We start from the raw sequence: 144,179 nt of genomic DNA, 5'->3' as shown, positions 1-144,179 counted from the left end.
AGTGTTCATCTACAACCTGACGCTTGGTAACAGAATTATTTTGTATCTGTCTTTTGTCAAAAGCCGTAGGACGGTGATACATTTATTAGTTTAATCCTGGTTATAACATGTTTATGTTTCTTGTAGGAGTTCTGTATGTTGAAGTACAAATTTGGAGGCTTTTACAGCATTGGTCTATATGAAATGTTGCTTGTACAGAACAGTCTGGTATAGTTGTGTCTGTAGCAGTAGGTTCTCTGTGAAAAATTTTGTTGTATATATTAAGTGTCTTCGGCGTCACTGTTCTCTTAAATTTCTGTTAAGTCGAGCTTTCGGCAATGTCCATTATCACCTTCGTCAGGGGAGCTAGTAACTGTTGAAGAAGTAAGAGAATCACACAGATGTAAATAATTCACAGTAGTAAATACACGCAGTGAGCAGAGACTACATGGGCGCTAACGATGAAGCAGCATTGCCAGCGTCATTGCTTCCTTCGCGATGATATAAGACATATTCCCACTCTCTGCCCGCAATGGGTAGGACTACTACTACATCATTTACATCAGTGCGATTTCGTTAGCTCCTCGTTAGGTGAAGACAGTTGGCAACTAGTCGAAAGCATTCTTTCTCACAGAATTGTAGTGAGGCTACAAATTCACTGAGGTTATTTAATACAACTAACCCATCGTGAGAGACTTCTAGGGTACAATTTTGTTCGTCGTTGTCCACTGCTTAAGTATTACCAATAGCCTTGTTTTAACTATTTTACTGAGAATGTTATTTTTCTCAACTAACTCTGTCAAAATGAAAGAGGACTCGCAATTATAAATAAATTAACCTGTGGTTGCAAGAGTGGTCTTTAATAATCTTTTTCTTGCATAATCGATTTCGGGACTGGCAGCCCCATCTTCAGATGCCCGTTATACAATCTAATCGACGTTAGTTATTCCTTTTTCAGGTTCACAACTAGCTGTCATCACTGAACTGCAATCGTGAAACACCAGCGTCCATAACAGTGCACAAAATGACACCTCAGCGGTCAGCAGTAAACTACGTACACTGTCTCAAAAATAATGATACCTAACATCGATTAGGTGTACAGCTCAATGTGCCTCTGAAGATGAGGCTTATAGTCCAGAAACTGATTGTTCAAATGGTTCAAATGGCTTTGAGCACTATGGGACTTAACATCTGAGGTCATCAGTCCCCTAGAACGTAGTACTACTTAAACCTAACTAACCTAAGGACATCACACACATTCATGCCCGAGGCAGGATTCGAACCTGTGACCGTAGCGGTCACGCGGTTCCAGACTGAAGCACCTAGAACCGCTCGGCCACTCCAGCCGGCAAGCTGATTGTACATTACTGAAATTAAAATGCATCCTTGCAGCCAGAGGCCAATTTACGGTGCTGCTGCTGACACAGCGTCAGCATATATGCGCCAAAAGTGAATGACCAGCAGCCGTGAACCTTGAAGCCTAATCAATCAAGTGCGGTATCTCTGGTGTCTGTAGACAAATCTGCAGCCATGGGCTTCGTTTTGCCGGAAAAATTGTAAGTCTAATAACAGTGTGTCCGCCTCGGTAATTGCACCGTCAGAGCAAGGCCCCACGTTCGATTCCCTTCCAGGTCGGAGATTTTCTCCAGGCTGGGACTGGGTGTAGTGTTATCCTTACGTTGGTATCGCCATAATTGATATTGCACTAGTGACATGGCTGAATAGGCACGCCCCGAAAGCCAAAAAGCTGGAAACGATGGAGCAACGAAATGTCGTGAAGTTTCACATAAAACTTGAAAAAAAAGGCTACCGAAACCCATCTGTTACTAAAAGAATTATATGGCCAAGACTGTTTATAATGTAAGCCAGTTGTTGAGCGGTCTAAGTGTTTCCAAGGTGACCGAGAAGATGTTGAAGATGATTCTCGCCCGGGTCTCCGTGTAACATCAAAAACGGATGAAAATATCGACAAACTTAGTGATCTGTTTGCATCTGATCGTCGGTTGAGTATTCGGTTGATTGCTGAAACTGTTAGAATTGACAAAGAATGCGTAAGACCAAGTTTACATAGACAATTTGATATAAGAACTGCGTGTATGCGAAACTAGTGTCGAAAATTCTTACGATCTATCAAACACAAGCTGGTGAGAACATATATACTGACACTTTAAATATCACTGAATGTCATCGTAATTACTTGGAAATAGTGATAACATGATACGAATCTTGGTTTTTCACTTATGATTCAGCAATTGACTGCCAATCCGCGCACTGGGGGAGCCCCACATCATAGTGAGCGAAAAACAGCGAATGAGCAAATAAAGATCAAATCGATGGTGATTGTTTTTTCGACATTTTGTTCCGGAAACGTCGTACTGTTAATCAACATTACTGTTAGCCAACTCTGCGAAAGAATAATAGAAAAACCACACGAACTGTGAAAGAACAAGCCACTGGTTGTGCATCAAGAAGACGAACCGGCTCATACTACATTGTCTAGCGCAGTAAAACATCCCAGTGTTAGACCATCCTTCCTATTCGTCTGACGTATCAGTGCCACTTAGCTATCCCCCAAGATCAAATCTGCATTAAAAGGAACAAAATTTCAGACCTTGGTAAAAACTTGGTAAAAAGCAAAGGCCGCATAAATGTTCCTTTATTTACAATCGGTTTCAACAGCTTTCGCTGTCACCTTCAGGTCTATAACATAGTGCATATGAGCGGAATATACCTCATATCATTAGTTATGACGAAATACTTGAAATAAATGCTTTAGTTAGACATTACAGTAAACGGAAAAGGAACTGTACATTTACATACCTCCGTAAATTTATATTACAAAATGTGGTCAATGTGGGTTGGACCGCCCTTCAAGTTGTCATGTACATAAACTATAGCACATAATATAAAGGTTGCTCAGAAATAAAAGAATCAAGAATCAGGTTATGCACAAGGCCATATCCATCTATGTACATAGCACTCAAACATGCCTGTAGCGTCGTGAAAAACACAGTATACAATAAAATGCGCAGTATCACGTCTGTTAATCTTAATTGTAAATGTTCTTATCATTATTTGTGCGTTTGAAAATTGTGTTTTTTTTTTATGACTGACAACCGTCGGTGGGCGCTGCGTTTGTGGATATAATGATGTGCACAAGCTGCTTCTCGCTTTTAAATGCTTCATTTATGTCGAACATATATATTATCTGCTACATTTTATCTACATGAGTTCCAATTTAAAAAGAATACATTTTACTGCATAAATTTTTAAAGGTATGTTAATGTACGCCGGCCGCTGGTGGCCGAGCGGTTCTAGGCGCTTCAGTCTGGAACCGCGCGACCGCTACGCTCACAGGTTCGAATCCTGCCTCGGGCATGGATGTGTGTGATGTCCTTAAGTTAGTTAGGTTTAAGTAGTTCTAATGTACAGATCCATTTCCGTTTTTACTAATGCCTAAGGAAAACTTATATTTACAGACCGAAGTGGCAGCAAAGGCTGTCAAAACTCGATGTTTGTAAGGAAACGAATATTTATTTGATCTTGAGTTTATAAAGTTTTCACTAAGTAGAACAGATTGCTCGTTTCAATTTCTCAGATTGAGAAAAATCGATCAAAATTTCAGTCAGTTGAAGCAGTGGAAGAAAAATTCGAATGGAGCGTTTCAGTGATAGAGAAATGGCGTGCATTTGGGGTGAGAATAACTAATTATGTCTGTTTTTGAAATAAAATGTTTTACAGCAGCAGTCCCCTTGTCTTATACGAACGCCGCAGTCCCTCCGTACACGACGGTGGAAGGTTTAAGTGGAGGTGTAGTCCTTTTACGTAATAAGAACACTTTGTACGTAGTAGTACTCACTCATCGACACAAAGATATACGTTGGTCATTAGGCAAAAGAAACAGAGAGGGGAGCGAGAGTTGATAAATGGAAGGCGCCACGTGCGACCGTGAAGCATGGCTGACCTGGGATGAGATGAGGAGTGTGTGCGCTGGCAGACAGGACTTTAGGAGCAAGGGCAGCCGCTTCCGTGAAGAGTTCACGGGATCACTCTGGCGCCATCACTCTATACCCGGCGCCATTCTTTTCGTAAGCCAGGACTTCGAACACTGTCATTCGATATTAGTGAAAACGACACACAGCTAAAATGTGTGCGAGCAACTTTTTTTAATGTTATTTCGCTCTCCGGGACGTAAACATGGGCATTAGTGTTCACAACTTTTCATCCAAAAGCTTGCAACGTTATTCAAAAATACATGTGCTATAACAGCAGAAACTTAGAAAATTACTGGTGCAACATCCTATACTATGGTGGAATGGGCATGCTGTCAGGATTATCCAATTTCTTCAGCCGATCTACATCAACTTTAGCAAGAGACGTTCCGTTTACACCATCTGCCCTTTATTTCGTTAAACAGAGAGAATATTTCAGGCCAGTTCTGTCTTAGTTTCACCGAAGACGCTCTTTTGCAGCGGTCTGCACGAAATGTTTTAACCAATTCCATACAAGAGAGCGCCAGGTTGCCCCTCCATTCTCCAGCCAGTGATGAAGAGGGCGCCGACGCACCTCCCCAAACCCTTTACGAGACTGGAGAGCGTGCCTCCCGCTCGAGGCCCTTCAGTTTTACGTTTACCTCGTTCCAAACCAGTCCCCTGCTAAAATCCACGTGATTTGCCAATGACTGTAGTAGTCTTGGAGAACCACGTTTTCAGTATCCCTTGCAGTTCCCTGGCAGTAATTCTGCAATCTGAAGGTAAGTATAGCTCTTTTTTTACGCCTTTCGATTGTATTATAATGTTGAATCCTTAAAAAAATATTCTTTTGGTCTCTGATCGGTGACCTGTTACATATTATAGTAGGTTATTAGGACAAATAACTGTTTTAGTAACAGTACGTGTTATTCTGATTGATTTAACATTTGGCCATAATATTTTCCATAAATATTTTTCCAACCTTCTGAATGAGCTTATTTTCCACTCAGAATGCTTCGTACTACAGGAAGTAAATGGTGGTCTAGCGATCTAGCGATTCTGAACCCAATGCATCAGCTTACCCAGATTTCACGCCTTCAGCGTCAGCACCCACGCCATAGACTTCCGCTGATCTCTCCAAGTCTTGGACGCTTGCCGCAGCAACAAGATTTCTGAACGTGCCATTTCCTAAGATCATCTTTACGTTTTTTCAATTATGACTGACGGTTTCCCCCCCCCCCCCCATGAACCATGGACCTTGCCGTTGGTGGGGAGGCTTGCGTGCCTCAGCGATACAGATGGCCGTACCGTAGGTACAACTACAACGGAGGGGTATCTGTTGAGAGGCCAGACAAACGTGTAGTTCCTGAAGAGGCGATGCAGCCTTTTCAGTAGTTTCAAAGGCAACAGTCTGGATGATTGACTGATCTGGCCTTGTAACAATAACCAAAACGGCATTGCTGTGCTGGTACTGCGAACGGCTGAAAGCAAGGGGAAACTACGGCCGTAATTTTTCCCGAGGGCATGCAGCTTTACTGTATGATTAAATGATGATGGCGTCCTCTTGGGTAAAATATTCCGGAGGTAAAATAGTCCCCCATTCGGATCTCCGGGCGGGGACTACTCAAGAGGACGTCGTCATCAGGAGAAAGAAAACTGGCGTTCTACGGATCGGAGCGTGGAATGTCAGATCCCTTAATCGGGCAGGTAGGTTAGAAAATTTAAAAAGGGAAATGGATAGGCTAACGTTAGATATAGTGGGAATTAGTGAAGTTCGGTGGCAGGAGGAACAAGACTTCTGGTCAGGTGACTACAGGGTTATAAACACAAAGTCAAATAGGGGCAATGCAGGAGTAGGTTTAATAAAGAATAGAAAAATAGGAAAGCGGGTAAGCTACTACAAACAGCATAGTGAACGCATTATTGTGGCCAAGATAGACACGAAGCCCACGCCTACTACAGTAGTACAAGTTTATATGCCAACTAGCTCTGCAGATGAAGAAGAATTTGAAGAAATGTATGATGATATAAAAGAAATTATTCAGATAGTGAAGGGAGACGAAAATTTAATAGTCATGGGTGACTGGAATTCGAGTGTAGGAAAAGGGAGAGAAGGAAACGTAGTAGGTGAATATGGATTGGGGCTAAGAAATGAAAGAGGAAGACGCCTGGTAGAATTTTGCACAGAGCACAACTTAATTATAGCTAACACTTGGTTTAAGAATCATGATAGAAGGTTGTATACATGGAAGAACCCTGGAGATACTAAAAGGTATCAGATAGATTATATAATGGTAAGACAGAGATTTAGGAACCAGGTTTTAAATTGTAAGACATTTCCAGGGGCAGATGTGGACTCTGACCACAATCTATTGGTTATGACCTGTAGATTAAAACTGAAGAAACTGAAAAAAGGTGGGAATTTAAGGAGATGGGACCTGGATAAAGTGAAAGAACCAGAGGTTGTACAGAGTTTTAGGGAGAGCATAAGGGAACAATTGACAGGAATGGGGGAAAGAAATACAGTAGAAGAAGAATGGGTAGCTTTGAGGCATGAAGTAGTGAAGGCAGCAGAGGATCAAGTAGGTAAAAAGACGAGGGCTAGTAGAAATCCTTGGGTAACATAAGAAATATTGAATTTAATTGATGAAAGGAGAAAATATAAAAATGCAGTTAATGAAGCAGGCAAAAAGGAATACAAACGTCTCAAAAATGAGATCGACAGGAAGTGCAAAATGGCTAAGCAGGGATGGCTAGAGGACAAATGTAAGAATGTAGAGGCTTATTTCACTAGGGGTAAGATAGATACTGCCTACAGGAAAATTAAAGAGACCTTTGGAGATAAGAGAACCACTTGTATGAACATCAAGAGCTCAGATGGAAACCCAGTTCAAACAAAGAAGGGAAAGCAGAAAGGTGGAAGGAGTATATAGAGGGTCTATACAAGGGCGATGTACTTGAGGACAATATTATGGAATTGGAAGAGGATGTAGATGAAGAGGAAATGGGAGATACGATACTGCGTGAAGAGTTTGACAGAGCACTGAAAGACCTGAGTCGAAACAAGGCCCCCGGAGTAGACAACATTCCATTGGAACTACTGACGGCCTTGGGAGAGCCAGTCCTGACAATACTCTACCATCTGGTGAGCAAGATGTATGAAACAGGCGAAATACCCTCAGACGTCAAGTAGAATATAATAATTCCAATCCCAAAGAAAGCAGGTGTTGACAGATGTGAAAATTACCGAACAATCAGTTTAATAAGTCACAGCTGCAAAATACTAACACGAATTCTTTACAGACGAATGGAAAAACTAGTAGAAGCCGACCTCGGGGACGATCAGTTTGGATTCCGTAGAAATACTGGAACACGTGAGGCAACACTGACCTTACGACTTATCTTAGAAGAAAGATTAAGGAAAGGCAAACCTACGTGTCTAGCATTTGTAGACTTAGAGAAAGCTTTTGACAATGTTGACTGGAATACTCTCTTTCAAATTCTAAAGGTGGCAGGGGTTAAATACAGGGAGCGAAAGGCTATTTACAATTTGTACAGAAACCAGATGGCAGTTATAAGAGTCGAGGGACATGAAAGGGAAGCAGTGGTTGGGAAGGGAGTAAGACAGGGTTGTAGCCTCTCCCCGATGTTATTCAATCTGTATATCGAGCAAGCAGTAAAGGAAATAAAAGAAAAATTCGGAGTAGGTATTAAAATCCATGGAGAAGAAATAAAAACCTTGAGGTTCGCCGATGACATTGTAATTCTGTCAGAGAGAGCAAAGGACCTGGAAGTGCAGTTGAACGGAATGGACAGTGTCTTGAAAGGAGGATATAAGATGAACATCAACAAAAGCAAAACGAGGATAATGGAATGTAGTCGAATTAAGTCGGGTGATGCTCAGGGAATTAGATTAGGAAATGAGACACTTAAAGTAGTAAAGGAGTTTTGCTATTTGGGGAGCAAAATAACTGATGATGGTCGAAGTAGAGAGGACATAAAATGTAGACTGGCAATGGCAAGGAAAGCGTTTCTGAAGAAGAGAAATTTGTTAGCATCGAGTATAGATTTAAGTGTCAGGAAGTCATTTCTGAAAGTATTTGTATGGAGTGTAGCCATGTATGGAAATGAAACATGGACGGTAAATAGATTGGAGAAGAAGAGAATAGAAGCTTTTGAAATGTGGTGCTACAGGAGAATGCTGAAGATTAGATGGGTAGATCACTTAACTAATGAGGAAGTATTGAATAGGATTGGGGAGAAGAGAAGTTTGTGGCACAACTTGACCAGAAGAAGGGATCGGTTAGTAGGACATGTTTTGAGGCATCAAGGGATCACCAATTTAGTATTGGAGGGCAGCGTGGAGAGTAAAACTCGTAGGGGGAGACCAAGAGATGAATACACTAAGCAGATTCAGAAGGATGTAGGTTGCAGTAGGTACTGGGAGATGAAGAAGCTTGCACAGGATAGAGTAGCATGGAGAGCTGCATCAAACCATTCTCAGGACTGAAGACCTCAACAACAACAACTGACGGTTTACGATGGAAGTGAAACAAATACTCTGATGGAGAAACAGATTGTAATGCAATTGTCACAAAATCACTTCCTGAGTGTTCTTTTCCTATTTATTCTGTATTCTTATCAATGTCCTTTACTGTAGGGATTAAAAAAATTAGTTTGTTTTGTAAATATCGCTGGGAAACACTTCTTTAGGCTTCCTTACTTTTGATCTGCCTTTGTAGGTTCTATTAAAAAGATTTGTTTCAATGAAACATGTATTTTTCTTTAGTTCTAAGCAAAACAGAGCGGAAAGCGAGGACCACACTGTGACGAAAATCCTCAGTGTCGACGAACTACTGACGATCCTGGCGGAAGGTGATGAAGAGGATATTCAGACAGACATCTGTGACGATGATTACGAGGGCTTGCTGCAAGAGGAAAATTTTGTTTAATTTCCTGAAGGGAGCGACGATCATGATGAAGATGAAGGCTCCCAAGTACCTGACCCGGCACCTCAGGTAAGTATCCCTTCAACCACCCCAAACCTACTACACAGACAACGGATGAGTTAAGCAAGCCTCTAACACCATTGACGTACCTTTTGCAATAAATCCTTCACTAAATGATGACATGACTCTTCTACACCCACCATTAAACTTCCTAAACATCTTACTAACCGACGAACTCATTGACCATGTTGTGACACAAACATATCTTTATACCCAACATTTAGGTAGAATTACCATGTATTTTAAAGTATTAGTAAAAAATGGAAACTTCCGGAGACAGAAGAATTTCCTGGTTTACTTTACCAAATGGGAACCATTCCTTTGTACGGATTATTGCAGCATTCACCCTGTACTCTCTAGTCATAGTGATTTCGTCAGATGAATGCTTTGGGGGCGTGCAACCTTTGCATCTTGGAAAAATTTCAGAACCCGGTGAACCCATAACTGCTGACAGTCTGTACAAACTTCGACCCCTTTTAGACATTTCATACCCCCCCCCCCTACCCCACCCAATGGACCATGGACCTTGTCGTTGGTGGGGAGGCTGGCGTGCCTCAGCGATGCAGATAGCCGTATCGTAGGTGCAACCACAACGGAGGGTTATCTGTTGAGAGGCCAGACAAACGTGTGGTTCCTGAGAGGGGCAGCAGCCTTTTCAGAAGTTCCAGGGGCAACAGTCTGGATGATTGACTCATCTGGCCTTGTAACACTAATCAAAACGACTGTGCTGGTACTACGAACGGCTGAGAGCAAGTTGAAACTGCAGCCGTGCCTTATCCCGAGGGCATGCAGCTTTACTGTATGGTTAAATGATGATGGCGTCCTCTTGGGTAAAATATTCCAGAGGTAAAATAGTCCCCAATTCGGATCTCCGGGCGGGGAATACTCAAGAGGACGTCGTTATCAGGAGAAAGAAAACTGTTGTTCTACGGATCGGAGCGTGTAATGTCAGATCCCTTAATCGTACAGGTAGGTTAGCAAATTTAAAAAGGGAAATGGATAGGTTAAAGTTAGATATAGTGGGAATTAATGAAGTTCGGTGGCAGGAGGAACAAGAAGTTTGGTCAGGTGAATACAGGGTTATAAATACAAATTTAATAGTCAAGGGTGACTGGAATTCAGTAGTAGGAAAAGGGAGAGAAGGAAACGTAATAGGTCAATATAGACTCGGGGGAAGAAAGGAAAGAGGAAGCCACCTGGTAGAATTTTGCACAGAGCACAACTTAATCATAGCTAACACTTGGTTCAAGAATCATAAAAGAAGGTTGTATACATGGAAGAAGCCTGGAGATACTAAAAGGTATCAGATAGATTATATAATGGTAAGACAGAGATTTAGAAACCAGGTTTTAAATTGTAAGACATTTCCAGGGGCAGATGTGGACACTGACGACAATCTATTGGTTATGAACTGTAGATTAAAACTGAAGAAACTGCAAAAAGGTGGGAATTTAAGAAGATAGGACCTGGATCAACTGAAAGAACCAGAGGTTGTACAGAGTTTCAGGGAGAGCATAAGTTAACAATTGACTGGAATGTGGGAAAGAAATATAGTAGAAGAAGAATGGGTAGCTTTGAGGGATGAAGTAGTGAAGGCAGCAGAGGATCAAGTTGGTATAAAGACGTGGGCTAGTAGAAATCATTGGGTAACAGAAGAAATATTGAATTTAATTGCCGAACGGAGAAAATATAAAAATGCAGTAAATGAAGCAGGCAAAAAGGAATACAAACGTCTCAAAAATGAGATCGACAGGAAGTGCAAAATGGCAAAACAGGGATGGCTATAGCACAAATGTAAGGATGTGGAGGCTTATATCACGAGGGGTAAGATAGATACTGCCTACAGGAAAATTAAAGAGACCTTTGCATGAATATCAAGAGCTCAGAAGGAAATCCAGTTCTAAGCAAAGAAGGGAAAGTAGAAAGGTGGAAGGAGTATATATAGAGGGTCTATAGAAGGGCGATGTACTTGAGGACAATATTATGGAAATGGAAGAGGATGTAGATGAAGATGAAATGGGAGATATGCTACTGCGGGAAGGGTTTGACAGAGCACTGAAAGACCTGAGTCGAAACAAGGCCCCTGGAGTAGACAACATTCCATTAGAACTACTGACAGTCTTGGGAGAGCTATCCCTGACAAAATTCTACCATCTGGTGAGCAAGATATATGAGACAGGCGAAATACCCTCAGACTTCAAGAAGAATATACTAATTCCAATCCCAAAGAAAGCAGGCGTTGGCAGATGCGAAAATTACCTGACTATCAGATTAATAAGTCACGGCTGCAAAATACTAACGCGAATTCTTTACAGACGATTGGAAAAACTAGTAGAAACTGACCTCGAGGATGATCAGTTTGGATTCCGTAGAAATATTGGAACACGTGAGGCAATACTGACCTTACGACTTATCTTAGAAGCTAGATTAAGGAAAGGCAGACCTACGTTTCTAGCATTTGTAGACTTAGAGAAATCTTTTGGAAATGTTGACTGGAATACTCTCTTTCAAATTCTGAAGGTGGCAGGGGTAAAATACAGGGAGAGAAAGGCTATTTACAATTTGTACAGAAACCAGATGGCAGTTATAAGAGTCGAGGGACATGAATGGCAAGCAGTGGTAATGAAGGGAGTGAGACAGGGTTGTAGCCTATCCCCTATGTTATTCAATCTGTATATTGAGCAAGCAGTGGAGGAAACAAAAAAAATTTGGAGTACGTATTAAATTCCATGGAGAAGAAATAAAAACTCTGAGGTTCGCCGATGACATTGTAATTCTGTCAGGAACAGCAAAAGACTTGGAAGAGCAGTTAAACGCAATGGATAGTGTCCTGAAAGGAGGATATAAGATGAACATCAACAAAAGCAAAACGAGAATGATGGAATGTAGTCGAATTAAGTCGGGTGATGCTCAGGGAATTAGATTAGGAAATGAGACACTTAAAGTAGTAAAGGAGTTTTGCTATTTGTGGAGAAAAATAACTGATGATGGTCGAAGTGAAGAGGATATAAAATGTAGACTGGCAATGGAAAGGAAAGCGTTTCTGAAGAAGAGAAATTTGTTAACATCGAGTATAGATTTAAGTGTGAGGAAGTCGTTTTTGAAAGTATTTGTATGGAGTGTAGCCATGTATGGAAGTGAAAGATGGACGATAAATAGTTTGGACAAGAAGAGAATAGAAGCTTTTGAAATGTGGTGCTACAGAAGAATGCTGAAGATTAGATTGGTAGATCACATAACTAATGAGAAGGTATTGATTAGAATTGGGGAGAATAGACATTTGTGGGTCAACTTGACTAGAAGAAGTGATCGCTTGGTAGGACATATTCTGAGACAACAAGGGATCACCAATTTAGTATTGGAGGGCAGCGTGGAGGATAAAAATCGTAGAGGGAGACCAAGAGATGAATACACTAAGCAGATTCACAAGAATGTAGGTTGCAGTAGGTACTGGGAGATGAAGAAGCTTGCACAGGATAGAGTAGCATGGAGAGCTGCATCAAACCATTCTCAGGACTGAAGACCACAACAACAACATAGACATTTCCCATACGTCAACTGACAAACTAATATTAACGGCCTAAAACTCCCAATAGAGGATTCCATGGTTCTGTGGAGAGACAGACTCATGTTTTGACAGAATATAAACAATAAGACACGTTTCTATAGAATTAAACGTTAAATTTTGATTGGGTCGTCTGATTTAAGCCTGAGAGTTATTATATATATATATATATATATATATATATATATATATATATATATATATATATATATATGGGTTCCTTAGATCAAGAGGTAGGTGGAAGAGGATACTATAGTTCAGTAGTCCGTAAATTGATGGGCGTAAAATTGTGGTGTTTTATGTTCGTCATTTATGGATAATTTTTATAATGGTGTCAACTTCGCCCAATAACTTCTTCAGAGAAACAAGAATGTTACAGAAATCCTCAGGAAAACCTTGCGGGTTACCCATTATAAGTGGTTGCTCCAAAACGCATCTGTCCTTTCGTATCGAAGTATTTACAGTGGTATACGGCAAAACATGGCGAAAGAATCTGTTTACGGTATGTCAGTAGATCAGTTCGTGTTCAGTAAATAGTGGAGCATGCGCAGTCAGTTGGCGGATATTTTATCTTCCAGATTTCCCAGCCTGTCTTCACGCTGTCTCTCAAATTCTGTGTTCCATCTTCCCATTTCTGTACATTCCTACGGGGTGCGAGATGGCGTGTCACTGTACGTATACACAGGTTGTACAAAAAGTCACGAAGCGGTCATAACTGTGCTCTGATACAGCTATGGTACTGTTTTCCTAGAGAGGCTTGCAAACCAAAACATACAAACTTCAGTAGTAACTAATAAATGGTTCAAATGGCTCTGAGCACTATGGGACTTAACATCTGAGACTAGACTTAGAACTACTTAAACCTAACTAACCTAAGGACATCACACACACCCATGCCCGATGCAGGATTCGAACCTGCGACCGTAGCGGTCGCGCGGTTCCACACTGAAGCGCCTAGAACCGCTCGGCCACACAGGCCGGCAGCAATGGTTGTGCCTGAGAAGCATGAATCATGGAAGTACTGGCCAAGATGGTTGAATTGAACATCATTTACCATGACATTTTATTAACACTATTATTAAAAACTAATGTAACTATACTGAACATTCAAGTGTAGTACAATATCAAATATTAAATAGAGAGGAAAAACAGTCAGACAAAAGTTATTTTCAAACTGTAAGAAAAACAGTAAATATGCATAAGCAACTTCTAGACAACAGAGGCAACAACTGTACGGCTCAGTGATTAAAACAAATTCTTGATCACAGTTGAACTAAAAATAGTCTAGCTTGTAATATACTACTGGCCATTAAAGATGCTACACGACGAAGATGACGTGCTACAGACGCGAAATTTACCCGACAGGAAGAAGATGCTGTGATATACAAATGATTAGCTTTTCAGAGCATTCACACAAGGTTGGCGCCGGTGGCGCCACCTACAACGTGCTGACATGAGGAAAGTTTCCAACCGATTTCTCATACACAAACAGCAGCTGAACGGCGTTACCTGGTGAAGCGTTGTTGTGGTGCCTCGTCTAAGGAGGAGACTTGCGTACCATCACGTTTCCGACTTTGATAAAGGTCGGATTGTAGCCTATTGCGATTGCGGTTTATCGTATCGCGACATTGCTGCTCGCTTTGGTCGAGATCCAATGACTGTTAGCAGAATATGGAATCGGTGGGTTCAGGAGGGTTATACGGAACGCCGTGCTGGATCCGAACGGCCTCGTATCACTCACTAGCAGCCGAGATGACAGGCATGTTATCCGAATGGCTGTAACGGATCGTGCATCCACGTCTCGATCCCTGAGTCGACAGATGCGGAAGTTTGCAAGACAACAACCATCTGCACGAACAGTTCGACGACGTTTGCAGCAGCATTGACTATCAGCTCGGAGACCATGGCTGCGGTTACCCTTGACGCTGCATCATAGACAGGAGCGCCTGCGATGAAGTACTCAACGATGAACTTGGGTGCACGAATGGCTAAACGTCATTTTTTAGGATGAATCCAGCTTCTGTTTACAGCATCATGATGGTCACATCCGTGTTTGGCGACATCGCGGTGAACGCACATTGGAAGCGAATATTCGTCATCGACATACTGGCGTATCACCCGGCGTGATGGTATGGGGTGCCAATGGTTACACGTCTCCGTCACCTCTTTTTCGCATGGCGGCACTTTGAACAGTAGACGTTACATTTCAACCGTGTTACGACCCGTGGCTCTAGCCTTCATTCGATCCCTCCGAAACCCTACTTTTCTGCACGATAGTGCACGACTGCATGTTGTAGGTCCTGTACGGGCCTTTCTGGATACAGAAAATGTTCGACTGCTGCCCTGGCCAGCACATTGTCCAGATCTCTCACCAATTGAAACCGTCTGGTCAATGGTGGCCGAGCAACTGGCTCGTCACAATACGCCAGTCACTACTTTTGATGAACTGTGGTAACTTGTTGAAGCTGCATGGGCAGCTGTACCTGTACACGCCATCCAAGCTCTGTTTGACTCAATGTCCAGGAGTATCAAGGCCGTTATTACGGCCAGCGGTGGTTGTTCTGGGTACTGATTTCTCAGGATCTATGCACCCAAATTGCGTGAAAATGTAATCACATGTCAGTTCTAGTGTAATAGATTTATCCACTGAATACCCGTTTATGATCTGCATTTCTTCTTGGTATAGCAATTTTAATGGGCAGTAGTGTATAAAAAACTCCCCTTAAGTAAGGCCAGGTACAGACCACGGTTTTATAACCGACAACAATGCACACTTTACAAAAATTGCTTGGCGTTAACACTGAGAGGTTGAGCCTGTACCTGGTCACCAAAGCGACAAGTCTGACGCACAACAGATAACTAGCGAACTTAGTTAGTCATTAAACAACTAGCGAGCGTAACTGCTAACTGATTTCAAACAGCTAGAACGGCCTAAGACGGCCTCTATACAATACCAGCGATCTGTTGTGCCCTGAAACAGTGTCCTGAGTTACAGCTTTACGTCCGCGGTTGGTAACAGTGGAATACTATTTCGGGGATGAATGAGCGATCCCCAACGAGCAGTGCAGAACTGCCCGTCTTCGAGCGTAAGGCGGTCAACTGCCGCCACACAGCCGCGACTCAGTCCGGAAGGCCAGAATGCTTCCACGTGCAGTACCCAACAGCTGCGGCACTCTACGGTCGCCAACTCCGTACACTCTTTACACCTCCCTGACAGAAATCTGCTCACTGCCCACTGTCCAAGAACTCGTTCATCACTGTTTCCCTCGACGATTTCAAACCCAAAATCGGCAAAGGAGGCCAGACCGTGAAGAAAGGATCAGGCCAAAGAGATCAAAATAAGAATCGACCGCAACATACGAACAGCACTGACTCATGTACTACATTTCTTTGTCATTAATTCGCATTCTTTTTCACATACAAGGATGGTCTGTTTCTCAACCTTCCACTGTCAGAATATGAAAAAAAGGAAAGGTGAAAAGAATAAATAATGAGGGTACTCAAAGTTAAACCCCCATCGTGACTTTGGCGCACCCAACATAATCGATCGCCTGGTGTAACCCCAGCTGATACAGGGTGATCCAAAAGTCCGTTAATATTTGAAAATTCAATACCTCACGTTATGATGTAGGTAGGGAGGTATCAATTGACGTACATGCGGGAAATGACTTAGAGTTTCACTGAAACCACATATCTACACAAGATGACCAACAGATGACACTTTATACGAAACAAAAGCAACTATTAACGTTACAAAAGATGATGGAAAGCCGGACTTTGTGGACGAGCGGTTCTAGGGGCTTCAGTCCGGAACCGAGCTGCTGCTACGGTCGCAAGTTCGAATCCTGCATAGACGTGTGTGATGTCCTTAGGTTAGTTAGGTTTAAGTAGTTCTAAGTCTAGGGGACTAATGACCTGAGATGTTAAGTCCCGCCGGCCGAAGTGGCCGTGCGGTTAAAGGCGCTGCAGTCTGGAACCGCAAGACCGCTACGGTCGCAGGTTCGAATCCTGTCTCGGGCATGGATGTTTGTGATGTCCTTAGGTTAGTTAGGTTTAACTAATTTTAAGTTCTAGGGGACTAATGACCTCAGCAGTTGAGTCCCATAGTGCTCAGAGCCATTTTTTTTTGTTAAGTCCCATAGTTCTTAGACCCATTTTAAACATTTTTGTTGATGGAAACTGAAGAAAGGTATTAAAATTTGTGTGATGGCCAAAACTTGAACTTGTGGCTGCTGGTTTACTGTGCTGGTGTACTAGCCATTACGCCAGCCACCACAGTATTATTGGAAATATAACTGCACGGACCACCCTATTCTACAACCCTCCCTAACACAAACTTCAGTTCACATCTAAAGCTAATTTTCTCCTTCATAATCACTACTACCGAAGCTCTCCGGTATTGTCAAGGCACAAATTTTTTATTTTAGGTGAAGGTGAGACTCAAATGTCGCAAGGAAAATTTAATTATATTACAAGAAATGTTTAGCGAAAAATACGTTCCTTGTAACAAATACTCATCATATTGACCATAAATCGTGAACAACACCTGTCTTTGGTTGCAATAAAACCACATGTCATTTCAGACATGTTTGTCAAGTTTTACCTCTCTACCTACGTTACTCCGTGAAGCTGCGCATTTTCAAATTTTCACGAACTTTTGAGTCACCCTGCTAAGCCTCACGTATGTATAAGTTTTGCAGTAATCGTGTGCGATATCTAATTGTCTATTAAGGAAGACGTGTATTGTATACAGATCGTATTTTGCTCAATTTTATCAGTTTGCTGACATAGAACTCCTCTGTCAGGGTGAATTTTGTAAATGAATCGTGGGTGACTATTCAGTGATGACAGAATACCGTAAACAGTCAAACTGTCGAAAGAAAACAGCGAGGCGCATAAACAGGTATATCGTTTTTTAAAAATTACGTTGATATGTTGAAGTATTTGGTCACTCATATGTAATGGCGGATAACTATGGGTTGCTAGAACTGAACGGACACTGGATCTTGGGATTAGAAAATTTGCTTGTAGATCCAAGGAGGCCGGGGTGGCCGAGCGGTTCTAGGCGCTACAGTCTGGAACCTCGTGACCGCTACGGTCGCAGGTTCGAATCCTGCCTCGGGCATGGATGTGTGTGATGTCCTTAGGTTGGTTAGGTTTAAGTAGTTCTAAGTTCTAGGGGACTGATGACCTCAGAAGTTAAGTATCATAGTGCTCAGAGCCATTTGAACCATTTTTTGTAGATCCAAATCGATTCATGTAATTAATGACGCTGCCGTGAGTAGATAGCTGCAGAAGAAAACAGAGTTAATCCTGTGGACTTCTGAAGAGCATTACATTGTATCAGATGACATTCTTCACGACAGCGTGATTTTCACGTAAGGCTTTCACACGTTGTTGAAGAAGATTGGAGTGTCTCTCAGGGAAGGTATATCTCATATTTGTGAATATTAATGTCGCATTTGTGTCTGATACAAGATACTACGTACATTTATACAAGATACAAGATACGTACATCTATACAAGATACTATGTACATGTATAATAATTTCAGCTCCCTTATGTATTGTTAAGTTGTCTTAAGGCTAGAAGCTATAATTACAAACTAATTCATTTTGCAATGTATGTTTTATTAAGCACAAACACAGACTGAGAGCTTGATTTCCGCAACCAATGTCATCTTTAATAAGACCTCTTCAGGTCCAAGGCTGCTTCGTCATTTATTACAAAAAGGGCTCGCAAACTATTACTTCAAATTCATACAGGAGGAAACAACAGCGAAACCAATATTTTTTAGTATGATACGTATGTTACCTGACGGCAGTTTCCGACGATTCATACAGAAGGTAGTTTACCATGCTGATAGTATCAGTGGCATTTACAGGAACTGCTCGAATGTGCAATCAATGGCCTGTATGCGCACGGTACATAGTCGTACAATTGACTGTCGTGTCCGTTAGAACGTTCCAGGCATGTCCGGAATGGTATCAGCAACGACGGCAATTCTAGTGATGTCGGCTTCCGTTGCATCGGAACTGAAGAACGTGATTCTCAGTCAATCTGTCACAGAGAATCGCTGTTGATTAGCGCGAGGTCGTGAACCTCGTGGATTCACATGCGACTAAACATGCGTATTGTGCATATTTGAATGTCAGCAGACATTTCCAGTCAGCGACACCGACACAGCAGATTACGTCAGCAGGACTAACAAAATATTCCATAACGTAACAAGGTGATTTCCGAAACTTATTTTTCTTGTAGAAATATATTTGGTATGATGTTCTCTACCCCCTGTATTAATTTGAACGAATAGTTTTGGTACACCCTGTAAAGAACAACTTTTGTATCCCGCCTGGATAGGCGGCGCGTGGGTCTGCTCTTGTGAACTGCTTCTGTAAAATAGGCCGAGAGTGAAGGAAGCGAGTAGGAGCAGGATAGGTGAAGCACTTCGGTACTGCATGTAACTTTAACACTTTGAATAGAGTCAAAACCACAAGTAAACACCAAATGCATACATGACTTTGGCTAGGATGAGTACGTAGGTATGAATCCGTAGTCAATGTCTAATCATGTGAAGTTACGATGACTGTTCTGTGTAATCTCAAAACTAACAAATACTCGTTGCTGTCCAAACTTCAACTGAACGTAACTAATACAAAGTCTCTATAGCAAGCTCGCCCTCTCGGTAGTAGAAGCGATATTTCCAGGCCGTCTGCTCTTGATTAAATGGTTGAAAATGAAGACGGCAGTCGCTGAGCTCCTCAGCGGCGTCCAGAGGGCGCTGTGGTCGGCGCAGCTAGTCTTCTCTCGTAGTGCCAACTTACGAGAGCGTGCACCTACGTTGTGGTATCGTAACTATCAACGCCACACCAACGATTTGGGAATTCTCAACAGCGGCTGAAACATTCTTAGCTATAACTTTACAGGGTAGTCCACTGATCGTGACCGGGCCAAATATCTCGCGAAATAAGCGTCAAACGAAAAAACTACAAAGAACGAAACTTGTCTTGCTTGTAGGGGGAAACCAGATGGCGCTATGGTTGGCCCGCTAGTGGGACAACTTTTTTCACTTTGTGATGGAGGGCGTTGTAATAGTCACAAACATATGGCCACAGTTTTAGACGAACAGTTGGTAACAGGTAGGTTTTTAAATTAAAATACAGAACGTTGGTACGTTTGAACATTTTATTTCGGTTGATCCAATGTGATACACGTACACGTTTGTCAACTTATCATTTCTGAGAACGCATGCTATTACAGCGTGATTACCTGAAAAATACCACATTAATGCAATAAATGGTCCGCAGCTCGTGGTCTTGCGGTAGCGTTCTCGCTTCCCGCACACGGTGTCCCGGGTTTGATTCCCGGCGGGACCAGGGATTTTCTCTGCCTCGTGATGACTGGGTGTCGTGTGTCTTTCATCATCATTTCATCCCCATCGACACGCAAGTCCCCGGAGTGGCGTCAACTCGAAAGACTTGCACCAGGCGAACGGTCTACCCGACGGGAGGCCCTAGCCACACGGCATTTCCATTTCCAATGCAATAAATGCTCAAAATGATGTCCGTCAACCTCAATGGATTTGGCAATACGTGTAACGACATTTCTCTCAACAGGGAGTAGTTCGCCTTCCGTAATGTTCGCACATGCATTGACAATGCGCTGACACATGTTGTCAGGCGTTGTCGGTGGATCACGATAGCAAATATCCTTCGACTTTCCCCACAGAAAAAAATCGAGGGACGTCAGATCCGGTGAACGTGCGGGACATGGTATGGTGCATCGTCGACCAATACAACTGACATGAAATATGTTATTCAGTACTGCTTCAACCACACGTGAGCGATGTGCCGGACATCCATCACGTTGGAAGTACAACCCCATTCTGTCATGCAGTGAAACATCTTGTAGTAACATTGGTAGAACAATACGTAGGAAATCGCCGTACATTGCACCATTTAGATTACCATCGATAAAATGGGGGCCATTTATCCTTCCTCCCATAATGCCGCACCATACATCAACCCGCCAAGGTCGCTGATGTTCCACTTGTTGCAGTCGTCGTGGATTTTCCGTTGCCCAATAGTGCATATTATACCGGTTTACGTTACCGATGTTGGAGAATGACGCTTCGGCGCTAAATAGAACGCATCCAAAAATCTGTCATCGTTCCGTAATTTCTCTTGTGCCCAGTGGCAGAACTGTACATGACGTTCCAAGTCGTCGCCATGCAATTCCTGGTGCATAGAAATATGGTACGGTTGCAATCGATGTTGATGTATCATTCTCAGCACAGACGTTTTTGAGGTTCCTGATTCTCGCGCAATTTGTCTGCTAATGATGTGCGGATTAGCCGCGAAAGCAGCTAAAACACCTATTTGGGCATCATCATTTGTTGCAGGTCGTGGTTGACGTTCCACATTGTAAGTAGGCTGTTTAGGTTTTTATATTGGTAACGCCACGTAGCGCTCTGTATGAAAATCACTGGTTGTGCTGTGTGCCTATGTAAGTAGGCTGTTTAGATTTTTATATTGGTAACGCCACGTAGTGCTCTGTATGAAAATCACTGGCTGTGCTGTGTGCAGTCTGTGGCTGGTTTGCATTGTTGTTGGCTATTGTAGTGTTGGGCAGCTGGATGTTAACAGCGCGTAGCGTTGCGCACTTGGAGGTGAGCCGCCAGCAGTGGTGGATGTGGGGAGAGAAATGGCGAAGGTTTGAAATTTGTAAGACTGGATGTCATGAACTGCTATATATATTATGACTTTTGAACACTATTAAGGTAAATACATTGTTTGTTCTCTATCAAAATCTTTCATTTGCTAACTACGCCTATCAGTAATTAGTGCCTTCAGTAGTTTGAATCTTTCATTCAGGTGGCAGTAGTGGCGCTCGCTGTATTGCAGTAGTTCGAGTAACGAAGATTTTTGGTGAGGTAAGTGATTTGTGAAAGGTTTAGGTTAATGTTAGTCAGGGCCATTCTTTTGTAGGGATTTTTGAAAGTCAGATTGCGTTGTACTAAAAATACGGTGTGTCAGTTTAAGCACAGTCATGTATAATTTTTCTAAGGGGACGTTTCATATGTCGACCCTTGGCCGAGGATGCCTCACTGGAATCATCTGATTTTTTTCTTGTAGTTTGTGTAATTAGTGCAGCCTTTGTTTATTGCTAGCGCGTAATTATAGAGAGAATCTCCTTTGTAGTTGTAGTTTTTCATTCTTGTACAGTAAAACAGTTGTGGCATGCATGTAGATTTGCACCAAGTATTTCGCAGCTGCGCTTGCAATTAATGAGATATTATTTTCAATGCTATGTTAATGTGTTTTCTTAGTTTGCTCTTCAAATTGTGCTTTTCTGTGTGGTCGTGTGAAATATTGTGACAATAATTGCGTGTGAAAAACTTAATACTAGGCTCCAAAGTAAACTGAGAAATGACAGTGAAGACGAAAGCAGTGTGTTAGCGCCGCCAAGTAATGAATTAACTAATGTTCAAAGTAGTAATTTGGTAATTGTGCATAGGGAAATGGAGCGGGCTGCAAATAATGGTGTAGGCAGTGAAACAATTAGTGAACAGGGAAGCATTTTCGATCGATCGGTCGGCATCATCTTGCCTCAGGAATCCGAAATGACAGGAGACAATCTTGCAAATACTGTAGATTCAGGTTCTGCGTCCTCGCCGTTTTCTAAAATAAGTCAAGACACATTTTCTGCTTTTCAAAATGCGAATATTGCCGGTTCAAATGCATTGCCGAATAGCACTGAGGAACATGTTTCAGACACCAGTGCACTGTTATCACAATTAATGCAACAAATGGGACAAAAGCTTCAAAAGTTAGACACAATGGAACAAAATCTTAAAAAGTTAGACACAATGGAACAACACCAGAGAGCAACACAGCACAGCAACACAGCAACAGTTAGACACAATGGAACAAAATCTTCAGAAGTTAGACACCACACTTGAACAAACACGTGAAGATTTAACTACTGAGTTACATAACATTGAATCGAAATGTCAAAAAGTCTGTAATGACGTAAATACAAAAATTTGTGAGCATTTTCAACCAATTTTTTCGCGGCATGAAAATGCATTACAGAATCCCGAAGCAGCCATAAAGAACTGCAAACCATTGTTCAAGAAAATCATGAGACCTTGCGGGCTAAAATTGACTCAGTTGCATCTACCGATTCGGTTGCGCTACTTGCAAAAACTCAGGAAAACTTGAAGAGCACAGTATATACGATTTCAACACAAATGGACACTCTGAAACTTGGTTCGGAAAAACACACTGAGGAAATAAGTACACTATCGGAGAAAGTAGCCGAACTTTCGGATCAGTTCACTAACTTATCTGCAAAGGTAGATGATGATCTGAATGACACAAGACCTGTAACCATCACTGAAACAGAAGAGTATGAACAAATTAAGAAATTCGAACAAAATCAGAATCAAATTAATACGCAACACAAAAGAGAAATCTGGGAAGTACAAGATCAGTTGGCACAAGTAAGACAAAAATTACACATTTCAGAGGACACTCGCACTCCAACACGGGAAGAGGAACTTAGAAATACGGAAAAGCCACAAATTAATAACACTGGGCATTTCGGAATTTATGCAAGAAATTGGCAAGATGCACCGAATTTTGAGATGAAACCGCCGACACGACGTAACAATGACCGATATGCTACTCGCCGACACGATGATTTTGACTATAAGCTGTTCATTACTACACGTAAATTCAAAACATTTAAGAATTCTGGCAACGACATTCATCCACAAGCATGGCTCCATCAATTCTCTCATTGTTTTCCTCCCAACTAGTCATTAGAGCACAGATTAGAATTTATGTGTGGCTATTTAGAGAACGAACCAGCTGTAAGGATGCGATCGGCCATTCACGATTGTTACAGTGAAGGAGAATTTTACCATACCTTCCTCTCAGCATATTAATCTCAAGCTACACAAGACCGAGTAAAACATAGCATCATAATGATGAAACATTTCGAACAATCTGAATTTTCCAGTGTAGTGAAATATTTTGAAGACATGTTGCACAAGAATCAGTACCTGTCAAACCCATACAGCCCCTCAGAACTCATCCGCATTTGCTTAATCAAATTACCTGAATATTTACGACATATTATTTTGGCAGGACGTTGCAAAGACGACATTGAAGGTTTTCAGGGGCTCTTACAAGAATTAGAAATTGACACTGACAATCGCGGAACGCGAAAAGAGGAACACAACAATTACAGGTCACATCCGTCGCAATTCCGCGATGAAAGAAATAATAAATGGACACGACAAGGCTATTCTTACAACGCAAATCGTGAACAAAACAGACACCACCCATATGACAACCACCGGCAGAGTAATAGTTACAGAGAAAGATCGCACTTCTGTAATTATGAATATGACAGAGATAACCATAGAAACAGACAATATGGAAACCAAAACAATTATTATCAAGGGAGACAGAATAACTTCAGATGCAACAGTTCAGCGCGCAGTTACGATTCTGGGAGAAATTCTCCACCACATGACCGACAAACAAGAAACTATGTAAACTACCAACAAAACGACTGACCTGAATTCCATCAGAACTGGCGGGATTCAGAGCAGGGCACTCTCGACAGGGTGAATTTGTAGAAGTTAGGTCTCCTAATCCCAATAACGACGCACGCCAACAAAGAGACAGACAATGACTCGCACCGCAGGCAGCCACGTGCGCCGTCTGGCTCAGGGAAAAATTACATAGACGCTAACCTTGAGAAAAGTTCCAGTATTCTTTACCGACGTATACCACATGATAATTGCGTCGAAGTTGAAACACTGCATAGTACGAAGAGTAAAGGTTTACACCACATTTCACATGTAAAACCGTTTATTGAGAGATAATCTGCTTTTTAACTTTATCTTTGCCATATAACTTTTCACTTTACATTACTAGTATGCAACAATTTTTGAAGTTAAATATCCAGTCAAGAACCAAGAGAACTTATTTCAACAGAAATTACGAATGCATTCTTATAGTGAACAGATGACACAGTGTTGTTATTTGTACATTCTTGCTTGTTAGTTGCACAATTACGTAACGACTATAAGGCTCACATACTTAGAACATTTACCAGTACTGATAATGAGATTTTATTGCAACATTTTGGTTTACTTGAAAATACATTCTGGATTTAAAGTACTTTCTGTGAGATGCCAGATGACACAGTGGTTAGTTTATGTGACAGCTACACGATTTTATCACGACACTACTAATGAGTGACAATTTACAATGTTGCTTTTGCGGTGTTTCTGTTTTATATCTGCACAGTTTTTCTGAATTATTCTGGAAAGGAAAACATGTTTTAGTAGTAACTTTTGTGGTATAGCTACAATGAGACAGCCTTTTCTGTAGCACAACAATACATTACAGCACAGTACTGTCTTCATCACGGCAATAAGCGTAATAACTAAGATATCTATACACAAAGCATTTCACTTTTGTTTATCATGAGGTAAGTACATTGACTTCTGCAGAACTTAGCTTTAGGAGGACGATAACTACGACACTTCCACAGAGATTATTGTACAACAAGACGCACAGTTTACCGCTACAGTACACGTATTTGAGTGATTAATTTTGTACTTAAAACATTTATTTTTAAAGATATTTGAAGTACAATGATACAAAGGCTTTCTGTGATACATTTCATTCCAAGCTATCTGATCATTTAACTGAGAGAGACAAACATTTGTTTTTACTACATCAGTGACAGATGCTTACGCAATTACACAGCTGGATAACTTCACACTTATGAAATTGTATTTTGTCTGTACTTTGTGAACTGTTCATATTTTTTCGGAACCATTGTGATACTATGAGAGCTTTGAATGATGTATTTGGTATGGGATCATGATTTTTAAAGTACATTTGAGGTAGATGACACTATTGAAATGAGAAGAGATTTTTTTTTAGGTTTTGAAATTATTGGAGGAAGCTACGACGATTTTGAGAATTGACTGAGATGTTATGATATTCTAACGATGACGATGTGTATTATGCTGTTGAGATATGTTTATGATCAATAAGATGATGCTACCATATATGGGGAATTTGATTATGCTACATATTTCTTATGATGAAATATTGAAGAAGTGTCGACGAATATGTATATGTATAATAAGGTAAGGAATAATGAGTAGTGGTTAGGGACTCTGACATGTGAAAAAGGATGATGGAAACCAAGAATCGTACTTTAAAGAGTTATGAAATGGGTGTAAATGCGTGAATGTATCACAATGCCGCCGAAAATTTTTTGGACGCTATTATATTCACAGGATTTTGTTTCTTCACATTTGCAACGCAAATTCTCCACCTGTGAAATTTTTAATATGAGACTGTCACTGTAGTGCAAACTGGTGTTGTAAATATTTCGGTAAGAAAGTTAAATGACCTTCATGTAATGTGTCGTGGGCACCCAGCTGCACGACAGTCGCCTGGATAAAAGCCAATAGTGTGTGCCTTTCAGAGGCACAGGTGGAGAAAAAAGGAGGCCATTATCCTCGCTATTGACATTTCTTTGTAGAAAGCATCCTAAATACGACACGCTCAAACTTGAAAATATATGATTACACTGTGGAGCTCTTAATTTATGATATTTACTAAAAGGCCTAATGAAATGATGAGAAACATTTTACATCTTTTGTCTTTCTTGCCTTTGGAGACGCCATTTGCCTAGTGAATGACGTTTCATATGTTGCTTTATATATATATATATATATATATATATATATATATATATATATATATATATTTGCTCATTTCGTTTAATATCTACTTTCTAGCTGCACTGCAGCATTGGTTAAAATAAAATTTAATAGATGTACTAATATCACTATTTTCTGTCTACAGACCCAGTAAAGAATACGTTTATGATGTACTTTCTTAGAAAAGAGAGCACAAATAGATATTTCCCTTCACAGGAATTGAATAAATAACTTTTTTAACAACTTGGTAACTTTCTTGCAGAGTAAGATTTTGTGATGCATCACTCTAGTGTTAAGATCTGACATGGGTATTAGACATGGCCTTCTTTACTGTAATATTTTTTTTGCTTGTGGGTTTGTCATGTTTAGATTTTTTTTGGTCATCAGTCTACTGACTGGTTTGATGTGGCCCGCCACGAATTCCTTTCCTGTGCTAACCTCCTCATCTCAGAGTAGCACTTGCAACCTATGTCCTCAATTATTTGCTTGACATATTCCAATCTCAGTCTTCCTCTACAGTTTTTGCCCTCTACAGCTCCCTCTAGTACCATGGAAGTCATTCCCTCATGTCTTAGCAGATGTCCTATCATCCTGTCCCTTCTCCTTATCAGTGTTTTCTACATATTTCTTTCCTCTCCGATTCTGTGTAGAACCTCCTCATTCCTTACCTTATCAGTCCACCTAATTTTCAACATTCGTCTATAGCACCACATCTCAAATGCTTCAATTCTCTTCTGTTCCAGTTTTCCCACAGTCCATGTTTCACTACCATACAATGCTGTACTCCAGACGTACATCCTCAGAAATTTCTTCCTGAAATTAAGGCCGGTGTTTGATATTAGTAGACTTCTCTTGGCCAGAAGTGCCTTAGCGAGTCTGCTTTTGATGTCCTCCTTGCTCCGTCCGTCATTGGTTATTTTACTGCCTAGGTAGCAGAATTCCTTAACTTCATTGACTTCGTGACCATCAATCCTGATGTTAAGTTTCTCGCTGTTCTCATTTCTACTACTTCTCATTACCTTCGTCTTTCTCCGATTTACTCTCAAGCCATACTGTGTACTGATTAGACTGTTCATTCCGTTCAGCAGATCATTTAATTCTTCTTCATTTTCACTCAGGACAGCAATGTCATCAGCGAATCGTATCATTGATATCCTTTCACCTTGTATTTTAATTCCACTCCTGAACCTTTCTTTTATTTCTGTCATTGCTTCCTCGATGTACAGATTGAAGAGTAGGGGTGAAAGGCTACAGCCTTGTCTTACACCCTTCTTAATATGAGCACTTCGTTCTTGATCATCCACTCTTAATATTCCCTCTTGGTTATTGTACATATTGTATATGACCCGTCTCTCCCTATAGCTTACCCCTACTTTTTTCAGCATCTTGAACAACTTGCACCATTTTATATTGTCGAACGGTTTGTCCAGGTCGACAAATCCTATGAAAGTGTCTTGATTTTTCTTTAGCCTTGCTTCCATTATTATATGTAATGTCAGAATTGCCTCTCTCTTCCCTTTACTTTTCCTAAAGCCAAACTGATCGTCACCTAGCGCATTCTCAATTTTTTTTCCATTCTTCTGTATATTATTCTTGTAAGCAGCTTCGATGCATGAGCTGTTGAGCTGATTGTGCGATAATTCTCGCACTTGTCAGCTCTTGCCATCTTCGGAATTGTGTGGATGATGCTTTTCCGAAAGTCAGATGGTATATCGGAAGACTCACATATTCTACACACCAACGTGAATATTCGTTTTGTTGCCACTTCCCCCAATGATTTTAAAAATTCTGATGGAATGTTATCTATCCCTTCTGCCTTATTTGACCGTAAGTCCTCCAAAGCTCTTTTAAATTCCGATTCTAATAATGGATCCCCTATCTCTTCTAAATCGACTCCTGTTTCTTCTTCTATCACATCAGACAAATCTTCACCCTCATAGAGGCTTTCAATGTATTCTTTCCACCTATCTGCTCTCTCCTCTGCATTTAACAGTGGAATTCCCATTGCACTCTTAATGTTACCACCGTAGCTTTTAATGTCACCAAAGGTTATTTTGACTTTCCTGTATGCTGAGTCTGTCCTTCCGACAATCATACCTTTTTCGATGTCTTCACATTTTTCCTGCAGCCATTTCGTCTTAACTTCCCTGCACTTCCTATTTATATCATTCCTCAGCGACTTGTATTTCTGTATTCCTGATTTTCCCGGAACATGTTTGTACTTCCTCCTTTCATCAACCAACTGAAGTATTTCTTCTGTTACCCATGGTTTCTTCGCAGCTACCTTCTTTGTACCTATGTTTTCCTTCCCAACTTCTGTGATGGCTCTTTTTAGAGATGTCCATTCCTCTTCAACTGTACTGCCTACTGCGCTATTCCTTATTGCTGTATCTATAGCGTTAGAGAACTTCAAACGTATCTCGTCATTCCTTAGTACTTCTGTATCCCACTTCTTTGCATATTGATTCTTCCTGACTAATGTCTTGAACTTCAGCCTACTCTTCATCACTACTATATTGTGATCTGAGTCTATATCTGCTCCTGGGTACGCCTTACAATCCAGTATCTGATTTCGGAATCTCTGTCTGACCATGATGTAATCTAATTGAAATCTTCCCGTATCTCCGGGCCTTTTCCAAGGATACCTCCTCCTCTGGTGATTCTTGAACAGGGTATTCTCTATTACTAGCTGAAACTTGTTACAGAACTCAATTAGTTTTTCTCCTCTTTCATTCATGTTTAGATATAAGTTATTATATTTACTGCTGCTTGCTTTTCCTATTTCCATTTTTTTTTTGTCACTGCTGTTTGTGTTAATTTGTTATGTGCTGCTGCATTGCCTCGTCCCTTAGTATATATATCTGAGCTCAGTAGATTTAAGTTAGCTTAAGAGGGGGTAGACTATATAAGAAACTAACTATGATGAATTGGAAGAAATGCATTGAGAATCTATAAGAAAATGGTTTGGCCAAAAAAGTAGTGCACAGTGGAGAAAAACAATTTTTGAAAGAGAATGTGAACAGAATACAGAAAGCAGGCTTAGATAGGACTTTTTGAGAATAATGATGAACGAAGGGAGATCTCCATGCAAAATACTGCAGTAAAATAAACCCTGTCCTTTCCTTATGTCTTATCCCTCTATGTGTTTGTGTACCCTTGTGTATTTGTGTTTTTCCTGTCTTTATGTGTTTAGCTGATGTTGTTATGTTGTAGAATTTTTCTAATACTTTGTTATTTACTTTGTAAAGATGTTTAGACATTATTTGTTCTGTTTTGTTTTAATGCTCGTGTGTGAAGTTGATGTTTCGAAAGTTATTCTGATCTTTTATGTATGTACTTATGTCATAATTCCTGCAACACTGATGTATCTGTTTATTTCTATTCTTTTGTAAAGCCTGTACTACTACAAATGTTATCTGTACTGTTATGTTCTTTAATGATGTATTTTGTACCTTTACTATTGTATTCTTATGTTATAAAATTGTAATTGAAACCAGTTCATAAAATTAAGTAACTTGTAAGTTACATTTCGTGGCACACGTTTCTGTTGGTCATAGTATATGGACAATATGTAAGAAGTAGGGACTGTTAGTGTTTGCACGTGTGTTAATAATTCAGCAAGGGACTGGATAACAGCATTGCTGGTTCTAAGGACAATTCCAAAAACTTTGTGAGTGCACAAGTGGTGGTTATGGACTTGCTATATTATCTGCAAGACTCTTCAATGGTGATTGTGCACCTGCACAGTCACAACAGATGGCTGCTGGCCTTCTCTACAAGGACTACAGTGGGTCTGCATCTTTGATGACGCACCAATACCATTGATTCTACAAGGACTACAGTGGGTCTACACCTTTGCTGACTCACCAGTACCATTATATCTACAAGGACTGCAGTGGGTCTGCACCTCTGGTGGCCCACCAATACCGTAATCTCTACCAGGACTACAGTTGGTCTACTCTATGATGACCTACCTACCAATATTCTTCAAAACTTCGAATGACTCTGCTGTGGGTTTGCTCTGTTGTGGCCCATTACCTGTCTGCATGTCGAGAGTCAGCACTGTCTTTCCGTTAAAAGGACAACACTACTACTTCAGGACTGCATGGAAATCCACTACTTCCGTGTGCATTTTCTTTTACTGCTCAGACTTTGAGAAAAATACTGCAATTTTACTGTAATGAATGATCAGGACCGTCTTTGTGGACTGTGCGAAAATTTTAGCTTTTGGCCAACATTGTATCAATAAGTGTGTGCATTTGACTTCTTTGTTATTGTAATTATGAAAAATTTTATCAAATCATTATTGGCCACTGCCCAAAACAATTTGTAAAATTTTGTTGTGGGGAGCATGGGGGCTATGTAAGTAGGCTGTTCAGGTTTTTATATTGTTAACGCCACGTAGCGCTCTGTATGAAAATCACTGGCTGTGCTGTGTGCAGTCTGTGGCTGGTTTGCATTGTTGTTGGCTATTGTAGTGTTGGGCAGCTGGATGTTAACAGCGCGTAGCGTTGCGCACTTGGAGGTGAGCCGCCAGCAGTGGTGGATGTGGGGAGAGAAATGGCGAAGTTTTGAAATTTGTAAGACTGGATGTCATAAACTGCTATATATATTATGACTTTTGAACACTATTAAGGTAAATACATTGTTTGTTCTCTACCAAAATCTTTCATTTGCTAACTATGCCTATCAGTAGTTAGTGCCTTCAGTAGTTTGAATCTTTCATTCAGGTGGCAGTAGTGGCGCTCGCTGTATTGCAGTAGTTCGAGTAACGAAGATTTTTGGTGAGGTAAGTGATTTGTGAAAGGTTTAGGTTAATGTTAGTCAGGGCCATTCTTTTGTAGGGATTTTTGAAAGTCAGATTGCGTTGTACTAAAAATACTGTGTGTGAGTTTAAGCACAGTCATGTATAATTTTTCTAAGGGGACGTTTCACATGTGTCTGAACACTTCCCGTTTCCTTAAATAACGTAACTATCCGGCCAACGGTCAGGACACTTGGATGATGTCCAGGATACCGAGCACCATAGATAGTACACACCCGTTGGGCATTTTGATCACAATATCCATAAATTAACACGATATCGACTTTTTCCAGAATTGGCAAACGGTCCATTTTAACACGGGTAATGTATCACGAAGGAAATACCGTCCGCACTGGCGGAATGTTACGTGATACCACGTAGTTATACGTCTGTGACTATTACAGCGCCATCTATCATAAAGCGAAAAAAGCGGTCCAAGTAAAACATTCATATTTTTTTACATACTACACGTATGTAATAAAAATGGGGGTTCCTATTTTAAAAAACGCAGTTGATATCCGTTTGACCTATGGCAGCACCTTCTACGGGCGAACCATAGCGCCATCTGGTTTCTCTCTTCAAGCTAGACGAGTTTCGATCTGTGTAGTTTTTTCGTTTGATGCGTATTTCGTGAGATATTTGGCCCGGTCACTATGAAAGGACCACCATGTATATATGTCCTGCCCGTTTAGAGTGAGGCTTTATTTGTGCAGATTGCTGTTTCCTCTCCGTGTGTGTTGGCAGGGTAGCTTTGGCGGCAGACGACGCGTTCCAGTTCTCTAGGTCTGGAGAGGGACGTGTTTGTTGTCGTGGTACACTTCCCTCGTCGCACGGCGTCGGGTTGACCGGCAGTCTGCCTTCCATACCAGACGCATCATGTTGGCTCAAGTTAAGCTGATCGTTTAATGCGTGCCATGGCGGAGTGTCGCCGCTTATGCGGTAACCATTTGTTAGATATGTTTGGTGATCTGAGTTACCTCACGTGGTTAAGTCCTGTTTGCCAAGCTCGAGGTTATTCCTCATCACACCTCTCTAACTGTCTTTCTAAAGCTTCCATTCTTATTACTACTTCTCAGTTTACTTATTACTGCTTCTCAGTTTAATATATGTTGAGACGTCGTGCGCTTTCCCTCGTAATGTCTTGAAAATCTCTTCGGGTTTGCTGCCGGATCGTGAAATCGACTGAATTCAATATTACGCCGATTCAACTATTCGCCATCTTCAGGAGGACGCTGCTTCTTCTGATGATTCCCCCTGAGAACTGATCCAGGATGGAGATGGATGTCCTCTATAGGCCTCCGTATTGTAGACAGCGCATGTGCCGCCCATCACAGCTGATGCCCTCCGAAACGGCAGGTGTCGCCGCCCCTAGTAGAACACCGGCGGCAACGATATATCGCACTCACGGAGATTTTACAACGCAGCAAGGAACCCTCTGCTTTGATGCGGGATAGTAAAGGATTTCACGCCCTGCCATGAAGAAACCCATTTGCATTTATTAACTAAATTATCCACCAACCTAATTTCAATTGCTTCTTCATAGACACTGTTGCAAAAACCGGAAGAGTTGGTAACTGTGACAGTTTCGACAAATATCATACCGTGTCCCTCGTATAAGCGATGTTCTGCTACCGCCGTTTTCTTCCGGCTATTTTAGACTCTTATGACCGCAGTGTTACAGGCACCGGTCATGAACTGAGCGGATCGAACGGCTGATGAAAGCCTTCCCATATTGACACGGGATTTTGTATACAGCAGGCTTCCTAAGCCCCAAGTCATCTTTCACAGAGCTGAGTAGTGCCCTATGATTGTAAGGTGGACGGAACACGGTCTTAATGTTTAAACTGCTTAAAAATGTTCCACTCTTAAACTACATGCCCCCAGCATAAGTAAGAAAGGTCACGTACCTATGGTCCTCTTCATGCATCTCCACTTATGGTCCACACTCTATAGTCCGACGAATCTGCTTCTCAGAGTATCCAGCTTTCTTAAAAAACAACCATCAAATGCGCAAGTCCTTGGCTTAAACTGTCCGTGCCGGAAATGACATATGCACTGTTTACCAGAGTCCTAAGAACCCCACTCCATTCGTATGATGGATGACAACTCTTCGAATGCTGTTACCGATCTGTGTGCGTCGGCTTTCGGTGAACACTATGTCCCACAGTTTTGGAAGCCATAACGTCCAAGAATGGAAACTTCGCATCACGTTCAACCTCCATGGTAAATTTAATGCTGAGATGAAGACATCTGAAGTGGTCCAAAAATCTGTTGAAAGCATCGCGTTCATGTGACCAAATGAAAAAGATATCATCCACATACATCCAGAAACACTTTGGTTGCAAAGCCGAAGTCATCAGTGCCATATCGTCAAAGTCCTCCATAAACAAATTGGCGACTATGGGTGATAAAGGACTAGCCATAGCCACTATATCATTCTGTTCATATCAATATCAATATAATTTGGTGATCCTTATCTTGATCTACAGTCATTTGCTACAAAACTTGGTGTGAAAGTTGGCTCCTCGTTCCTTGTGCGCTGTGATACCCGTGTGCAGTAGCTCTCATCTTACTTCGGATTTTGAGCAATTGCATAGCTATTAATGGTTGTGTTAAAGATTCTGCTGGTATGTACTAGTTTAGGTATATTTCAATTGCATGTACTTCAATTTATCGTGAATTTTGGTCAATTGAATATTTATTAAGGGTTCTTGTTAACGTTTGGTTGGAATATACGGGTGGGCATTTATGTTTAAATTTTATACCTTCCCAAATGGCCTGTTTGAGGGACTGTATAATTTATTGTTTAAGGGATTTTCTTATTAATGGTTATGCATTACTAAGAAGTCAGTCAACAGCTACAATCAGTGGCGTGTCCCGTGATCGTTCCCCCATTTTTATGAATGTTGTCCGATTTGTTAGTACATTCAGCGACTGTTATTATAATTCATTCGGTTGATAAAACTATCTGTGAAACTGCTTGCACCCACATCTAGTTGACGTGGCTTTGCTTGTTTGGGAACACTGGGCTTCCAGTTTTCATGATTGCTCACAATGGCACAGTTATTAAAGTTGTTCTTTAAGGAATTGACGAATTGTTAGTGCATTTAACGGCTGTTGCTATAATTTAGTAGGTTGATAACATTGTTGGTTGCACCTGCCTGCATCCACGCCTAGTTGATCTGACTTGACTTTGCTCGTTTTGAGAGCGTTGTACTTCCAATTTTGACATCCTGCTCTTAATAGTTCAATTGTTAAAGTTGTGCTTTAAGGAACTGAAGAGCTGTTAGTACGTTTAATGGCAGCTATTGTAATTCAGCTGGTTCATAATATTGTTTATTGAACTTCCTAGCACCTACGCCTAGCTGAATTAAGTTTCTTATTTCTTGGGATCTCTGTACTTCCGATTTTCATGCCCTGCGCTTAATGGTACAATTGTTAAATTTGTTTCTTAAATGATTTGAGCCTGTTCAAGTTCTGATTCCTATGATAAGTTTTAGATAGTGATGTAAATGTTGTCATTAAATGGTTAAAATGGCACTGAGCACTATGGAACTTAACATCGGAGGTCATCAGTCCCCTAGAACTTAGAACTACTTAAACCCAACTATCCTAAGGACATTACACACATCCATGTCCGAGGCAGGATTCGAACGTGCGACCGTAGCGGTCGCACGATTCCAGACTGAAGCGCCTAAAACCGCTCGGCCACGTCGGTCTGCAGTCATTAAATAATAGTCTATTACACGAAGCAACAAATGACAAAATATATGGGTCCAGCCTCCATGTTTTTCACTTAATGCTATCCTAAACCTAGTCATGAGGCAATAGATTGCTTTCAGCTTTCTGATTGTACGGGCAGCTTTTGAACGTTGACGTGATACCCTCCGGTTGTGTTTATCATTGTGATGAAGCCGTCACATTTAATTATCTGCAGTAGCCGGTAAAATTGTATCGTTTTCACTGGATGCTCAATATAGCCTATCTACAAGACCATTCCTATGGAGTTGTAGTTCAAGAAGGATGGGCTCGCAGTTTTCGTGCTATTGAACGGTACTAGTCTATTATGGAATGGTGGACACTGCATGCCAAGCCACAATTCCTAAATCTCTCATACGTTTTGGTGCCGTAAAGGTGGCAGATGTTTGGCAGACCCAACAATTCTATTATTCCGTATTACGTCAACGTTACAATAGCGCTAGGGAAGCTCCTCTACTGATTCTATGTACAGCGAATTAAAGCCAAATTGCTACACTTAAAATTATTTCTCATGGAACGACTCCGGATTAGATCTCAACCACATTCCATATTACAAGATGAACCGATTTCACTGTACCATATTATCCGTCTGCGGGCGCGAAGAAAGCGTGTTTGTCTTGCATTCCTCGCTAAAGCTGATGGCCGATTGTCATTTTCATTTTCCCCCTGGCTGGATTGTGCCTTCACCTCTGAATTAAATCCCCCTATTTTTCTCTCTCTCACTTTTTTTTTTTGAGTGATTTTTATGAGGTCGATGTAAATGGCATTGTTACCGGGTCTCACTCATGCAAGTCATCTGGACTGGATGGTATTCACAAAGAATCATTTGTTTATTTTTGGCCTCTGGTAGTTAACACAATAACGTCGGTGGTCAATGAACTGACATAGGGTGTGTTGCTTCCTGCTCCTTTCAAGGAAGGTAAAATAGTCGTCATCCCAAAACCCACGGGTCGACGTGATCTTGACTCACTTCTTACAGTTTTATCATCCACTTATGCTATCATATTGTCGGTCGAACTACTAACACACGTCTCTTTGATTTGCTCTATAAAATTATTGCCGTCTACCAGAGTTTCGTGTCTGACCCATGATACTGATTTTGATCATCGAATGTCGTGATGTCGTTTCAATGGCTGTGGTCACTAACCTTTTGTGGGCCTTGCTTTTTCTCGACTTCCGCAGGCTATTTGACCGTGTAAGTTTTTTAATGGGAATGTTAACGACTTTGGGTTTTACTCGTGACGCATGGCAGCTCGTAGCTAAACTTTTCACTGCCTCAGTGGTTATGAACGGTAACCTTACCCCGACCCTGATTTCGATCCCACTTAGTCTACCCCTGAGAAGCCCCTTGTCAGCGTCACTCCTGTTTTGTTCTGAAAATACTTGCTTCAGCAACTATGTGGCTGGACTATACTGGGAGAACGATTCTCGTTCCGCGCTTGAGCTGATGACGCCATGGTTTTAGTGCGAAATGCTGTAACACTTCCTGACTCAAGGATATCTCGGATTCCTTTAGTCGCCTTGCTGGTGCCCAATCTAATCATCAATTTCTTGAGCATCTGTGGTCGATCGCCATAAGACTTTCGCCATCATAATAGATCGCCACCCGACAAAAATGGCGGCATTTAAATGGCGAGAAGTTACAACTCGTATTCAGGGAGCGATTGTTGAACACAAATGCCGTCCACTTATCCTCCTTCACCAAGTACTTGTCTTAGACACCTGTACTTTCAGTAAGGCTTATTACACTGCACAGATATTCCCGCTTTCCGTGATGATGGCCCAAAAATATCTTTCGATTTCAGTATGAAGTGGTAGCCACGCCTACTCAAGCTCAGAGGATTAGGTCTTCCCTGTGTTAAAATGAAAGAGTCCATCTTGTTTGAACGACACAATGTCTTAACATGTGCACAGGCACCGTATTTCATTGCATATCGTTTATTTTTCTGTCTCCAACCGGTCAGACAGATTCCTCCCAACAATTTTGGACGGATTAGCACCACATTGTGACATAGCCAAGGATATTTCATAACTGTCAGTTGCTGACACCCTTTCAAAGACATACCTCACTACCGGAGACCTATTATCCCGTTGAGGTTAACCATTTTGCCTCTCCCCTGTTGAAATAGCTTCCCCGTCAATATCTTTGTAAACTGTTTGGTTTTATCTTAGTCTCCGTATATTACCGACGGAGATTGCTTCGTCGTGGTATAGGGTCATTAATCTTTCATATCGACTGGCGACCGTCTTTTTCGCGTAGGCCTTCGCCGCCTGGTTAATATGACGACTTTCATCAAACTGATACGTTACTTCACAGGCTGCAAGTATATTTGTAGACAGATCATTGGCTCTGTATTCCTCCAAAGATCGCTTTCTTTAACGACGGCCTGAATCTGCTTTTTCAGATGAATTTCTTCGTCCTTCGGAGGTATCGTTTTTCCTTCAGATGGTTACGAATACGATCCACGTTCAGTAGTTTGTTGAAGGAGGGGGGACGACATTGATCCCCGCGTCTTTCATCAGTATATGGAGACTGTCCTTTGTAAGTGTGTGCAGTTCCCACGCTATCAAGCGATTTTTGCAAATATGTTTTTTATTGTTTTTAATCGACAGGATATTAGTTAAGGTCCCCAGTCTTCTTTGATTCCTCCCAATTTCTGGTAGCCAGTTACGTGAAGCCGCGTTTTGTTCAATTTTCTTTCTCATACACAAAAAATAAAAAAAATTGTTACTCAGAATCTTTTTCTCCTGCTTTGTTGTTAATAATTTTTTCTCAATTTTCAGCTCATATTACGTGATGATTGTGACTATAATCGTCTGAATAACATGACTTCAAGTCAGTCTGAAAGCACAGAAAAGGAAATAAGAAGTAAAAAATTGAGATGCTCTGTAGAGCACATACCCGCGAACGACAAAAGTCGCGACTTCGAGTCTCGGTCTGTCTCTCAGCATGTATAAAACTTTAGCGTCATCCTGTTCAATAAATTTTTGATAAGCAGAAATGTAAAATAGCAACAAATGCTACTAAAATGTAAAATACTGGCTACGACAATACTAAACTAGAAATCTACTCAGCACTTTCAATGACGTTCTTATAAAACTTCTCCACTTCTTCTGGTACATTACAGTACTTCATAAGTTTTAGGACACTTTTTCTTTTCCTTGTTGCTCATATTCCTTTTTTCCAAGGTGACTGTTTTCCTCACTTTCTGGCTCTGTTTCTTGGATTTCCACACCTCAGCCTCTACAGGACTCGATTCTGACAACAATTCACTCTTAATCTTTTCATTAGTCATCACTCACTGAGCAGTTATTTTGAAAGTTATCTTAGATCGTAGCGTTTTAGAGGATTGGGGTTGAGATCCGTTGCATCCAAATCTTTAACTACTATATTCACAGTGTTTTGTTGTTCCGGCGCTTTTCAGTATTCAGTCGGTGAAAAAACATCTTACTTCTCCCTCTAGTTTCTGTCCACTCACCAAACACTTTGTCACGATGATACCTATGGCACGAATCGTAAAATAATTTATTTTTAGTCATCAGTCTTCTGACTGGTTGGATGTGGCCAGCCACGAATTCCTCTCCTGCGCCAACCTCTTCATCTCAGAGTACCACTTGCAACCTACGTCCTCGATTATTTGCTGGATGTATTTCAATCTCTGTCTTCCTCTACAGATCCATCGAGTAACATGAATTTCACTCTCTGCTGTCTTAATAGACGTTTTATCATCTTGTCCCTTCTCTTTCTCAGTGTTTTCCACATTTTCATTTCCTCTTCGATTCTGCGCAGAACTTCCTCATTCCTCACCTAATCAGTCCACCAGTCAACATTCGCTTGTAGCACCAGATATCAAATGCTTCTATTCTCTTCTGTCACATTTTTACAAAGTCCATACAATGCTGTACTCCGACGTACTATCTCAGAAATTTCTTCTTGAAATTCATACGTATGTTTGATACCAGTAGACTTCTCATGGACAGAAATGCCGTTCTTACCAGTGCTAACCTATTTTTGATATCCTCCTTGCTCCGTCCGTCATTGGTTATTTTGCTGCTTAGCCAGCATAATTCCTTAACTTTATGTACTTCGTGACCCTCAATGCTGATAAGTTTTTGCTGTTCTCATTTATGGTAGTTCTCATTACTTGCGTTTTTCTTCGATTTTATCTCAATATGTATTCTCTAATCATTAGAATATTCATTCCATCCAGCATATCGTGTAATTCTTCTTCACTTACGCTCAGGATAGCAATGTCATCAGCGAATAATATCATTGATATCCTTTCACCTTGAATTTTAATCACCCTCCTGAACCTTTCTTTTATTTCTATCATTGCTTCTTCGATGTACAGATTGAGCAGTAGGGGAGAAAGACTACAAACCTGTCTTACACCTTTTTTAATCCGAACACATCGTTCTTGATCGTTCAGTTTTACTATTCCGTCTTGGATTTTGTACATGCTGTATATTACCCGTATCTCCATATAGCTTACCAATAATTTTATCCGAATTTCGATCATCATCTTGCGCCATTTTACGTTGTCGAACGCTTTTTGTCGGTCGACAGATCCTAAGAACGTGACTTGGATTTTCTTTAGTCTTGCTTCCATTATGAATCGCAACGGCAGAATTGCCTCTCTTGTGCCTTTAACTTCCCTGAAGCCAAACTGATCGTCATCTAACACACAGTCCATTTTCTTTTCCATCTTCTATATATTATTCTTGTCAATAACTTGGAGACAGAAGCTGTGAAGCTGATAGTGCGACAATTCTCGCAGTTGCCATTTCTTGCTGTCTTCGGAATTCAGTGGATGATGTTTTTTTCGCCACGTTTATACATTCTACACACTTACGTGAAGAGCCATTTTGTTGCCACTTCCCCCAAAGATTTTAAAAATTCTGATGGAATGTTATCTTTCCCTTCTGCCTAATTTGCTCTCTTAAATTCTGATTCTAGTACTGGATCACCTATCTCTTCTAAATCGACTCTTCTTTCTTCTTCTATCACATCAGACAAATCTTCTTCGTCTCAAAGGCCTTCAGTGTACACTTTCCATCTATCCGCTCTCTCCTCCGCATTTAGCAGTGGAACTCCCGTTGCACCCTTAAATTTACCACCCTTGATTTTAATTTCACCGAAGACTGTTTTGACTTTCCTACATGTTGAGTCAGTCTGTTCAGGAATGATTTATTTTTCAATTTCTTCACATTTTTCATGTATCAGTTTCGTCTTAGCTTCCCGGCACTTCCTACTTATTTCCTTCCTGAGTGATTTGTGTTTCTGTATTCCTTATTTCGCTGAACAATTTTGTACTTCCTTCTTCAACCGATCAACTTAAGTATTTGTTCTGTTACCCATGCCTTCTTCGCTGATACCTTCTTTGTACCTACGTTTTTTTCCAGTTTCTTTTTAGAGATGTCCATTCCTCTTCAACTGTACTGCCTACTGAGCTTTTCCTTATTGCTCTATCTATAGCTTTAGAGACCTTCAGGCGTATCTCGTCATTCCTTGGTACTTCCATATCCCACTTCCTTGCGTATTGATTTTTTCTGACTAAGCTCTTAAATTTCAGCCTTTTCTTCATCACTACTACGTTGTCATCTGAGCTATATCTACTCCTGGGTACGCCTTACAATCGAGTACCTGAGTTCGGAATTCCTGTCTGTCCAAGATGTAATCTAACTGAAATCTTCCCGTATCGTCCGGCCTTTTTGAAGCATACCTCCTCCTCTTCAGATTCTTGAACAGAGTATACGCTAATACATCTCAAATGTATTACAGAACTCAATTAGACTTTCCCCTCTCTAATCTCTTGTCCCAAGCCAACACACTGCCTCCATTTCTTGTGCTCCTTCTGCTGCAACCTCATTCCAGTCCCCCAGGACTGTTAGATTATCATCTCACCTTACATGCTGTATTACCCTTTCAATATCATCATATATTTTCTCTCTCTCTTCATTCAAAGCTTCCGACGTCGGCGTGTATACCTGAACTATAGTTGTCGGTGTTGATTTACTATCGATTCTGATGAGAACAACCCTATCACTGAGCTGCTCACAGTAACACACTCTCTTTCCTAGCTTCCTATTCATAACATGTTCTAGTCCCGTTATACCATTTGCTGCCGCTGTTGATATTACCCTGTACTCACTTGACCAGAAAGTCTAGCCTTCTTTCCATTTCACTTCACTGATCCCTACTATATCTAGGTTGAGCCTCTGCATTTCCCTTTTCAGATTTTCTAGCTTCAATGCCACGTTCAAGCATCTGACATTACACTGTTCCACTCTTAGGACGTTATCCTTTCGTTGGTTATTCTTGGACATATATACCGACTTATTAAATTTTCTGCTCCCTTCCATGATGGTCATTAGCGTGAACTTCACAACTGTATTTTTATGTTGACTGGCAGATGAGTCAGACTAGAAATGAACTGCATCTGGACCGTCTTCTGGCTGGGACGCGTCAAGGTTTCTGAGAAAATTCGATAGAGGAGAGGCTACTTGGCTGCATCCTTTCGGTCTTTCTGTTTCAAGCCTAGCATAAAAAGCAATCTCTTCTATTGCCTATGCTTGAGGATAAATCATAATGCACAAACTCTACAGCAAAAACTGTCTTCAGTGGAATACTTCACCCACGAAGAGCTTTAGTATTCGCTGATTCTGTTGTATGTCTAAAAGTACCTTAACCACACTTGGATTTTCCTCCTTCATTATTGCAGAGAACTGTTTTTGGATGAATTTGATTCAACTTATGGTTTTTCATTAATTGATACTTTTTCTCCAGCTCTTGTGCGTCTTGAGATTTTGTCTTTGGTCATCCCTGATATGCTTGAAATGTTCCGGCACATATAAACACTGTGCGACCATCTGTTTTCCTTAGGCTATATTTTGTCGAAATAGTATTCTTCCGAATGGCTTCTTGGTGTTCCTCCATGAAGGGAGTAATAATCAGAAGTTCGTGTTGCATAAATCACTAATTTGTTTCTGTGGTTGGTGCTCGAGCGGATTTCTTTTGTTTTTTGCAGAGAACGCTCTCGCACGATCACTAACAATGGCAATGTGTTGTTGTGGTCTTTAGTCCAGAGACTTGTTTGCTGCAGCTCTCCATGCTACTCTATCCTGTGCAAGTTTCTTCATCTCCGACTACCTAATGCAATCTACATCCTTCTGAATCTTTTCGGTGTATTCATCTCTTAGTCTCCCACTACGATTTTTACCTTCCACGTTTTCCTCCAATACTAGATTGGTGATCCCTTGATACCTCAGAATGTGTCCTACCAACCGATCCCTTCTTCTAGTCAAGTTGTGCCACAAATTGCTCTTCTCCAAGTCTATTCAGTAGCTCCTTGTTATTTATGTGATCTACCCATCTAATCTTCAACATTGTTCTGTAGCACCGCATTTCGAAAGCTTCACTTCCATAAATGGATGCACTCCATAAAAATACTTCCTGACAAAGACATTCTGCATTGTTATTCTCACTTAAGTTCTCTCAAAAGAAAAGCATAGTTTTCGTTTATTGACTTTTGTTTTAACTGGCTGAGAGCTAAAACCGATTTTTGCTAAAACTCGTAGTTTCCAACACCCCGTAACAGCGAGTAACGTTTTTAAGGTCAGGTGTGGCAACAATCTAAAACTGGAACAACTGAACATCTATCGATTTTTGAAAAAAAAAAAAAAAACCTCCTGAATTACCTGTTCACTGAGGTCGACCTTCAACTGGCATACTTTATAATCAGACTGAATGGTGTAATGATACCTCGGCGCACCCATCAGACAGTATTAATTTGTAGTTTTCCTTGAGATGTGTTGCTTTTTCCGCCGCCGGCCGCGGTGGTCTAGCGGTTCTGGCGCTGCAGTCCGGAACCGCGGGACTCCTACGGTCGCAGGTTCGAATCCTGCCTCGGGCATGGGTGTGTGTGATGTCCTTAGGTTAGTTAGGTTTAAGTAGTTCTAAGTTCTAGGGGACTTATGACCTAAGATGTTGAGTCCCATAGTGCTCAGAGCCATTTTTTTGAAGCCTTTTTCCGCCGCGCGGTCTCAGGCGTCTTGTCACGGTCCGCGCGGCTCCCCCCCTTCGGAAGTTCGAGTCCTCTCTCGGGCGTGGGTGTGTGTGTTGTCCATAGCGTAAGTTAGTTTAAGTTAGATTAAGTAGTGTGTAAGCTTAGGGACCGATGACCTAAGCAGTTTGGTCCCATAAGATCTTACCACAAAACTTTTTTTCGTGCTCTTTCCTTTTCCTAAACACGTCTTACTTGATAGAGGAGTGAAAGTAGTGTTGAGACGACTAGCAACGCTGTCATCAGAATTGTTTTCTGGACGTACTTCCAATAGAGCACTGGCTCTCATTGAAGTGAATTGAGGATTTCGCCGTGCAGCGACGGTCATGGATGACTGAGTTACCAGCATTAATTTCGTACGTAGGACCTTCCCAAAAAGTGAGTAAAATATTCATATGACGTCGTAAATGGCTTTGTGTGTGTTTTCTTTTTTATCTTATGATTATAAATCACTTTTAGAAGGGACTACCTTATTCACAAGGTAGCTAAATACAGGTGATCCTTTAACCACTTAATATGTACCAGCGCTAGTGTACAACTGATCACTGAAGCGGTATCTGCAGGAGTTACAGTGGTTACTTGTTTGCACTCAGGTACGTATGTGATTAAAGAGTAATTCAACTGAAAATCCATCGTATTGTTACTGGCGCTAGAACTATCACGGCTTCTGCTGATACGTAACAGCTTTTTGCTGACTTGCACGAGCAAAGTTCACTGCAGTGATGCCAACTGTTCCCTAAGTGGTAGACAGTACTGTTGCGTGACTTCGAGTCTTTTGGCGATCAGAGCGTAATTACTCAATTTATCTATAATGTACAGCAAGCTGAGGATACGAGAAACCAATGACGTGTCTGACATATTGAGGTACTTAATGTATCTACACATACAGGATCAAAAGGACGCTATGCTTGTGAAACCTTCCCGTTTCCTCTATATCTCTTTTGTTACTCAACCTTCCCTTCTACAGTAACCCAAGAAACCCTCCCTTAGGATTTCTATCTCTTGCTTAATAATAACACATGAAATATTCCCTTTGAAATTAATTCTCTTTCTCAGTAATAATAAGTACAGTCTTCGCATACAAATTTAAATGCTGCTTATTAAAAGTGATTTGCTGATTATTTCGACGAAACGTAGAATGTGTCGTCGTCGTGGCCCTCAGTCATTACCTGCAATAACCCAATACTGTTCCTTACCTTTTTTACTGTTACTGGACCGCCGTCTGACTTCTTCATCGAACTGCGACATGAATATACTTACTCTGTTTTACTATACTCTATTAGCCGCTGGTGGGCTGTCATAATAAGTGGCTGTATTTATTACCAAAGCTGACGTTATTCTTTAATTAATTTGACTGAAGTTACGTAATTCATAGTTAAACTTTTTGTTGGCAACAATAAAGTTTTGCAAAGTTTTACGTTGATGGTTTTTGGGATGGATTATAATCAGTAATGCAATATTGCTGGAAAAAATTAATTATATTCTGAAAATAATTCTTCAAATATTTACTGATGGTAATGAAATGATTTTACAAACATTCCAATGAGACTTACTTTTTACAATAATCTTACAACTAGCATTGCCCAAACATACCTTCAGTAGTCTTGAGTTACTCAAAATAATAATAATAATAATAATAATAATAATAATAATAATAATAATAATAATAATATACAATATTACTGGAACATATCCACACAAAATCACACATTTGCTATACATGGATGATCTAAAACTACTGGCAGCAACAAATCAACAACTCAACCAATTACTAAAGATAACAGAAGTATTCAGCAATGATATAAATATGGCTTTCGGAACAGACAAATGTAAGAAAAATAGCATAGTCAAGGGCAAACACACTAAACAAGAAGATTACATATTGGATAACCACAGCGACTGCATAGAAGCGATGGAAAAAACAGATGCCTATAAATACCTAGGATACAGACAAAAAATAGGAATAGATAATACAAATATTAAAGAAGAACTAAAAGAAAAATATAGACAAAGACTAACAAAAATACTGAAAACAGAATTGACAGCAAGAAACAAGACAAAAGCTATAAATACTTATGCTATACCAGTATTGACCTACTCATTTGGAGTAGTGAAATGGAGTGACACAGACCTAGAAGCACTCAATACACTTACACGATCACAATGCCACAAATATAGAATACATCACATACATTCAGCAACAGAAAGATTCACATTAAGCAGAAAGGAAGGTGGAAGGGGATTTATAGATATAAAAAACCTACATTATGGACAGGTAGACAATTTAAGAAAATTCTTTCTAGAACGAGCAGAAACTAGCAAAATACACAAAGCAATCACTCATATAAATACATCAGCTACACCATTGCAATTTCATAACCACTTCTACAACCCTTTAGATCACATAATATCAACAGATACAAAGAAAGTAAATTGGAAGAAGAAAACACTACACGGCAAGCACCCGTATCATCTGACACAGCCACACATCGATCAAGACGCATCCAACACATGGCTAAGGAAAGGCAATATATACAGTGAGACGGAAGGATTCATGATCGCAATACAGGATCAAACAATAAACACCAGATATTACAGCAAGCATATTATTAAAGATCCCAACACCACAACAGATAAATGCAGACTTTGCAAACAACAAATAGAAACAGTAGATCACATCACAAGCGGATGTACAATACTAGCAAATACAGAATACCCCAGAAGACATGACAATGTAGCAAAAATAATACATCAACAACTTGCCATAAAACATAAACTAATAAAACAACACGTTCCCACATACAAGTACACACCACAAAATGTACTGGAGAATGATGAATACAAATTATACTGGAACAGAACGATTATAACAGATAAAACAACACCACATAACAAACCTGACATCATACTCACCAATAAAAAGAAGAAATTAACACAACTAATTGAAATATCCATACCCAACACAACAAATATACAGAAGAAAACAGGGGAAAAAATTGAAAAATACATCCAACTGGCTGAGGAAGTCAAGGACATGTGGCATCAGGATAAAGTCGACATTATCCCAATTATACTATCAACTACAGGAGTCATACCTCACAATATTCACCAGTACATCAATGCAATACAGCTACATCCAAACATATATATACAATTACAAAAATCTGTAATTATTGATACTTGTTCAATTACCCGAAAGTTCCTAAATGCAATATAACATATACCATACAGTTACAAGGAAGTCACGCTTGACCGAGGTCCGCGTCACGTTCCATTTTTAACCAGACTTAAGTCTGAGAAAAAAAAGTCAATAATAATAATAATAATAATTCAATAATATTAGTTCCTCTTTTGATAATAGATAGCTGATGTCTCTGTACGTCCATTTATAATCTCTTGTAAATCATAGCTGGTGGCTGGCAGGCACACCGCTCCTCTCAACCTCTCGCTTCAGACCTGATACCGACTCGCTTCACATTTCGCTTACTACTGACTTCCTACGAACGCTAAAGTGCGGTCTATCCCGCCAACAATGCTTTCTGGTGCAGACAATCACTGCAACCATTACAAAATGTACCAATGCGCGGTCTTTCACGTTCTTTTCTTAAAATGTATCCATACGCGGTCTCTCCCTCCCTTTTCAAAATTATGTCAATGTGCGGTCTCTCCCGCTAACAATACTTTGGTTCAGACATTCCCTGCTACTACAATTATTTTTAAAATGACTAACATTAATTATTCCTACTTAATCCTATTAATAAAATATAAACATCTTTCGTAAATTGTGGTTTGACAATAGACAATAGATATATACACGTCTTACACTTGTTGTATGCCAGAGTATTGTACAAGGTGTTCTTTTAAGCGCGCAGGGTGACGAAATTGTTAAAAGTAAGCGAGAGGTGACCCAGGAAGGCTAAATCTCACAAGACTAGGTAGAGTAAACCCAAACTTAAGTTATCGTATCTGAAACTGCCACTGTTATTAGGTGCCTGCAGCTTTTGAAATACACTGCCAGAAAAAATAGTACTCGTTTTAGATTTCTCCAATTAACTCAAGAATTATTGCTGCAACAGTGCATAAGAAGTACATGAAATGACTACATTTACAGATTATTAGCAGAAGCGGTTCTGAGGTACCAGGTATCGACCCGTACTGAAACACCGATATTAGTATCAGGTGTAGCCTCCATGGGCACGCGCTGACTCTGACACCCAGTCGATCATACAGATGGCTAATGCAGACCTGGCAGATTACAACTGTGTGCTGGACGGTGACTCGAACTCGGGACCTTTGCCTTACGCGGGCAAGTGCTCTACCAACTGAGCTACCCAAACACGACTCATGCCCCGTCCTCACAGCTTCATTTCTGCTAGTACCTCGTCTCCTACCATCCAAACTTTACAGAAGCTCTCCTGCGAACCTTGCAGAACTAGCACTCCTGAAAGAAAGGATATTGCGGAGACATGACTTAGCCACAGCCTCGGGGATGTTTCCAGAACGAAATTTTCACTCTGCAGCGGAGTGTGCGCTGAGATAAAACTTCCTGGCAGATTAAAACTGTGTGCCGGACCGTGACTCGAACTCGGGACCTTTTGACTTTCGCGGGCAAGTGCTCTAGCAACTGAGCTACCCAAGCACGACTCACGGCCTGTCCTCAAAGCTTCACTTCTGCCAGCCAGAACATCGTCTCCCACTTTCCAAACTTTACAGAAGCAGGAGAACTTGGGTAGCTCAGTTGGTGGAGCACTTGCCTGCGAAAGGCAAAGGTTCCGAGTTCGAGTCTCGGTCCGGCACACAGTTTCGATCTGCCAGGAAGTTTCATATCAGCGCACACTCCGCTGCAGAGTGAAAAATCTCATTCCAGTATTGTGGTACATTATGTCACCCCTACTTGAACTGTTTACGTAGTTGTGTAGGAGTTGTTCGATGACGAGTCTTGCAGAGCACGTTGACTTTCATGGACTGTGTGTGGGCAGGCGTTATCCCCTTGGAAGAACATATCACCTTCCCGTTGAAATAACGGCAAAAGAACGGCTCTAACAGCGTTCTGCACGTACCGAGCGCCGGTCAGTCCCTCCACAAGCATCTAAGGAGATCGAGGGTTGTAACTTATCACAACTCATGCCGTAAGGTTTTGGTGGGGCCAGTATGTCTTGGACGAATAAACTCTACGAGACATTGCTCACCAGCTCTACTTCGTCCGCACAAACGACCGTCCCTTGCGTGCAAGCACGATCTGGTTATAGCTAAAGACCACGGCATTCCATCGTCAAAGTTATCCTCTAACGTCTTAAGTCAGGGCGAGCACGTCGATGCTGTAGCGTGAGTTGATGACAGGCTAGAGGTGTGCGTCACCGTAGACCCACTGCTAATGACTGGTTTACAGCAGTTCGTGTAGACACGACGGGCGTCATAAGCCCCGTATCTGTGCTGTGGTAGCTTTACGATCTGCTACTGCTGTCCTTACAATACGACGATCCTGGGGGGCGTCTCTGCTCCATAGAATTCCAGAAACTCGTCTACGGGTGTGAGAATTCTGGCATGGCTACTGATAACGGCATCGTTGCACAACTGACACAACACGTCGAACTTGTGTGACAGTTCCACGAAAAGACCATCCCGCCATTAGAAAGGCCATAATTTGGCTCTTCCAGACTCGCTCATTTTGATGTAGGAAGCAAGAGTGAGTCTACGCGGCATGCCTCTTGCTTCACACCGAGCCTTCTCACTCTGAGGATTCCCTAATAAAGGGCAGACGCAGCTAATGCATGGCTAATTATGCCTCTATGGTATCTGTTTCCGGAAGACATTGAAACCATTATCAGTACATATATTAAGCTCCAGGTGGCATATGCCATAATCAGATCAAAATCGACGTGTGCTCGCAGGTGTACTAGTTTCTTTTGCGGCGGTATAGTATAAGCAAAGTAGTTTTGAGGTGACATTGCTCTTAAATACACTCCTGGAAATGGAAAAAAGATCACATTGACACCGGTGTGTCAGACCCACCATACTTGTTCCGGACACTGCGAGAGGGCTGTACAAGCAATGATCACACGCACGGCACAGCGGACACACCAGGAACCGCGGTGTTCGACGTCGAATGGCGCTAGCTGCGCAGCATTTGTGTACCGCCGCCGTCAGTGTCAGCCAGTTTGCCGTGGCATACGGAGCTCCATCGCAGTCTTTAACACTGGTAGCATGCCGCGACAGCGTGGACGTGAACCGTATGTGCAGTTGACGGACTTTGAGCGAGGGCGTATAGTGGGCATGCGGGAGGCCGGGTGGACGTACCGCCGAATTGCTCAACACGTGGGGCGTGAGGTCTCCACAGTACATCGATGTTGTCGCCAGTGGTCGGCGGAAGGTGCACGTGCCCGTCGACCTGGGACCGGACCGCAGCGACGCACGGATGCACGCCAAGACCGTAGGATCCTACGCAGTGCCGTAGGGGACCGCACCGCCACTTCCCAGCAAATTAGGGACACTGTTGCTCCTGGGGTATCGGCGAGGACCATTCGCAACCGTCTCCATGAAGCTGGGCTACGGTCCCGCACACCGTTAGGCCGTCTTCCGCTCACGCCCCAACATCGTGCAGCCCGCCTCCAGTGGTGTCGCGACAGGCGTGAATGGAGGGACGAATGGAGACGTGTCGTCTTCAGCGATGAGAGTCGCTTCTGCCTTGGTGCCAATGATGGTCGTATGCGTGTTTGGCGCCGTGCAGGTGAGCACCACAATCAGGACTGCATACGACCGAGGCACACAGGGCCAACACCCGGCATCATGGTGTGGGGAGCGATCTCCTACACTGGCCGTACACCACTGGTGATCGTCGAGGGGACACTGAATAGTGCACGGTACATCCAAACCGTCATCGAACCCATCGTTCTACCATTCCTAGACCGTCAAGGGAACTTGCTGTTCCAACAGGACAATGCACGTCCGCTTGCATCCCGTGCCACCCAACGTGCTCTAGAAGGTGTAAGTCAACTACCCTGGCCAGCAAGATCTCCGGATCTGTCCCCCATTGAGCATGTTTGGGACTGGATGAAGCGTCGTCTCACGCGGTCTGCACGTCCAGCACGAACGCTGGTCCAACTGAGGCGCCAGGTGGAAATGGCATGGCAAGCCGTTCCACAGGACTACATCCAGCATCTCTACGATCGTCTCCATGGGAGAATAGCAGCCTGCATTGCTGCGGAAGGTGGATATACACTGTACTAGTGCCGACATTGTGCATGCTCTGTTGCCTGTGTCTATGTGCCTGTGGTTCTGTCAGTGTGATCATGTGATGTATCTGACCCCAGGAATGTGTCAATAAAGTTTCCCCTTCCTGGGACAATGAATTCACGGTGTTCTTATTTCAATTTCCAGGAGTGTATTCAACACAATAAATCGCGTGGTAATGATTAGAGGCAGCTGAATGCAAAAGTTGGTGTTGACTACGAATCGTTTCGAGAAGCAGATGCAAGCAGTATGGGGTATGGAGGTCTGTACCTTATTACCCACAATGGCACTCTGCACTTCTGCAGATGGTGGGCGGTCATGACCTCAATTGCCCGATGAGTAGAAAATATAGGGGGCTGGATATGATACGTTGTTGAGAGATAATCTGTTGAGTTTTCCCTTTCATTACTATTAATTAATGAAGAAAATAGATCTTCAAGTGATATAGAAAGAGGGCAGGGAATAGTGTACACATGGCAATACTCCAGTATCGATGTAGTAGGTAATACGTTTCCTCTAGGACATGTTTCATCGCTCAAAAAATGGTTCAAATGGCTCTGAGCACTATGGGACTCAACATCTTAGGTCATAAGTCCCCTAGAACTTAGAACTACTTAAACCTAACTAACCTAAGGACATCACACACACCCCTGCCCGAGGCAGGATTCGAACCTGCGACCGTAGCAGTCCCGCGGTTCCGGACTGCAGCGCCAGAACCGCTAGACCACCGCGGCCGGCCGTCTTCAGTTCAGACTGGTTTAATGCAGCTCTCCTTGCTACTCTACCTAGCACAAGCCTCTTCATCTACGAATAACTACAGAAACTTACATCCTTATGAATCCGGTTAGTATATTCTCCTGTTCGTCTCTCTCTCTACAATGTCTGCTCTTCCCTCTTCCCCCTAATTCCCTCCAATAATAAATTGGTGATCCTGTGATATCTCAGATTGTATCCTACAAACCGATCCCTTCTTCTTTCCTCCCAAATTTTGGTCAATATCTTCTCATTTGTTACGTGTTCTGACCACCCAATCTTCAGCATTCATCTACAGTGCCATATTTCACGTTTCTATTCTCTTGTTGTTTTAATTGTTTATTGTCCATGCTTGAATTCCATACATAGCCACACTCCACACACGCACTTTCAGAAAAGACTTCGTTCCGCTTAAATCCATATTCGATGTTGAAATTTCTTGAGAAACATTTTCCTTACCATTGCCAGTCTATATCTTACATCCTCTCTTGTTTGGTAATAATCACTTATTTTCTGCCCAAGTTACAAAACTCAGCTGCTACTTACAGTGTATCATTCCCTAATCTAAATCCCTCAGTATCGGCTGATTTAGTTCTACTAGAGTCCATTTTTTTCGTTTTGCTTTTGTTCATATTTATCTTATATTCTACTTTCAAGACACTGACCATTCCGTTCAACAGCTCTTACAAGTCCTTTGCTGTCTCTAACTGAATTACAATGTCATCAACAAACCTCAGAGTTTTTATTTCTTCTCCCTGAACTTTAATTTCCGCTCCAAGTTTTTCTTTCGTTTCCTTTTCTGCTCGCTCAATGTACAGACTGAATAATATCGGCAATATGCTACAATCTTAGCTCGCTCCTTTCTACGACGAAATACTAAGCAATCAGATGAATGATAGAAATTTAATTTCCTTACCGATTCCGGGCACTTAGTGCCTATCTTCACAAGGTTATACATGTTGCGTTATTTGCGAGTGTCAACAATAAGATGCATACAGCAAAATGCTCTTCTAATCCAATGCTTCCCTTTGCCCCTCATCTAATTACTTTTAGACATAGAATCCTTAAGCATGCCATCTGAAGTGTCGGCTATACTTAGGCATGGAAATGAGGCACTGGAGTATATACTTTAGAATTCTGGATACATGTGGTAAATATGTGTATAAGTGCGAATTGACTTGCACTTTATTTTACATTATTGATGCATTTCTGAAATTTTGAGACATTACATTACTTGATAAGGCTTACGCTGTTCTTTCAAGCACTTAACCTCAACTAGGCTCTGGATAATCGGTGTAATCGACGAAATTTTTGCTGTCTCTGCATCTTGGGTATAATTTACAATTTTCCAACAAGTTAGGTGTTGAAAACAAAAGATTTACTACACTACCGCTTATTGTAACATTATAACCATCTATTGATAACAGGGAGAACTACTCATAGTTCTAAGAACGAGCTGCCAAAGCTTCTACAGAGCAACCATCCGTTGGTGGTAATAATAGCCTCACACAAATCGTGGTACAAAGAACAAACTGTGCTCATTTCCTGCAATGCAAGAATTTACTGGTGACACCAGCATCCGTCTTCTACAGTGCAGGCATCTGCTGGTTACAGGAGTAACCAGGCTGTGAAACAGGTCTTGATTTTATTTTGCATCATCAGATTTTGTGGGACAGTATTTAAGGTAGAACTCATTTTCAATAGATATGAATTCCTAGTTCATTATTTAAGTTTTACGAATAAATGTTGGTTTTTAATTATTTACAGAGAAGTGTGCTATCTAGTCGGTCCACTGTTCCATGGCAAATGATTTTTACATCCTCGCATGAAGTTTACCACTGTGGCTGGTGAGCCAGTCTTTAAACGAAGTTGTGGACGTCAGTCATGCAAACACGGTTGACACAATTTTCGACCGTTCAGATACAGGCTTGGCTGACGAGCAGGGGCACATGGGGGAGAGGGGCATGTGGTATGCTTTGTAGCATTATGTTATTAGGAGACCTTTAGTGACATGAGTCCGGCTTTTCCTCATATGTATCGTAAAGCAATAAGCAACAATGGTTTCAAATTTATACAGTGGAACAGGTTCAACTGCAGACAACAGTAGAAACTGACAAATCGTCACCAACTTGCGAGGAACTGGTAGTTTGAGCATGACGTGTAATCAGTATCGAGGGCACTGCAGATATATCACCAGCTATGTTGAACCAAGAAGGTGGATGAAATCAGCTGTGACAGGAGAAACATACCACACAAAACTAACTCCTAAGGCCCAACAAATTCACAGTGTACTCATTGTCTGTAGGTTCCTTTGTCCTAAATGTAGCATCATATCTGGTATTAGCACTGTGACAAAAAATTAGCAATTAAAAAGTCTCTGTTCACTGCTTAACGTAGTAATACCTGTACCCATAATGTAATATGATCAGGTAGTTCTCTTCAGATCTATTTGTTCGTTGTTTTTACCTCGCAGGACCCAACATTAGTCTTTCACCTAAAAGAGAGCTGTGGATTATGCAGAACTGGTGTCAGGCATTTTTGTGATCCTCAGTCTCTGAATCCATGGCAGTGAACTGTGTGTATGTGCCATGTTCAATCAGTGCAGTAAGTTGGTTTGGACACTACGTGGCAAAATCGCAGAAGGGAACTGCAATGTTTTCCCATAACCACAATGTGAACGAACCTGTTGTATATGTTCGCGTACAAATGCAGACTGTCCAACGTGCATACAAGGAATGCTGGAACACTCGCTGCCTAACCGACATGTAGCACCGACTACCGTCACTCTTCGTTAATGACAATCACTTAAAAACAAGACAGGAATTAAGTAGCGATCTTGACATCTGCACTCAGGTACCTCTCCAAGAGCCACTGCTCACAAGGCAATATGAATCTGTGGCTTCAGGAGACCAAGATATGCAGAAACTGAACAGGGTGGAGGTATATGACGTGATCCGACAGTCAGTTATTTAGTCCCTTCTCAAATCACGCAAGGCGTTGAGTGCACTGGCGGCCCAGATGCGTGGAGGATAATGCTCAGGCCGGAAGTTGGTGTTTTTTCGGGGCAGTGTTTTGTATGCTTCGACTTTGGCCCTCTTATTCAGACTGTCACGAATGTAAACCACAACATGATGGATGATCAAGTGTTGTCCCAGTCACCATTTCTTCTTGATTAATACCCGCCTCTGTAGCGGAAGCTGTTAACGCCCTCTAGACCTGTGGCTCTCAAGCGGACCACATAGAATCCTGGTGCTGGATGAAATTTCCACTGCCAGTATATGGCTGGCAAATGGAGGACAGGCACTGTCACAAGGATACTGGTGGCAAGTTTTTTTGCCTGTGCCACGAATTCATTCCTAACCTCTCCACAGTCGTGAAACGACAGCATGTGGCACAGTTTATAATGATCCGTCCTTCGGATAGAGACGTTAATATCGCGGGCACTTATCGCTATTCCATATCAGTAGGCTACATGCCAGCACCAGTCTTCTGCCTTCTCTCGCCATTGCACAACAGGGAAACGTTGCACCAACTGTATACAGATCCAGTACAGTCACGTAAACGCAACAAATGCGATTCGACTCAACGTTCACGTACCGTGAAGAAATGGGTGAATGGCAATAGACTCTTACAGTCGCTGGCCACTGGGCACCGGTCATCGAGATCTGGAAGTACTCAGTGGTCTTGAAGTTTCTACGTATTTTGGAAGTGGCCAGTCGTCCATATGAAGATAAAAACATGAATTAAACTGGAGAAACTGTCTAGAGATCAAGTACGAATAACGCTGTATACATCGTATTAAAAGACCAAATGACCAAAGAAACGGAAATAATGTCATTACAATTATTCTTCAGTTTGGAAACTCGCTACGAACTTCTTCATGGTTTTCAACCAGCGTGTTCAGAATACATAACTGTTGATACTGTCACAACGTCATCGTCACCACATACGAATGATGCTCACAACCATGCATCTGTATGTAACTAATCACACACAAATTAGAAGAAATTAATTTTCAGTTCTCTTTAAATAGTTTTTAAAGTAACACTGGGAAACGAAATGTCAAAAAGCTGTTGTAATTATCAAAAAATTATGGGTTTTCTGACATTAAATATCACGGTTAATTTTTTCAGGTGTTGCTAGGTACATATGACTCTTAAACGAACCATTCCTGAGATCCTTTTTCACCAAATCTACGAAATAGTTAAACTGGAGATATTTAACCTGAATCAGACACGGAAAGTTTACCTTCTTTCAGTAAATAACGATTGGTAAGTGACAAAGAAACCTTCGTCAAACCTTGTCCTGAATATGTAACGACTTTCTGCTTTTCCATTATGTAACTGTAGGAGTAGGATGTCTTCTTATTGGGACAACAATAAAACGCCGTCACTCACTTTGACAAATGTTCATCTAAAAGTCATATTCGCAGTTCTCTGTGACAGACAGAACAACCATCAGAGCGAATAAGCGTTATTTTTATTTCATGTAGTTACCAGACTAGTAATAATGGATGTGAACGGCGCCACATAATGAGTTATCACTGTCAAGGACGCGCCACCTGATCGACTGAGACAGCATTATGAGCATCGAACGGAGTTTGAAAGGGTCCTCTCGTAGGTCTCCATTTTGTTGGCTAGTTGAATCATGCAACATTAAGATCTGTGGATCATTTGGCTGGGACAGTGGGCTGGCGTTGGACTGCGTGCGAACGTCAGGGCAGGCACATATCTCGTCATGGTTTCGATAGACCGCACCTGTCCATGAAGTGAGGATCGTCGTATTGCTCGTCAAGCACACAGTAACTCCTTCACATTTGCGTCTGCAATCCGAGAAGGAGTAACTATCTCCCAGAAAAATTCAGTGTCCTGTCGTACAGGGTGGAGGCTGGCGGCAGCAGGACTAGAGAACTAACGACCCACGCGTGGGCTGACTTAAACAACACAGTCCGCACTAATGGTGCCTTTTGGAGCGGTGTCGCGGCTGGGAGAGACGGACTCATGACGGATTGCTAGACAAAGTGTTCAGCGATGAGCCGCGAATTCCTCTACTCCGGGTGACCACCGTCGGTGGGTGTGTAGGCGACCTGGAGATAGGTCTCATTCATTGAAAGACTTGCAGAGGCACAGCGATGTACTCTTCGCGTTATGGTATGGGGAGCCATTTGGTATGGCTTCAGTTCACAGCTGGTAGTGGTTGAGGGAACTGTGACGTCACAACACAATGTCACGGACATTCTGCGCCCTTCTGTGTTAACTCTCATGCGACAGTGGCGTGGTACCGTTTTCCAGTTCCACAACACTCGCCCACAGACAGCCTGTGTCTCTGTAGACGACCATGTAGTGCTGAGGTACTCATGGCGATAGGAGGATCCCCTCCCTGTCCGCAACAGAACATGTGTCCAACCAGCTCGGACTTGAACTCCGCCATTATCCAGGATACAGGCAACCGTCACAAGACTTGGCTGCCAGTTTGCCTCAGGAGAGGCTACAAACACTTTGTGACACCTAACCCAATCATTGCATGCACGCAGACGAGAGCCGGTGCAATGTCATATTGCCAACTTCATCGTAAATTACATTCGGTAATCACTGAAATAACACATCCTCTTAACCCCTGCAGTATTAACTTCAACATTAGGCAGTCATATGAAATTGTAGAAAAATCAATTTCATGTGTCATTTAGTGTCTTAGAAATCGAACGAAAAGTATTACGTGGAAAAGAAACGCACGGATCGGATAGGCGCTTGTTTCTAATTTCTTTTAAGGGGCAAGGGAACCTCCACCGCATAATTAAATACACGAATTGATATTATTTTGCTTCACTTACCGCATTTTTTTAGCAAGAAAAACGGAAAACTCACGTGTTGCGAATTTCGGCCTGCCTTGATGGCCACTCACACTGTAATGGCCAGAGCCGCGTGTTGCGTCAGTAACACGTGTTCAACCGGTGCTATTACTAACGACCTCAGTCGTCAATGTAGCGTACCAGTTTTTGCAAGGACAGAGCCGGCAGTCTCTTCCCGACGGTGCTGGAGATAGAAGGTGGCTCTGCTACTGAATACGATTTGTGCGGTAAGTCTAACGCCTTGAGCAGTGTTTTGTTTTCAACCTCGACTTATTACTACCGCTGTTAGAAATGCAGTGATAATAACCTCGCATAACTTGGTATTATATGATATTTAGGCTAGACGCGACTGAATCGTACAGTTACAGTCCGTTGATTGACTGTGATTCTACATTTAGCGAGGCTGTATTCAAAGTAGTCACTAAGTAAATCGAGCCCTCCACGCGATAGTGGATGTCATAAGGATCACCTAAATATCAGATCACTCTCAGTTATTTGCGGTTCAGTAGTTTAAAATTTATTAAACGGCAAAAATAAGTTGCAGTAGTAAAAGGCATTCCTGTTGCGGATGTATTGCTGTTAGAGGAAACGTATAAAATGTTGGGACATGTAAGGGATCACAAGAGATAACCGCATCATATCCGAGAAACACGAACGTGCTGTTGGTTACAACTTCTAAAATTACTGCCTGCTGATGTTACGAACCAACGCGATTTCCCGTTACGTAATATAAAGTGTACTTCATGCATTTCTAAGCTAGCTTAGCTAGTCATTAAAAAAATGTGGCTGAGTATGCATTAATGTTACTTATAATCCATCTTGATTGGAAAATTTTTATTCATATGACCGGTTTCGGTTCATACAGAACCATCTTCAGATCTGTAACGATAATGGTACTAATTTACTATTTCACGATTACAAATCTTTTTCATCCTATCTAATCAACATCAAATATACCAGAACGTATCTGATATTTCGGTTACAGGAGTAACCCGTCCAAATTCAGCAACTTTCACATGCTGTGTCACATTAAATTTGTAGGCAGAATGCACGTCATTTATATTTATTATAACACTATTACCGACAGGTTGCGTCTGGTACATTTGTTACATTCCATTTGCACATATTGTATTCAGTAGATTTTTTTGATTAACTTTGATCTCCAAAAATACTTAATTAAAATCTGTGGATGTGAAGGTTAAAATCGGTACTTATCAAAATTAAAAAACACAGTAAAATTATCGTTTATTTACGATCTAAAAAACATAGGGCGATTTCTGTATCTATGGCGCTGGTGTAGACTTGTTTTCCTCTACGGTCTGCTTCCGTGGTCCCCGCCATTTCGGTGTTGTGCCGCGGTCCGCTCAGTCGTCTGACGTCCATCGTCGTGGGCAAGACGCCAGGAAAACAATTTTAGCGTCGGACCCCACATCAATAAATGTCAGAGACTGCTAATAACAAAAGAAATCCACTTATGTACATCTCATCGACGACAAGTTGCTGTAAACAGTATCTACCATAAAACATCAAGGAGTAACTATGCAGATGGCCGTGCGGACTAACGCTCGGCTGTCCGGCGGGAAGGAGCGCCTGGTCCCCGGCACGAATCCGCCCAGTGGATTTGTGCTGAGGTCCGGTGAACCGGCCAGTCTGTGGATGGTTTTTAAGCGGTTTACCACCTGCCTCGGCGAATGCGGGCTGGTTCCCCTTATTCCGCCTCAGTTACACTATATCACCGACTGCTGCGCAAACAAGTTCTCCACGTACGCGTACACCACTATTACTCTACCACGCAAACATAGGGGTTACACTCGTCTGGTGTGAGACGTTCCCTGGGGGGTTCCACCGGGGGCCGAACCGCACAATAATCCTGGGTTCGGTGTGGGGCGGCGGACGGGTAAAGTGGACTATGGTAGTCGTCGTGGGGTTGTTGACCACTGCGGCTGCGGCGGGGACGGAGCCTCTCCCTCGTTTCTAGGTACCCGGTTGCAATAGAATGAAATACAACTATAGAGAGCAAACTTAAGTAGAATGGCCACAAAACACGAACAGTAGGAAAAGTAGATGCCAGACTGGCATGTTTTCTTCTCACAAGGGAACCTCCCCATCGCATCCCCCTCACATTTAGTTATAAGTTGTCACACTGCATAGGCCTTGAAAAACTGAACACAGGTCAATCGAGAAAACAGGAAGAAGTGGTGTGGAACTACGAAAAAAATTAAGCAAAATATACAAACTGAGTAGTCCATGCGCCAGATAGGCAACATGAAGGAGACTCTGCGCTCAGGAGCTCCGTGGTCCCGTGGTTAGCGTGAGCAGCTGTGGAGCGAGAGGTCCTTGGTTCAATTCACGCATCGAGTGAAAAGTTTAATTTTTTATTTTCAGACAATTATTATCTGTCCGTCCGTCCGTCCGATGCGAGGTAACCGAGCCGTAGTATGGGGACGCTACGCCTAAACGGAAAAATTTGAAAACGTTAAAAACATATGTTTTGACAGAGCACAGGGAAAACTGTGCGACTGTGAAACTGTTGCATTCATTTGTTGCAGTTTATGTGACAAACTCTTATGTTTTCATCACTTTTTTGGAGTAATTATCACATCCACATGAAAACCTAAATCGGGCAAGGTAGAAGAATCTTTTACCCATTCGTCAAGTGTACAAGTTAGGTGGGTCGACAACATATTCCTGTCATGTGACGCACATGCCGTCACCAGTGTCGTATAGAATATATCAGACGTATTTTCCTGTTGAGGAATCGGTTGACCTATGACCTTGCCATCAAATGTTTTCGGTTCCTATTGGAGAGGCACGTCCTTTCGTGTACAAATCGCACGGTTTTGCGGTGCGATCGCAAAACACAGACACTAAACTTATTACAGTGAACAGAGACGTCAATGAACGAACAGATCATAACTTTACGAAAATAAACTTTTCACTCGAGGGAAGATTTGAACCAAGGTCCTCTCGTTCCGCAGTTGCTCACGCTAACCACGGGACCACGGCTCTCCTGAGCACATACTCTCCTTGATGTTGCCTATCTTGCGCATGGACTACTCAGGTTGTATATTTTGCTTATTTTTTTCATAGTTCCACACAACTTCTTCCTGTTGTCTCGATTGATCTGTGTTCAGTTTTTCAAGGCCTATCCACTGTGCCAACTTATAATTGAATCTGAGGGGGGTGCGATGGGGAGGTTCCCTTGTCAGTACTTGACTTTGGTCTTTACTGAAAATAATATTATTACCGTTGCCAAGGATCCAATCAATAAATTCAATTCAGTTCCTACAAAGGAAACAGATGACCACAACTTTGTACTGGACGTTGGGGAAAAGGTGATTTGAAGATGATAAACATTGCTGTTTCTGCCTGACGCTCCTATGTCAGTGTGAATAAACTTACCAAATGTGTTAGAAAGAATGTAGACAGGAGATTCGCCCCTACCTACGAACTGAACAAATTTTTAATTAAGAAATTAAAAGAAAGTCATGGTTTTGAAAATTGACTCAACTTAAAAAACGCTCTGGAACTTGCATTAATTTTACAAAACACAGTCGTTTCTAATGACGCCACTTGTGTATCATTCGGCATTAAGAACATACATACTAACATCCTTGTTAAGAAATGCCTAGATATAATGAAAGAAAACTTATTATCGCACCAGAAATTGAGCCAGGCTGAATTTGTGGGAGGTCGCGAATCCTTCGTTTTCCAGGGGAACAGCTCCTTGCCACTTGTACTGCAAGGCTGAGACAAGCTGGCGGCTGCTCCATTTTGCTTTGGGGAATATACACCTGGGCATCCATGGGTCGAGTCGAACGTGTGTAAGACACCATGACGGCCAAGGTGTGTGCTACTCTGGGTGCAGATCCTGTACACCCCCTCATTACGATCATGTTTCCAGACGGCAAAGGCATTTTTAACAAGATGAAGCGCCATATCACGAAGTCCTGGAGTATGGTGGAGTGGTTCGAGAAACACAGTGGCGAGTTCAAATTGATATCCTGACCTCCCATCTCACCAGATCTGAACCCGATCGAACGCATCAAGGACATGATAAAACGTAGATTGAGAGGTCATCGCCACCCTTCCCGGAATTTTCGGGAATCGAGCGCCTTGGGTGTGCAGATATGGTCCGAACTCCATCCAGCGACCTAGCAAGGTCTCATTGCTTTCAAGCCACGACGTGTCGCCTCCGTTATTCTTGTGAAATCTGTTAGGTACGTGGTCGTAATGTACGGGCTGGCAAGTGTAACACACCATCACGTAGGACACTCAAAGCTCAACATTACCAGCATCAACCACAAGACGAAAATTCTTCACAGTGCCTCTAAAGGCGAAAAGCTAGATAGTCTTGAGAACTAACAGATATATAGTCATAAGTAGCGACATAGCAATAATAACCTTGACGAGTAGTTAAATTTTACAGTTAAAGGTATCTTTCAAATATTTCATGATGCAGTGTAGTGGCACTTTTTTACTTCAGCTTCTCTTATTAGCCTTCACAGATAATATTGTTAAAAATGTACCATTAAATGTTGTAGTCCACTTACCGGTTTTTCTGGTTTACAAGTCTCGTCACACTTAACCATGAGCTATGGGTCAAGATTTATACCCGACATTTCATGTTACCACAGAGCTGAAGGTCATCTTGTTTCACATGTCTTAAGCTGGATCATGCGTGGGTCATTTTTGGCCGTGATCTCTTTATGTAATTGCGTCGTAGATTTGTCCTTGCTTGTATCCATAGGCAATATACCGCTATACACCTATTTCATCTAAACATCTTAGCTTCTTAATGAATTTTCCTTGTCAGCGTTGTTATATTACCATTTTAGTTTCGAGATTTTAATGTTTTCCCAAAACGTTGCTGGCCAGTGTTTCCGAGCGGATCTACGCGCTTCAGTCTGGAACGGCGCGACCGCTAAGGTCGCAGGTTCGAATCCTGTCCCGGGCATGGACGTGTGTGATATCCTTAGGTTAGTTAGGTTTAAGTAGTTCTCAGTTCTAGGGGACTGATGACCGCAGATGTTAAGTCCCATAGTGCTCAGAGCCATTTGAACTATTTGACCCCTAAATGTTACAGAGACCAAAATCATACGTAAACCTCGGGCTAATTACCAGATGACCTCCTGTGATATTTGACTGCGTGTGTGGTTCGGGGACGGTTATGGTAAAAAACTGTTTAATGAAGGGTTGCCTCATCGTCGCCTACAAAATAAGGTTATGGGGCTCTATACTGTGCAATCTCGTCGTCAGATAGTTTTCCGCTGTGCAAGCATATTGTCAACAAATGTTGCTGTGTGATTACTTTTCTTGTATCCGACGTTGCACAAAGATATAATAGTGGAATACGGCTTAGGTTGTAGTCGTAACGATATGTTGTCTTTTTTGACTCACCGTTGACTTCATAGTTCTTTAGAAAACATTTTAGTTTTATGACTGTATAACAGTTACAGATTACGTAATTATATTCCCAGTTGGCAATTATATGAATACACAAGAAACCTCTAGCAGCACTAAATGTCAACATGCTCTCTAGTAACGTCCACTGCGTGTCAGTTCAGCTGCGCTCTTGCATCAGTGATGTACCCTGAGATCTGTAGTATGGGACGGATACATCTGGTGGAACATTTTCTAAATACTGATTTTAGCTTGGTCATGCCAGTGTCAACTGTTCATCTAATAAAGATGTGGAGTACTTGCACAGCTCAAATTGGGCACATTTATAACAACATTACTCAGGTATGTGTAGCATTAATGAAACTTAGTATTATATTTATGACGTGTGTGCTGGTTTTCAGAGTGTAATATATTTTACACTTTATGTACACGATTCACAGATCAGATGACGGTAACTTTTTTCACAGGAACAGGTCACCATAAATCAACATTTAGAAACGAGGTATTGGCTGAGAAGTTGTCTTTCTTCAAGCTGAATACTTACTACTAGCTTAAAAAGTAATAATAATAATACGTGGCTGCTACATCTGCCCTTTTGCCCCCTGTGCCTTATCACCCAGCAGAAAGAGATCTCCTCCCTCAGCCTTTGCAAACAAAGAAGAGTGTCCTGGAGGTTCTACTGCCATGGGTGGATACAAATGTCGCAGCGAATGGTGGGAACTCAGGGAGTTGGAACAAACGAGGAATTTAGCAGGCACAACACATCTCATCTCCTCCAGATCGTGAATAATTCGGCATCGAAGACAATGAGATATGGTGGCAGCTAAATCTTGAGGACACGATCAGGGAGAACAACAGACCAGCCAACGAAATGCCCCTGTTTTGACCCATACATGAAAGTGGCTACATAGTTGTATTGATCATTTAAGATGACAGAGAAAATCATATTAAAACCGCTGTACTGCACCTCTGGGCCTCTGCAGTCACTGGGGTGTCTGTCGGTTAAAACGCTGGATTTGAGCCTGTACCGTCCCCTCTCAAAGGGACTAAAACCTTCTCGCTGGTTTCCAGAGGCCTCTTTGCTCGTGGAAGACTGGAGAAAACGTGTTTCATAACTGGACGAGCCACAGTACTATACGCTGGTGCGTTCGGAGCAGCGAGGAACTTAAATGATTGACGCACCATTAGCATTTTCCGCTGCATGGAAAGTGTTGATTCTCCAGCCTCAGTACGGAGGACCAACCTGGGTGTTTGGTTCGTAATGTAAGCACTCGAGCCCGTCTGATTGCCTCGTGGTGGAAAACATCAAGGACTTTCGGGTAAAAAGGTCTTGCTGAGCCTTATACCGTACACCCACAGCCCAACAACTATCTCATGAAATCTCTACAAAACTGGAGCAGACTCTCCCTGTCCCTACTAAGGTGCTTTAAGTTATTCAGTGAATTTTGGTCCGTTGCATTTAAGCCCTTTGGGCGTGGTAAGCACGACAGTAGCAAATCGAAAATAAGGACCAGAAATGTCATACAGTCTGTACGAGGCAGAATGGTGTCTTTCCTATGCAAGTCGGGTAAACTAATATGCCGACATGAACGATTACAATGAACAGACACACACAATTGTCCGCTGCCTACTTTTCTATCTTCTTCACTGTACGTCAAAACTGGCGAGTCACTGTTGAAATGTTGGAGGAGGAAACAAATTGCAAAATCGTCCACAAATAAGCATTGTACATTACGCCTCCTTGCAGACATGATGCAGTTGAAGGCTCTAGCAAAGAAGGTAGTCCTTAAAATATTCCCCTCGGGGATACCGTTCCTCTACTCAAATTTATCTGACAGCACAGCACCAACTTGGTATCTAAAAAAGTGGTGGGATTACTAGGACCGAATGATGATGGGAGGTAGTCACTGAAACCCCATTGGTGGTCCTAGAATACAGTGTTGCCTGCTACTGTCTTACGCCTCTTGATGTCAAAGGACATACCTAGACAGTGTTGTTTACATAGGAAAGCCTCATTTATAATCGTCTCGAGTAGGATATGGTTATCGACAACGGATCGTCATCTCCTGAACCGAGACTGAGAGCAGATGAGGAGCTGCCTGGTCTCTATAATCCAGAGAAGACATCGGTTAACAATTCGTGCCAAGGTCTTCCCTCCTATTGTGACATTTTCGGTCCTTTGCTGGTTTCAGGAGAGCTTTCAAAATTCCTCGCTTCAGTAGATGGGAAAGTGGCCTGTCAGTCATATCGAAGTCTTGAATTGTGATTGGGAGCAGTATCTCCAGCCTCAGCCAGTATTGAATCTATCTCTCATGTGGAAAACGGGCAGTTATAGGACACAGAATTTTTGGTCCTGAAATTCCACCCTCTAAATGGTGACAGAGCACTGGATACAGGCTGGTAGTGACAGTATCAGTGCAAAATGCTCTGCTATTGTCTGGATGATGTCTCTGGGTGTTGTTGGCAGACCACTGTGTGTAGAGAACCAACTGCAATTACCAGATATCACCCTGATGGCACTCCAAACCTCTGTCAGAAATATGGAGCCATTCAAAGAGTTCATGAAGGCTTGCCATAATGTTTTCTTGCATTCCCCGGTTACGTGTCGAGCTTCGGCTCTCGCCAGTCAAAAAGCTGCGATATCTTCCGTCGTTGGGTGTCTGTTAAACCGTCACAGAGACGTGTGTCTGACTCGAACTACTGAGCGGCTCTCATCGGTGCACCAAGCCTTCTAAAATGACCTGAAGACTTCGGATGGGGAAAGCAGAGGTATGGTGGATCGGTTGTGCGATGTGATTCATCCATTCTGGAACCTACCTCGGTGTTCAAACGTAGCCATCTGGCTGCTCTTGGTCCATCTCACTGGCGTCTTTCCAGTGAGTGCTCCATCCTTGCAAAAAAGGACTTTGCTTAGAACACACGGACTCACATGCTTTAAAACGCGTTTCTTGTAAACAAAAGCTCAGGGGATGTTCCTGTGCTGGAAATTTTGATTCCTCCAAATGCATCCTGATCATACCGATGTCCCACTGTAGCATGAGAGCTGTCTATCATGGGGCTGCACTTACAATCTGTCTCTCCACTGTGGTGGGGAGCCGGAAACAGGTGTAGGTTTAGTCTTGGGTGAGATGGTTGCCCAGGGCAGGCATCACATACCATTAGCAGACGCAGTAGAACCGTTAGCACGAATGACATCGAAATAGGACGTCGGTAAAACGATCTGCTTTCACCTGTGGTGGAAGCATCTTGTCTAATATTAGGTGTGGGAAGGTTTAGCAGTGGTGTTGGCAGTGGCAGACTGTTTACCAGACTTTGGCGCTGGAGGTGGGCTATGGACTCTGAAATAACTGCAGTTGAACAAGTTCACTTTTAAACGCAGTTATTAGTGCAGAAACTAGCAACCTCCGTTTGTATAGAAGTGTCAGTTATCGAAAGAGGCTTTTTAAGAGCTGAAGAGAAATCTGTAGTGAAAGTGTAAGGATTCATGGCTTTTCTCGGCCTCTCTATACGGGATACGCCTCGTTATTGTCACCCCCTGTATCTTAAGTTCTTCAAGGAAAATATTGCTGCATGCCATAATCCAGACAGTGATGCCCAGAGTAGATGAACAACCGACTCCCTCGTGAATGGCCTTACCACATTTGCCGCAAGTGGCTTCTCCCTTAAGACCGAGAGTAGTGCGCGTAGAGCTCCAGCATTTGAAAAAGCGTACTATGTTAGGGACGTACGACCGCACGCTTCAACTGTTGAAAGAAAGAGTAAACTTGTCTGATTTTGATTATGTCGCCATCCATTTCATTGTATTTTGCACGACAACAATGACTTCTAGGCCCACTCAGCTTTCTTTCAGTTACTTGGGAAAATTAGATCTCTGCATGACACAAGACCTTTGCTGTAGTTCAAGATATCGTGTAGCTCACTTGCAATTTTACTTTCCCTCAGGCGCTTAGCTTCCTACAGGATCTTTAGACGTTTGGAACTAGGACTTTCTATGAACAATCGCTTGATAGATTTCAAAGTGCCACCGAGGCCCCATAAATCCTTTTGAATGAAGAAACCGGAAACTTTCTCAAAGTAGCCCTCTCCCCCCCCCCCCCCCCACCTCTTTCTTTCCTTTTTATACAACATTATGACCGACAGCAAGCATTCTGTTCCTATTAACATAAGAACTCTGAAATATTCCTGAATCAGGAGGACTGGTTACACGAGCCCACTCGTTAGATTGATTGTTGAAACCCACCAGCGGTACATCCATTCCGCTAGGATCGGAGGAATAAAATTACAAGGGTTCTACTCGGTTCCACGAAGAGCTGGGGTACACTCAGAGCTCCGCTTGCCTGAGTAAGCTATATAATTGAGGTGGGCAGTTTCCTCAGTTTCCCATTTAGCGACAGTTCCACCTCAACAACCACGCATCTCATCAGTGTGCAGGAAACTGGAGGGTTTCTTAAAGATGTTTTTACCATCCTCGCGACCCAGGTGGTCAAGCAAAGATTCTAGCTGCCAATGGCACACGATGTTCTATTGTCGCGTCATACAGTGGTCATTGAAGGATTCCCAGAGTTTATGGTGACGGAAGTCGAGCGATGCTAGTCAATTTCCTGCTCAGCCCCCCCCCCCCTTTCCCCCCTGTGGTTCCGGGAGTTAGAATAGGCGCGACGTACTCCTACCTGTCGTAAGAGGCGACTAAAAGGAGTCCACACGTTTCAGCCTTTATGTCTTGGACCCTTGTCTAGTTTGATCTCCATCTTTCTCAATTTTCCCAAAGAGCAAGCCATTTGTTGAAGGGCGCCTTACATGGTGCATCGCATCCGTCGTGCATTGAGATCTTTAGCCCACTCTCTCATCGTCGAATTTCAGTCCCGCTCATTCTCCATCTCTTGGGTGAGGACACCTTCCTGGGTGCGTTTTCCACCTTGCACTATGCAGTGTCGCTTTCTGCGCCGACAATGACTATGTACTTATTAGCACCTTATATACAGCGTGGTAGCCAGTACATTGTTGTGGGGCTGCCATGTACCCTGTTGGTTGTAGCCCCCTGACAACACAGGGATCGACCTGCTGATGCCTGCCAGGCGGCCCTTGCAGAGCCTGTGTGGCGCCCATGGGGAGGGCCCTGGTCAGAGTGGGTAGCATCAGGGCGGATGACACGTCGTGAAGCATAGTATTTCATCTCTTGCTGGTGGTCAGCTGCCAGCAGTCTCTAACCAGGCAAAGTCTTACTTCAATGCTAAAAATGTGACCCCAAATGGTTCTCCTCCCTGGCCACACCATGGGAAGAACGTCAGGATGGCAGTGAAGCCTCTTCACCCAGGTACCTTGTATGTACAAGAGTTGATGGGGAATCTTTCATATCCAAGAAGCCTCAGTTTTTTGTGGAGCATTTGGAAGACAAGTTTTGGGAGGGGGAGGGCTTGTCCAAAATGTGCTCTTGGTCAGTCTTGATAAAAACAGCATTCTCTGTCCAGTCAGAGGCATTACTCGCTTGTAACTGGTTGGGGGATGTTTCTGTTACCATCACGCCCCATAGCAGCTTAAATATGATACAGGGTATTATATTGCAAAGGGACGTCCTTCTGCAGTCTGACGACGAGCTGAGCGCCAGTTTAGAGCTGTGAAGTGTTCGTTTAGTCTGGCGCATCTAGTGGAGTCTGACGGATCATCAGGTTACCACCGGTGCCTTCATCTTGGCCTTTAAGAATGACACATTGCGCGAGAAAGTCAGGGTGATGGATGTTAAGCCGTATGTCTTCCCGCTGTTTTTCCAGCATCACATGCCGCAATTGTGGACATCAATCACATCCCAATACTCCATGTGCCCCACCTCCTACCAGTGTCAACTGCAGAGATCATCATTCACCTTGCTCACCAGACTGCAGGATTTTACAGAAAGAGAGGAAAAACATTGAATATAAGACCCCCGACCAACTAACCTACACTGAGGCTAAGAAGGAATTTGAGCACCTACGTCCTGTGGCTCTGACGTCCTCTTACGCTGCCGCTACGAGAACAGTTGTTTCCCCATCAGTTCCTCGCATTCCTGTCTCCTCTCAGAATCAAAAGACTACACCTGCCCCCTTGATGGTGGGGGTCATTTCCTTTCCTGATGCTCCCACACCACCTACTTCAGGAGCAACACCCTCCCCAACCATTGGGGATATCAGGCTTCACTTCTGAGCCAGAGTAGTGTGTCTTCTTCCCCTTCTCTCGCTAGTAAGGGATCCCTTGGGTCGCTCCTTTCCCAGGTTTCTGCTAGTGGGAAAGATGACACCAACCAGTGGCTGAAGAGCCCAAAAGCAGCTGGTCATAGGGCTTCACGCTAAGCCTCAGTCTCAGAGACTGAATCAGTGAAATCCTCCCAGCCTGGGAAACCCAAGGAGTAGTGAGAGATATCCAAAAGTAGATCCTCAAGACCAAGGGAATTGCGGTGGCACCCACAGCACCGCTAGCTACAAGCTCTGCATCTGCGGATGAGGTGGAGATTCTGGCCTCTGCTGAAGACCTAGATCTCGTTGGATCCTCAGACACAATATAGACTGCTCAGGCAAAATGTCAGTAGCAGCAGGTGACCCTGAGCTACAACTACCTCATTGAATGTTCCATGCCTTCCGAGTCTCACGATGGCATCATCCTCCAGTGCAATTGTGGCAGTTTTTTCCACTGCCCGGCTGAGCTACAGCAGCTGTTGAGCTTTACACCTGCTTTCTGCATTGCCCTCGAGGAAAGCTGGCTCCGGCAATGCGGACCCCTGCACCGTGTGGCTGAAAGGTATACTCAGGGACCGTAGCGACTACAATCGAGTGTCAGGTGGAGTTTGCTTTTATGCTCTTACTCAGTCTGTAGTGAAACTGTGCCCCTTCAAACTCCTCTTGAAGCTATAGCTGTCAGAATAAGGACGACGCAGGAAATAACTGTCTGCAATGTATACCTTCCTCCAGATGGTGCAGTATCCCTGAATGTATTGACTGCACTGATTTATCAACTCCCTAAACCTTTCCTACTATTGGGAGATTTTAATGCCCATTACCCCTTGTGGGGTGGCACTGTGCTTACTGGCCAAGGTAGAGATGTCGAAACTTTACTGTATGAGTTCGAACTCTGCTTCTTAAATACTGGGGCCACCACACATTTCAGTGTGGCTCATAGTAGTTACTTGGCCACTGGTTTATCAATTTTCAGCCCAGGACTTCTCCCATCTATCCACTGGAGAGCACATGACGACCTGTGTGGTAGTGACCACTTCCCCATCTTCCTGTCACTGCCCTGGCGTGAGGCCCATGGTCTCTTGCCCAGATGGGCTTTAAACAAGATAAACTGGGAAACTTTCACCTCTGCTGTCACCATTGAATCTCCCCAACACGGCAACATCGATGTGATGATTGAGCAGGTGACTACAACAATCGTTCCTGAGACAGAAAACACAATCCCTCGCTCTTTAGGGTGCCACCAGCGAAAGGCAGTCCCATAGTGGTTGCCAGAAGTCGCTGAAGCAATTAAAGAGCGTCGGTGAGCTCTACAGTGGCATAAGCGGCACCCATTCTTGGAGAACCTCATAGCCTTTAAACGGCTCTGTGCCCCTGTTCACCAAATTACCAAACGATGGAATCAGTAGTGTTGGGAGAGATATGTCTCGACTTTTGGGTGCAATACGTCACCTTCCCAAGTCTGGGCAAAGATAAAACGTGGTTTCGGGTACCAGACCCCAACAGGTGTTCCCAGTGTTAACATAAATGGCGTGTTATCTACTAACGCAAACGCGATTGTCGAGCGCTTTGCTGAGCACTATGCTCGAGCCTCTGTGACAGAGAATTACCCCCAGCCTTTCACACTCTCAAAAGGTGGCTGGAAGGAAAGTCTCTCGTTCCCTACACGCTACAATGAATTCCTTAACGCCCCATTTACACCGAGTGGGAGATATTCAGTGCCCTTGCACATTGCCCCGACACAGCTCCTGGGCCGAATCGTATCCAGTCAGACGATTAAACATCTCTCATCTGACTACAGGAGACATCACCTCGTCATCTTCAACCGGATCTGGTGCGAGGGCGTCTTTCCATCGCAATGGTGGGAGAGCACCATCATTCCGAAACTCAAACCCGGTAAAAAACCGCTTGATGTAGATAACTATCAGCCACACCAACGTTCTTTCTAGGTTGCTGGAATGTATGGTGTGTTGACAGTTGGCTCGGGTCCTGGAGTCACATGGCTTAGCCTACTGGCTCAATGCCAGGGCGGCTTCCACCAGAGTCCTCTACCACTGACAATCTTGTGTGCCTCGAGTCTGCCATCCGAACAGCCTTTTCCAGACCCCAACACATGTTTGCAGTCTTGTTTGATTTACGAAAAGCGTATGACACCACGTGGCGACATCATATCCTTGCCACATTATACGAGTGGGGTGTCTGAGGCCCACTCCCGATTTTTTTCCAAAATTTCCTGTCACTTCCTCCTTTCCGTGTCCAAGTTGGTGCCTCCCATAGTTCCACCCCCCACCCCCTACATCCAGGAGAATGGGGTCCTACAGGGCTCTGTATTGAGTGTCTCTCTGTTTTTAGAGGTCATTAATGGTCTAGCAACAGCTGCAGGTCTGTCGGTCTCACCTTTTCTGTAGGCAGATGACCTCTGCATTTCGTACTGCCCCACCAGTACTGGTGTTGCTGAGAGGCGCCTACAGGGAGCTATCCACAAGGGGCAGTAATGGGCTCTAGCCCACACTTCCTTGCTTTCGGTCGCAAAGTCGTGTGTTATGCACTTCTGTCGGCGTCGTACCATTAATCCAGAACCAGAACTCTACTTTAATGACGATGCACTCACTGTAATGGAGACATACCGATTCTTAGTACTGGTTTTCGACACCTGATTGACGTGGCTTCCACACCTTCGTCAGCTTAAGCGGAAGTGGTGGCAGCACATCGATGGCTTCCGCTGGCAGAGCAAAACAAAATGGGATGTAGATCGCTCTACGCTGCTGCAACACTACAGAGCCCTTGTTCAATCCCGCCTTGACAATAGGAGTCTGGTTTATGGTTCGGCGGCACCCTCAGCGTTGCGTTTACTTGACCCAGTGCACCACTGTGGCGTTCGCCTAGCGACAAGAGCATTCAGGACGAGTCTGGTGGCCGGAATCCCACCATTGCAGGTCAGGCGTGCATATCTGCTGACCAGTTACGTTGCACACGTTTGTAGTTCTCCTGCGCATCCGAATCACGGTCTCCTTTTCCCACCCATGGCAGTTCATCCCCCCATCGATGGCCCAGGTAAGGGCTTTCAATTGCAGTTCGTATCCAAACCCTTCTTTCCGAACTGGAGTCCTTCCCTTTAGCACCTATACTTGAGGTCCATTCAAGTATGTCTCCATGGTGTACACCTAGGCCGCGGCTTCGAGTGTACATTTCACATGGCTCAATTAAGCCACTTACTCTCGATTCTTGACATGTACCAAGGCCACGAAGTGGTTTACACCAACGGCTCGATGGCTGTTGCTCACGTCGGCTTCGCATATGTCCGTGGAGGACATATTAAACAGCATTCTTTGCCTGATGACTCCAGTGTTTTTACTGCCGAGCTGGTCGCTATATCTCGTGATCTTGAGGACATCCGTTCATGCCGTGGGGAATCGTTTCTCCTGTGTACTGACTCCTTGAGCAGCCTACAATCTATCGATCAATGTTATCCTCGTTATCCTTTCGTAACGACCATCTAGGAGTCCATATATGCCCTGGAACGGTCCAGTCGTTCAGTGGTGTTTGTTTGGGCACCAGGTTACGTGGGAATCCCAGGCAATGAACTTGCCGACAGGCTGGCCAAACAGGCTACACGGAAACCGCTTATGGAGATCTGCTTCTCTGCAACTGATCTGCGTTCAGTACTACTCCGCAAGGTTTTGCGGCTTTGGAAGACGAAATGGCATAAGCTCAGCACGCACAACAAATTGCGTGCCATTAAGGAGACTACGAATGTGTGGCAGTCCTCCATGCGGGCCTCTCGCAGGTACTCTGTGGTTCTCTGCCAGCTCCGCTTTGGCCACCCTTGGGTGACACACGGCTACCTCCTGCGCCGTGATGACCCACTTCAGAGTCGCTGCGGCACCCAGCTGACAGTGGCCCATATCTTGGTGAGCGGTCCTTCTTTGGCTGCCCTGCGGCGGACTCTTCAGTTACCGGACTCGTTGCAATTAATTTTAGCTGACAACTCCTCATCATCTAATTTAGTTTTACGTTTTATACTTGACGGTGTATTTTATCATTCTATATAAGTTTTAGCCCATGTTCTTTGTCCCTTTGTGTTCTCCATTCTAATGCTTTTAGGGTGAATGTTTTCATCTGTCCCAGAGTGGCTAGCTTTTCCTTTTTATTCTCTTGGTCGGCCAGCTACGGACATCTGATCCCTTATTTTTACCGTTTGTACATGTTTCTTGCTTATCTCTGTAGTTTTCTTTTCCTGTTTTGTCCATAGTAATATTGGTTGTCCTTCTGCCGTTCTTGCGGTTCTTCCTTTCTCTTGTAATTGTGCTGTACATCTCCTTCATTTTCTGCTTTCCCTTGTGTAATTATTTTACCAGGAACAAAGGACTGATGATGTCTCAGTCTGTCCCATCCCCTCGCTCCTCTTTCAAACTAGCCAACCTGCTGAGGAACTCCGGAGCCGCCAAGCCCGTACCCAGCAAACGAATGCTGATCCCCTGATGGTACTAATTTAAGATTTTTCATAATCTATATGACAGAGTTTGCCTCTTAAAAGAAGAACTTATCTGTGTATTATAAATTATTCTTCACATTCTGTTCAATTAGTTACACGAAATCTTTTAATTTTTGCGCCATTGGGAGATGGTTTACAAAAAAGTTACAGTCCTTTTTTTATTACACATTATTTATCCCAGTTCACCTTCCATAGAATTGGCGTAACTTCTCTGAAGTTGTCGAAGAAATATATGCAAAATATATAGGTACAGGAAAATTCGACTTCCTTAGGCTTTTTTCTCTGTCATCGGTCCTCTGAATGGTCTGACGCAGCCCGTCACGAATTCCTCTCCTGCGTCAAACTCTTCAGTACAGAGTAACAGAATCAACATCCGCAAATATTTCTTCGAAATATACTCTAAGACAAAAAGAAAAATGCCTCGCACGACGAAGGAATCATCCGAGCAGGACAGAAATCGGTAGATGAGATGTACATGTACAGGCAAGCAAAGAGGTGGACCGAATCATCTTTGGTTTACCCAGTTTGTGAAGCTCTTTCTCTTAAATAAGTAATACATTTTTTTTAAAACTATAATCATTTGCTTCCCTGTGTATGTGCATCACCTCTTCGATTCTTTCTTTTGTGTTAGAGAGTATTACTGTCGATATATTCCCTTGTTGTTTATACCCTCCACATCTCCTACAGCTACTATGGGAGTTATTTCTTGATGCCCTATCTCCCTGTCCCTTCTTCTTGTTAATATTTTCCGCATATATCTCTCCTTATCCATTCTGGGAGAAAACATCTCATTCCATATCAGTCCACCTAATTTTCTACATGATTCTATAGCACCACAACTCAAAGGTCTCGATTCTCTTCTTTTCTGACTTTGAAACAATCTATGATTTACTTCTGTACAGTTCTATGCTGCAAATCTATGTTCTCAAAATATTCCTCCTTAAATTAAGTCCGACATTTGATACAAGTGGATTTCTTCAAGCAGGAATGCCCTCCTTCCCTCTGCTACAGTGCGTTTTTAGGTCTTCCTGTCTTCATCGTCATGTATTATTTTTCTTCTATGCCAGCAGAATCCGTTCGCTTTGTGTGCTTCTTGGTCCCGTAAGTTCTGGTGTTAAGTTTAACGTTAATCTCATTTGTTCAGCTCTTCTTTTTTTCTGTTTACTCTCAATATCTGATGGTATGTCTCCAGACTCTTCATCCAAAGTTATGTTTAACTTTGATATTGACTACCCTGTCTCCCATGATGTTTCCCATTTCTTCTTCTATCGTGACTCCATACAGCTCCGCACTCGTAGAGGCCTTCAATGCTCTCATTCAGCCTACCCGCCCTCTTCCCTGTGCTTGACAATGAGATTCCCGTTGCATTCTCAATGTTGAGGCACTTGCTTTCAATTTCCCTTAAGGTTGTTTGCCTTTACTGTACGCTGAATCTGTCCTTATGACGACCATTTCTCTCTTGATTTATTCGCATTTTTCCTGTAACCATTTCGTTTTCACTTTTCTGCACTTTTTACTTATCTTACGCCTTAGCGAATTTAATTGCTGTATTTCTGTCATAATCTGAGATTTTTGTACCTCCTCCCTTGGTCGATCACCTAAAATACATCTGTTGTTATCCAAGGCACAGTTACGTTCCGTTTACTTACATTTGGATGATCGGTTACTGTGACTGCATTTTTGAGATGTGTAAATTCCTCTTCAGCTGAACAGCCTGCTGTGGTAATCATTATCGCTACATTAATCACTTAGAGAAATTATCTCATCATTCCTCAGTAGTTCAGTAGCCTGTTTCTTTTCTCATTGATTCTTTTGGATAATTCTCCTCACTTCTCTATCCATTATTGGCTTTAGTTTCATGTGGATTCTGACAGGGAAAGTCCTATCACTAACCATTTAGGGCAACATCTCTGCTCTACCTTCCTATTCGTGAGGAACACTACTCCCGTACCGAGCGTGGAAGCGGAGTGGTTGGCTCACTGGACTCGTATTCTGTAGGACGACGGTTGAAGCCCGCGTTCGGCCATCCGGATTTAGGTTTTCCGTGATTTTCCTAATTCGTTTCGGGCAAATTCCTTGATGGTTCCTTTAAAAGAGCTCTTCCGACTTCCTTCCCCGTCATTCTCTAATCCGATGGGACCGATGACGTCGCTGTTTGGTCTCTTCCCCCGAAATTAGCCAACCAAGTTACTCCCGTTACACTATTTTCTGCTGCTGTGGATATTACCTAATATTCTCAGGCAGTATTTCTTTTAATTTCCATTTTCAGGACAATATGCAGAAACTGATTGCTGCTCTCGTCCAGTCGAGAACATTGTATATCGTCTCTGACTGAGAAGTAAGAGTGCTTGGTTATTTTCAACCTGTTACGTTTCCTGAATGCAATCTTTGTCCAAGAAAAGGTCTACCGGAACTACAGCCATGTTCATTTGTGAAGTTCACTATGAATGCAGCGCCTTCGTCTGAAGACACATACTCCACAATGTGATATATAGTTAACAATACAGTAGTGTAGATCCATTCAAGAAATACGTAAAACAGTGCGACCATTCATATTTAGGTTTCCTGTAATTTTCCTAAACAACTTCACACAAATGCCGTTGAAAGCGATCGACCGATTTACTCTCCAATCCTTCAAAATAATCCAACCTTGTTGACGCGACTTTATAAACTATACTCTTCCTTCTCCGATTTCTTTTAAGCAGTCAGTGGTTGTATGTCAAAAACGCCTTCATGCATTACTATAAGCGACTGTGTCTACTTTATGCTTCAGAGCAATGACAGACAACGGCAAATACTTGGTGATCACACCTGAGGAGGTGGCCTACGTCAGAGAGCAGTTGGGCACCAACGAGGAGGACATCAAGACGTCTGTGACGTCACTCCGAGAGTGGCTCAGGATGCAGCCACACTTACCCGACGCCGTAGGTCGGTACATTTGTCACACTAGAGGCCATATATTACACCTAGGAAATGCACATACGTTATTCATGAATGGTGTAACTACTTAGAGGTAATGCCTTGTACATATAAATATTATTTATCTCTTTCATAAGCAGATTTAGGGCAGCGTTGTCTTATCATTGTTGTATCTGAAACTCACTCCATTTATCACCCATATAACAAGTCAGAAATAACTTAGCTATATCTCGTTACTGATGATCATGTTTTTTTGTTGATCACTGGGAAACAAATACTTATAGTTTTGTATACTAAATTGTGATTGGAACTTAAAGAGGAAGTAATCATTACAAAATTTCGTGTTAAATCTACCTCCTTATTACAACTTCACTGTCTACATCTTAGCTTACGGAAAACACTGAATTACTATGATCAGCTCTCCATCTTATTTTTGAATTTTATGTACCTCTTCCAGCTGGTTATCTTGGTTATCTGTTCAGTGATTAGGAATGCTTCGATATGCTACTACACTCTTTAATATTATGCATACTACATTTAGCAGTAATGTGAACGCAGATGCGTCTGTGCAGCATAATATGATTGTGGGATCATACGATCGTTTTAAAGGAACATATATAGTAAAAAAACTGAAAAAGTTTATCTTGTAACAATTCTATCATACCAAATTTTATACAACAAAACTGCTATCAGTATGAGAACCCTTTCTGTTTTGTGTGTCCTTAATATCCTTATAAAAATCTACCTTCATAATCACTACTTGAAATCTGTGTTCCAGATGACTCCGTCATTGAGCGAATGTACATCAACTGCAAGTGCAGCATGGAGAAGGTGAAACTGGGATTAGACGCATACTTCTCCCTCAAACACAAATTTCCCGAGTTACTTATGAACAGAGATGCAGAATCAAGCGAGTTCCCGTTTGCAATGGAGCACTTGTGAGTTCCAACCTGTCTTAAGCTTTTTCAATTCATACAGAGTTGTTATTTTTCCAGTAGCTTTTCATGCTCTATTGTAATGGATGTATAACTCTGCAGAGCTCTCGTTCCAATGTTTGGACTCCAAGTATAGGCGTACGTTACCTTGTTACTTCTTCGTGAAATGATGATATTAGATTTTTCGGGAAAACAGCGGAGTCTTTTGTGTTACTAAAACAGAATTTAAATATCTGCATTTACGATCAAATGAAAAATCATTTTTGAATCCTCTGGGACTGCTGCATAATGAATGTCTTTCAAGGATATAATGAATTTGTATAACCAGTTACGCTGCTGTGACTATTACTTTTTATTTGAATTGTGGGCCTATTTCAGCTACACAGAGATCATCAGGTAAGCTGTAATTGAACATTTTATAAATTTTTGTACATTTCTTGTTTTACATGAGAATTATGAATAGTATGATTTTACATATGTTTGAAGTCCTGAGTTCCCTGCAGTAGTTGTTATTGTTGCTATTTATTTGTTGCTGACTATATTCTGGGTTACGTAACAACAATAATTATTTTTGCAGTTTTCAAGTCGTGCGTTTTCAAGTCGCGACTTCCATGCAACGTCGTTTCTGTTGTTATCTATTTGTTATTGATTATACTTTACGTTAGTGTAACAGTAATAATCATTTTAGTAGTTTGGTCTGACTTTTCGTTTAGTAGTGCTCAGAAATAAATTGCAGTCTGTTGTTGAAATCTCTTACAAAATGTCAGCTGCAGACTGAGATTTATTTATGACCACTAATAAAAGAAAAGACAGGCCAAACTACTAAAATGATTATTACTGTTACACTAACGTAAAGTATAATCAATAACAAATAGATAACAACAGAAACGACGTTGCATGGAAGTCACGACTTGAAAACGCAGGTAAAATCTTATTATTCGTAACTCATATGTTATTTAACAAATTTACCAAAATTTATAAAATGTTATATTTCAGATATGATGATGCCTGTATAACTAAAATAGGCCCGTAGTTAAAATAAAAAAATACTACTCATAGCAGTGCAACTGGTTATGCAAACTTATTATTACCTAGAAGAATCAGTTACGTGTTTTGTCAGTCGTTCTGCCTTATAATTCGACAGTTGTTTTAATGAGAGTTTCGATATCACAGCGTTCGACTGTTTCGTTAGGCTGCTTGCAATGGTATACCTCTTTAAAAACTCGTTGACTGAAATGCACTTTAATAAACGTGCAGTCGTGTCATTATTTCAACGCAGAAGACTTTGTTCCTGTGCTCCAGATTTTCAACAGTTCTGCCGGCACTAAATATCTTAACAACATGTCCAGCACCTCCGTTGTTTGTATATTTATTCCTCTTCATTGGAGACAACTCGCAAAGTGACACAGCCCGCTCTCATTTCAGTGTCTATCTCGTCGTTATTGTGTAAAACGGTCTGACAACTATGAATCTGTCAGAATCATCTCGCAAACCCAAAAGACATATATGCCCACTGCATCTTCAGCTACATTTTTCTGTGTAAACCAAATGTGTGGTGTGTGGTGAAAAACAGATAATCCATTCTTGCTATCAAACTTAAAAGGTGGGATCACTCATTAGTCAGCTCTAATGTATACTGAAATATGGTCCTCAGTTTCAGTCTCAGTTGCATGTGTTGTATTATACTCACAATTTATAGTAATGCGTTACGTTAAAAATGTCGTTGTGTGTAAACATTTTTTTATAATCGTGTTCCAAGTAGAGGGTATGTTTTTAAATTTTTGGTACCTCAAGTGTCCGTTATTTTTCCAAAAGACGTTTCACCACTCTTAGTTTTCTCGCCGTACTTTCGTGTACAATCCTCGGCGTTACCATCGAATTGTTATCGTCAGCTAGAGTACTGAATAAACACGTTGGCATTAGACCAGTGTCAGCAAAACGCCGCTCTGTACACTCCACGTTAAGTGTATTGAGACGCTAACAGTACTATATGGATACTTCTGTCTCCAAATGCAAGTTTTTCCACTGTGCTCGTACTCGCACAGCACAAGATAATATAATGTTTGGAGAGAACTAGACACCCCTGTTTTCTTCCCTACGTCCCTGTTTTGTTTCCTACGTGAAAAGGAGTACCGGTTAGGCACTTAACCAGACAAACAATCTTTCCTGTTGTTAACGTTGTTGTAGCTTTAAGCCACGTGGTTGGAAGAAGACAATACGATCTCTCTTTCGAAGTTCCAGTTTCTCTTCCATATATCATTTACTAACCTATGACTCAAAAAATCGAATGTAATATGCCCTGCAAAATACCTGATAATCTAGTGAGACGAAAGAGTGGCAAAAAATCTAATCCAATGCATTCTAAGTCAGTTTCTTGGAACTCTAAAAACAAGCTTCAAAGTAATGCAGTTCGCATTTACCATAGTTTTCATCGATCGTGTCAATACTGTGCTGTTTGACTCTGCACATTCTCATCTTTTTCATAGAATTCAAAGATGTCCTACACCGTCAGCTTCTTCACATCTTTCATGGTGGATCTTCACTTACTTCAAACACTGCAGTAGCCTATGTTGTCCACTATACGATTAACGTTAAGCCTTATGTGATGTTGCATGATAATAATAAGGCTAAGATGTATTTGAAACAATGAAACATATACAAAATTTACCACCACGTGGAGGCGTCCCACCACAAATTTTTCCTCTATGCCGAACTCTTCTCAGAATGGCACTTGCTACCGATATCCTCAATTATTTGCTGGATATCTCCCAATTTCTTCTTCCTCAGTTTTTCCCTTACAACGCCCTCCAGTATGTCCTGGTATACTGTCCATTCTTCTTGTCAGTGTTTTCTATATATTCATTTCCTCGCCGATTTTGCAGAGAATCTCCACATTCAGTACTTTATCAGTCCACCTAATTTTCGACATTCTTCTGCAGCACCACTCTTCAAATGCTTCGATTCTCTTCTGTTCTGGTTTTAAGACAGTCCATGTTTCAGTACCACACGATTTTTTGGTCCAAACGTGCATCCTCAGAAATTTTTCCTCAACTTAAGGCCCATTTTTGACACTAGTAGACTATTCTTTGCCAGGAACACCATTTTTGCCAGTGCTAGACTCTTTATAAGGCCCTCATTGCTCCGTTCGCCATGTGTTATTTTGCTGCCTACGTAACAGATTTCCTTAACTTCCTCTACTTGTTGATTACCAATTCTGATATTAAGTCTCTCGCTGTTATCATTTTTGGTACTTCTCATTACTTTCGCCTTTCTTGGATTTATTCTCAGTCCATATTCTGTACTCATTAGAGCGTACATTCCAGTCAACAGATCCTGTAATCCTTCTTCTCTTTTACTGACGACAGCAGTGTCAACAGCGAATCTTATGACTGATATCCTTTCACCCTGAATTCTGACCTCATTTTTGAAACCTCTTGTTTTTCCAATGCTTCTTCCATGTATAGATTGAACAGTTGGGGTGAAAGACTACGTCCCTGTCTTACACCCTTTTTTATCCAGTCTTATTTTTCCCCCTTGTTTCTTTTACATCCTGTATATTACCACTTTCTCCTTTTCGATTACACCTACTTTTCTCTGAATTTGAAACATCTTGCTCCATTTTACATTGTGTAACCCTTTTTCTAGGTCGACAAATCCGATGAACCTGATTTCCTTTAGTCTTCCTTCCCTTACGAACTGCAATGTCAGTACCGCTTCTCTGGTGTCTTTACGTTTCCTAAAACCAAATTGATAGTCTTCTAAAAGGATTTCAATTTTCTTTAAACTTACGACCACCATTCACCACTACTAAACCTCTGTCTCTTCTACTGTTTCGAAGTGGCGATGGTCCCAAACGAACGAATGGTACTCAGAAATTGGCCAGAGGACTGACTGATAAGCGTCTTTGGTGGAGGAATCACAATTGCTTATGGTTTTTCCAATTAGTTCTGCTTGGTGCTTCCTTTTCCTGCAACAACATTTTTGTAGTTTTTCCACGTTACATTGGAGTGGACGCATGAGATAAGGTTTTGTACCTGGAGGATAGTATATATAGGAGAAACACATGATGTTTTTTGGTCAGTGTTTCATTTTAGTGATAGATTTTGGAATCACGTGAAGGACCGTGCCGTAGGGAGTTTCGTTCATTTTCTGATGTTTTTTTGTTGTTCTGAGACTTTAGGTTGTTTTTTGCCCAGATTTTGTAAGTGTTAAGAGTTCTATATATGTAAATGTTCTGTAATATGTGAATGTTATTTTGAAGGTAGTGTAAATTCCTCAGTTAATGAGTTTTACAATGGATGACTCTTAATATTTATTAAAAATAATTACATAACGTGTGAACGGTTAAGCCATAGGTCTTCAGACGTGCACCATCTTGTACGTTGAGACTAAAGGTCATTTTACAATGAAATACATGATATTTGCAAATGAACTGAGTTTCTGTAAAGTGTCAAGAACTTTCCATGTCTCGAAAATGGAAATTTGTATTAGTTTCCAACGGCGTCTATTTGAAAATTTTTTAACCTGCAACTGGTATTCGATGATAGTTCTGCATACTTTGATTTATGTTACTAATTATGGCCATGTAGTAGAAAAATATTGTAACACGTGGACTATTAAATACAGTACTGGCAAGGTTCTCTCGAATTCGAAGATTCTTTTAATTACACTACAATGTTAATTCCCTGGAACAGTTTTTCACTTTTGGAATGAATCCTGCTGATTCGGAATAATATTTGCAATTTCAGAAAACCACTGCCGAGTGCACCCCACATAAAGTGTACGCCATCATTTCAAAGTGGAATCAGAAAATTAATTTAACTTCTATTCCAGGGCTGGTTAAAGCGTTACTTGGTACAACAGCGACTTCTACTCACGGGTATTTTACAGTTGTTGATATACAGAAGCTCTCCTGCATACTTTTCGGGTATGCTAATCCAGAAGTAATTCCTAGACTCGCGTACAGAGGAAGGAGAAGTTGTGAGGGCGGGTCATGATTGGTACCTAGATACCTTAGGAGAGAGCCGCTAGCAAAGTTCGGAGTTTGTAACACGATCCGAGTCAAAGATTAAACCTGCCAGGATTTTTCCAAAGAGTGCACACACCGCATTAGGTTGAAGGATTCATTGTGGATGCATACATTATTGTTTGTTCTTGTATTTCGTAAATTGTATCATCATTTTCACCGACCGCATGTATTAGCCTCTGTCTCATAAGCATGTATTAACAAGAGTGTATGCCTCCTACAGCAAAATGATGATTATGCCACGACTCACAAAGGATGCATATCGCGTGCACGTCTGGACCGCAGTGGACGAAGACTCGACCAATATAATTTGGCCCCTGTATGGTAAGATAGTGACCGGTGCACTGGAAGTTCTGTTGGCCAAAGACTACTCTCTTGGAGATGTCATCATCTTCGACTTGGCCAACGTGAATGCCGGACACATCGTGCGTGCAGATATCAACCTCATCCGCAATCTTGAACTCTGCTACAAGGTAATTGAGCAAAACTGTTTCATTCTTGTCCAATTGATTAAAATTATAACATGTATGGCCATGAAAACTATTTATCAGGGTGGGAATCAAACATGGGTATAAAGTGGCCTGATTTTTTTCGAGATAGTTCTGGCGCTCAACATAAAAGTGACAGGAAGCAATCCTTGCCACAGACATCAGTTGCTGTATTGAGGTGGCGTGCTTGGAGTCTGATCACAAGGCAATATATTACTAAATAAAAAAGAATGTGGGCAACATGATTAACAGCAAATTACAATCATAAACAGTATTATGAAAAACATAGTTGCAACTCGTCATATAGGGTATATATTGACTTACAGATAGGCACGACAAAAATACTGTCAGAAAGTGAGATTTCGGCCAACATATACACACTCACACAAATGCAACTTTCGCACACATCACCACGGTCTCTGGCAGCTGAAGCCACACTGCGAGCAACAGCCCATGATGAGAGTGGCAGCTGGATGTCGGGGGTAAGGAGAAGGCTGGGGCAAGGAGGTGGAGGCATAATAGTGGAGGGGGGGGGGCGGTAAAGTGCTGCTTGTTTGAGCATACAGGGACGAGATAGAGAGAGGGTAGGGAAGCTAGGTGCAGTTTAGTGGTTAGATGAAGGGTGTGTGTGAGAGGGGGGGGGGGTTAGCGGAAAAGTAGAGAGGTACAAAGGCAGTGCGTTGTTGGAATAGAGGACTGTGTAGTACTGGAATGGGAACAGGAAAGGAGCTAGATGGATAGCAACAATGACCAACGAAGACTGATGCCAGGAGGGATACGGGAACATAGGATATAATGCATGGAGAGTTGATGTCTGAGCAATTCAGGAAATCTGGTGTTGGGGGGAATGATCCAGATCACACAGGCTGTGAAGCAGTCATTGAAATGAAGATCGTCGCGTTGGGCAGCGTGCTCAGCAATGGGGTCGTCAAGCTGCTTCTTGGGCACAGTTCTTCAGAGCCGATTCATGTGGACAGGCAGTTCGTTGGTTATCATGCTCACGTAGAATGCAGCACCGTAGCTGCAGCCTAGCTTCCAGATCACATGACTGGTTTCAAAGATACCCCTGCCTTTGGTGGGATAAATGATGCTTGTGACCAGACTGGATTAGGTGGTTGGGGAGGATGTGTGAGACAAGTCTTGCACATAGGTCCGTTACAGGTATATGAGCCATGTGGCAAGAGATTGGAAGCAGGAGTTGTGTAGGGATGGATCAGGGTATTGTGTAGCTTCAGTAGGCGGCGGAATACCACTATGGTTAATATGCACACAATTATTCACCTGCAGTTTGACGAGAGAGTATGGAGATGACTTCAAATTTCTGAAATCTAGACTGTATCTAACTCCGTGAACAATGACTAGCCAGTATAATTGTAGTTCAATCCCGATTAGTGCTGGTGGCAGCACCCCCAATTACTGCAAAATTTTTGCGACACTTGGGGATGACTGCGGCGACTTGTGGTGGCTTGCTAATAACTGGAATTGCTGGCAACCGGAACGATAACTGCCCGAGTGAAGTCGTACGGCCACTTATAACTGCGGATAAGAGAACCATTTGTCTGACATCATTCGAAAGCAGGATGAAGGACCTGCTTTCACCGCATTGTGTAGAGGCATACACAGCTTTTGATAGATGAGTCGGATTATTTTAATGCCTTGTGGTGGAAACATAATGTGTTTCCTGTTATCTGCACCATCTCTGTGACGAGCGATACCATGTGATGCCATGCTGGTGACCGTCTGCCGTGTGACGCCCTCTGTGTACATCGCAGTGTACTGCATTTAACCGAGTGCGCAGAGGGCCCAGTTCGACTCCCTATTTGGATAGTACTGGGCTTCACTGCCCAACGACAAAGGCTAGTTCCAAATTGCTGCATTAGTTTCCTAGGTTCACTTTCACAAAAATAGGGTAAAAATATTACGCGTTTACGTGTTTGCTACGTGCTATCTATTTATTTTGTAATAGAAACTAATTTAATTGTTCCTTAATAAATCTCACTATATTCACTACATTCCCCAAAAATGATAAAGTAAAAATCGCGCAGGTGATTGTGATAAAGGTAACAGAACTACACTCCTGGAAATTGAAATAAGAACACCGTGAATTCATTGTCCCAGGAAGGGGAAACTTTATTGACACATTCCTGGGGTCAGATACATCACATGATCACACTGCCAGAACCACAGGCACATAGACACAGGCAACAGAGCATGCACAATGTCGGCACTAGTACAGTGTATATCCACCTTTCGCAGCAATGCAGGCTGCTATTCTCCCATGGAGACGATCGTAGAGATGCTGAATGTAGTCCTGTGGAACGGCTTGCCATGCCATTTCCACCTGGCGCCTCAGTTGGACCAGCGTTCGTGCTGGACGTGCAGACCGCGTGAGACGACGCTTCATCCAGTCCCAAACATGCTCAATGGGGGACACATACGGAGATCTTGCTGGCCAGGGTAGTTGACTTACACCTTCTAGAGCACGTTGGGTGGCACGGGATATATGCGGACGTGCATTGTCCTGTTGGAACAGCAAGTTCCCTTGCCGGTCTAGGAATGGTAGAACGATGGGTTCGATGACGGTTTGGATGTACCGTGCACTATTCAGTGTCCCCTCGACGATCACCAGTGGTGTATGGCCATTGTAGGAGATCGCTCCCCACACCATGATGCCGGGTGTTGGCCCTGTGTGCCTCGGTCGTATGCAGTCCTGATTGTGGCGCACCTGCACGGCGCCAAACACGCATACGACCATCATTGGCACCAAGGTAGAAGCGACTCTCATCGCTGAAGACGACACGTCTCCATTCGTCCCTCCATTCACGCCTGTCGCGACACCACTGGAGGCGGGCTGCATGATGTTGGGGCGTGAGCGGAAGACGGGCTAACGGTGTGCGGGACCGTAGCCCAGCTTCATGGAGACGGTTGCGAATGGTCCTCGCCGATACCCCAGGAGCAACAGTGTCCCTAATTTGCTGGGAAGTGGCGGTGCGGTCCCCTACGGCACTGCGTAGGATCCTACGGTCTTGGCGTGCATCCGTGCGTCGCTGCGGTCCGGTCCCAGGTCGACGGGCACGTGCACCTTCCGCCGACGACTGGCGACAACATCGATGTACTGTGGAGACCTCATGCCCCACGTGTTGAGCAATTCGGCGGTACGTCCACCCGGCCTCCCGCATGCCCACTATACGCCCTCGCTCAAAGTCCGTCAACTGCACATACGGTTCACGTCCACGCTGTCGCGGCATGCTACCAGTGTTAAAGACTGCGATGGAGCTCCGTATGCCACGGCAAACTGGCTGACACTGACGGCGGCGGTGCACAAATGCTGCGCAGCTAGCGCCATTCAACGGCCAACACCGCGGTTCCTGGTGTGTCCGGTGTGCCGTGCGTGTGATCATTGCTTGTACAGCCCTCTCGCAGTGTCCGGAGCAAGTATGGTGGGTCTGACACACCGGTGTCAATGTGTTCTTTTTTCCATTTCCAGGAGTGTATTTTGGCATAAGGAAGTAATGGGCAGAGCCGTATATGACGGTTTTATTGATAAAATACTTGCACCTTAGAGCAACAGTTTAAGCTGATAGAAGCTATTCAGTGTGACGTCCATTCTGCAATTCACTGGCGACATACGAAACACTGTGCGGGACTCGAAACCGGATTTCCTGCTTATCGCGAGCAGTTACCTTAATCAGATATTATTAATCAAGGTACGAAAACGCAGTAGCTTCGTTTAAGATCTGAGGACATGATCAAAAGAACAAACAACAAAAATTAATATAGAATGGCTCCCTGGTGGAACGAAACAAAACAGCGACCACACGCCAGCAGGAGGTAGTAGATTCACATTGATCCACAAGCCCCAGCAGGGGTGACACGGGCATTTCTTCTCGAAAAACGTTGCATAGACGTATCACATGTCTCAAATAGGTCAAGTTCCGGGACAAACATCAAACAAATACTTAAATAAAGCCGGCCGTAGTGGACGAGCGGTTCTAGGTGCTTCAGTCTGGAACCGTGCGATCGCTACGTTGCAGGTTCGAATAATGCCTTGGGCATGGATGTGTGTGATGTCCTTAGGTTAGTTAGGTTTAAGTAGTTCTAAATTCTAGGGGTCTGGTTACCTCAGCTGTTACGTCCCATAGTGCTCAGAGCCATTGTTTGAACTTACATAAATATTCCCCTTCTCCTACCCAGCACACTGCATCTATGGGGAGGATCTAGGAAAAGTCTTCCCAAAAAATCGGCATAATATTGACGATACCTCGAACGGTGAATTGAAAAGGTATGACGATCTTCTAAAAACGATCAAAAAATCAAGGACGCTCGTGCTGCCAACTTGAGCAGATACAATTCAGTGCATTTCTGTCCGTGCTTGGGAGAAATGTCTTGTCCTGGAACAGAATCGGCAGTGGCATAACCGGGTGTGGAGAAACATGAAGAAGAGAAGCAAGTATTTTCTTTATCAACAACCACACCTCTGCAGAAGGTCCACACATCCGTTAATGTCCGTCCATGTCCAGAGTTTGACACTGAGGGAAAAGCAGAAAATATATCATATTAATGGCATGTAACTGGAGCCGCATCATGTGTCTCTCATTGACAACCAGTTACCAGTTCACACGAGCCTCCATGGCGAGGAGGACACGATGCAGGGCTCGACATTCCTCAGACCGTGTGATTTCAGAATGACAGTTCTACATGAAGGCAATAAACGTCACTTGTCATAGGAGTCCTGGTACAAGATGAAATGGCCTGCTTCACCGCAGGACGGGACAGATAGAATAAATTGTGGAAAGGGACCAAAATAAGAGGCTGTCAGTTACACTAGACCATACAACTTTATTATTTGATCAAACATTACAAGACTCCAAAAAATTTTTGAAACACGCAGGTTTAATCTTTAATACTTCATTACCGGCTGAAAGCCACTTAACTTTCAAAACGGCTGAAGGCCAATAACTTAAAATGCATGCATGATCAGAAATTTAAAAGGCAAGCCTAACCTTATAACCGTTCTTTAGTTAGGCTGAAGCAAACAAGTTACAATGAAATTGACTGGAGGCCGAAGACTTAAAACTCCAAAGAATTATTATTTTTTAAATAACAAAGCCCTTACGTGAAACAGTTCTTTAATTTAGGTTGAAGAGCTTAAGAAAAACAACTGAAACTCAAACCGGCTGAAGTCCGAAGGCTTAGAAATTCAATAGGTTGAAGTAAACAAGTTAAATTCAAATCGGCTGACGGCCGAAGACTTAAAAATTAAAAAAAATATATATAAAGCCAAAGAGCTTACATGAAACAGTACTTTAAACTAGGCTGAAGTCCTTAAGAGTAAAATAACTCTAATTTAAAACACAAAACCGGCTAGAAGCCGTACAAGTACCAACAACAAGAACAAATTTTAAAAAAATAGGGCAGTACACACAAGGCCGCCCAAATTTTCCAGGGTCCTTCTGTAATTCAAACACTAACGCTCGTTTAGGTAAGACAGGCAGTCGGGCAAAGCATTCACGATCCGACGACAACCCAACCGACCGACAGTCAGCGGACCCACCGACAAAATAACTTCCACTTCACCCGAGCAGGGCACAACAGGGAGTTCAACGGAACAACGTAGAAGATATTGGCGCCCACAACTAATCATACATGGAACTCGCAAACTACACACCGTACTGGACAGCAACAACACTATGAGGAAACTACACAGCCTAAAATATACGTCAACGGCCAGGGCAGGTAACCGGAACGTTAACGGCCACAAGGCCGAAGATGGTGCCCTTCAATTCAAATAACCAAATACAATGAAACTCCAACGGAGTGTGGCTAGAATTTGCCAACTGGAAAACCACGTTGTCGCTCGCTGAAATATCCCAACAGCCGACAACGAACTCCAAACGACTTGCTGGTAGGTTGAATAAAAACTCAACTTTTTTGTCGAGGATCGGTGACTCACGGACCTCGCAGCAATGGGAACAGCGCCACACACTCCGACACCGCGTAGAGACCGCCGGTGGGCTCCAACCAAACTACGCCTCACCGAGAATTCCTCACTGCTCCACGCCAACCAACCGACTGCTCAGCGCAAGTACACCGACAACATTTAAAATAACTTGTCACTCAAAATCACACAAACCATACACAGTTTCGCGCACACTTGCACGAAGAACCAGACAATGCTAACGGCAGTGACTGTACAATAACACGTACGAATCACGAGTCGGCACACACAGCCAACCCATAAGCGACCGCCGGCCAAATACTTGTCATCCGGTAAAACGAGCGACCGGAGACCAACCAAAGTCGTCGGCACTAAAATCATGTGTGTCGGCAACCGTCGGGCGAGGCATGGTGGTCTGGACCTCACAGTTGCCGCGCCCCGACTGAACTCGTGCCGCGTCCCAATTCCAACACTGCCAGATCCGAACCAAGTGCTGGCACGTTCCAACTGACTGGACGACACACGACGACCGGGAAGTAATAGCAGTCTAGCAAAGGTAATACAGCATGGCTTATATCGATAAGCGCTGCTGCTGCCGCTCACGGGCAGGCAAAGCAACAACTCAGTGACACAAGTATTTGAAACTAACATAAAGGGTTTGCAGTATGGCAAAAACGGGATGTTAAATAAGAGATGTCTTGTGAGGCGTGCGTGGCTCGTATTCGTGCCAAGTCTTCAGGGACATAACAATATTTCATGAAAAAGTTCTTGAAGTGCTAGAGTGCAGGAGAAATAGGCGCTATTGCAGTGGGCAACACTCGGGAAAGAGGAACAAGGTTTTGACTCGGAATTCCCGGCAAACAATTCTGATGGCGTGTTCACAACTTAACCATCGTGCTGACATAAAGGTCAGCCGCTCTAATAAGACCAGGGCCTCCTTTCAGAGGGGAAAAGTAAGTGTGTTATAACGAACTTTGAATGTAAGATCCACGCTCACGAAATAGCCGGACGATGCTTGCTACGTGTTCGTCATTCCCTTCGGCGCTGGTAAGCTGTAGGCCAAATGATGCATCCTAGAAGAGAGATGCACCACGTCCAAAACTCTCACCAGATTATTTTTGTGTGTTCATTCCTAAGGTTATCGGCCACTAGGCTTACACACTACTTAAACTAACTTAACCTAACTTATGCTAAGGACAGCACACACACCCATGCCCGAGGGAGGACTCGAACCTCCGCGGGAGGGGCAACGCAATCCGTGACATGGCACCTGAAACCGCACAGGCACTCAGCATGGCTTTTTTGTTTTTTGTCATCAGTCTACTGACTGGTTTGATGCGGCCCGCCACGAATTCCTTTCCTGTGCTAACCTCTTCATCTCAGAGTAGCACTTGCAACCTACGTCCTCAATTATTTGCTTGATGTATTCCCATTTCTGTCTTCCTCTACAGTTTTTGTCCTCTACAGCTCCCTCTAGTACCATGAAGTCATTCCCTCATATCTTAGCAGATGTCCTATCATCCTGTCCCTTCTCCTTATCAGTGTTTTTCACATATTCCTTACCTCTCCGATTCTGCGTAGAACCTCCTCATTCCTTACCTTATCAGTTCACTTAATTTTCAAAATTCGTCTGTAGCACCACATCTCAAATTCTTCGATTCTCTTCTGTTCCGGTTTTCCCACAGTCCATGTTTCACTACCATACACTACTGTACTCCAGACGTACACCCTCAGAAATTTCTTCCTCAAATTAAGGCCGGTATTTGATATTAGTAGACTTCTCTTGGCCAGAAATGCCTTTTTGCCATAGCGAGTCTGATTTTCATGTCCTCCTTGCTCCGTCCGTCATTGGTTATTTCACTGCCTAGGTAGCAGAATTCCTTAACTTCATTGACTTCGTGACCATCAATCCTGATGTTAAGTTTCTCGGTGTTCTCATTTCTACTACTTCTCATTACCTTCGTCTTTCTCCGATTTACTCTCAAACCATACTGTGTACTGATTAGACTGTTCATTCCGTTCAGCAGATCATTTAATTCTTCTTCACTTTCACTCAGGATAGCAATGTCATCAGCGAATCGTATCATTGATATCCTTTCACCTTGTATTTTAATTCCACTCCTGAACCTTTCTTTTATTTCCAGCTACGGTCGCAGGTTCGAACCCTGCCTCGGGCATGGGTGTGTGTGATGTCCTTAGGTTAGTTAGGTTTAAGTAGTTCGAAGTTCCATGAACCATGGACCTTGCCGTTGGTGGGGAGGCTTGCGTACCTCAGCGATACAGATGGCCGTACCGTAGGTACAACCACAACGGAGGGGTATCTGTTGAGAGGCCAGACAAACGTGTGGTTCCTGAAGAGGGCCAGCAGCCTTTTCAGTAGTCGCAACAGCAACAGTCTGGATGATTGACTGATCTGGCCTTGTAACAATAACCAAAACGGCATTGCTGTGCTGGTACTGCGAACGGCTGAAAGCAAGGGGAAACTACGGCCGTAATTTTTCCCGAGGGCATGCAGCTTTACTGTATGATTAAATGATGATGGCGTCCTCTTGGGTAAAATATTCCGGAGGTAAAATAGTCCCCCATTCGGATCTCCGGGCGGGGACTGCTCAAGAGAATGTTGTTGTCAGAAGAAAGAAAACTGGCGTCCTACGGATCGGAGCGTGGAATGTCAGATCACTTAATCGGGCAGGTAGGTTAGAATATTTAAAAAGGGGAATGGATAGGTTAAAGTTAGATATAGTGGGAATTAGTGATGCTCGGTGGCAGCAGGAACAAGACTTCTGGTCAGGTGACTACAGGTTTATAAACACAAAGTCAAATAGGGGTAATGCAGGAGTATGTTTAATAATGAATAGGAAAATAGGAATGCTGGTAAGCTACTACAAACAGCATAGTGAACGCATTATTGTGGCCAAGATAGACACGAAGCCCACGCCTACTACAGTAGTACAAGTTTATATGACAATTAGCTCTGCAGATGACGAAGAAATTGAAGAAATGTATGATGATATAAAAGAAATTATTCAGATAGTGAAGGGAGACGAACATTTAATAGTCATGAGTGACTGGAATTCGAGTGTAGGAAAAGGGGGAGAAGGAAACGTAGTAGGTGAATATGGATTGGGCTAAGAAATGAAAGAGGAAGCCGCCTGGTAGAATTTTGCACAGAGCAAAACTTAATTATAACTAACACTTGGTTTAAGTATCATGATAGAAGGTTGTATACATGGAAGAACCCTGGAGATACTAAAAGGTATCAGATAGATTATATAATGGTAAGACAGAGATTTAGGAACCAGGTTTTAAATTGTAAGACATTTCCAGGGGCAGATGTTGACTCTGACCACAATCTATTGGTAATGACCTGTAGATTAAAACTGAAGAAACTGCAAAAAGGTGGGAATTTAAGGAGATGGGACCTGGATAAACTGAAAGAATCAGAGGTTGTACAGAGTTTTAAGGAGAGCATAAGGGAACAATTGACAGGAATGGGGGAAAGAAATACAGTAGAAGAAGAATGGGTAGCCTTGAGGGATGAAGTAGTGAAGGCAGCAGAGGATCAAGTAGGTAAAAAGACCAGGGCTCTTAGAAATCCTTGGGTAACAGAAGAAATATTGAATTTAATTGATGAAAGGAGAAAATATAAAAATGCAGTTGAAGAAGCAGGCAAAAAGGAATACTAACGTCTCAAAAATGAGATCGACAGGAAGTGCAAAATGGCTAAGCAGGGATGGCTAGAGGACAAATGTAAGGATGTAGAGGCTTATCTCACTATGGGTAAGATAGATAGTGCCTACAGGAAAATTAAAGAGACCTTTGGAGAAAAGAGAACCACTTGTATGAACATCAAGAGCTCAGATGGAAACCCAGTTCTAAGCAAAGAAGGGAAAGCAGAAAGGTGGAAGGAGTATATAGAGGGTGTATACAAGGGCGATGTACTTGAGGACAGTATTATGGAAATGGAAGAGGATGTAGATGAAGATGAAATGGGATATACGATACTGCTTGAAGAGTTTGACAGAGCACTGAAAGACCTGAGTCGAAACAAGGCCCCCGGAGTAGACAACATTCCATTGGAAGTACTGACGGCCTTGGGAGAGCCAGTCCTGACAAAACTCTACCATCTGGTGAGCAAGATGTATGAAACAGGCGAAATACCCTCAGACTTCAAGAAGAATATAATAATTCCAATCCCAAAGAAAGCAGGTGTCGACAGATGTGCAAATTACCGAACAATCAGTTTAATAAGCCACAGCTGCAAAATACTAACACGAATTCTTTACAGATGAATGGAAAAACTAGTAGAAGCCGACCCCGGGGAAGTTCAGTTTGGATTCCGTAGAAATACTGGAACACGTGAGGCAATACTGACCTTGCGACTTATCTTAGAAGAAAGATTAAGGAAAGGCAAACCTACATTTCTATCATTTGTAGACTTAGAGAAAGTTTTCGACAATGTTGATGGGAAAACTCTCTTTCTGAAGGTGGCAGGGGTAAAAAACAGGGAGCAAACGGCTATTTACAATTTGTACAGAAACTAGATGGCAGTTATAAGAGTCGAGGGACATGAAAGGGAAGCAGTGGTTGGGAAGGGAGTGAGACAGGGTTGTAGCCTGTCCCTGATGTTATTCAATCTGTATATTGAGCAAGCAGTAAAGGAAAGAAAAGAAAAATTCGGACTAGGTATTAAAATCCTTAGAGAAGAAATAAATACATTGAGGTTCGCCGATGACATTGTAATTCTGTCAGAGACAGCAAAGGACTTGGATGAGCAGTTGAACGGAATGGACAGTGTCTTGAAAGGAGGATATAAGATGAACATCAACAAAAGCAAAACGAGGATAATGGAATGTAGTCAAATTAAGTCGGGTGATGCTGAGGGAATTAGATTAAGAAAAGAGACACTTAAACCAGTAAAATAGTTTTTCTGTTTGGGGAGGAAAATAACTTATGATGGTCGAAGTAGAGAGGATATAAAATGTAGACCGGGAATGGCAAGGAAAGCGTTTCTGAAGAAGAGAAATTTGTTAACATCGAGTATAGATTTAAGTGTCAGGAAGTCGTTTCTGAAAGTATTTGTATGGAGTCTAGCCCTGTATGGAAGTGAAATATAGACGATAAATAGTTTGGACAAGAAGAGAATAGAAGCTTTCGAAATGTGGTGTTACAGAAGAATGATGAAGATCGGGTGGGTAGATGACATAACTAATGAGGAATTATTGCAATGAATTTGGGAGAAGAGGAGTTTGTGGCACAACGTGACTAGCAGAAGGGGCCGGTTGGTAGAACATGTTCTGAGGCATCAAGGGATCACAAATTTAGCATTGGAGGGCAGCGTGGAGGGTAAAAATCGTAGAGGGAGACCAAGAGATGAATACACTAAGCAGATTCAGAAGGATGTAGGTTGCAGTAAGTACTGGGAGATGAAGAAGCTTGCACAGGATAGAGCAGCATGGAAAGCTGCATCAAACCAGTCTCAGGACTGAAGACAACAATACAATACAATAAAATACAAGTTGCCTGGTTCTCGTTTTACCTTTAATGAATGTGATATTACTACTCTTCGTCTATATTTCCACATCGATTTGTTGCTACCTTCGTTTCATGCAGTATAGTGCATACAGTTTGTCGTTGAAAGCTGTCATGAAATCTGAAGAAGTCTCCATCATGGTATTTGGATTTTCGTTAGTAGTTTACTTATTAAAACATTAAAGGAATGAGAAATGTCAATTTTTGTTCCACTTATGTTAACGTTTAATCCCAGTTTAGTTGTTTACAATTGAAGAAAATTCTTTCATATCATATTACATTTAAGTGTTCAGACTTCAAAAGGACTTAGTGCTCATCTAATTAATTAATTTTATATGTATAGACTGCTTACCGCCGGAGGTTGAAAGGAGTTCACTTAGTGAATGCATCGAAGATTCTACATTCAGCCATGAAAATAGTGAAGCTGGCGCTATCTGAAAAGTTGCAAAAGAGGGTAAGTTACGCATATCATTCACTGTTTTTTTTCCTTCTTATCTATCAAATGAAATCTGCTTGTATGTAAACCCATACGCACAATACGTTTTACAATTCGGACAATGTACAGCCTCTCGCTATTTTAGCCTCCTCACTCATATGCCGCACGGCACGGTACAAACTCCACGTAAGCAGCATAAGTAGCTACGCATTATGGCAGCGTAAAAGTGGCTTCGTATAGTCGCCTTTCACGATTTACTTGTGTTAACGTATACTTTCCAAATAGTGTCAGATAAGAGTACCGATTTGGCACACGTTTTTGGACTGTAAAATGTTTTTCTTATCGAACAACATTTCTAATGTAAACGTCGCCATAAAAGAACTTTGACATCGTGTTAGAGCCGTTCGGCCCTCTGGACGTCTTCACCTGACCAGCTAGGACACTGTCTTATTTGTATGTGCTGTCTTAATTTGTATGTGCTGTGACAGAGTGGTTACACGACAATAACATCCCTGCAATGGACTGGCCTGCACAAAGTCCTGACCGGAAACCTATAGAGCCCCTTTGGGAGGTTTTGGAACGCCGACTTCGTTCCAGGCCTTACCTACCGATATGGATACCTGTCCTCAGCGCAGCACTCCAGATGAATGGTCTGTCATTCCCCAAGAAACCTTCCAGCTCCTGATTGAACGTATGACTGCGAAAGTGGAAGCTGTCATCAAGGTTAAGGGTGGGCCAATACCATGCTGAATTCCAGCATTACCGATGAAGGGGGCCACGAACTTGTAAGTCATTTTCAGCCATGCGTCCGGATACTTTTGATCATATTTGCCAGGTGGGCTGCCACCTCGATAGCTTCTGATATTGGCCGTTCACCTCTACATGGCTGGCTTTCGGTTTTACGGAACCCTTCTCCGTCATATCTTATTACATTTGTGACACAGACAATTTTTTTTTTTTCTGCGGATAATCTATTCCATGGTAGTGACTGTCAAAAAAATGGTTGAAATGGCTCTGAGCACTATGGGACTTAACTTCTGAGGTCATCAGTCCCCTATAACTTACAACTACTTAAACCTAACTATCTTAAGAACATCACACATATCCATGCCCGAGGCTGGATTCGAACCTGCGACCGTAGCGGTCGCGCGGCTCCAGACTGTAACGCCTAGAACCGCTCGGGTGACTGTCAACGGTTGTTCTTGTAATAATGTGTTATTATGTTTTTATATCACGACTTGACTCCATTTTGCACCTGAAGATGCAGCCGTGACTGCTGTGGTACTGGTAGTGCCTAAGAATAAAAGAATTTGACAACTGAAGCAGTTTTATTTTTTAATATGATTTGTTGTGGCTGTGATTACCCGAACTATTTTTTTTGTATGTAAAGGAGTGTGATCGGTTGTCGAATGCTGTGACATTCTAGGATGGTGGTAGTTGCAGTAGTGAAAAGCATACAACACACTTCAGGGAAAGTAAGAGCATTGGACCAAAAATTAGTCTCTGCATTAGCACTCTGATCCCTTCGTAGCACTGTAAATGCCGTAGAACAGATACGTAGCGGTCGTCGGAACCTCCGATGCCGTCGTATGACATGGCAGTTGAGTGCTATGTTTGCCAGCGGTTGTATCAAATCGGCAGCGTGACAGACTGACGGAATCGAGCTTGGACGTCCACGTGACCACACTAGGAGTAAATTTTGGTCTAGCAACCCAGGCAGGCCTGTGTGTCCACAAATAATATTGTTCGATCGCCGCAACGTGAAACAACGCAAGAGCAGTAGCTGTAAAAAGATTCTAACCTGTCAGTTGAATTTGTAAATCGAAGGGGACTGCTGTCAGCTGCAATCATCTTCAGTTTACATATACACTCCTGGAAATTGAAATAAGAACACCGTGAATTCATTGTCCCAGGAAGGGGAAACTTTATTGACACATTCCTGGGGTCAGATACATCACATGATCACACTGCCAGAACCACAGGCACATAGACACAGGCAACAGAGCATGCACAATGTCGGCACTAGTACAGTGTATATCCACCTTTCGCAGCAATGCAGGCTGCTATTCTCCCATGGAGACGATCGTAGAGATGCTGGATGTAGTCCTGTGGAACGGCTTGCCATGCCATTTCCACCTGGCGCCTCAGTTGGACCAGCGTTCGTGCTGGACGTGCAGACCGCGTGAGACGACACTTCATCCAGTCCCAAACATGCTCAATGGGGGACACATCCGGAGATCTTGCTGGCCAGGGTAGTTGACTTACACCTTATAGAGCACGTTGGGTGGCACGGGATACATGCGGACGTGCATTGTCCTGTTGGAACAGCAAGTTCCCTTGCCGGTCTAGGAATGGTAGAACGATGGGTTCGATGACGGTTTGGATGTACCGTACACTATTCAGTGTCCCCTCGACGATCACCAATGGTGTACGGCCAGTGTAGGAGATCGCTCCCCACACCATGATGCCGGGTGTTGGCCCTGTGTGCCTCGGTCGTATGCAGTCCTGATTGTGGCGCTCACCTGCACGGCGCCAAACACGCATACGACCATCATTGGCACCAAGGTAGAAGCGACTCTCATCGCTGAAGACGACACGTCTCCATTCGTCCCTCCATTCACGCCTGTCGCGACACCACTGGAGGCGGGCTGCATGATGTTGGGGCGTGAGCGGAAGACGGGCTAACGGTGTGCGGGACCGTAGCCCAGCTTCATGGAGACGGTTGCGAATGGTCCTCGCCGATACCCCAGGAGCAACAGTGTCCCTAATTTGCTGGGAAGTGGCGGTGCGGTCCCCTACGGCACTGCGTAGGATCCTACGGTCTTGGCGTGCATCCGTGCGTCGCTGCGGTCCGGTCCCAGGTCGACGGGCACGTGCACCTTCCGCCGACGACTGGCGACAACATCGATGTACTGTGGAGACCTCACGCCCCACGTGTTGAGCAATTCGGCGGTACGTCCACCCGGCCTCCCGCATGCCCACTATACGCCCTCGCTCAAAGTCCGTCAACTGCACATACGGTTCACGTCCACGCTGTCGCGGCATGCTACCAGTGTTAAAGACTGCGATGGAGCTCCGTATGCCACGGCAAACTGGCTGACACTGACGGCGGCGGTGCACAAATGCTGCGCAGCTAGCGCCATTCGACGGCCAACACCGCGGTTCCTGGTGTGTCCGGTGTGCCGTGCGTGTGATCATTGCTTGTACAGCCCTCTCGCAGTGTCTGGAGCACGTATGGTGGGTCTGACACACCGGTGTCAATATGTTCTTTTTTCCATTTCCAGGAGTGTAATTTGGGACTTCGCCATAAGATGGGTAGTATGACACTTCCCGAAACGTCGCGAGATATCAACGTTACCACCCGGCTGGAGACCCGAGAAAGCTTCATCTACACATAATTTTTCACAACTGTGCGAAGGTCCCCCACACAGCACACAGTTCAAATCTGCCAAAAAGTTTCATACCAGCACACACTCCGCTACAGAGTGGTAATTTCATTTGGGACAGTAGTTCTCAAGACGCTTATGTTATAATATAATGACCTGATGTTTTTCTCTTCTCAGTTGATGCACTCGTAGATCGTACCTTCAGCCCACTGTGTGTGGAGGTTGTATTTCAGGGTGGAAGGTGTTTTGTGATGTTTTCAGGGTGTTGTCAGTGCTTGGGCCCACTCATTCAGTTTATAGTGAATATGGTCAGGATGGCCACTTGAACATTCTCCTTAACCAAGAAGGGACCTTTATTCCGTGTCATTGTAATTATTGCTCTTTACATCCCCATGTTCCTGTTCGCAGAGTGCAGTAGGTTGTAGGTTTGACGAACATTCAAGCACCGTATCGCTCACTGACTGTGGAACTGTATCATCCGACCTCATTCACATAAAATTTCCGGATTATTTGGAAGAGCTCATGAAATGAAGCAAACATCATACCCACAATTTGGCTGCTCAGCGGGATGTGATCATCAATGACCAGCTGCAGCTGGGATAGCATACGTGAAGAAATTTGTGGACTCTGTTACTTATCGAACTGCAACCATGACAGAGGCCACTGGCTGTGATGGAATGTGTTAGTGTGATGTTTCCTGGGATGACTAATTCTTTGTCCGGATTCTTAGCATACTGCGTTTTCGATAACAGATGGACTTGAATAAAACTTCGCATTCGTGACTGCTAATAACGTCTTGTCACGTAACAAAGTAGCGAATAGGAAAATACTGTTTTTCTAACGAATAATCGGACGTGTTAACTGCTCTCGACGTATAACATCAAGTTCTCCAGATGTTTAGAGGTTAATGTCAGGCGCTTTTCTGCTGTGTTCGGACTGTTTCTTGTCATACCGCCTGTCTGTTGCAGGTGTTCGCGCACCTTCCAGGATCGACGACTCTGTTCGACTACGTGCAGCCTGACTGCGTACCAGACGAGCTGGGAGGCACTGCCGGACCTGTTGATAACTTTTCCTGTAAGCAACTTCTCTAAAAGTTCACCGAACAAATTCATCAGCGTCTGCCTGGCACCTATATTTAAAAACCATCCCGCTGCTTGCCCGAATTATTTCAGTTGGACTGAAGTCGTTTCAGGGTGCGAAAGAATTTACGTACAGTTTTCTGATTCCTTATGCAACAAAATCTTTGCCACCACTGCTTTCATGTATTTAGGAAAAAGTATTACTTTGCAATACACAAAGCAATGTACTTAGATGTACAGAAGGCATCACCTTTATTTTCTCGCATTGTATAAACATGTTTCTACGGTTGTTCATCTCATGGAACGTCTACATCAGGGCAGCCAAGAATTCACCTCGCAAGCCATGCTTTGGCTCGCAAGCCATTGAGGTCAGCGTGGACCCACACTTCCCACACATCCACGACACCATGTCTGAGTGTGACGAAGGGTGAGAGGGGTAAACAACGAACGTTCCGTATTTAGACAACAATGCAGTCGCACTGCATATGGCTTGGGCTCAAATCATATACTTCTCAACAACAAAGATAAAAAAGGAAACAGATATCCAGTATTATTTAATTACTTTAGACGCAATGAAGATGTGATACAATATTTTTCTTATACAAACTGCAGGCATACAAACAAATGAGGACAATTTTACTGATTTTCGCATTCAGGTTTCCACGTAATCGTTAACTATTTAGTATCGTAATCGAATAAATGTGTTTCACACACATATGCTGATCGAAATACACACATCAAAAACAGTTTTGCATCTGCCCGGTTCCCAGAACTCCTGAAGTTGACTGTGTATATTGTATCACAGATACAGTCCCTTTCACTGTTCAGAGGTGCAACTGAACCCGCCTAAAGATACGAACACCCTTGCATGAGCAGCGCCTATTAGACTATTAGACGCCGGGTGTCCGAAGGCCGATCAGCTCTTGTCATTCCATCAGGACGGACATACACGGCTTGTCTTATCTTTTGTTCAACCACATACCTAGACAGTCAGCACCTCGGTTCGATAGCGTCCCCACGTTACTTAGAGCCAGAATTGGCTCTCAACAAGGGAAGTGTCCAGGCGTCTTGGGGTGAACCAATGAGATGTTGTTTGGACATTGAGGAGATTCAGAGATACAGGAACTGACGATGACGTGCCTCGCTCAGGCCGCCCAAGGGCTGCTACTGCAGTGGATGACCGCTACCTACAGATTATAGCTCGGAGGAACATCCACAGCAACGTCACCATGTTAAATAATGCTTTTCGTGAAGCCACAGGACGCCGTGTTACGACTCAAACTATGCGCAATAGGCTACGTGATGCGCTAATTCACTCCCGACGTCCATGGAGAGGTCCATCTTTGCAACCACGACACCATGCAGCGCGGTACCGATGGGCCGAACAACATGCATAATGGACCGCTCAGAATTGGCATCACGTTCTCTTTACCGACGAGTGTCGCATATGCCTTCAATCAGACAATTGTCGAAGACGTATTTGGAGGCAACCCGGTCAGGCTGAACGCCTTAGACACACTGTCCAGCGAGTGCAGCAGTGTGAAGGTTCCCTGCTATTTTGCGGTGGCATTATGTGGGGCCGACGTATGGCGCTGGTGGTCATGGAAGGCGCCGTAACGACTGTACGATACGTGAATGCCAGCCTCCGACCGATAGCGCAACCATATCGGCAGAATATTGGCGAGGCATTCAATTCGTCTTCATGGACGACAATTCGCGCCCCCATCGTGAACCTCTTGTAATGACTTCCTCCAGGATAACGACATCGCTCGACTACAGTGTCCATCATGTTCTCCAGACATGAGACTTATTGAACATGCCTCAGATAGATTGAAAAGGGCTGTTAGTATGGACGGCGTGACCCACCAACCACTCTGAGGGATCTACCCTGAATCGCCGTTGAAGAGTGGGACAATGTGAATCAACAGTGCCTTGATGAACTTATGGATAGCATGCGATGACTAATACAGGCATGCATCAATGCAAGAGGAAGCGCCACTGGGTATTAGAGGTACCGGTGTGGTCCTGGACCACCACCTATGAAGGTCTCGCTGTATGATGGTACAACAAGCAATGTGTGGTTTTCATGAGCAATAAAAAGGGCGGAAATGATGTTTATGTTGATCTCTATTTCAGTTTTCTGTACAGGTTCCATAACTCTCGGAACCGAGATGACGAAAATCATTTCTTGATTTGTGTATTATAGCACTTTTGCAAACTTATTGTGGAAACGTGGAACCTTGCCTAAGGAAAAGAATGTAGGCACCCTGGGCAGTTTTAACGTAAGCCGATTTGTCTTTAAATCGGGAATCGGTTTGGAGATTAATGATCTACATCAGCAGATGCACAGGGGCACTGTCGACTGAAATGTCAAACGGTCTCGAAAACAGATGTAAGGTTAGCAGTGTCCTCAAAACGTTTAGGAAACTGTACTGGTAATTATTACAAGGCCATAATAAATTCTTCAATCCTCAAGTTAGTAAACTTAGGGAAGAGGTCTTTGTTACTCACAATTTGTCCGTTGATCACCGCGATTTTCCTTTTAAATGCATCCCCTTGAAATGAGGCTTAAAGCCGTAGCCGTGCATTTAAAAAAAAAAAAACAACAATATGACTCACCCTCACATAGTGAATTAATAACCACACCCTACACAGAGATACCAAAGTTAAATACTGACACTCTCAAGTGTATTTCATCACTGAATTAAAAGCCAAATATTTTCTTAAAATAATATTACGGGCGCTGCACATCTTAGAAATAGTTGTTTAACTGTCTGTAAAACATATTAATGATAACTGCAACCGCCCTGACTCTATTAGGGATCAGTCAATCCAGAATGAATACAATTCAAGGAGTAACCGGTGGGATGTCCATTTTTCCTTCCCTTTGTTTCACAACGGCGGGCATGCACGAAGTGCTTCTCCAATGCGATCATATCACTAGCGGCTCGGGCACAAAAGGTTTTTCTTTAAATTATTAATAAAATGAAATTCTCCCACTTGTCTCCATAATCCCATCACTCACAACTCTTTCATATTCATCATTCTACTTTTAATTAGAACGTAGTATTTTTTAATTTGAAATTAATATTTTAATGTATAATATAAAAGCTTACGTAGCTAGACCATTATAATGGTGTTAGATCTGTGGGAACACTTCCAAAGCGGTGTAACACATATCTGTTGCACTTGAGTTCACAATTTACCCGAAGACTGCAAAATGCAAAATGAATTAACTATTGAAGTGCAATTACTATGACTCAGTATTAGAGAGCCTTTTCTTCTGAAATTGTATTCTTCAGTATTTGTCGTTCTTCCGATATCACAGAGAAGGTCTAGAAGAAGAATTATTGAGCCACTTTACTGGCAACAGAGACTTAATAACTGAATGAGAACTGACAAGCACTGCTTCTAACAGGTGTAAAGGTGATCTTCATGGAAATTCTCGTGAAAATGTAGCCCTTATGCCACGTTTAAGCACTACGAGGTTGTAAATCAGTGTGTTCTGAAATGTTAGGGCAGACACTTCTAAGAAATAGATTACGATGCTAGTTAGACTTACAAAATTCATTTCGAACTGATATCCAGAGCATAAACTGCTTTTCACAGTTTACGCAGCATTAGTAACAGTTACGGAAGAAAATTAATACTTGTCTCCTCAAGAAAATACAAACAGTGCTACATAACGACTTTGATAATAACGATGTCTCAAATTACTCAATACGTACATACAGTAAAGCTACTGAATACCAGAGCGCTTGTGTAAATTTGAAAGCTAAATTGTTCTTTGTGTTTCAGACAAACTTTTGGAGGTGGTCAACCGTGAGTGGCTTCTGGAAAAGGACAAGTACATGTCAGACGAGAGCAAACGCCCCGCCGAAAACCACAACGGCGACATCTACGGCATCGCAGGCTCATTTAAAAAATTGTCCGTGGACTGAAACACAACTCTTCTTTTCAAGATAGAGAGACGACATTTTTATACACGTGTACATATTGTATAGGATTACCTGTAGCCAATAATCTGAAATAAACCGTTCTCTACTATGTCACTTAATACTAGTTTCATTTTATTATTTTTTAATTTACTCTTTTTTTACATAGTGTTTGTATCATGACAACGGTTTATCACTAAGTTAATCATCTTCTTCGAGACTACCACGAACTTTTCTACAGGTGTTCAGCACAACTGACTTTCTAGAGTTGCCAACAGTTCGAAGGATACAGTTATAGCTTCTGTAGACCTTCACATTGTGTTTTGGCGTAGTGCTAACGTTCGATAGTACCTCAAGGACTGTGTGCATAGACTTGTGTATACATATGCTTGGATCATTATTACTTTTTTTCATGTACAACGGCACATTATAACAATGTCAAATAGTGTTCGATTTGGATTGGAATGGATTTGATTGTTTTTGGGGAAGAGACCAAACAGCGAGGTCATCGGTCTCATCGGATTAGGGAAGGAGTGGCCCTTTCAAAGGAACCATCCCGGCATTTTCCTGGAGTGATTTAAGGAAATCACGGAAAACCTAAATCAGGATGGCCGGATGCGGAATTGAACCGTCGTCCACCCGAATGCGAGTCCAGTGTACTAACCACTGTGCCACCTCGCTCGGTAGTGTCTGATTTACCACATACGAATCAACAGTATTTTCACTTTTATTTTCAGATTCTCAAGAATTTCGTGCTCCTCTATTTTCTTAGTATCACATTTTCTGTATGAACTACTGTAGAAGATGGACAAACTTATGAAACACCGAAAACACAGCGCGATACCACAGCTAGTACGATGTAGGAAACCAATTGCCCTTTAGAACAGCTTCCAGTCGTCTTTGAGTGGATAGAATCAGTTTCTGTGTGGTTTTCAAGACAGTCCTGTACCATTATTCCTGGAAAGTAGTGACCAATTCAGGTAACGATGATGGAACTGGGTAGCAACCACCTACCTTTCTCCTCAAAGCGGACCACAAACGCGTAATAATGTTGAGATCTGGTGGCTGTGGTGGCCAGCGGAGAAGCAATAGCTCATAACTCATCCTCATACTCACTAAACCAGTCCTGGACGACGTGAGCTGTGTGCACAAGTGCCCTGTCGTCTTGGAATGCAGCACAGCCATTGGGGAAAAAACATTGTACCATGCATTCGGGAGGCCGACGATTCAATCCCGCGTCCTGACATCCTGATTTACGTTTTCCGTGATTTCCCTAAATCGCTCCAGGCACATGCCGGGATGGTTCCTTTGAAAGGGCACGGCCGACTTCCTTCCCAGTCCTTCCGTAATCCGATGAGACCGATGACCACGCAGTATGGTCTCTTCCTCCAAAGAACCCAACCCAACCCATTGTACCATGGGGTGGGAGTGGTCAGCTAAACTGGCCAAATTATCCTTGGCAGTTGTGTGCCCTTGCTAAGTGACCACTTGCTTCATGGAATACCACATTATGGCTGGCAACATCATCACCGAACCTGCACTATATTTCATTCTAAGGGCGTAAACTTGGTGAGAATTTGAAAACATGTGAAATAAGAATCATTCCAACGAATGACTTTCTTTCATTGCTCCATATTCGAAGTTTCATATTGCGCTTCCAAACGCACAGATATGGAACTCGCTTTAAACACACACACACACACACACACACACACACACACACACACACACACACACATAAACAAACTTCCAAGGGACATGGTAAAGGCATTCATGATGCCTTGTAGTTGTTGACAACTTCAAATCGATCCCTGCTCTTTGAAAGGCGATGTTAACACTACTTCAGTCGTCATAACGATTTTCATTTGGTTATCAAAATGCAAATAAATCCTCTTAACGTATATATACAGGATGGTCCATTAATAGTGACCGCGCCAAATACCTCACGAAATAATCATCAAACGAAAAAACTGCAAAGAACGAAACTCGTCTAGCTTCAAGGGGGAAACCAGATGGCGCTATGGTTGGCCCGCTAGATGGCGCTACCAAACAGATATCAACTGCGTTATTTAAAAATAGGAACCCCCATTTTTATTACATATTTGTGTAGCACGTAAAGAAATATGAATGTTTTAATTGGACCACTTTTTTCGCTTTGAGAGAGATAGCGCTGTAATAGTCACAAACGTGTAAGTACGTGGTACCACGTAACATTCCGGGAGATTTGACGGTATTTGCTTAGTGATACATTACCCGTGTTAAAATGGACCGTTTACCAATTCCGAAAAAGGTCGAAATCGTGTTGATGTACGACCATTGTGATCAAAATGCCCAACGGGCGTTTGCTATGTATGCTGCTGGATATCCTGGACGACATCATCCATGTGTCCGGACCGTTCGCCGGATAGTTAGGTTATTTAAGGAAACAGGAAGTGTTCAGCCACTTGTGAAACGTCAACCACGACCCACAACAAATGATGATGCCCACGTACGTGTTTTAGCTGCTGTCGCGGCTAATCCGCACATCAGTAGCAGACAAATTGCGTGAGAATCGAGAATTTCAAAAACGTCTGTGTTGAGAGTGCTACATCAACATCGATTGCACCCGTACCATATTTCTATGCACCAGGAATTGCATGGCGAAGACTTTGAACGTCGTGTACAACTCTGCCACTGGGCAGAAGAGATATTACGCGACGATGACTGATTTTTTGCACGCGTTCTATTTAGTGATGAACCGTCATTCACCAACAGCGGTAGTGTAAACCGGCATGATATGCAATATTGGACAACGGAAAGTCAACTATGGCTGCGACAAGTGGAACATCAGCGACCTTGGCGGGTTAATGTATGGTGCGGCATAATGGGAGGAAGGATAATTGGCCCTCATTTTATCGATGTCAATCTAAATGGTGCAATGTTTGCTGATTTCCTACGTAATGTTCTACCGATGTTACTACAAGACGTTTCACTGCATCACATGGATGGATGTCCGGCACATAGCTCGCGTGCTGTTGAAGCGGTATTGAAGAGCATATATCATGACAGGTGGATTGGTCGTCGAAGCACGCACGTTCACCGGATCAGACGTTCAAAAAATGGCTCGGAGCACTATTTGACTTAACTTCTGAGGTCATCAGTCTCCTAGAATTTAGAACTTTTTTTTTTTTTTTTGGTCATCAGTCTACTGACTGGTTTGATGCGACCCGTCACGAATTCCTTTCCTGTGCTAACCTCTTCATCTCAGAGTAGCACTTGCAACATACGTCCTCAATTATTTGCTTGACGTATTCCAATCTCTGTCTTCCTCTACAGTTTTTGCCCTCTACAGCTCCCTCTAGTACCATGGAAGTCATTCCCTCATGTCTTAGCAGATGTCCTATCATACTGTCCCTTCTCCTTATCAGTGTTTTCCACATATTCCTTTCCTCTCCGATTCTGCGTAGAACCTCCTCATTCCTTACCTTATCAGTCAACCTAATTTTCAACATTCGTCTATAGCACCATATCTCAAATGCTTCGATTCTCTTCTGTTCCGGTATTCCCACAGTCCATATTTCACTACCATACAATGCTGTACTCCAGACGTACATCCTCAGAAATTTCTTCCTCAAATTAAGGCCGGTATTTGATATTAGTAGACTTCTCTTGGCCAGAAATGCCTTTTTTGCCATAGCGAGTCTGCTTTTGATGTCCTCCTTGCTCCGGCCGTCATTGGTTATTTTACTGCCTAGGTAGCAGATCAATCCTGATGTTAAGTTTCTCGCTGTTCTCATTTCTACTACTTCTCATTACCTTCGTCTTTCTCCGATTTACTCTCAAACCATACTGTGTACTGATTAGACTATTCATTCCGTTCAGCAGATCATTTAATTCTTCTTCACTTTCACTCAGGATAGCAATGTCATCAGCGAATCGTATCATTGATATCCTTTCACCTTGTATTTTAATTCCGCTCCTGAACCTTTCTTTTATTTCCATCATTGCTTCCTCGATGTACAGATTGAAGAGTAGGCTACAGCCTTGTCTTACACCCTTCTTAATACGAGCACTTCGTTCTTGATCGTCCACTCTTATTATTCCCTCTTGGTTGTTGTACATATTGTATATGACCCGTCTCTCCCTATAGCTTACCCCTACTTTTTTCAGAATCTCGAACACCTTGCACCATTTTATATTGTCGAACGCTTTTTCCAGGTCGACAAATCCTATGAAAGTGTCTTGATTTTTCTTTAGCCTAGTTTCCATTATTAGCCGTAACGTCAGAATTGCCTCTCTCGTCCCTTTACTTTTCCTAAAGCCAAACTGATCGTCACCTAGCGCATTCTCAATTTTCTTTTCCATTCTTCTGTATATTATTCTTGTAAACAGCTTCAATGCATGAGCTGTTAAGCTGATTGTGCGATAATTTTCGCACTTGTCAGCTCTTGCCGTCTTCGGAATTGTGTGGATGATGCTATTCCGAAAGTCAGATGGTATATCGCCAGACCCATATATAATCTACACACCAACGTGAATAGTCGTTTTGTGGCCACTTCCCCCAACGATTTTAGAAATTCTGATGGAATGTTAATTATCCCTTCTGCCTTATTGGACCGTAAGTCCTCCAAAGCTCTTTTAAATTCGGATTCTAATACTGGATCCCCTATCTCTTCTAAATCGACTCCTGTTTCTTCTTCTATCACATCAGACAAATCTTCACCCTCATAGAGGCTTTCAATGTATTCTTTCCACCTATCTGCTCTCTCCTCTGCATGTAACAGTGGAATTCCCGTTGCACTCTTCATGTTACCACCGTTGCTTTTAATGTCACCAAAGGTTGTTTTGACTTTCCTGTATGCTGAGTCATTCCTTCCGACAATCATACCTTTTTCGATGTCTTCACATTTTTCCTGCAACCATTTCGTCTTAGCTTCCCTGCACTTCCTATTTATTTCATTCCTCAGCGACTTGTATTTCTGTATTCCTGATTTTCCCGGAACATATTTGTACTTCCTCCTTTCATCAATCAACTGAAGTGTTTCTTCTGTTACCCATGGATTCTTCACAGCTACCTTCTTTGTACCTTTGTTTTCCTTCCCAACTTCTGTGATGGCCCTTTTTAGAGATGTCCATTCCTCTTTAACTGTACTGTCTACTGCGCTATTCCTTATTGCTGTATCTATAGCGTTAGAGAACTTCAAACGTATCTCGTCATTCCTTAGCACTTCCGTACCCCACTTCTTTGCGTACTGATTCTTCCTGACTAATGTCTTGAACTTCAGCCTACTCTTCATCACTACTATATTGTGATCTGAGTCTATATCTGTTCCTGGGTACGCCTTACAATCCAGTATCTGATTTCGGAATCTCTGTCTGACCGTGATGTAATCTAATTGAAAACTTCCCGTACCTCCCGGCCTTTTCCAAGTATACCTCCTCCTCTTGTGATTATTGAACACGCTATTCGCTATTACTAGCTGAAACGTGTTACAGAACTCAATTAGTCTTTCTCCTCTTTCATTCTTTGTCCCAAGCCCATATTGTCCTGTAACCTTTTCTTCTACTCCTTCCCCTACAACTGCATTCCAGTCGCCCATGGCTATTAGATTTCCGTCCCCCTTTACATACGGCATTACCCTTTCAATATCCTCATACACTTTCTCTATCTGTTCATCTTCAGCTTGCGACGTCGTCATGTATACCTGAACTATCGTTGTCTGTGTTGGTCTGCTGTCGATTCTGATTAGAACAACCCGGTCACTGAACTGTTCACAGTAACACACCCTCTGCCCTACCTTCCTATTCATAACGAATCCTGCAACTGTTATACCATTTTCTGTTGCTGTTGATATTACCCGATACTCATCTGACGAGAAATCCTTGTCTTCCTTCCACTTCACTTCACTGACCCCTACTCTATTTAGATTGAGCCTTTGTATTTCCCTTTTCAGATTTTCTAGTTTCCCACCACGTTCAAGCTTCTGACATTCCACGCCCCGACTCGTAGAAAGTTATTCTTTCGTTGATTATTCAATCTTTTCTCATGGTAACCTCCCCCTTGGCAGTCCCCTCCCGGAGATCCGAATGGGGGAATATTCCGAAATCTTTTGCCAATGGAGAGACCATCATGACACTTCTTCAATTAGAGGCCACATGTCCTGTGGATACACGTTACGTGTCTTTAATGCAGTGGTTTCCATTGCCTTCTGCATCCTCATGTCGTTGATCATTGCTGATTCTTCCGCCTTTAGGGGCAATTTCCCACCCCTAGGACAAGAGAGTGCCCTGAACCTCTATCCGCTCCTCCGCCCTCTTTGACAAGGCCGTTGGCAGAATGAGGCTGACTTCTTATGCCGGAAGTCTTCGGCCGCCAATGCTGATTATTTATCAAAATTTAGGCAGTGGCGGGGATCGAACCCGGGACCGAAGACGTTTTGATTATGAATCAAAGACGCTACCCCTAGACCACGGTTTTTTTTTTCGCTTTTGTTCGTTGCATCTGCTCGGGGCGGACGTCGTAAGACGTCAATTGAGGTTCGTTGTTGATCGATTAACTCAGTTTTTTAATTACAGAGGGCACCTAACCCTCTGACCGAACACGCTGAGCTACCGTGCCGGCTATAAATTTTCATTTGAATGAAAATTTGAACTATGGACCTCTCGCTTGACAGCTACTCACGCTAACCACGGGACCACAGCGCTCCTGCCTTATTTTGTTCTTTCTTGTTCGTTCCATTTGTTCGGGGCGGTCGTCGCATGACACCCATTTAGGTTCATCGTTGATCTGTTTACTCAGTTTTTTGTTACAGAGGGCGACTAACACTCTGGCCGAACACGCTAAACTACCGTGCCGGCTGTGTTAGAACTACTAAAACCTAACCATACTAGGGACATCACGCACATCCATGCCCGAGAAAGGATTCGAACCTGCGACCGTAGCGGTCGCGCGGTTCCAGACTGTAGCGCCTAGAACCGCTCGGACACTCCAGCCGGCAGGACCTGACGTCCCCGGTTTTCTTTCTGTGGGGACAGTTGAAGGATATTTGCTATCATGATCCAGCGACAATGCCTGACAACATGCGCCAGCGCATTGTCAATGCATGTGCAAACATTAAGGAAGGCGAACTACTCGCTGTTGAGAGGAATGTCGTTACACGTAATGCCAAATGCATTGAGGTTGACTGACATCATTACATTATTGTATATATTATTATAATATTGTATATTAGATATGTGGCGTATCATAATATTGTGGAAGAATCAAATAAAACATGCACACAGTATGCAGATTGCCGTTACGACGACATAAGATCAGTTAGTATCATGTTGTTGTTGTTGTGGTCTTCAGTCCTGAGACTGGTTTGATGCAGCTCTCCATGCTACTCTATCCTGTGCAAGCTTCTTCATCTCCCAGTACCTACTACAGCCTACATCCTTCTGAATCTGCTTAGTGTATTCATCTCTTGGTCTCCCTCTACGATTTTTACCCTCCACGCTGCCCTCCAATGCTAAATTTGTGATCCCTCGATGCCTCAGAACATGTCCTACCAACCGATCCCTTCTTCTAGTCAATTTGTGCCACAAACTTCTCTTCTCCCCAATCCTATTCAATACCTCCTCATTAGTTACGTGATCTACCCACCTTATCTTCAGCATTCTTCTGTAGCACCACATTTCGAAAGCTTCTATTCTCTTCTTGTCCAAACTAGTTATCGTCCATGTCTCACTTCCATACATGGCTACACTCCATACAAATACTTTCAGAAACGACTTCCTGACACCTAAATCTATATTCGATGTTAACAAATTTCTCTTCTTGAGAAACGCTTTCCTTGCCATTGCCAGTCTACATTTTATATCCTCTCTACTTCGACCATCATCGGTTATTTTACTCCCTAAATAGCAAAACTCCTTTACTACTTTAAGTGTCTCATTTCCTAATCTAATTCCCTCAGCATCACCCGGCTTAATTTGACTACATTCCATTATCCTCGTTTTGCTTTTGTTGATGTTCATCTTATATCCTCCTTTCAAGACACTGTCCATTCCGTTCAACTGCTCTTCCAAGTCCTTTGCTGTCTCTGACAGAATTACAATGTCATCGGCGAACCTCAAAGTTTTTACTTCTTCTCCATGAATTTTAATACCTACTCCAAATTTTTCTTTTGTTTCCTTTACTGCTTGCTCAATATACAGATTGAATAACATCGGGGAGAGGCTACAACCCTGTCTCACTCCTTTCCCAACCACTGCTTCCCTTTCATGCCCCTCGACCCTTATAACTGCCATCTGGTTTCTGTACAAATTGTAAATAGCCTTTCGCTCCCTGTATTTTACCCCTGCCACCTTCAGAATTTGAAAGAGAGTATTCCAGTCAACATTGTCAAAAGCTTTCTCTAAGTCTACAAATGCTAGAAACGTAGGTTTGCCTTTTCTTAATCTTTCTTCCAAGATAAGTCGCAAGGTCAGTATTGCCTCACGTGTTCCAACATTTCTACGGAATCCAAACTGGTCTTCCCCGACGTCGGCTTCTACCAGTTTTTACATTCGTCTGTAAAGAATTCGTGTTAGTATTTTGCAGCTGTGGCTTATTAAACTGATAGTTCGGTAATTTTCACATCTGTCAACACCTGCTTTCTTTGGGATTGGAATTATTATATTCTTCTTAAAGTCTGAGGGTATTTCGCCTGTCTCATACATCGTGCTCACCAGATGGTAGAGTTTTGTCATGACTGGCTCTCCTGAGGCCATCAGTAGTTCTAATGGAATGTTGTCTACTCCGGGGGCCTTGTTTCGACTCAGGTCTTTCAGTGCTCTGTCAAACTCTTCACGCAGTATCTTATCTCCCATTTCATCTTCATCTACATCCTCTTCCATTTCCATAATATTGTCCTCAAGTACATCGCCCTTGTATAAATCCTCTATATACTCCTTCCACCTTTCTGCTTTCCCTCCTTTGCTTAGAACTGGGTTGCCATCTGAGCTCTTGATATTCATACAAGTGGTTCTCTTCTCTCCAAAGGTCTCTTTAATTTTCCTGTTGGCAGTATCTATCTTACTCCTAGTGAGACAAGCCTCTACATCCTTACATTTGTCCTCTAGCCATCCCTGCTTAGCCATTTTGCACTTCCTGTCGATTTCATTTTTGAGACGTTTGTATTCCTTTTTGCCTGCTTCATTTACTGCATTTTTATATTTTCTCCTTTCGTCAATTAAATTCAATATTTCTTCTGTTACCCAAGGATTTCTATTAGCCCGCGTCTTTTTACCTACTTGATCGTCTGCTGCCTTCACCACTTCATCCCTCAGAGCTACCCATTCTTCTTCTACTGTATTTCTTTCCCCCATTCCTGTCAATTGTTCCCTAATGCTCTCCCTGAAACTCTCTACAACCTCTGGTTCTTTCAGTTTATCCAGGTCCCATCTCCTTAAATTCCCACCTTTTTGCAGTTTCTTCAGTTTCAATCTGCAGTTCATAGCCAATAGATTGTGGTCAGAATCTACATCTGCCCCAGGAAATGTCTTACAATTTAAAACCTGGTTCCTAAATCTCTGTCTTACCATTATATAATCTATCTGAAACCTGTCAGTATCATATAAGTTGATAATTAAAAATTAACAGCGTTGTAACGCTTGTGAAAATCTGTGCACTTCAAATGTACAACTTCACATTGGTTGTTTACAAGGTAACACTCGTGCATCTTAAGCTATAAAAGAAATAAAAAAAGCATTAACTTTGAATCTAAAAAAAAAAATTTGCTTGCTTTCATGGACTCTGCTCCCACTCCTTCAGCCAAATCACACTCAGACGAAGACAGAACTCCTTCTGGCAAGAGAGATTTAATATCAGTCTGAATGTTGTCACCTTGAACATTTATCTCTGTTGTCAAAACGGAGCTCCATTAGTATGCAGATAATATGCGTGAAAATAGTCTGTGTGAAATAGTCTGCGTGGAAACTCTACAGTTGACGTAGTGTTGAGAGAAATACGTTTTAGTATTTACAGTAGGTGTCTCCATGACAATGAATGATAACATTAGTTCATGTAGGTAGTGCTTCATTTTAGCTACAAGTATCAAAAATGTATCTCACTGTCGCTTGAGAAGTAGACGGCGTTGCACATTTTAGTATCTGTCTATTTTCATTGAGTAATTCCTCAACGGCAGTGAAGGCAGCGATGAAGATTATCAGAACGGCGGAACTGGGGTAACAGGCTGGCCTTTGTATAAAAGCACAAGACGGTAGCGCCTGCTCCCACTGTGGGCGGCTACAAAAGGCGTCTGTCCCACATGTTAGTGACGGCCTCTCACTTATAATTCTAAGCTAAATGCTTCAATTTTTATCATTGAAACTAAACTTTAATCTAAGGCACGATGGCAAATTTCAAAAGGAAAGCTACTCCAGGAAGTAGCTAATCTTCCATCCCTAGTCATGGCGGCGCAACTAGGCCTTTGGATTCCGGAGAGCCTAGAACATCATGCAAGGAATAGTCGGAGCTTATTAGAACTTCTTCAAAGATAAGACCCAAGAAAATAACCTACTGGGGACTCTAAACATCAACACATTTTTGAAAGTTGGAAAACTGAAACAGCTAACGGACACTCTCAGTCAACGCATCATGCCTATATTAGCACTTCAAGAGACAAGGTATATGGATGAAGATGCATTTGAGTCAGGTGGATACAGGATCTACAAAGGAAAACCAGCCATTTAAAAATTCCCATAATACGACTGTATTAGGGACAGAATTTATGGTCAAACGGCAACTTACGGAATCAATAACTGATTTTAGCTCTCCATCACAATGGGTTTCATTTCTGATGTTTAAGTCAGGCAACAAACGACACACCATTATAAATGCACATGCACCTATCAACCAACATAAAAGATGTTGAAATAGTGGAAGATTTTCGGGAAATGCTAGAATACGAAACATCCAGCTTACCAAGAGTACGTATCAAAATTTTAGTGGGCGACTTTAATACACAAGTTGGCAAAGAAATAAAATTTACGTCAGTAGTTGGAGATTATCGAGCACATGAAAGAACCAACAGAAATGGGGAAGACTCATAGACATTTGTAAACAATTTAACCTAAAATTAATGTCGACATTTTTCAGGAAACTTGCAAGAAAGAAAGAACGTGGGTACCACCTAATCCAAATCAAGGTGAATATCACATAGACCATGTGGTGATAACGAGTCGTAACTATAAGGAAATCTTGGTTGTCAGAGTGAGGAATTTGACTGAAATACAGACCATGTTTCAACAGAACAGACATAAAGTAAAACCAAAAATATTTCCATGAGTAGACACTAAATTTATCACCTAAAATCAGGACAAATTCTGTGATATATTAAACACAAGAAAAATGAATGATTGGAAAGAAATTTAAGAAACAATGCTAGAGTCAATTAAAGAAATGGGACAGCCATGGAGAATACCAAGACACAGATGGTGGAACGATCTGTGTGATGAAGCAATTGACAATCGACTAAAGGCATGGAAAAAATTGAACACTAACAAGAAACATGAACACTGGGAAGAGCTTAAAGAAGAAAGGAAAAAGACAGCAAAAATCATCAGATCAGTGAAAATAAAATGGGACAACGACAGATTAGTAGAAATGGATTCAGACATTAAAAGAAACAACACTAGAGACTTCTATAAGACTTTCAAAGACGTTTTAATACGATTTCAGTCACCAAGTTTACATTTTAAAGACAAGAAAGGAAAAATGGATTTAAGCAATAAAGAGAACTGCCAAACTTTAGCTGAATACTTTGAAAATCTATTACATTTTGAAGATACTAATGTCAGATTACGATTTCAAAAACCACAACATGAAAATCCACTATAGGAACCACCTACAGTAGAAGAAACAGAAAAGATTATCAAAGCATTGTAGAATAACAAAGCACAAGGAGAGGATGGGATATTAGATGAAATGTGGAACCTCAGGGGCTTATCCACATACCATAAAATTCAAAAAGTACTTAAAGACATTTGGGCAAAATGATTCATACCTAGTGACTGGAAAAAAGCATTGATCCATCCTGTCCATAAAAAAGGAGATAAGACAGACACCAACAGCTACAGAGGTATATCCTTGTTACCAGTAACAAACAAAATACTGCCTAGAGCACTTTCAAATAGAATAGAGGAACAAGCAGAATCTAATATAGGAGATTATTAGGCACTATTTAGAAAAGGTAGATCAAGTGCAGAACAGATTCTTAATTTAAAAATACAAAATAAAAGTACAATTGTTACTTTCGTAGACTTCAAGAAGGCCTACGACTGAAATCACAGACAAACACTGCTCTAGCTACTTTATGAATCAGGGATACACGAAAACCCCAGGAGACTTGTTGAACAAACGCTCACAGAACCATTAAGGATTAGGTTTCAAGGTGAAATTTCTGAACTACTGAAAATCAAAACAGGAGTTCGACTAGGAGATGGACTGTCCCCAATTCTGTTTAACTTGGTTTTAGATAAAGTAATAAAAAAATGGGAAAGCACATTAAAAACAGAGGCACAAAGGCTATAAGCATGGGCCGAGGAAAGAACAAATCTGAAGTGAAATGTTTAGCCTTTGCAGATGATATGACATTGATAACTGAAAACCGAACTGACGCAACAGTTGTGTTTGATCTGTTACATGTGACTGATGAAAAGACCGGACTAAAAATATCCTATGAAAAAACCGAGTATATAGAAAACAAACACAATATAAAAAAGTTTATGCAAACGAAGTGTGGAAAAATTAAAAGAGTTGATAAATTCAAATTCCTTGAGGACTGGACCCAAGCTAATAGACTGGATAACACAACACATAAAGAAAGAATAAAAAAGTTATAATTTGCATGTAAATTAACACAAAATTACTACAATAATAAATCAATATCCATACAAGCGAAGATTAGACATTACAATTCAGTTATTAAGACACAAGCAACATATGGACCAGAGTGCCTAACAATGAATAAGAAAGGCGAATTAAGAGAACCAGAAAAAAGAGAGAGAGAAATACTAAGAAAAATTCTAGGTCCTGAGAAAAACAGTGAAAATAGGTGGATTAAAGGAGAAACGAAGATTTATACAAAAACACAGAAAAGATCAGATTTACAATGAGGATAAGACGACAAAATTTTATGGACATTGAAAAGAGTGGAAGAAAACGGATTACAAAGAAAATTTTTAATTACCTTATAAAACTGAAGAAAACTGTTGGATGGATAGAAGCAGTAAAGAAAGATGCCAACAAAATAGATGCTTCAGAAGAAATAATACGTGACAGGAGTAACTTCAGGCTACTGATAGAAAGCGCTAACTATCAAGAAGATGAGCCAAAGCCTCGACCCAAGAGAGTGTGGACAGATGAGCAGAGACTAGCAGTTGGAAGGAAAATGAAGTACTGCGATGAAACGAAGAAAAAGAAGCATCATATGTCTTAAGTTGTATTCAGTTCATAGCTGGCCAAACTCATAAATAAAAAGAAAATGAGTAATTCCTTGGTTCAAACGTCATTTTCGTCGTCAGTTGTGGCATCTCGTTCGAACAACGTCAACTTCATTCAAGATGAATCGGCATTATTTATGACACTGGAATATCAAACAATTAAAAGTTTTTGGTAATGGTGTATTCTCGAAATGCACGTGGCGTAAAATGTATAAATATGGCACGAAGAGAACGTCCTCGTACTGCTACTATAATTACTGTTAGTTGCACGCAGCAACTATGCTGATAGTTAAAGCACCAATACCTACGGTAAAAAAATTTGGCACCAAAAGCTTTGCAACAGTTTACAATGATTTATTGATAGAAGTTTTGTAATACTTAACTGCACTCTTAGGACTGGAATGTTTACTGTATTGGTTTGTCATTAAGCACTGGTACATTGAAAGATGAATCACATCACTTGTGTTATCCCTAGTTTCGCCCTCTTTGGTGGCGACTGTAGATGAGTACTGAGACGCTCGCTGAGAACTATTCTAACACTTTTTGACGACGGTCTAGGTAAACTAACAGGTAGATGGAACCATGTGTCTGGTTACAATGATGAGCCGAAACATTATGATCACCTCATTAATAGCCGGCCGCGGTGGTCTAGCGGTTCTAGGCGCTCAGTCCGGAGCCGCGCGACTGCTACGGTCGCAGGTTCGAATCCTGCCTCGGGCATGGATGTGTGTGATGTACTTAGTTTAGTTAGGTTTAAGTAGTTCTAAGTTCTAGGGGACTGATGACCACAGCTGTAAAGTCCCATAGTGCTCAGAGCCATTTGAACAATTTTTTTGAACCTCATTAATAGCTTGTTTCCGTCCACGGAATGAAACAGGTCACTGATGTGTATCAGGGATCCGAAAGTTTGTTGGTAGATTTGTGAAGGAATGTGGCATTAGATACCTACGCACACGTCATGTAATTCGCGTAAGTAGCGGGCCGTTGATTTATATACTCAGTGGCACCAGTTAGGGACCCAGATGGGTTACCTGGGATTTACATGGGGTGAATTTGGTCCGCAAGACATCAGCGTGAGTTCACTCCAATGATCCTGAAACCGTTGCAGCACGGTTCTGGCTTCGAGACACGGACAATTACACTGCTGAAGGATGACATCGCCGTCGGCGAAGACATTATGTACAAGCGGAGGCAGGTGTTTCGCAGCTGTCTGAGTGTCTTCGACTACTATTGCAGGTAACATGCCAGTGCAGCAGAACTTACTTCACATCATGATAGTGCTCCCACCAGCCTGCGTCCGTGGTGCGCTGCACGTTTGTAGCCGCTGTTCACCTCGATGGCGGCGTTTGCGTAGACGACCACAGATCTAGCGTAGCAAAAATGTGATTCACCCGAAGAGCCGACAGCTTATCACTGGTCAATGGTCCAATCCAGATGGTTCCGTGCCCACTGCAATCGTGACTGATGAGTCGTCGGGTGAACACGTAGGAGTGGTCTGCTGCGCAGCACCATTTTCCACCATGTATGATCTCAGAAACACTTGTGCTTGCACCAGCACTGAGCGCTTTCGGTAGAGATGCCACAGACACCATCTATCGTACTTTACAGAGCAGACAAGCCTCCGAACCTCGTGTTCTCCGAAGAGTAGTGAACGTCCAACCATTTCGCACCTAGTGGTAGTTTCATTGTCCTTCTACCTGTTTCTGTAGATGCACACGACAGTAGCACTTGAACATTCGACCAGTTTGCCATTTTAGAGGTACGCATTCACAGCATCTGGGTAAAAAGAGATCTGTACATCATCAAAGTCGCTTATCTCAATTGTTTTCCACATTTGCAGCCCATATCTTTGCTAGAGTGACCCCCATCCCTGTCTGTTCCACTTACATACTTTTGTTAGTGCCTCACTTTCTTGCAACACCACTAGGCGGCATCTACCGTTCCCATGGGCAGTGATCATAATATTTTGGCTTATTAGTCTATATTTACCTTTAACATATTTATGTCCACAAGAGAACCATTAAGTAAGACGGATATGTAACGTAGTCGGTGTCGCGTGTGCCCTCCCTGGAGTCCAACTACGCAGTGCCTGAGTAGTCGACTATCGGCTACTCTGTGCTCGTGTATGTAGGCGGCAGCCCGTATCCTCCGGAGGAGGCAACAGATAATGTTGCCTTACAACGTTCAAAATAGAGTCCTGAAATGAAAAGGAGAAATGTCACTGGCTTGATACAGTTCTATTCCTCACGTGACTGAATATTGGGTATTAACTTTATTTTCGGCCCTAACCACATTCATTGTGGTGTTTTAGTTAGGTAAGGCCTTAGTACAAGTATCTTGGACCGGCACGCTCAGACAGCAGCAGTTCGACATTCTATTTATATTAACGTCTCGGGGATCACAAATGTGCCGGCTGCTCCTAGCTCACACGAAGACCAGTCTGTTTTTATATTTGCACCAGCGCTACCCAGTACCCAATGAATCTCTTCATTTCAGATTAAGATTTGCATCCAACTTCTGCATAATCTGAATCTGTGTCTTCTCCAAAAACTGTTTTACTCCCTTGCCTGTAGTACCTTGCTAAGTACTGCCCACCCTCAGCAGGTAAGTCTCTTTCAGTGTTGTTTTCATTGCTTGTCTTTCAAGAAACTCTCCATTTATTTTATCAATGCATTGCTTCTGTAAAACAATTCAAAGCTTCAATTTTCTTCTGTTTGGGATTTCCAATTACACATCATTCTTAGGTCTAGCCACACATTCTCAGAAACCACTTTTTCAAATCATGGCCTATGTTTGATAATCTCTGTTGGTTAACCATATTGATTTCACCTCTTCTAGTCTGTTTCTTATATAGTCCTTGCTTTATCCGCCAAGTGTAATTGTGCTTCAGGTATGGTTGAAGTCCTTCACTTCCTCTGTTATGGTGTCCACAGTTTTTACGTTAATTATGTCACTAAATTTTTGGATCTGCTGAGTAGTTTCCTCAATGGAGATACGTATATATTGGTTGTCAATCGTTACATCGTTTTCGTTAGAGATTTCATACTACTGATGCGTTCTTGTGATATTTCTTCTCCATATTATGTGAAGCAAGAGAATGAATCAAAGAAGGATAACGAAGTTTATCACGGCGACATTCTCGAATGTTTGATTCTCAGTTTACTTACAACGTGTCAGATATGTTTGTCAATTCCAGAATTCTATGCCTTCCTCTTTTTTCATCATCATCGGTTAACTGTCGTACTAATAGGTTTTGTGGTACTCCCAAACATCTGATTGGCCGAATTATGTCATGGAGAGATGACTTATGCCTAGAGATTATGATGTCTGTAATGGGGACCTATTGGTAACGATACTGATTACAACAGATACCAAGTACCTTAGCTTTCTTTGTAATCGTTCAGCGTCGAGTTCCCGCTTCCATGCGCAACCATCAGTAAAGCTGCTGTCCCCGTTAAAGCTACTATTGCGAGCAATGATCACAACAGCTTTTTGGTAAGAAGATTTCAGTATGTGTACTCATGGGCTATGATTTTAAAGGCACCGCGGCTGTTAAATTTTACTTCATCATCGTTACGAGAGAATTGTCAAATAAGAAAGACACAAACATAGGTTACTCTGGTAACAAGTAGACAGAAGTGTAAGAAGCATACTGACCAAAGTCTGTTTTCAATCTCGTGCTGCAGTTGGCGATTATTGTGAACGAGTAGAAACTTCTTGGTAAGCAGTGTAAGATGTCAAACAAATAACACACCTTTTACTGAATTCCTGAAACAACTCTGGTTAACTCGATATGTCACACGACATAGTTGTGTGAAACTGAACGAATGATATTATTGTGTAGACGTAATAAATAATCCAGCATTTCGAGAAAATAAACCACTAAGATTCACACTAGTAATTGCAAGCTACTAATTTCCCCGACCCGAGATATGAGTTGCAGTTCTGAGGGAAAGGACAATTTTACGATGGCACGCAATCCCATATGGCTAAAAAACTCTCGCCACGGAGTTCCTAGCGAACACAATGAGATGCCACCACTGTGTAGGCCACGAGCAAAAGCAGCCCTTGACCCCGCTTTTAACGGTGACTTTTTGGGGAACCTTTCTACAGGAACATGGTGCGAGATACCAGATAAAACGTCAGTAGAAACTCAACTCAAAACAATGCTGACTCGTTGTAGCCACCTGTGTTAAAAGTCGCATTAAAGAAAAAGTTGTTTATCTCCGGATTACATAACGGAGGTTAACCTCTGCCCTGTGATAGAAACGAAGCCTATGATAGGCTACAAAAACTTACGTTATAACAAGTACAAACGCCGTGATTGGCTAGATAGATAACGCGTTGCCACCAGCTGGGATATAGGCATACAGCAGACAAAGTAATTGGCACTTTTCTTGCAGAAAATCGGCAAGTGTTTCAGCAAGGCGTCTCATGCTGTGCTGAGACGATTGTGAGAGTCATTGAGTGAACACTTGTTGACAGGCTCGTCTTCACTTGTAAGGAGTTAATCTGCAAAGTCTTTTAGTATGGAGAATCGCACCAAGCACTAACAGTTAACGTTTTGTGAGCGATTTGAGGGCAACGACGAACGCGCTACTCCAGCCAAAGAGAGTGTACGATGTTAATAAACCTAGCTAAGGAATAATCAGGAGTCTTGGAATCACCAAAGACGTAGGAAATATATCCGAGTGGGTTTAACAGTCGAGAGAGATTTAGAACAGAGCCTCAGGTTCCCAGCTCGTTCAGACAGCCGCCACTGTCACCGCAGACCAAGGTAAACACAGGCACCCTCGTGCCACGCAGTCAGTGATATTCATTTGACACTCACACGTGCGGTCGTCTCTGACTCCCTTATTTTCTGCTTTTCTGTGCATTCAACCATGACCTGTAGTTAAACGTATTCACAGTGGTTGGGCTTAATTGACGCAGAAATGAGAGATGTCAAATCTAACGAATAGGACTGATGAGCCACTGTAGAGCTATGAATTGTTTTCATTATGTACTTCGCTTTGATTGCTTGTTACTGACTTTCATTCAATTTTGTTTATTTCCATTGTGCATTTTAGCGTAATTGAAACCTCTGATCCCTATTGTATTTAATTTGTTTGCATTTTTATCGACCCTAGACATGGTATCTATATTTTAACATCCTGTACGTAATTTTACTAACATTCCTATGTCTTGAAGTCATACTTAGAGTAAAAATAAACCTTAGTCACGAATATCTAAGATTTTCATTTTTACCTAACGTATAGTTATGCCTGATCCCTTACTCTAAATTCTTTTACAGGGAGTTTAGTGGAACTGCCATTGAGATCATTGTCTGATTACATCTCTGTCCTTACTGCTGCACTCTCCTGAACTCTGCATGTGTGAGATATTATCCTCCTACCTTGAAGGCTGTAAGTTCAACACAAGATTCCTTAAATATTCACAGAGTGTCCTTGCACACCTGTGATAATGAGACAGAACTGAACCAGTCTCACACATTTTAGATAATGGCGACCGTGTCAGGATGCTAAATTACCATGGTAATGTGGTCAACCATATATAATTATTACAAAAAATGAAAATAAAAATTTTTGTAAATTTTTTATATTAAATTTTAATGTTGTATCAACCAATGGTAAGAATTAGTGGCTACTGACAAGTCATAAAGGAGACTGAGACCTTCAATCCACTGACAGACTTTTGCAGTATCCCCATAGTACAGTTGTAAAGCCATTGTTTGTTGTTGTTGTTGTTGTCTTCAGTCCAGAGACTTGTTAGATGCTGCACTCCATGCTACTCTGTCCTGTGCAAGATTCTTCATCTCCCAGTACCTACTGCAACCTACATCCTTCTGAATCTGCTTAGTGTATTCATCTCTTGGTCTCACTCTACGATTTTTTACACACCACGCTGCCCTCCAATACTAAATTGGTGATCCCTTGATGCCTCAGAACATGTCCTACCAACTGATCCCTTCTTCTAGTCAAGTTGTACCACAAATTTCCCTTCTCTCCAATTCTATTTAACACCTTCTCATCAATTATGTGGCCTACCCATCTAATCCTCAGCATTCTTCTGTAGCACCACATGTGGATAGCTTCTGTTCTCTTCCTATCTAAACCAATTATCGTCCATGTTTCACTTCCATACGTGGCTACATTCCACAAAAATACTTTCAGAAACGACATCCTGTCATTTAAATCTATACTCGATGTTAACAAATTTCTCTTCTTCAGAAACACTTTCCTTGTCATTGCCAGTCTACATTTTATATCCTCTCTACCTCGACCATCATGAGTTATTTTGCTGATAAATAGCGAAACTCATTTACTACTTTAAGTGTCTCATTTCCTATCTAATTCTCACAGCATCACCCGATTTAATTCGACTACATTTCATTATCCTCGTTTTGCTTTTGTTGATGTTCACCCTATATCCTCCTTTCAAAGCACTGTCCATTCCATTCAGCAGGTCCAGGTCCTTTGTTGTCTCTGACAGAATTACAATGTCATCGGTGAGCCTCCTACTCCGAATTTTTCTTTTGTTTCCTTTGCTGCTAGCTCAATATGCTGATTGAATAGCACTGGGGATAGGCTACAACCCTGTGTCACTCCCCTCCCAACTACGGCTTCCCTTTCATGACCCTCGACTCTTATATCTGCCATCTGGTTTCTGTACAAGACCGACATTGAAGAGAGAAGATGGGCGAAAATATTTTAAAATATACTTTTTCTAACACCCGTCCTATTGTAAACTAGTTGCCTGCGAAGAGCTACAAAAATATAAATACCTTTAGCTATATCTTGATAAGAAGAATACACGTTTTTAAAGACAATACTCCACGAGACTCCGCACTGAACCGTCTACATTATGCTGAGGGTCACACCAAACTACGGCAACATGCTGTTGCTAAATTCGACGAAGAATTAGACTGCCCACCCAAAGGTTTGCCGAGAGGCATCTTGCACAAGTTCTTCAGCTTCGAGCAATGACCTTCGCCACCAACCTCACGCAAGAACATTCGTAGACGTATGAGAACAGTGGTCAAAATTAGGTAAAGGTCAGTGTCAGAGAGTGGAAAAGCTGCAAAAAAGCACAACTGTTAACATAGAACTTCGATGTTTTCATATCGATATGATACAGTTAACATCTCTCTATACAATATGTATAAGTGTCAGAATAAGACCTGTATAACTACCTTTTCACAAGCTTAGTTCCATTAGCAACGCAGGACAATTTTTTTGTGAAGGAACGTTTTATTTTATGTACTTACAATGTAATCAGAATAAGATGTTAAGAAGGAAACCTGTTAACGAATATTTTGTCTTAAAGTTACCATTTTTATAATGTTAATTTACTGTCTATGAGTGTAATATTTTAAAATTTTATCCATGCATAATTATCAATGCATTACTCTGTTAGAGCAATAATTTTTTTTAGAATTATATGTGTGTATGAATATTGTTTGTGACTATAGTATTTCTGAATTTGGTTAAATCAATAACATAAATGATAAAATCTTTGACATGATTAGGATTCGCTAAAGAATTATTATGCTGCTTACATTAGTTTTAAGAATCATAATTTTTGTAACACGAACAGCAGAATGTAAACACTGCAGTTTTGGATTACATATAAAACACGTAAATTTTTAAGTTGATTTAAATAGTGAGTGGTTGGGAAAGTAGCATTAAAAGATCGATTTGAGAGGCTCCTCATCTTAGATATAAAAAATCTAAAATAGACACAACTCATATAAATAACCGAAAAAAGAAGTTGATATTAGCGTAAAAATTTATAGTTTTCACTTAAGGGAGACAATTAAGTCAGTAACATAGTGAACCATATGGAAAATTGAAATATACAAACCAATCGAATTAAGAATAATAAGAACTAGAGCAAGTAGCTGACCAATATTCAATGTTTCAGAAAAAGTATAATTTTTGACTGACTTAGACAACGCCTCAACCACAGTCTAACTTCAGTACCAAAATTATCGCAGAAGGGTGGTGATACGTAAGGTGTCAAAAAAATGACACACCTTACATTGAATTCCTGAAACAATTCTGACTCGATATGTCTCACGACATAGTTACGTGAAGGCGAACGAATTTTATTAATATGTAGATGTAATAAATAAGCCAGTATTTCGTGAGTATAAACCACCAACTTCACATTAGTAATTGAAAAAAAGTAATATCCCCAACCCGAGCTACAAGACGCAGTTCTGAGGGAAAGGGTAATTTTACGATGCCTTGCCACCCTGAGTGGCTACAAAACTCTCACAATGGGATACCTAGCGAACACAATGAGATGCTGCCCCCACTCTGTAGACCGCTGGCAAAAGCAGCCCTTGTCCCTGCATTTAACGATGGCCCTTTGGAAAGCCTTTCTACAGGGCCACCGTGGGAGATCCCAGAAAAAACGTCTGGAGGGACAAAACTCAAAACACTGGTGACTCATTGTAGCCACCTGCGTTAGAACTCACATGAAAGAAGAAGCTTTTTATCTCAGTAATCCATAGCAGAAACTAAACTCTGTCCTACGAAAGAAACGACTCCTGTGACAAGCTAAAACAACTGTAGTAGGTAAAGATACAGCAAGTACAAACGCCCTGATTGTCCAGAAAGAAAATGCATGGCCACCAGCTTTGATATAGGCATACTGCAGACAGAGTAATTGGCTCTCGTATTGCATAAAATGGTCCAGTGTTTCAGCAAGGCGACTCACACTGTGCTGAGACGATTGCGAGAGTTATTATATGAACACTTGTTCACAGTCTCGTTTTCACTCGTAAGGAGTTAAACTGCAAAGTCTCCTAGTACGGAGAATCGCACCTAGCAATGACAGTTAATGCTAGTGAGCGATTTGACGACAACGACATACGCGCTATTCCAGCCAAATAGCGTGTACCATGCCAATTAACTTAGCTATGGAATAAGACGTAGGAAGACGTAGGAAATGCATCCGACTTGTGTTCAACAGTCGAGAGAGATTTAGAATAGATTCTCAGGTTCACAGTTCGTTCTGACAACTGCCACTGCCGCCGCTGACGCGAGGTAAACACCCGCTCGCTCGTGCCACGGCAGCAAGTGATATTCAATTGGTCCTCAAAACTGCGGTCGTCTCCGTCTCTCCTATTTTCAATTTTTCTTTTTTTGTTTGTACATACAACCATGACCTGTAGTTAAGCATATTCACGATTGTCGGGCCTACATGAAACAGAAACGCGAGATGTCCGATCTAAAAAGAAGGACTGATCAGTCACTGTAGAGTTATGAATAGTTTTAATAGTGTAGTTCCTTTTGATTGCTCTTTACTGACCCCCATTCAATTTCGGGTTTTTATAATGTGCATTTTAGCTTAGTTGATATCTCTGGCCCCAAATGTATTTAATTTGTTTGTATTTTTATCGACCCCCAGACACGGTCATCAACCATCTTACCATTAAAGAACCGTACAATAGAAATTTCGTGTCACAGTTGTGAAAACCCTGTATCAATATTTTACTATTCTGCACCTAATTTTTCTAACATTGCTATGTCGTGAAATGATACTTAGAGTAAAAATAAACCTTAATAACGAAAATCTAAGATTTTCATTTCTTGCTAACATTTAGTTACGCCCGATCCTGTACCCTAATTTACTTTACATGGAGTGTAGTGGAACCGACATTGAGATCACTGTCTAATCAGACACAAACAATCACTGTCCATACTGCTGCACTCTTCTGAATTCTGCATGTGTGTGATAGCATACTCCTACATTGCCGGTCGTAGGTTCAACACTAAATTCCTAAAATACTCACAAAATGTCGTTGCACACCTGTAACTGGAAGATAGATCAGAACTAGTCTCACACATGTGAGAGCACAACACGCTATTTACTGCGGTTTTCCCAGGGCAGTTCTTGCATCGTGTTACTGCGTAACACTCTAGTCCTGCCACATCCGCCTATCGTTTCAATCGTTTTTCATCTGTGTGGCACTCCACTCATCCCCCCCCCCCCCCAACGGTTAACATATTTAGCCGGCTGGTAACGTGCTAGCCTCTCACGCAGTGGGCCCGGGTTCGATTCCCGGCCGAGTAGGAAATTTTTTCCGCTAGTGGACTGGGTGTTGTGTTGTCCTCATCATCGTCCAGCAAGTCGCTCAATGTGAAGCTGATGCAGAGAAGATTTGCATTTGGCGGCAGAACCCGATTAGTACCTACCGGCCAACTATGCCATACGATCATTTCATTTCATTTTCCCCCACGACTCGTATACAGCTGTCACGTTAGTGGCGCATATTCTAAAGCCTAAGAATAAGCTTTGTGTGACGTACGTGAGAGAAGACAGGACTCAACAGCTGATCTTACTTTCCGGACGTCCTGCACTATAACGCAAATTGCAGGTACCTATAAGCCAATGATAACCAAAATACCTAATACCATTAGGCATGAATGTGTTCACATGTCAACTAGTACCTTCCACAATTTTTAGCGCCTAACTAGCTTTAAAATGAACAAAAAGTGACACTCACTCGTGGAAAATGCCGAAAATAAATAATGTTTAGGTAACACTCCAACACAAACCCATTTTATTCACTTAAATTAATAAAATAATTTAAAAAGCGAAATAACTAACATTAATTTTCTGCAGTAAAATATTTATGTTATGGCTCGTCATGAATTGGCTTTGGCTTGTTAGATCATCCTCAGACAATACTGAACAGGTAGTCCACGTAACATCAGTGATAGTTTAGAGCTGCACAAAGATAATTGTCTGCAACGTTATGTAACCTTTTACAACTATACGACATATCTATGTGAAAAAAACAAGCCTAATAGAGTAGGCAAAGAAACTATGGACCTTATATTACGTTGTAATAAAATACAGAAAGTATATGAAAGTCAAGGCTAAGAAAGTACACTAGTGAGTACTAGCACAGACTACTGCGATATAAGGAAAAAAAATTCTTGGCCGTAAAAAGCAAGCAAAGAGGGGAGGGGTCAGCAGGGAGTAATGAGGCAGTTGAAAGTTGTTGAGAAACAGTCGTGCTATTTGAAACAATTATATTATTTTGTGATGAGATAAATGTTACTGGATGCTGCCACTTTATCAAGGCGAACAATGGAACCGCATTTATTCATTAAGGGGAAGTCAGGATCCCATGATCCGTATTTACGGATAGCTAGAATTTGAAGTAATTATAGTTCTCAGCCTTTATTTGGGCTGCAGGGAACATCACATTTAATGTCATAACGATGACGGTCATTCAGACAATGTTCGGCGAAGGCAGAATCTTTGGTTTTCAGTCTCGATCTCCGTTCATAATAGCTCAGTTGTTTACAACAACAATTTCTAATTCTGATTGGTGTCAAACAAGGTACATTGTAACAAGTCAAGATCCACATTCACACAGTTCCCTGTGTTTGTTTTCATTCCTACTCTAGTCAAAAGTTTTCATTCCTACTCTAGTCGAGAGTTTGATTTCACACCAGCAAGTTGCAGAAAGTGGAACCGGTATTCTTAAGATTTTTGTGATAGTAAAAGACATGTGCGCCCCTTTTTTGTGAAAATGTCTCCAGTTCCTATTTAGCTCTACGAAAGTCATTAAACTACACTTCGGTTCACGTGCCACAAGACGATAATATTCCATCATCCACCGAATTAGACGGCAGGATCCACGAGTTAACTTTTAAGTTTTTCCAATGAGGGAAAAAAATTAGGAACGGAGTTTGTTAGTTTTAACAAGTGTTGTTTAAGATAAGTGGATGAGCAGCGAAAGAAATAAACAGAAGGGTACATTTGGCCAAGGTGCCTTTAGTAAACAAAATAGTTTTTAAAGTGTGTGTGAATCAACACATTTACAGTGAGTTAATGTTACCAGTTTTGGCCGGTGTGGCCGAGCTGTTCTAGGCGCTTCAGTCTGGAACCACGCGACCGCTACGGTCGCAGGTTCGAATCCTGCCTCGGGCATGGATGTGTGTGATGTCCTTAGGTTAGTTAGGTTTAAGTAGTTCTAAGTTCTATGGGACTGATGACCTCCGATGTTGAGTCCCATAGTGCTCAGAGCCATTTGTTACCAGTTTTAATTACGACAGTGAGATGTGGAATTTAACTACACAAATATTCAAACATAGAGGTAAGTTTGTTGTCAGCTGGCAATGGAATCGTTGTTGTTGTTGTTGTTGTTGTTGTTGTTGTTCTTGTTGTTTATATGGCCTTCAGTCAAACCAACCGAGCGAGATGGCACATTGGTCAGCACACTGGACTCCGATTCCGGAGTACGACGCTTCCAATCCGCATCCGGACATCGTGATTTGAGTTTCCCGCGATTTCCATACATCGATTCATACAAATTCCGGTTCGTGTCTTTAAAAGGTGAAAGGTGGCTACACTGAGTCACAGCGCCAGAGATTGCGCGAAAGAGTATTATTCAGCCGCCTCCACAGGCAGTGCTTGTTCAGAAGCGGTGGTAGGCAGTGCTTGTCGTGAAGTCGTAGTGGAGAGTGCCTATTGAGAAGTAGCAGTGGGCAGTGCTTGTTGAGATGTAGCAGTGGTGAGTCGTTGTTGACAAGTTCCCATGGAGAGTGCTTGTTCAGATGTTGTCATATTGTTTGATGGGCTAGACACCAGATATTGTTGGATTGGAGATGCTGTAATGATCAGAGTGTGCTTTTCGTCAATATACATGATGGTAAAAAATTCCTTTTTTTATTATTTCAATGTCTTAAACAATAATGCCTCTTGGTCACAGGTTCGGTCAACAAAGCATCTGGCTCGTGTTCTTGTATTAGACTGTATTTGTAGTTTCTATATGCAATCATAGTATTTCTGTTTTTTTAATTACTTCAGTGTAAATGGTGCTTAAAGTATCTTGTCTTATTGAGGAAGAACCGTGCCAGATGTGTACGTTGAATCACACTTCCACACACAGAACAGTTACACTTGTGCTTTGTTTTTTCGTAGCTTTTATAGTTGCTGGGGACTTAATTAATTAATTGTGTTAACGCAAGTTTTCCTTCATTCTTTGTTGTTATTCTATGCAGTCAGATTGTGTACTAATACTAGTCAGGGCCAACCGGTTACGAGACTTCGTAGCCGGACATACAGCTACTAAAATTAAAATTATTTGCATAATAAAAAAAAATAATTAAGCCCCCATGCAAAGGTCACAGCCGAATTCCTTCTCCGTCCTTCCCCCATAGAGCTTGTGCTGTCTACCCACCTAATCTTTAGCTTTCATCTACAGCACCATATTTTAAGTTTCTGTTCCCTGTTTGTTTTAACTGTTTATTGTCCATGTTTGACTTCCATACATGGCTCCATTCCACACCCTCACTTACGGAAAAGACTTCGTACCACTTAAGCCCGTATACGATGTTAGAAATATCTCTTCTTCAGAAACGTTTTTCTTGCCATTTTATATCCTCTCTACTTTGGTCATAATCACTTATTTTGCCGCCCAGATAATAAAACTCAACTACTTAAAGTGTTTCGTTTCCTAATCTAATTCCCTTAGTATCGACTGATATAGTTCTACTACAGCCCATTTTCCTCGTTTTGCTTTTGTTGATGTTCATCTTATATCCTACTTTCAAGACACTGACCATTCTGGTCAGCTGCTCTTACAAGCCCTTTGCTGTCTCTGACAGATATACAGTGTCATCAGCAGACTTTAAAGTTTTTTTTTTCCTTTCCCCGAACATTAATTTCCACTTCAAATGTTTCTTTTGCTTCCTTTACTCGTTCAATGTACAGACTGAATTACATCAGCGATGTGCTACAAACTTGGCTCACTCCTTTCTATAACTAAATAGTAAGCAAGCAGATGCATAAAAGAAATTTAATTTCTTTACCGGTTTCGGGCACTTAGTGTCTTTCTTCAAAAGGTTATACCTGTAGCATTATTTTCGAGTGTTAAGAATTAGATGCATTCAGCAAAATGAACTTCTCAACCAATGCTTCCCTTTCATGACCCTGGGCTCTCGTAACTCCCGCTTGGTTCCTGTACAAGTTGTAAATAGCCTTTTGTTTCCCGTATTTCACCCTTGCTACTTTCAGAGTTTCAAAGACAATATTTTAGTCAACATTGCCAAAATCTTTCTCTAAGTCTGCAAATACTATAAACCAAGGTTTAGCTTTCCTTAAGCTATCTTGTAAGTCAAGTCATAGGAACACTATTTCTTCGTGTGTTCCTGCATTTCTCAGGAATCCAAACAGATCTTCCCTGAGGTCAGCTTCTACCAATTTTTCCCCTCTTCTGTAAAGAATTTGTTAGTATTTTGCAACCGTGGCTTATGAAACTCACAGTTCGCAATATTAACGCCTGTGAGGACCTAATTTGTTGGGAAACGGAATTATTACATCTCGTTGAAATCTGAGGATATGTCGCCTACTTAATACATCTCGCGTACTAGATGGAAGAGTTTTGTCACGGATGGCTCTCCCAAGGCTATCAATAGTTCTGGCGGGATGTCTTCTACTCTCGGGACTTTTTTTTCTTTTTTTTTGTTTTACATCTTTCACTGTTCTGTAAGACATAAACCTTTCAAAAACAAGTCGGACGATTAATTGAAAGAAAAATAAATGACTGAAACAACAAATGGAAACATTATTAGGAACAAGTGATCAAAATATAAAGTCCATTAAAACATCATGAGTCCATTCTTGACGTTCTTGTTAGATTTTGGCTAAAAATTCTGCTGTAAGGTTTTCTGTGGTTTACGAGTGGCAATTGGAGTTTCAGAATGCAGTCAATAGTGATACTTGCATAATTAGTGTGAAAAAGAAGTGTAGTTATAAAATTTATTAGTAAATTGATAGTGATTGTTGAACTGATATCAGAGTTTCACCTTTATAATTCCACATGCAAACTGACTGTGTGCTCGGATTTTGCCAAAATGGTCGGCTTTCCTTAGAACGTGTACCCGTACCAAACATTCCAGTTACAGGGACAGGGATACTGAACGAAATCCAGTGGAAAAATGTCAGCTGCTTACGACGAATTGGTATTGGCTATTATTTCCCGCCTGACCTGGTCGACAGTTTTCTTAGATTAGATTAATTATTCATTCCATCTCATATTAACACGGGATAGTTGAAGACTACTGATCCAGGATTTATCAAAACATTTATAAGTTGATAAGGGGATAGCTGAAGACTATTAATCCAGGCTTCATAAAAACATTTATAAGTTTAGCGTAAAGTGAACTATGTTTGGCTGCAAAATAATCATTCTTATACTCCGTCTTACTCGTTAGAGAGGTCAGTAAAGATCTAAATCAAGAAGGAAACTCTGTGTTTAGCAATTGATGGCATGAATAGCTTGCCATATATATTATACAAAACAAGGTGAGGACGAGCTGGATTTTCAGGACCATTCATCTGTGATGCAAATACCCATAATAGAAAAATTTGATGTGTAATACATAAATCCTGGACTATCGAACAGTGGACGTGAGTAATTTCGTAGGATGAGTCTTTTGTTGAACTACTTCAAACTTCTGGTGTGTTTACTATTCAGGGGAGAAACATGAAGGGGCTCCGTGATAGATGTGGGCGGCCGTATAATAGTATTCCTTGAGCTCCATGGTTACTCCGCATAGTCATGTTACTGCCATGGTTTACGTGATCATTTTGGCTGATAAGGCCTTTACATTGGTACAATGCTTGTCCAGCTGTGGCAATGACGAGGCCCCCGCTCACGCAGCTCGCATCGTCCAGGACTGGTTTTGTGAGCACCAGGACGAATTGTTTCAAGTCCCCTGTTAACCACAGTCCCCGTTGTTGTTGTTGTGGTCTTCAGTCCTGAGACTGGTTTGATGCAGCTCTCCATGCTACTCTGCCCTGTGCAAGCTTCTTCATCTCCCAGTACCTACTGCAACCTACATCCTTCTGAATGTGCTTGGTGTATTCATCTCTTGCTCTCCCTCTACGATTTTTACCCTCCACGCTGCCCTCCAATGCTAAATTGGTGATCCCTTGATGCCTCAGAACATGTCCTACCAATCGATCCCTTCTTCTAGTCAAGTTGTGCCACAAGCTCCTCTTCTCCCCAATTCTGTTCAATACCTCCTCATTAGTTAAGTGATCTACCCATCTAATCTTTAGCATTCTTCTGTAGCACCACATTTCGAAAGCGTCTATTCTCTTCTTGTCTAATCTATTTATTGTCCACGTTTCACTTCCATACATTGCTACACTCCATACACATACTTTCAGAAACGACTCCCTGACAAATCTATACTCGATGTTAACAAATTTCTCTTCTTCAGGAAAGGCTTTCCTTGCCATTGCCAGTCTACATCCGCGTATCTCAACATTATTAGCCGTTTGTGGTCGACTTTGGAGAGAAGGATACGTGATCGCTACCCACCTTCATCACTTTTACGTGAAGTTGCCACAACTCTGCTGGAAAAATGGCACCGGATTCCACTGACATGCATTTATCCACAGAGAGATGACTGGAAGGTGTTTTGAGGATCAACATACGAGGCCTGTCTAAAAGGTAACCAACCTTTGGCCAGAACAAATATTTCGAATACCTGATGGGGTTGGGACCCTAATCCCCTTCAAAGTTGCACGCACTTGGCCCACCGATTCTTCCACTGCTGGAAACACCTCTGGAAGTCATCGTTAGGAATAGTGTTCACCTCTGTCGTCGTGTACCGTTTTATCTCTTCTCTACTCTCAAAACGAGATCCTTTCAATGGCGTCTTCAATTTTGGAAACAACCAGAAGTCTCAAGGAGACATGTCGGAAGAGTACGGAGGTTGGCGAACGGCTGTAATTCCATGTTTGGCCAAGATATTTTGGATCAAGTAGGAAGAATGTGCGGGGGTGTTGACGTGATGCAGTTGCCAGTTTTTCGCAGTCCACATGTCTGGTCTTTTGCGCCGAACTGCGTCACAGCGGCACCGGAGAACATCTTGGTAGTACTGCATTGTCACTGTTTGTCCTTCCGGTGCGTATTCGTGATGCACAATTCCACGGACATCAAAGAATACAGTCAGCATCACCTTGATTTTGCTTCGCATCTGCCGCACTCTGTTCGGCCTTGGAGACCCGGGATACTTCCAATGTGAACGCTGTCTTTTGTTTCTGGGTGGTACCCGAACATCCATGGCTCATCTCCAGTTACCACAGTGTTCAGAAACCCAGGATCAGAGTTGGTGGTGTACAGAAGGTCCTGTGCAACGTCAAAACGAAGGTCTGTTTGTTGTGACGACAACAACTTGGGTACGAGTTTCGCAGCCACTAGGTGCGTGTTCAAATCATCATGCAAAATTACGTGTGCAGAATCTTTACTTACTCCAACCTCTTGGGCAATCTACCGCACCGTCAAACGACAATATGCCATCACCAAATTTTGCACCCTCTCAAGAAAAGCTGCACTCCGAGCAGTTTCGGGCCTGCCAGAACGCTGGTCACGCTCCGCTGAACTCGGGTCCTTTGCCTTTCGCGGGCAAGTGCTCTACCATCTGAGCAACCCAAGCACGACTCACGCCCCGTCCTTACAGCTTTACTTCTGCCAGTACCTCGTCTCCTACTTTCCAAATTTTACAGAAGCTGTCCAGCGAACCTTGCCGAACTATCACTCCGGAAAGGAAGGATATTGCGGAGACATGGGTTAATCACATCCTGGGGGATGTTTCCAGAATGAGATTTTCACCCTGCAGCGGAGTGTGCGCTGATATGAAACTTAATGGCAGATTAAAATTGCGTGCTGGACCAAGACTCGAACTCAGAACCTTCGCCTTTCGCGGGCAAGTGCTCTACAATCTGAGATACCCAAGCACTACTCACGCCCCGTCCTCACAAACTTACTTCTGCCAGTACCTCGTCTCCGCAATACCCTTTCTTTCAGGGGTGCTAGTTCTGCAAGGTTCGCAGGAGAGCTTCTGTAAAGTTTGGAAAGTAGGACACGAGGTACTGGCAGAAGTAGATCTGTGAGGACGGGGCGTGAGCCGTGATGGGTAGCTCAGAAGGTAGAACATATGCCCGCGAGAAGCAAAAGTCGCGAGTTCGGGTCTCGGTCCGACACACAGTTTTAATCTGCCAGGAAGTTTCATATCAGCGTACACTCCGCTGCAGGGTGAAGATCTCATTCAAGATTTCCTTTGTTAGACACGTGCGATTCGCATTAAAATATTCTTTGAATATATCTCCACTTTCAGATCCACAACTCGCGCCTTAAAAGCTGCGTTATCCATTGACGTAGAGTATAGTACAATTTGTAGCATAGATCTCGTGGGCGTCGCCGGCTCATAATTAGTTTCCTGGTCCTGCGTGACTTTACGTGCGTAGGAGATTTCGCACTGGACCTAAAACGCAACACTCGATCTGTTGGCAATCCAGAAAGCACTTGCGCCGAACCTCTGTAGAAGAGTTGAATATAGCCGCGGAAAACGTGGTTAACGTAGTGATAAACTTTTATCATTTTAGAAAAAAAAAGGAAAACGAGTTAATAATAATAATAACAATGAAACTAGACTTACGAGATTTAGTTGGAAACCTTTTAGTACAGTTTATTAGCTACACAGTACGTACAAGTGTTTAAATACTTCGTTTCCCTCTTAAAAAGAAGAGCTGGTTCCGTCCAAGGACAATTTCTTAAATTGGCCTGCAGTTCCGGTTATCGGCGGGGCGTTTCCTCTCCCTGACGTGTACTTTTCCTGTTCCAGCAGCCACTCGCGATTGACCATCCCCATATCTACATCTACATATATACGTACATACTCCGATAGCCAACAAGCGGTACGGTGGAGGGCACTATTCGCGCCAAAGTCATATGTCCCCCGCTATGTTCTACTCGCTGATTCCGCGAGGGATAAACGACTATGTGAACGCCTCAGTACTAGCTCTAATTTTCCTTATCTTTGGTCACTGCGCGATTTGGAAGTTGTTAGTAATAATATATGCTCTACATCCTCACCATATCTACATCTACATATATACGTATATACTCCGATAGCCACCAAGCGGTGCGGTGGAGGGCACTATTCGCGCCAAAGTCATATATCCCCCGCTATGTTCCACTCACGGATCACGCGAGGGATAAACGACTGTCTGAACGCCTCAGTACTAGCTCTAATTTCCCTTATCTTTGATCATTGCGCGATTTGGAAGTTGGTGGTAATAATATATGCTCTACATCCACTGCGAAGATCGGATTTTTGAATTTAGTGAGCAGACCTTTCCATTTAGCGCGTCGTCTATCTACAAGTGTGTCCCAATTCAAACTTTCTATGAGATTTCTAACGCTCTCGTGATGGCTAAATGTACCAGTCACGAATCTTGCCGCTCTTCTTTGGACCTTCTCAATCTCTTGAATTAGACCCAACTGGTAAAGATCCCATACAGACGAACAATACTGTAATAATGGACGAACTAAAGAATTGTAAGCAATTTCCTTTCCTGAAGGACTGCATGCTTCAGGATTCTACCAATAAACCGCAATCTAGAGTTCGCCTTACCCGTTACTTGTGTAATATGATCGTTCCATTTGAGATCATTTCGAATAATCACACCCACACACTTGACGGATGTTACCGCTTCCAAAAACTGGGCATTTATTTTGTACTTGTACATTAATGGGGATTTTCGCTTTGTTATCGCAGTAAGTTACACTTACTAATATTGAGATATAACTGCCAGTCATTACACCACGCATTTATTTTCTGCAAATCCGCATTGATTTGTTCACAACTTTCGTGTGATAGTACTTTCCTGTAGACTACAGCATCATCGGCAAACAGTCTAATGCCGCTGTGAATACTATCAACCAGATCGTTTATGTAAAACGTAAAAAGCAACGGACCTATTACGCTCCCCTGGTGCACACCTGATGTTACTCTTGTTTATTTGAAGCCTCCCCATTCAGGACGACATACTGCTCTCTGTCTGTTAGAAAACTTTCTATCAAACAGCATATGTCATCGGATAGACCGCACTTTTTGGAGCAAACGACAGTGCAGAACTGAGTCGAACGCCTTTCGAAAGTCGAGAAATATGTCATCCACTTGGGAGCCTGAGTCTAGAGCCTGTTGTATATCATGCACAATGAGGCCCAGCTGTGTCTCGCATGACCACTGTTTCCTAAAACCGGGCTGGTTTCTGCAGATGAGCTTCTCAGAGTCTAGAAAGGTCATTATGTCTGAACACAAAATGTGTTCCATGATTCTACAACAAATCGATGTCAGTGAAATTGGCCGGTAATTATGTGCATTATACACTGCTATGGCCTGTCCCGAGGAACTTTCCGCTGTTACAATGATCTCTGATAGATGATGGATAAGAATGTAGCTATATTTGTAATATAGTCAACATAAAATGTTACGGGGATACCGTCTGGGCCAGATGCGGCGTCAAAGGATCTTAACTGTTTTACAACCCCAGATACTGTTCCTAAACAGTGTCCAATTCCATTTCAAAATTTCACTGCTGTTTACGTCTGGTTTAAACCAGCATACTGTACCTAAAACAATATATTATTACTGACAGTATCTCGGGGATCTTGCTATAGACACTTCGACAATTTACTAACAGGAGATTTAGCATATTTAAATACTTCGGAATGACCTGTTTAGGCGAACTAACAATTTTTGCAGTTGGCACACCTACACCAGTGTCATGAACCGGTAATTTTTCAGGCCAACGGTTTGTTCCCCGTGGGGAGGAACCTAATCTAAAAAACCTCCATGTGCACGCTACAATTACTGTGCTACCCATGTAGCTGCTTCCTGTGTGTAGTGCTCTCCTGATCTATCGAGGGACTCCTACAACCTTCCACCCCACAGAGTAGGTCGAGGAATCTACAACTATTTTCGACACAGAGTCGACGTAGCCTTTGGTTTAGATTCTCCACTCGACTAGAGGACCCTGGTACACCCTGGGTACAATGCTGCAAACCGTCAGCTTGGCTTCCACTCCTCGAAAGATGGAGGCCGCCTTAGCCAATTTAGCCAGCAGTCGAGAGGACACAAGGATTTCCTCGGAACCCCAACGACAGGCATCGTTGGTGTCGACATGTGCAACAATCTGCCGCTGGCCGCACCCCGCACGCTCGATAGCCGCCGGAAAAGCCTCTTCCACATCCCAGACAAGGCCCTCCGGCAAGCACACAGAGTGAACGTTGGACTTCTCCCCGCCTTAGCCCCTATATTCCTAATGGGCTCCATGACCTGACTAACATTGGAGCTCCCAATGACTAACAAACCCCTACGCCCACGTGCCTGTCCGGACCTTGCTGAAGGAGCAGCCACTATCCTGGCAAAAGGTGCGTTCTGATCCAGCTCAGCCCCCCCTCCCTCAGCATCAGGTAGACACTGACTCCATTAGAAAATTGCACGAGATTTGGTAGGAGCCCGCGTCCCCCATGCAGCCTTAGCCTTGAGGCACGAGCCCTCAACACAGTCCACCACGCACACTTAGATGAGAGTGGGCCAGCCGGCTCAGTCGCACCTGAGGTCGTCTCAGTGCCAGAGGGCTGTGACATCGCCCCTGCACATCTAGTACAGCAGAAGCTGTTCCAGGCACCCCATCCACACCGCATCTTAAGATGGCACTCTGGAGCCTGTTGACTGTGGCCAAGAGAGCTTCCAGCTATGTTTGGACAGTGGCCAACTCCTCCTGCATCCGCACACAACAGACACAGTCACTGCCCATCCAGCTAATATGTGATTTACTACAAGAAACTTACGTAAACCTTCTGCTACACAAGATTAACAGATACATTCTAGTTTGCAGAAAGGACACTCAATGAAAAACAATAAAAATGTGTGGTAGAGATCTGGTGCTTATTTTCCTGCTAGGGGCTATCTACTTAATACTAAAGAAAAAAACAGTAACCTACAGTAAACTACTAGGGGATATCTAGTGAAAATTACTAAAGAATTAAACAGTACCCTACAGTAACCTACACCTAGTGATTATCCCAAGAATTTATAATGTAAACAAACTACAACACCCTTATTGGCATTGTAGCGAGAGGGAAGTGCTTCTCTGGGCTGTACTACTAACCTGGTGTCTTGCTGCTCCGGTAGGTCCCCCGTAGCACATAAGTAGCGCTCAGTCGCCAGGTTCCATGTAGGTGGTGATGCTGCTGAACTGGAGTGCTTAGGGATGCCAGTAGTTAATTGTCAACAGTGTCTGTACTATACTTCTTTTAATACAGAGATAGCTTTGTCACACACGTCACAGAATCAGCATTTGCAATATGGCGGCTCTGGACTACGCCATTATATTCGGCACTTTACATACATTAATCCCATTTTCTGACTTTACATAATGACAGACCCTGTCCACGACACGTGGCGTTCTTATAACTAATAACTTCACTTTCTCTCTCAGCCAATGAGGACATATCTCTCGTTTCCTACACACACACACACACACACACACATATGTATATCCAAACCTTCAGCCAATGGCCGTTGAGATTGCTGTTGCTAGGTGGATCTGACGTCACGTTTGCGGACATTTTGACTCAAGTTTGTCTCGGAACACTGTCTCAGATTGTAAGATCCTACTACCGAATAGTCGGATCCTGTTCCTACTAAGGTTGCACAACATCGCCTCCTAATGCTCCTTGCTGACGCTTAATTGTTAAATGTACATATAGCCTGGCTGCTACTGAGCTTTCCCGATCGCATAAATGTGTGTAATACTTGGTTTAAACACGTGAAGGGAATGCATATATGCATTACAAAACGTTTATGTACACATAAAAATGACTTAATAAAATAATAAAAACTGCCACCTTCAATGTATCAAGTGTAAATGACACTAATAAACTTGTCTGAAACACAGAGGTGAGTTTAGTTTCAGAAGTTACAGAAGCACTCCGTGTTTCAGTAGTTTTCCTGCATGTACGTAAGAAGTAATTTGAGACACTGTTATTATCAAAGTCATTACTTAGCATTGTTCGTATTTGTTTGAGGAAACAATTATTTTCTCCCGTAATTGTTACTAATATTGGATATACTGTTGACAGCATTTTGCTTTGGACCTCAGTACTAAATGAACAATGTGAAGATTGTAAGTCTGCCTAACATCTTGATCTCTTCGTCAGAAGTGTCTTCCCGAACTATTCTCTACACACTGATTTACAAATAACGTAATCCTTAAACATGACTTAAGGGCTGCATTTTCACGAGAATTACCATGAAGATGACCTTTACACTTGTTAGAAGCAGTGAGCAGTGCTTGTCAGTACACAATTCGTCATTAAATCTTTGTTACCAGTTAAGTGGGTCAATCATTCTTCTGATATACCTTCTCTGTGATATCGCATGAATGACAAATACTGAAGAGCTCTCTAACAAGGGGTCACAGTCATTGTTCATGAATAGTTACAGATGCCGGCCGGAGTGGCCGAGCGGTTAAAGGCGCTACAGTCTGGAACCGCACGACCGCTACGGTCGCAGGTTCGAATCCTGCCTCGGGCATGGATGTGTGTGATGCCCTTCGGTTAGTTAGGTTTAAGTAGTTCTAAGTTCTAGGGGACTTATGACCACAGCAGTTGAGTCCCATAGTGCTCAGAGCCAATAGTTACAGATTTAGCATTTTACAGTCTTCGAGTTGGTGGTGAAATCAAGTACAATGGTCTTCTGTTACATAACACTTGGAAGTAGTCCCAGTGCTCTAACTCCATTCTGCCTAGCTACTTAACGGTTTCATTAGTCACTAAAATATTAATTAGAAATTTAAAAATATTACTTTCATATTGAAACTAGAATAATGAAAATCACTGGTGTTGTGAGTAAACGGATATGGGGACAAGTTGTAAAATTTCGTTTATTAAAAATTTTGGAAAAAAAATTGTTAAGTGTCCTTCATCGTATGTGCTGCAGCCTGAGACAGTTTTTAGGCTGAAGCATTTAGGGCATGTTACGATGGAGTGACACTTCTGGCTTTGTGTATGTGACGTAAGACAATGTGATGAGCACGATATGTAATAGTTGACATAGAAAATCGGCTTGATAGCGGCTCACGGCTGAAATTGTCTAATAGCATGATTTTAATAAAGGACAATACAACGGACAAGATACTGTTTATTAAACATTTAGTGGCTTTGGATGCCTAGGAGAGCAAAAACTTTGTGTTAAATTTGCAAGCAGGGAGAACGTGAAAAAATTGGTGGTACAAACAAAAAAAATTATGGTTCAAATGGCTCTGAGCACTATGGGACTTAACAGCTGTGGTCATCAGTCTCCTAGAACTTAGAACTACTTAAACCTAACTAACCTAAGGACATCACACACAGCCATGCCCGAGGCAGGATTCGAACCTGCGACGGTAGCAGTCGCACGGTTCCGGACTGCGCGCCTAAAAATTTATGAAGTCATGCGCATTATTCCACTGCCCGTTGCCACAGTTTTCGATAGGATAGGACGAAGCGTATCGAGACGATCAATCTTACATTTGTTTACGAGCTGTTTTCCAGGCCTTTTGTTGTCTCGGTTCAAAGTGTGACTACGCATGTGGAGATATAAGCGATGTATGTGCAATGAAGACCGATTTTAAAGACAAATGCTGTCCAGGGCGTCTACATTGTTTTCCATAGGTAGAGTTTCCAAGTCTCCATAATGAGGTTGCAAAATTGCTATAATGTTTCAATAAGCGTATTTGTGTGTGAAAAGTCTTATTCGACAATGAAACTAAATAAGTCACAATTAGGTGGCAACTTGAGTTTGAAAATGTGTAAAACTGTCTGCATCTGTCTGTTATCTAGCATTTTGTACCAGATAAATATTATATTATGCCTTTAGAGCGTCAAAAATAATTAAATAGTAACGAATATTTGTTCCGTTGTTGAGAGACAGGCAATGCACCTGTACTGCAGCGAAATACGCCGTGTTCGTCGTTTTCCCGTCTTCCTCCTCGACCCAGACATGGTGGCGTGGCTGTAGAGGAACTGTGGGACCAGGATGAGCGCTATGGAATGTGGCTCGAGAGCTGAATTCTGGATCGCCCCAAATGTAGATGTTCTATAAGTTGCACAAACGTAAACAGATGTTCTGTACGATGTGGAAAGAGAAAAATAATGCCTTGTACATTTACACATATTACATTGTGTATTGCAAAGTGATAATTTTCCCCATGTTTGTTGCATAAGAAATCTGTATGGAATCTGTTTCGTATCTGAAACATGGCGGCTTCTTTCTTTTAAGTCTCTTGCGTGAATGGCTACTGACAAAATATTGATACATCGATATTTTTTCCACGATATATCCATATCGAAATGCCAACATCGAGCTCCGACATTTTTATTTTACATTACATTACAATTTTCGGTAAATATTTGATACCATTCTGTCGAAACTGTAGTAGAACGAAATTTTAATTTCACTGTGCGAAGGAGTCTTACTGCTTTTTGAGCTTTCACATGTCCGGTCTCTTTCTTTCACTGTGCGAAGCAAGTATAGGTGGCGCAAGGAAGTTGTCAGACTGCAGTGCGGGGTGGCGTTGTGAACGAACACTACTGGCCATTAAAGCTGCTACACCAAGAAGAAATGCGGATGATAAAGCGGATGATAAACGGGTATTCATTGGACAAATATATTGTACTAGAACTGACATGTGATTACATTTCACGCAATATGGGTGCATAGATCCTGAGAAATCAGTACCCAGAACAACTACCTCTGGCCATACTAACAACCATGATATGCCTGGGCATTAAGTCAAACAGAGCTTGGATGGCGTGTACAGGTACAGCTGTCCATGCAGCTTCAGCACGATACTACAGTTCATCAAGAGTAGTGACTGGCGTACTGTAACGAGCCAGTTGCTCGGCCACTATTGGCCAGACGTTTTCAATTGGTGAGAGATCTGGAGAATGTGTTGTCCAGGGCAGCAGTCGAACATTTTCTGTATACAGAAAGACCCGTAAAGGACCTGAAACATGCGGTCGTGCAGTATCCTACTGAAATGTTGGTTTTTGCAGGGATCGAATGAAGGGTAGAGCCCCGGGTCGTAACACATCTGAAATGTAACGTCTACTGTTCAAAGTGCCGTCAATGCGAAAGAGAGGTGACCGAGACGTGTAACCAATGGCACCCCATACCATCACGCCGGGTGATACCCCAGTATGGCGATGACGAGTACACGCTTCCAATGTGCGTTCACCACGATGTCGCCAAACACGGATGCGACCATCATGATGATGTAAAGAGAACCTGGATTCATCCGAACAAATGACGTTTTGCCATTCTTGCACCCAGGTTCGTCGTTGAGTACACCATCGCAGGCGCTCCTGTCTGTGATGCAGCGTCAAGGGTAGCAGCAGCCATGGTCTCCGAGCTGATAGTCCATGCTGCTGCAAACGTCGTCGATGATTGTTGTCTTGCAAACGTCCCCATCTGTTGACTCAGGGATCGAGACGTGGCTGTACGATCCGTTACAGCCATGCGGATAAAACGCCTGTCATCTCGACTGATAGTGATACGAGGCCGTTGGGATCCAGCACGGCGTTCCGTATTTCCGTCTTGAACCCACCGATTCCATATTCTGCTAACAATCATTGGATCTCGAACAACGCGACCAGCAATGTCGCGATACGATAAACCGCAATCGCGATAGGCTACAATCCGACCTTTATCAAAGTCGGAAACGTGATGGTACGCATCTCTCTTCCTTACATGAGGCATCACAACAACGTATCACCAGGCAACGCCGGTCAACTGCTGTTTGTGTATGAGAAATCGGTTGGAAACTTTCCTCATGTCAGCACGTTGTAGGTGTAGCCAACAGCGCCAACGTTGTGTGAATGCTCTGAGAAGCTAATCATTTGCATATCACAGCATCTTCTTCCTATCGGGTAAATTTCGCGTCTGCAGTACGCCATCTTCGTGGTGTAGCAATTTTAATGGCCAGTAGTGTAATAACAAGATTCCCGATGTGAAGAAACAGCACATCTGTGGAGTTAAAAAAAAATAACGGGACTAGTGTGGTATTTGTAGACATTAACATTCATCAAAAACAATTGCTGAGAATGAACAAAAATTAAAATGACAAGATTGGTCTTTGCTTTGGGCGGCGACGTGCAAGATGGTAGGGGGGGGGGGGGGGGGGGAGCGGGGAAGTCTTCATTAAGTGACGAAGCCGAATGACGGACATATTTTATTGCGCCATTTACATGAAATTACCATTGTTAACAATGTGGAGTGATTGCCGAGCTTGAACGTGCATTGTCTTCCTTTCAGTCCTTGCTCTAAGTGGGATAGGCAGGTTGCTAGCTTATTGATGTACAGATTGTCTAATAGTAAATCAGTACTTTTATATTCAGCTCTAGAACCGCCATTATATTTGCAATATGTAGCCGATATATTTATAGGCCAGTACGTCTATATATTCTTTCTTCGATATAACGATAAATTTTTTCAATCTACCTTGAGCACCAGAACTTTAATTTTCAAATATCGATGTATCGTATGCCCGATATTTTTAAAAATTGCTCGTGGATATATTAAGCTCCTGAGATGAAATATTGTGAATTGGAGGCCCTGGAGGTCGACTTTTCTCTCAGAAAACTCAAGTTTTATCTGGAGCAAAGAGAAACCGATAAGTATACACTTAGCTGGGTTCTAGAGCGTCGCAGAAAAACTGGAAGAATTGATTTGTTGGCGATCTGCATTTCCGCCTTTCTCTTTAAAATAAGGCATATTAAGGGCCATGACAATCTGAAAGCGGATACCTAAGTCGGTTGTTCGAGGAAGAGGGACACGATCGCCATGTGCAGGCGGATTCCTATGATGACTGGGTAACAGGGGTGTTGAATGTGGTTGCCAATTTAAAGAGAAAATAGGAAGAGAACACACCGATTCATGTACTAAACGGAGATTGTTGCATTGCCTGCGCAGGAGACTGCTTTGCCACAGTCGACGCGACAAACGCAATCCCAAGGTACATTTGCCAAAGGAGCTGATGGTGCCCATATTTCGCTGTTTCCACAACATTGTGGTAGGTGGGCACTTTAGGATTTATAAAATTACTGCTAAGATCAAGCAACACATTACTTAGCTTTCCCTTTATAAAGATATTTGGAGATTGGTTGGGGAACAGTGGAAGCTGTAAGAGAACTATAAAACTAAAACTAAGCTCCTCCCGCACTGGCCATAAAGGCCCATAGGTACCGACTGGCCGCCGCGTCATCCTCAACCCACAGGCGTCACTGGATGCGGGTATGGAGGGGCATGTGGTCAGCACACCGCTCTCCCGGCCGTATGTCAG

General features: G+C 42.4%; 1 protein-coding gene across 3 annotated transcripts; it reads left to right on the top strand.

The window, feature by feature from the left end:
- Window positions 1-56,895: 56,895 nt before the first annotated feature.
- LOC126187954 (clavesin-1-like) lies at window positions 56,896-102,640 on the top strand. 3 transcript variants are annotated; one of them, XM_049929330.1, is made up of 7 exons: window positions 56,896-56,970; window positions 75,618-75,772; window positions 76,542-76,701; window positions 81,948-82,197; window positions 94,026-94,136; window positions 98,473-98,578; window positions 102,382-102,640. In XM_049929330.1, exons 2-7 carry the CDS (start codon window positions 75,622-75,624, stop codon window positions 102,522-102,524), a joined length of 921 nt encoding a protein of 306 aa, XP_049785287.1. In that variant the 5' UTR covers window positions 56,896-56,970; window positions 75,618-75,621; the 3' UTR covers window positions 102,525-102,640. The 3 variants fall into 3 exon arrangements, with proteins under 3 accessions (XP_049785287.1, XP_049785290.1, XP_049785289.1); XM_049929333.1 differs by lacking the exon at window positions 94,026-94,136; XM_049929332.1 differs by lacking the exon at window positions 98,473-98,578.
- Window positions 102,641-144,179: the final 41,539 nt, after the last annotated feature.

The sequence above is a fragment of the Schistocerca cancellata genome, chromosome 5 (assembly GCF_023864275.1).
Source record: "Schistocerca cancellata isolate TAMUIC-IGC-003103 chromosome 5, iqSchCanc2.1, whole genome shotgun sequence".
Lineage (NCBI taxonomy): Eukaryota > Metazoa > Arthropoda > Insecta > Orthoptera > Acrididae > Schistocerca > Schistocerca cancellata.
The sequence above is the reverse complement of the archived record's forward strand: the minus strand, read 5'-3'. Positions and strand labels throughout refer to the sequence as shown.

What these genes read in the sequence shown, in the direction of transcription:
- LOC126187954 (XM_049929330.1), top strand. Translation starts at nt 75,622, where the DNA reads ATGACAGACAACGGCAAATACTTGGTGATCACACCTGAGGAGGTGGCC. An exon ending in ACACTTACCCGACGCCGTAG is followed by an intron (nt 75,773 to 76,541) that starts GTCGGTACATTT and finishes TCTGTGTTCCAG; the next exon opens with ATGACTCCGTCATTGAGCGA. An exon ending in ACCTGTTGATAACTTTTCCT is followed by an intron (nt 98,579 to 102,381) that starts GTAAGCAACTTC and finishes TTTGTGTTTCAG; the next exon opens with ACAAACTTTTGGAGGTGGTC.